This window comes from Rhinolophus sinicus, linkage group LG01 (genome assembly GCF_036562045.2).
Source record: "Rhinolophus sinicus isolate RSC01 linkage group LG01, ASM3656204v1, whole genome shotgun sequence".
NCBI lineage: Eukaryota > Metazoa > Chordata > Mammalia > Chiroptera > Rhinolophidae > Rhinolophus > Rhinolophus sinicus.
Window position 1 is genome coordinate 190389019 of NC_133751.1, and position 144179 is coordinate 190533197.

A 144179-nucleotide genomic window follows, 5' to 3' on the forward strand; every position below is an offset into this window, starting at 1 on the left:
AAAACACAATTTCAGCTCTACCACTTCCTAGCACTGTGACCTTGAGCTTCTATAGGCCTTCACATTTTACATCTGAAAAATGGGGGTACAAATAGAATGTCCTTCATTGTGTTATAATGAAAATGAGTGATAAGAGTTATTTATTAAGTGGAAAGCATAGTGCAAATGTAGTTGGTTATCTTTGAAATTCTGAGATGATGCTGATGATTTGAGCAACAACCTTTGCTATTCCCTACGGGTGGTATGTTCTCCTGGGAGCACTGTCTAGAAATAAGTCATCATTGTTTTCCTTACTCTTTAAAGAGATGCTTTTCTTTTGCAATGCATAATATTTTGTGTGGAACAACTTCATGAACTCATTATATAAAGAATACACAGAGAATAATATAAGTAGAAAATGGTTTAAGTATTCTTCTGCAATTGTACTTCCTTGAACTTCTCCATCTCTCTGCCCTTGTTAAATATAAATGTCCTGAATGCTCTCCTATTCCTAACCCTTGTCCATAACACCTTAGGAAGCATAAATTTTGGGTGAGAAGAACCAAGCATATAAATGAATTAGTGCCATGAACATTTTGTTCACTTATATTTATCTTCTGTGACACATAAATCCTGATCTCTTTCTAATTTGCATCATCCTTAAAAATGAAAACTAATAATTTTATTTAAACATAGCTTTTTTCTAGATTTTTTTCACTTTTAGTCAAGACAAGTTAGAAGTTTTTCTTGAAAGCATAACTCTTGCTTATTTTTTATATTACTTAAAGGACCTAGCCCTTGCCCAGTACTTTTCTGCTATTATATCCATGTTGAATCAATGGTACTTCCAAAAAACAAATAAATGAGATAATCTTAAGTGCTTATTGAAAACCCAGCATCAAAGAGCCCAAATAGATTTTGGTTTGGGTTTCACAAAACTTAAACCTAAAAATTATGTGTATTTGTAGTCGATATACCTTAACATTTAACAACAACAAAAAAAAGATAATAAACTATACTGATGTTTTCTGAAATTATCCTTCTGCTTGGAAATTCTTTTGTCATCCAGGTTCAATAATAAATAGACGTAGTGTGTGGTTTCTTGGGATTGATATTTAATCTTAATCCTAAACTAGAATCTTTGGAGGGAGGAAGGAGTCATATGATAGATGACAATAGTGTTTCATCTTCTAATTGAGCCCCTGGAGTCTTTTTCCTACTCTTGAAGGGTTACACATTTCATTATGCTCTTATTGTTTCAAGAGATCCAAAACATTTTTCTTTTGCTATTGATTTTTATATGGAGCTTTTCCAGATGTTAGACTGAAGATTTTAGTTTAATCTTGTACTCTGACTTTTCTCTCCAACACTTAAAATATTGGTTTCAAGTTCTGAAAATATGATGCAATATTAAAGGTTTGATTTTTATAAATAAATACTGAGAAAGTACACCTGATTAAGTGAGTTAATCCATATAAAATGAAGAGAACAGTGTGCATCACATATTAATATATAATTGTTAGCTATATATTTACGGCACATGGACATTGCTCTACATTTGTAATGATCATATACACATTGCTAGAAGTCAGTATAACATATTTTGTTGAAAGAAGTTATAGAGTAAAATTACAGCTAATTACCAAACAACCATCATTGAGAATCATGTGAAGTCTAAGGACATATGGGAGAAGCCATGTTGAGACTGGTAGGAGGGGTGGAGACATGAAATGGGCAGGTACCACACGCACGTGTGGAAGTTAAAAATTGGGAGTGATATCTCAGCTGTAAAAGTCCCCCCCCTGAGCAGCCCCACATCAGGCTTCCTAGCCCCAGGGTTCCAAAGCTGAGGAGAGAAGTCCCCACTACTTCTGGCTGTGAGAACCAGTGGAGATAGTAGCTGAGAGAGACAGAGGGCTGCTGGAGTCCCAGGCGCTCCTCTTAAAGGTCCCAAGCACAGACTTACTCACTGACGGACTCACTTGCTCTGAGCTCCAGCACTGGGAGAGCAGCTTAACTGGCGCCAGAAACATACAAAGAAGAACTGAATTGTCTGGCTTCCGGGCAAGTGGTGGAGGGGTGAGCACTCCCCCGATTCACCAGGCAGACGCAGGCGGGTGCCATATCTGAGTCTCCATCAACTTGGCTAACACCATTGGCCATGCCCTGATGATTCCCTGAGACCTCACCCCACCCAACTTGCAAGCTCACCCAAGCTGCTTCCAGTTGCTTTGCCATACAGACAGCCTGTCTTGGATCATGCTGTGGACTTTTCTAAAATCTATCAAAGGTTCACAAACTCCAAACAAGCAGTATCTGGCCTCAATATATCTCATACCTCTTACTGAGCAGCCCCCAAGACAGGTATTGGCAGCAGCCACCCTCAGTTCAAGGCTTGGTCTCTCTCAGGCAACTCCAATCCCAGCACAGGTGGCAGCCATCTGCAGATTGCTATGTGGCTAATTCCAGGTGGCCCCAGGCAGGAAGCAAGCTGCAGCTGAACTTGGCCTGGGGGTTGCTCCCAGATAGCCCTGAGGCTGACAGGATGAGTGGCCAGCTTCTGACTAGTCAGAGCACCACTCAGCTGTCTCTGAGGATGACATAACCAAAGGGTAGACTAGAAAAGCACCAAAGCCCTGCTGAAGCAAATTCTGCTTCATAGAGTAAGCCCATGCACCATAGCTCTTCCACTGTAGTCATAGCCAGTCCTCACAACCCATTAGCCCAAGAATCAATTCCTCCCACTGACATGCAAACAGCAACCAAGGCTCAACTACTACCACATAAAACCTATACAAGGGACACACCTGGAGCATGAAGCTCAGGTGACCAGGGAGACTGTGCCACTGGGTCCCACAGGACATCTACTATATAAGGCCACTCTACTAAAACTGGGAGACATAGCAGCTCTACCTAATACATAGAAACAAACACAAGGAAGTAGCCAAAATATGGAGATAAAGCAACATGTCCCAAATAAAAAAAAAAAACAGAACAAAGCTCCAGAAAAAGAACTAAATAAAATGGAGATGAGCAACTACCAGATATAGACTTCAAAGCAATGGTTATAAGGATGCTCAATGACCTCAGGGAGAACTTTAACAAAGAGATAGAAAACAAAAAAGAACCCGTCAGAAATGAACAATATAATAACTGAAATAACACATTAAAAAGAATTAATAGATTAGATGAAGCAGAGGACTGAATCAGAGATTTAGAAGATAAGGTAGCAGAAAATACTGTGGGGACAGAGCCCCAGAAAGCAGTTTCCAGGCTCTCGGCCTCACATAGAAAGGTGTTGGTTCAGGTAGTAAATGGCCATCAACTGTGATTGGATGGCCATCAGCTGTGGCTAGTTGGCCGTCAGCTGTAAACAGTGAGCCATTGGCCACTAATATAACTGCTGTGTCTACGCTGGCAGAAAAATGGGGGCTAGCAAGAAGATGGTGGCTGAGCCTGCAAGCGTTGCAGTGAGGGTTGAAAATTGTGTGGCTCCTGCTTCCTGTGTCTCCAACCTAGCCGCCAGCGAGAATATAGTGGTATGACTCCCCCATCTATGGCTCCGTGGGTGTTCCTTTTTGGCCTCACAGTATCCTGCATTCTTAGGTGGGTAGCGGGAGCAGAGACCCCGCAGGCCACCCTGCACGACAAATGGCACAGCGAGCTGGGTACGGTGCTGGCCAAAGCTCCCCAAAGGGCGGTGGAACAGTTTGTGCGTATGAACACTCAGTCTGAGGAAGACCAGGAGGAGCAGCTGCTGGAGAGCTAGACCTCGTGGAGGGGTGGGAAGACATGGACGGTTCCCCAACCAGCATAGGCCAGAGAAAGAGAAGGTTGTTGCGGCCCTGTGAGCTGGGAAGTGCTTGCTGAGGCAGCCCGGATGCAGGACTTGTAGTCCCAGTAGGAGACGCTTGCTGAGTCCTCCATGGGAGATGAGGGTGAGGTCAAAGTCGTCCCTCATCCCCAGGACAGCTCTGGCGAATAACTATGGACTATGGGGAATTGCCTTCCATCCCTAATTTAATGGACAGCTTGACTGTTTGGGAACATACCACCATGTAGTGGAACTGGCGGATGTTTGCTTTCGTGTCTTGACCGGCCGCCATCGAGAATATGTAAGCACCTTGACTGTGAGCCACTGTTGTTCCAGCACGGTACCCTGAGAGGCACAGAGAGAGTGGCAGTGCCCTGAGAGCCCTGGCTGTGTCCAGGAAGTCTGGCTGTGCCCACAGACAGTGGCAGTGCCCTGAGAGCCCTGGCTGAGTCCAGGAAGTCTGGCTGTGCCCAGGGAGAGTGGCAGTGCCCTGAGAGGCCCTGGCTGTGCCCGAGGAGACTGGTGGTATTCTAAGAAGCCCAGGAAGTCTGGCTGTGCCCAGGACTGGTGGTGCCCTGAGAAACCCTGGCTGTGTCCAGGATATTGCATTCACCTCCAGGCTCCTCTCAAGGGGTGCCTCGCGGAAAATGCTTTTTGCATAGATTGTGAGGCAAGACCCTGTAGGGGTGGAGTATGGGGACAGAACCAGGAGTGCAGTTTCCAGGCTCTCGCCCTCACGAGAAAAGGTGCTGGCTCAGGTAGTAAATGGCCAACTGTGACTGGATGGCCATCAGCTGTGGCTAGTTGGCTGTCAGCTGTAACCAGTGAGCCATTGGCCACTAATATAACTGCTGTGGCTAGGCTAGCAGTAAATGGGGCTAGCAAGATGGTGGCTGAGCTAGCAAGAGCGGATTACAGTTAGCAAGTGGGGTTGGTTGGCAGAGAGAAGTGGACGGCAGGTTGCAGATCGTGTGGCTCCTGCTTCCTGTGTCTCCAACCCAGCCGCCAGGGAGACTATAGTAGTATGACTCCCCCATCTATAGATCCATGGGTGTTCCTTTTCGGCCTCTCCATGTCCTACATTCTTATGTGGGGAGCGAGGCCAGAGATCCCACATGACTCCCTACATGACAGCATCACTATTCATCATAGCCAAAAAGTGGCAATAACCCTAATGTCCATGAACTGATGAATGAATAAACAATACATAAAAAGGAATGAAGTACTCATAGCTGTTACAACAGGAACCTTGAAAACATTATGCTAAGTGAACGAAGTTTGGCACAAAAGGCCACGTATCATATGATTCCATTTATATGAAATGTCCCATATAGGCAAACCAGGAGGACAGTCCGCCCATCAGTACACTGGGAGCTGAAGCTGATAAACTAGCTCCAGGGCCTTTACTTTTAACCAGAAGTCATTTGGCTTCTGCAGGATCAAATATATTCCCATGTTATAGGTAAAAAAAATTCCAAGACGTTAAGGCATAAACCCATGATCACCCAACTAGTGAGCAGCAAAACAAGGTAGTGGTTATCATAAAGGCACAAGGCAGTTTCCTGGAGGGAAAGATGGGACCATAAGCAAGATCGGGCATGGAGGGAAACGGGCAAAATTATTTTCCTTGACCTGGTTGGTGGTGACACAGATTAAGTTTAAAACTTAATCTCTAAACTATAGATGTTTTAAGCACTTTCCATAGGCATGATATATTACAATTTATTTTTTAAAGTAAGTTTGTGCATAGCAGACCACCCTGGATAGTTTCTACAAGAGAGAAACTCAGGAGCTACTGCTAGAGATATGTGAAGTAAAGGTTAACAGAAACCGTGAAAGCTTGTCATTAAAAAAAAAAATAGCCAAGAAAATATTTAACTCCTAACCCAGAACGAAAGTCTAGGAATCATTATGGGAGTTTTGGAGGGTTGGGGAGGGAAACAGTTGTGAAAGTGAACAGTTCTTACTTTATTAGGGGGGAAATAAAGTTATCAATTCAAATTTCAAATCCAAGTATATCAACAATTAAAATGAATGTAAATGACCTGAATACCTTTTATGACCTACCCTCAGAAGTCACACATTCTTCTGGTTATTTTATTGGTCACACCACATAAGTCAGTTTTAATGCAAGGACTAGATTAGTCAATACATTAAAGACTAGGATGACCTTAAAAAAAAAGTTGAGAAATTTTAATTTGGGGAAGAGGTGAGTTCAAGATCTGGGGAGATGGTGGGACTCATCTATTAAGGTCAAAGATGACAAAAGGTTTTGGTTGCTCTCAGGTGTAATAAAGGTGAATAGTCAGGACCACACGTGCAGGGAGGCACTGCCCCTCACCACGCCCTACCTTCCGTGGTAAGCCCATTAAGTGGAATACCGGGTCTGTTTCTGAGCAGCAAACAGTAATTACATTTTCTATGCAGCTCCAGAGGGGACATCAAGGGCTTGCTGAAATTATGGGAAACATTTCACTTAACACAGAGGAAAAAGTATGTACTAGCATTATCTGTATATGGGGTCAACAGAAGACTTATTAATCCCTTCAAAATTTCTAGTTCACAGGATATAATCTGCTGTGTGTTCAGAAGGGAGAGAGCCAAGCTTTTCGTAACTGTGATGAAAAGAAGCTCTGCATGAACAGAATCCCCTATGAGGAAACCAGTGGGGCTTGAAGAGCCTTGTGCCGTCTACTAAGCAGCTGCTCAGTCTCTGGCTTACGTGATGATTTTTAGGTGCTTCTCACAGGTGATGTTTTGGGGATGAGCTGACCTCCAGGAGGTAGGGCTACTCCTGTATCTCATACACAAATATTGCTGTGTCAGGTTTATCATGCTAAAGAGCCCGTATCTTTAAGATGAATTAAATACAATTATCAGACACCATGGATTCAAGGTTATTACTAAGATTTAATGTTTTATTTCTTTGAAACATATTTTCAAAATTTCCCACATGATTTTTCACCTACACATATGCAAACTTTAAAATGATGTGTGATGAAATCAGTGATGAAAAAACCGAAGATTCGTATGAGCGAGGATTATTCCCAGTTCATCGCAAGCCTCGATTACAACTGCGTCAGCAGCAGAGCCAGAAGGAGCAGCAATATACGCCACGCCACTCTGATGAAGAAACAGATATCGACTCTCAAAACACAGTTTTATGTTAAAATGCACAAAAATCAAAATCCCCATCTAAAATGCATAAGCTAAGAATGATTCACATTGCAGACTGATTCACTCAGTCAAAAAGGCAAAGTAAGGGGATTTGAGTTATGCATCCAATGGAGAAGTCAAAACAATTCTCTAAGTATCACTGATATATTGCATTGCCTTAGCATAGACATATAAACTCACAGAACTGAAAAATCAGAAGCAAGATTTCTAACATAGTTTCTATATAATGATCAATTCCAAGCAAGGGTGGCCACTTCCATACATACCCTTTTAGCTCTGTCTACATTATCCCTGAAAGGAAAGAAAGCATCAGAGCTGACAGAAACTTCGGTGAGTTTGTCAACCCATTCCTTCTTCTCTGTCTCAGTTAATAATTCAGGGGCTTCCTCAAACAGTGCCTTCCACTTTATGAAATCTTCACCCTATGCGAGGGGGAAGGGAGAGAAGGGTTCAGTACTAACTGATGCAAGACAGAATGCTAGAAAGCACTGGGCATTTTTCCTCAGACTTAATTATAAATAATTATTTACATTCAAGTTCGTATTTCTAGAATCTCTTTTTTTAATGCTTTTAACAGCTCATTAAGAAAGAAAAGTGATTCTATGTGTACCAAATAAAAACTAAACCACTTACCTTCTACATCAGTTTACTCCAAATATACTTTGCTCTTTATTCTGTGCCCAAGTTAAACCTACTACATCCCTGAACCAAAGCAAGAAAGGCAACAGTTGACAATGGACCTTCCAAGTATATGTATAAAGTTAGTCTCAAGACAAATCAAAACACAATTCACAATATTCACATTATAAGAAGGTGCTTCCTTTTTTGGGGTGATTCTTTTGGCTTAAACAACATACTTTCATTCTTGTACACATCTAAAGACTGTTCCAGGACAATCAGTAGGGTTTTGCTAGGTAACATCAAACAGAAAAAACACAAGATTAAAGTAAAAGGCAAAAGCTGTTTCCAGTACTTCATAGTTATAAGGCACACTCTGCTCCCTCATTCTTCAGTGACACTTATGTCATGGACTCCTGTCCCCAACGGACGACTCAGTGTAGGTGACTCGCCCTTCAGAAAACCACTGAGATTTTGGTATCCGGACCTTTCCCTTGTTTTCCATCTAGTTATTTCTTAAGCACTTACTCTGTCCAGACACTGGACTAAACCCTATTATGTTTGCAGGCACCTGATACTTCCAATTTTAATGTTCCCATATACCTTCTTCGAAACAAGATATTAAAGAACATGAAATTAACAAAAATATGTTGAGTTGTTAATGGCACTTGCAAAAAATGTGGGTGGAGAAGAAAAAAGACACTGGTTTCCTGCTCTCAGATAATTTGCGTACAATGCTGAATACACACCTAAAGGGTAACGTCATGCCTGGCAGTGATAAATACCCTAAGACGGTGAAAAAACAGTCCCTGCCATCAGAAGCTTGCAATCAATAGGGGAAGTACAAGCATGAAAAACTAAACCAATTTAAAAAGACAGAGAAGAAGGGCTTGTGGTGTCAGAAAGGGATGAAGAAAGTTAAATGAGACAGAAGAGGAGGAGGAATTCAGATTAACAATTTTAGACAATACAGAATTTCAAGAAAGTAGCACTTTCTCTCTGTGGTGACGAAGGTAAACTCTGTTACATGCAAAAGGGTGAACATACTAATACAGTCCACCCACCACTGACGAGCCTCTCACCTCGCCGATGGTTCCAGTAACATACTGATCGATAGCATTGGAGATTTCTGCTCTCTTCACTCCAGTTTTAAACTTCATTGCAAGCACTCGTGGATGATACCTAAGCCACCAACAGTTCGCCTTATCTCCGGCAAGTCGTGTGCAGTGTATCCGAGACTGTTGTCCTGCTCCAATGCCAATCACCTGAAAAACATGGACACGAAAGTAACACCTCTTCCAGCCGTACACCCGTCTCAAAGGTGCTTCTGTGCATACCCCCCAAAGCTACTATTAATTTTTGGAAGAAAATACCAGGCCAAAATAAGAGAAATATAAGTAATTTTTGAGTCATTAAAAGGTGAAGTTAACTATTTATATGTTTTCCCCTCTTAATATTATGGAAGTTTCTAGAACTCCTGGTCTCACCGGAACTGATTAGAACCTGAGCACAAGGAGATCTGTGCCCAGTTTCCTAGGTTTCTGTTATTAGAGACTAGCCATCTTTAACCAGTTGGCAATCATTAACGGAATTTGAACCATAGGGTCTTCCAGGCCACACCCTAATTAATAGCCACCCTCACCCTCCCACTTGTGGACAAATGATTTAACACATGCCAAGAGAAGAGCTCAAGACACTGAGAAGAAAGGCCTCCCACTGCTACCGAAGCTGACAGAACCAGGTCCGCTCTAGAATCAGGAGAAGTCTGAGGGAAGGGCTAGCTGGGTCCTGCATTCTACAGCTCAGCGTCATCGGAAAGAAGTCCAATATCTAGCTTAATTCACAACAGAGAGTAAGAAATGTTCAATATCTCGATTGCAGCAGTGGTCACACAACTATATAATTTGTGAGAACTCGTCCAACTCTACATTTAAAGGGGGTGAATTTTACTGTTATACAAATTATGCCTCAATAAACCTGATTTAACAAGATCGTGTTAAGCCCTATGTCTATGAATTCTTGGTAAAATAACCTAAGAAACGTATGTGAAACACCCTACGAATACCACTACGTATTCTCTCTTCACTGGAAATACTACTGATGGTGGGGATGGGGATGAATGAACCAGTTTTGTAGCAGCTCTTCAAGTCCCACTAATCCAAAATGTGCCAGCTCATTCTACACAAGAAGCAATATGACTAATTTTAATACCTAGCTCCAAATACACTTCGTAATCAGCATTAGCTTTTACCAAGTTCTCAGGAAACACTGAAAAATCCAGGAGAGAAAAAAAAAAATAGGCAAATTTTGCCTTTCTAGTGGTCTAGTACAGGGGGCAGATGGATTTTTAAATATCATTTTGTAAAACAGCCCTCCATCGCCCAAGCCCAGGTGAGCTTCCCGGCTTGGTTACCTGACCGTTCTTGGCATAGCACACAGAGTTGGACTGAGTATACTTGACAGCAATGGTGGCCACGATGAGGTCTCTGAGTGCAGATTCCGGCAACTGAAAAAACACAGAATGGTAAATGGCATTGGGCTTTTTACATTTCACTTAACTGTAAGCATCTTATATGCCATTTATTGTAAGACTTATAATGTAGTCATCTCTCAAACGACAGTGTGAAATTATTCATGTTAAACACTACTGTGCTTTACTGAAAAGATCGACATTTAACATTTTTATTGTGGAACTCAGCACAGTGCCTGATGCATCATAGACTCAAACTGATGTCATTTTGCAGCAACATTGGCTTGAGCCTGTTTGCACCTCGCACAACAGGAAATACCATATCCACTCCAAAACTGACAGATAGTATTTTCTCTACCACAATACCAACAAGTATCTGGAGATGTGATAATTTACGTTCAGAAAAAACAATGAGAATAATTTTCAACAGACATTACAATTGTGATGCCCCCACACAGCCAAGGCTGTTCAGAGAAAATCAAATTAGGATCATTTTCTACTTTGTCTGGAATATTCCAAGTAGAACCTATTAAAAAATGCATTGTGAACTACCACTCCAAATAAAACAAAACAGGTATTTCAGTCCAAAAATCACTATCTTTAATATAAAGAGCAAACAAACTGAAAAGGACAATGATCTATGTTGGTATGCTACGTGGACGAAGGATATAAGCAGCAGCTAACTGATCAATTTGCAAACTGAAAAACTGATATATCAGATTTCATCAAAATCAAAGACTTCTGCTGTGCAAAAGACCCTCTATTAAGCTATAGACTGAGAGGAAATATTTGCAAACCACATACCCAACAAAGAGCTAGTATCTAAAATATATAAAGACCTCTCAAAAATCACCGACAAAAAAAATCTAATTAGAAAATGGACAAAACACACGAAGAGACATTTCACCAAAAAAGGCAAATAAATACTTGAAAAAATGTCCATCATTAGCTATTAGGAAATGCTACTTAAAATGATAAGACATTGCCCCACACCGATCTTTTTAAAAAAGCTGGTAAGGATGCAGGGAAACTGGAGCACTCATTCACTGCAGGTGTAAAATGTAAACTGGTACAGACTCTGGAAAACAGTTTGGTAGTTTCTTAAACTAAACATGCGACTCTAATACCACCCAGCACCCAGCAGTTACACTCCAGGGCATTTGTAACAGAGCAATAAAAACTTACGTTCACACAACAGCCTGTTCATGAATATTTAATGAACAAAAATTACAGAAAGGGAGAAGACACTAGTTGTTGCCCAAGGTTAAGGAGAGAGTGGCGGCAAGAGTGAAGTGTGTGGCTATAAAAGGGCAACAAGAGGGATCCTGTGTGGGTGGAAATGTTCAGTCTTAACTGTATCCAAGTCAAAACTACAGTTGTGATAGTCTATAGTTTCGTACGACATTTACCTTCAGGAAAAATGGGGTAAAAGGTACATGGGAACTCTTAAAACTGCATGAGAATCTACAATTCTTACTTTTTAAATCTCCAATTTAAAAACAACAAAAAACCACTGTTAGAATTTCTTAAGAATTTATAATTCTAAGGTGTGATTAATAAAAGGTAATATATCCTTTCCTATCTACATCTGCTGTTTGAGTCACCAAGTACACATTTTATTCCTTTGGTTCTAAGAAAGATTAATAACCAGTGCCAGCCTCCTAGACGTCTATGTTCAAATGTACCCTGGCATTCTGAGTTAGGATGAAGGAATAAGACAGACATGTCAAGGAAAGGGCGGGAATGGGGGAATCCAGTCTTATAAACATGGCACAAACAGATAAAACAAATTAAAGTATTAGTCAAGAAAAGTGGGAGAAGAGGAAATAATTCAAGTGTGTTCATTAATGCTTCATACACACTCCTTATACTTCTCCCGCTCTCTCACGACCGAAATCATTCTAGACCTAGAAATACAATTTAATGATTCTGAGGCTGGAATATTAACAAAAATCTGCTTTAAAAGGAAGGGGAATATAAAGGAGGATAAAATCATCATTCTCAGCCTTAAGTTTCCAAATTTCTATTAAATATTTTAAAATATTCTATAAAAGTAGATATGAAACAAGTAGAGAAGAATTTAGATAAAAGAGTAAAATCATACCCTCAGTTCTTATTTTAAAAATCCAAGCTAGCACACCATAATGAAACCTATCAAGTACTGCTAAATTATTAATCAGACCAATACCTATAAACCTACGAGGATAACTTTAAAAAGCGAGTCTCAATAGTTAGGCAAAATTGTCAACATGGATACAATGGAATGGTCAGTACCCTGTCAGTATTTTTAAAGACACATTAAGCCTCAGGTGAATAAAGTAATAAAAGAGCCTCATTTAATTGTGTACTGCTTCAAGTAACACTGCTGCAAAATACTGTTTTCATGTGGAAATGCCAGTACCTCACAGCCTTGGCCAAAGAGTGAATTCCAAAGCACTGAAAGATACTTCTACAGATAATGCCTACAAGTTTCTTTACTTCGGGGCACCTTCAATTTTCAAAGTTAAAAATGGAAGAATATCTAACAAACCAACAAAGATAATTTTTTAATCACCATTGCTTACTAATAGACAGAACTATCCTAAAAAGACTTATAAAGCTCATTTTCAGCAATTCTACTTAAATAAAGCCTCAGGAGTCAAACCTGGGAACAGACTGTGCCCCTCATTTTCCACTTCTGTAACAGTGAATGACTTGTCAAGAAAATAACTCTCTTCTTCAAACAAAGAGAAAAGCTGACCAGAGAACTAATCAAATAACAAATACCGAGAGGCAAAGATCTCAGATATAAAGGGAGAAGTAAGTATGACCATCTATGCTTTCTCCTCAAGGCATTTCCCAAGATTCAGGCAATTATCTAAGAGGTGCATAAGCTGAGCATAGCTTTGGAGTCTTACATGACTAAGAGGCAAAAACAGAATTTAAGGTCCACCAGAGAAGAGTGGTGCTGGTGGCTTTCAGAATAGCAGTGAGCCACACATAAACAGACAGGTCCTCATGAAGACTGAAGCCCAAATTCAAATCAGCTCCATTCCTGCCGGGATGAAGGTGATCTGCCTCTACCTCATCCACCTGCGAGAAGTATAAGTCAACTCTCTCTGGAGAAAAAAAAAAATACAATCCAGAACCTCAAAATATCTCTATAGTTTAATCACTAACAATGACCAGTAGTCAATCAAAAATACGAGGCATATCAGCAGACAAGACTAGAAAACAATGGAGTGCCATACCTGAAGTACTGAAAAAAGAAGTGTAGCCAATGTTAGACCCAGTAAAAATACCCTTCAACACTGAAGGCCCAAATAAGAGATGCCAGAAAACATTTACCAGCTCACCCATTTCCTTACTGTGTAATCTTAGGCAAATTTCTTAACTGTTTCCTGTCACGATTTTGTGATCTTTACAATATAAATGATAGTAACCTGCCCCCCACCCACATACATGGAATGCTACATGTATTAAATGATATAATACATAACTACGAAATAAAAAACCCCCCACCATTACTATCCTAGGAATATGTCCTTCCTACAAGATGACAAAGAGCACAAGCACAAAAGCTTGTCTACACAAAAACACTGATCACAGCACTGAAAATAAGAACAACCTAAATATCATAATACATTTAATACTTGAACTGCCATGTGGCCTTTCAGAGGAAGATGTGGGTATATGTTTACTGATATAGAAATACATTTTCAGCTTAGTGCACGAAAAAGAGGCACATTACAGAACAATTATGAAAGACATGATCCCATTTATGCATAAATGAGATAAATCTTTCTCTCTCTATATATATATGTATATGCACAAAAGCTTCTAATACTATCTTCCATTCACTTTTTAAACTCTCAAATTTACTTGATGACTCAAAGATGTACTAACCATTTGCATATCAACCAGTTTTAAATATAGGCCTTAATAAATGGATAAGCTTATAAATGTTAAAAACAGGCCTACAGAATTACTAACATTCAGTTCACATATTTTCAAACTTACATCTTTATTCTTGGTGACAACATTGCTAAATAATGACCTATCGATGACACCGTTATTTCTCTTCTGGCTTAAACGAAGACCAAAGAGAGTTCGAACTTCATTCTCATCTGGAGTGTAAGACTGGTCCATCTGAAACACAAATATAAAGAGTTAAAAGTAATATATCTCCATCCCTCAAAAATTTTCATTTAATTTATATATAAAGGACTTCTTTGTAAGCAAGGTTATGTGCATTTTTTCTAATTTAAGCATATGTAAGATCATTTCAGTATGAGTATAAGAGAATGGCCAAGCACCAATATTTTGCTTCAAAAAATTTTATAGGTTTTACAACCCTATAGGGTATTATAGGTTTTACAATTTTTATATAACACATTAAAACCAATGATTCCGGTGAGTACATTTTTGGTTGCATTAACTAAAAGCACTATCTGTAAAATCCTTTCGAAAGATTAGTGGATAAAACAAATTTGCTAATAAACAGTCAGTGGCACAAAAATTAAATTCTAATTTCCCTTTCTAAAAATCTATTATAAAATAACTAACACTTGAATTATAAGTTAAAAAGACATTAAAAGGGAGAAAACAGGCCTTGTAGTCTGTTGTCTTTACTACCTGAAATGGAATATGTCATTTATTATCTTCCCCTCCCTTATTTTGATCTGAAAAGATATCAAAACGTGGGAATAACCTGCCAAGACCACCTTCTCCCTAGATATTTTTCTAAAATTGACAGTATTTCTTCACTTATGTTTTGTATGATCTTTGACTTACAAAGCACTAATATCTATGACTTACAAATAAATCCTTGTGCTAATTCTGCTTAATTCTCATTTTCCTGAATTCTAAAATGTTCCTTTTTCCTCTGTATTACCAAATTTCTAAAACTGGGTAGTGCCCCCCTACTAGCTGATGTCAAAAGGAACTTGTCATTAGCCAAGTAAAAGAATTCAATTGTTCCATAGTTGTAATTATGTGTCCATATGCAAACTTAGCCAAGTTTCCAGTAAAGTACTGAGGAAGTTCCAGCAGTCTTCACACCTTTGAATAGGATACTGTCAGGTGCTGAAGAGGTCATGATGACGAGCTCAGGGTCTGGAAAACATTCTCCAAACTGCTACACGTAACTGCTAATAGCCTGATGCACTTAATAATCGTAACCAAAAAAAACCACAATTAAGAAATTAAAGAATACAGTAGCAGCTAACTGAATGGTTGAACTTGCTGTCAAGTAGCGTTGGAAAAAAAGTATGTATATTTAAAGTGGTATTTTTTTCTTCTTTCCTTAGAGACATGGAACATATGGTGAACTATGCAACTGCTGGTATCTCACAATGAAAGTTACTTAATAACTTCCATTACACTGAGTTGGGATTCTACAGATTTTTTGACATCAATACTTTTTGAAAAACAGCATTATGAATTTTTACTTTCAATTCAAATAACTCTTTGCTTTATCATTGTAAAATCTTAGGCGATGGGCTAGTTTCCCTAATACGTAAGAGCTTGTAAAAATCAGTAAGGAAAAAAATCTCAACCACCTATTAGAAAAATAAGCACAGTACGGGTAGACACTTCACAAAAAGGAAGTAAAAATACCCTTAAATGTGAAAAGATGTTCCCCCCTTACATAATGAGAAAACTGCATTGAGAGGCCATTTTCATTTACCTGACTGCTATGAAAACGTCTAAGAACACAACGCTGGCAATGACGTTAGGAAATAAGCACCCATTCCCAACAAGACATAAAACTTGTACAACTTCTCAGAGGAGCGGTGTCTATCAAAATGACCAGTACACATAACCTGTGGCCCCATCGTAATTTCACTGTTAGGACTCTTTCCTCTGGGTTAGTCATTTCAGGGATTCTGTAGTAGCTAAAGACTGGTGACTATCTAGGTAAGATACACAGACATGGCACAAACTTCCAAGATGGTGAAGCAACGTGCAGTTGTGTCAGTGAGGGAAAAAAAAAAGAAAATCAAAAATGCAAATATTTGCTAAACATGTATAGACTATTTCAGGAAGGATACGAAATTTAAAATATTTGGTACTTCTAAAGAAAGGTAACAGAATGACAGAAGGAAAGGATGGGAGACTTTTCTTCAAATGGTTTCTACCTTTTGAATAGAAAAATCATGTAAATACAGTATTTAAAAAAATTTGAAAACTTAAGAATAAGGAAGCTACATTTATCTTAAACCCAAAAATCAATAAAAATAAAGTAAAAAACCCAAAAATCAAAAAAAATAAAGTAAAAAACAAAATGCAGGGTTAAGGATAAAGAAACTGCAGAAAAGAGGGATAAACGAGAAGAATATAAGCATAAAGGAAAGATTAAATATAGGGGAAAAGAGACACAAAATAAAGAGCAAATTATTATTTCAGACATGAGTTCTGCTAACCTGAAGGACACAGTAGTTCCCATTTTTCTTTTTAGAAAGTATTTTCAAAGCTTCTTCTTCATATCCTGGGGCAACAATACCATCAGATACCTGTAAATATATTAAATATTTTGTTTTAAAAAATTAGAGAAAACCTTTTATTTTTGGGTTTCTACCTCCAACAGGTAATGCTAATACAGCAGGTCCACAAATACCATCATTTCATTGATGAGATGCCGTAGGAACTTACTCTTGTTTATATCAACTAACTGGTTTCCTTATATGACATTTTGCTTACAGTGACAGAATCTATCAATGATAGGTGAGGGCTGACTGTAATATGCTTGGGAAACGTATATTAGAATACAACTTTCCACAGCTCACCTCATCTTAGGTGCTGTCCTTTCCAAGTTTTTGGTTGTTCGTTTCAATTTTAACTAGATTCACTCTAGTAAATATGCCTTAGGAAGAAAAATGATTTTTTACTTCTGTTCACGGGGTGGTGTTTTCACTAGGAAGAGCACGTCCTGGTGCCAGGTCTGCCAGGATCTGGCTAGATGACCTCAAGCAGGTTGCTCAACACCAAGACACAGAGGCCAGATTAAATCAGAGACTTAACATCTTATAACTAAAGACACAAAAGTCATAGAGCTGACACATAACCTACAGGGCTGTGCACATAACCTACAGCGCTGCTGTCAACTCCATGGCAGTTGGGGATAGTCATGGTCATGGAAAGAATCCCCAAAGCAACTAAGTATTGTCCAGCCGCGTGCCCCGTTAGCCTTCACTACTACCGGTACCTACTGTTTTCTCTCCAAGATACCTTCTTTTTTATTCTGTCGGTCTTTCCACCCCAGCACCACCTGATTTTTCAGGATTGTTTGGTACTCAGATGATGGAGGTTAGCTTTACAGAATAGTTTGTAATTTTTCCCATTATACAGTCTCTTTCATTACAGACCCATGAAGGTTTAAAATTCATTATTATATCACTTTCCAAGATGGCATCCTCTGTTCTTTGGAAACAGTAACTTTGGTATTAAGACAACAACTACCAGAAAATTTAAAAGAATATATAAACTAAAACTTTATCATAACAGCCAAATATCCATTTGAAACATTAATTCACTAAATCTCAAAATGACAATTCAAAGATTCATGTTCTACATAAAATAGAAACATTCTAAATGATAAACTTGAATAATTTACAGATAGTAGAAATATAAGTATCATAGGATACAGTTTCAATGAACACTATGAATAAATAAAGCTTTACTCAGTGACGCATGGATCAGGACACATAAATGTCCACTAACCTCTCTGGAGAGAATTTTGGCAGTAGGGACATCACATACATCAGATAATGCAACAAAGTCACCAAATGAAGACATCCTATCAGCCCCTGTAAATAAACATGAAAATGAGGTATTTATCACAAACTGGAAAAAGATAAGTGTTTAAAAAAAGTTCAATGTGATCATATAAAATCAATTTCTCAAATTTAATGTTATTATTTACATAAGATTTAAATAATAGATTAGTGAATCACTTAACTGAAATAATCAGTGAGGAATTATTCTTTAATTTTACCTTCTAGAGCAGCACTGGGCATCCAGCCTGATAGTAAGTACTTTTTAGGCTTTGTGGCCACATGGTCTCTGGTGTAACCCCTGGACTCTGTGGTTGTCGTTCGAAATCAGCCATTGACAACAACTGACAGAGACGTGACCCTGTTCCAATCAAACCATTAACAAAACAATAGGTGGCAGGCTGAATTCTGCCCAGTTTGCTAATCCCTGTTGTAGAAGGTAAACTGCGATACCAGGTTTTTGAATAATCTTCCGTATTTTCCATAAACGTTATAATATTCATGTTAAATTCACAAATTAGATATTTGTGAAACATATAATTCTAACCAAATTCAGTATCGTCAGACTAACCATACAATTTTAGTCATACATTAAGCAATACAAATGCATTTAATAGCCTAATCTGAAATGCCATGCACCAGATTCCAATTATGCTTCCATTTATTACATTAAAATACTAACACACTTTCATAAACAAATTTATTCCAAGGCACTCATATAATCATTGGGAAGTATTAATAAAAAACAAATTGAAGCGACGTTGAAGTCTGACAGTGAAACAAAGATATTACCATTTTATTCTATTTTAGATAAAATATTGCTTTTACTATTAAAAAACAAAAAAACCCTGTTATCTGCTGACCTCTTGCTCTCGCATATGCAGTCGATATGGGTGTTAGGGTTTTATACATGTCATAGACCATGCAGACTTTGGCCTCATCTTCACTAAGTGGAATCCCAACAGCAGCACCTGGTATAGAAAACCATACAAGAACCATAAATCTCACGTTTAGTACTTGTCAGCTAAATCAAGACGACATTTTTCTTACCACCTAGTCTATGCAGCATAATTTCTAGCATCTGTGCCAAATTAATCAAAAATCTGTTTGACCACGATAATTGAACACCAAAAATACAGCTGCAGGGGAAGGTGAGCAGGGGAAAATCTCTTCTCTCTGGACTCTGAAAACACAGCCACGTGTCGGAGGCCTGCCAGCACCAGGTGTGTGTATCAAGCCCGTTTATTTCATTAATCACTCTCTCCACCCTGCTTGATACCACACAGTTTATTTCTTCCCTGTTCTTGTCATTTTAATATCAAATAAATATCTGAGAACTAATTATGTGTTGGACTCTCAGCAGATCTGGTGATATAAGTAACTAAGAGGTAGAGCTGGCTTAAAAAGTAAAAAGGTATCTCATACAATGGCTATGAAAAAGTTACAAATAAAGTGCCCTAAGAACAGCTTCTTTGGCTCGACTCAGTTCCATCTTAAACCACGTGGAAAAGTATTTAGTCATACTGCATTAAGTCATTTCACTTTTTTTATTGTCTAAATTTCGTGTTTCCACTACAAAAAAACACACCCTATTTCCTGATCTTCCAATGATACACAATTATGTATATGTAAATAATATATATGTGCGTTATTTTATTTTCAGATTTTATCATGTGATCATATTGAAAGTGTTAACAGACTTGACAAAAGTGGTTTCAGGCTTCATAGAATGTGTGTATTCATATTAGAACTTGTCAATTCTTTTTTAAATGAAAAAGAAGTGCATTTCGAACAGTTCCAGAGCCTTCCAGAGCCAAATGCTTTACCTGCTGGGCTGACATGCTTGAAAGAGGCAGCAGCTGGAATGCCTAAAGCTTCCTTGAGTTCCTTCACCAGCTGCCAGGCATTCAAAGCATCACACAAGTTTATAAATCCAGGCGCTCCATTTAGAACTACATATAAAAATATATACCCATTACCAAGTAGAGTCAATAAGGTCAGATACATGTACATTTCTTAAAACATAAAAATATTTATCAAGACTGCACAGACATGTTTTAAGTGGCATATGATTAAGAGGCAAACAAATCTACACAAACATATAAGAATTGGATGAAAAAAGTGAAAAAGCTCTAGAGCCTAATTACTGAGCCCGTCTTACACACACACACAAAAGAACATACACACAAATCCAGCCCATCTAGAAGTAAACCAAGAGAAATTCAGGAAGGGACCACGGGAGAATGACAAGACTCGTGATGATCAGGGATCCATTCCTGTACGAAGATTAATCAGTCAAGGCCATTACAGAGACAGTAAAAAATTTAAGTTATAAACTTTGTCAATTTAAGAAATAATATTATAAACCACAGTGCAAGAACTATGGGTGGGAGGAGGCGGGGAAAAAAAAAAATGTCTTGGATTTTTCTTCTTTTACACCAGACTCAGGAGGTTCCATCTTAAACCACGTGGAAATTTGAAATGCAGTTAAAAAAACTACAACTTCAGAATTCTGCACTGCCTACTTTCTTAACAGTGGCAGGATTTCCTAGAAGCTAATCTCTTGTGAATAAACATTTATAAGTTCAGCACATACAAAAAAACAGTGGGTCATCAATTAAAAGCAAACTTAGAGAAATAACTGCATTTCCTTTGTGTTATCTTAAGATACTAGATACTTTTAAAGTAAAACTGCCAACTATTTCCTGAGTGCCTAATGTAATGTTAGGCACTGCTATGCATACTTGAGATATTATCAGTGAATAAAATAGTCCTTCCCACCTCCCCACTCCCTAAAAATCACTGTCCTTCTGGAGTTTATGGGAGAGGCATAGAAGAAACAAAATGGGCAATAAACAGTAGACAGTAAGAGACAATATTAGGTATTGATATAAATGAGTTGAAAACATCTCCACACAAAAACCTGTACTGAATGTTTTTAGTAGCTTTATTCATAACTGTCAAAAATTGTCCTTCCATTTTTTTGTCCTTCAATAGGTAAATGGAGAAACCAACTATGTAAAACCCGTATACAATGGAATATTATTCAGCGATAAGAAATGAGCTCTCAAGCCACCAAGAGGAATCTTAAATGCAAATGACTGAATAAACGAAGCCAATGTATGATTCTAACATTATGACATTCTGGAAACAGCAAAACTATGGAGACAGCAGAAAGTTCAGTGGTTGCTGTGTATTTTTAGGGGGTAAAACTATTCTGAGTGCTACTATCGAAGCGGATACATGACATTATGCATTTGTCAAAACCCACAGGATGTACAATGAGTAAAACCTAATCTAAGCTATGGACCTTAGTTAATAATAATGAATCAATATTGTTTCACCAATTATAACAAATGCACCACACCAATGCAAAACACTAACAGGGGAAATGAGACAAGGGGGATATGTCTGGGGTCTGGGAACTCTGTAATTTCTGAGAAAATTTTCTGTAAATCTAAAACTGCTCTAAAAAATAGTACTTACAAAAAGAAATAGTTCCCTCGACCAAGTACAAATGGAAAAGCTGTTGAAAAGGAAAAGATCTGGGAACTGAAAGCATATGAAGTATTTTTTTGCCTCAGAATCTAAATGGGGAACATATAAGGACGAACTATCTGAGACACAATAGTAGATAAATCTGTTTTAAGAAATTCTAGAAGTAAAAATTTGTGCAAAATATCAGGTTTCCAATTATTCATTCAATAAATATTTAGGAAACACAACAAGCAATATTCTAATCACTGAAGATACAGCAATGAACAAACAAGAAGCAATGAACAAAGACAGACAAGGTTTCTATTCCAGAGAGCTGGTATCTCAATGGGAGAAGACCATTAAAACAAATACATGCGGCAAAATCGATAAGAGTGATGTGATAAAAGTGTGATGGTGAGCTACTCTGGTCTGGGTGGTCAGGGAAGGCTTCTCTGAGGCAGTGACATTTAAGGTGAGATCTGAATGACAAAAAACGAGAACTATGAAGACTAGAAGAATTCTGGGTAAAAGGAGCAACTAGTGCAAAGGCCCTGGGGTGGAAGAACCTCAGCCTGCTCTACGAACAGAAAGAAGGTACTGAGAGAAATGGATCAGGGGAGGATAGTGGCGGGGTAGGACCAAAGCTAACGGGGTTTATAGGGCAGAAAATGGCCTTTAAGAAGGAAGGAAAGCCAAGGAATGGTTTTAAGTAGGGTGTAACATCTGATTTACATTTTAAAAGATGACTAAGTTGTGAAGAGACAGGACAAAGAGAAAGCTGAGATTCATTAAGATGATTGCAGTCTGGGAGATTATGGGGGTGACTGGGGGCTTGGGGTGTATTAGAAAAGACTCAAACCGTATCTGAGGTAGAGTAATAACAGAACTTGCTGATCCACTGACAAGTGAAGGGTAAAGAAGAGAATATTTCGGTTTCTCCTCAAACCTCCCACGCTGCTGCCTGCTGCCTGCTGCCTCCTCTCCCTCCGCTGGTGACAGGGAGCAGAGAGAAGCAGACAGAAAGAAAAGCCTGCATCATCCCAGCACCGTGTGCCAAGCTGAGTGCTCTGGGCTCACCTTCTCAGGCTCAAGAAAGTTGTCCCCGCTGTCCCCCAACACCAACCCTCCCAGCAATGCCTGGGAGTCCATGACCTTCACACCCACAACTCTCTCCTCTGCCCCCTGCACCCACCCCTCCTTCTACCAGAGCAGAACACGCTCCTAAGAGCCCACCTTACGAACAAATCAGAATATAAAACTGAAAAATCCTCCTGTAACTCTATAAACGCATGGAAGTCCTGACTCACTTTTTTGGTCAAAGAATTAATCTTTATCACTGTTATTTACTAACCTCACATTCCTATTTCGTCCCACGTCAACCGGGCTTCCAGATCCATCATTCCAAGGAAAATTCTTCTTGTAACATTCCCAAGACATATAATCACTTTTCTGTTCTCACTAGAATTCCAAGCGGTTGGAACTCTACAGGATTTCCAACCTGGTGTTCCAGTGCTGGGGCCTCCACAGGTACCCCCAGGCTTCATCTTGACCTGCTTCTATGAAATCCAGGCCATCCCACCCTGTCCTATGTCTTCAAAATTATCTATATGACAAACACCTTTCAGACTATACCTCCAACCTGACCTCTCTCCAGGACCCCAGATTGTCTCAGTATTTTTTGCTCACAAGTCCACTTAGCATCTCAAACTTAAGGTGGTGAGAAGAGGTATCATGTAATTTACTTTATCTTCTAAATGGGAACCACATCAGATACAATATAGGAACACAACACACACACACACACAGAGTCAGCAAACCGTGCCACAGAACACTCAGCTTTTACCTGTGATGGGAAGCTTGGGTTTCAGTGTGTACAACTGGGCAGGAGTTTGATGGGGGTTCATTCCATACCTCAAGGGCATCTGAGATATTCCTTTACTATACTGTTTCCTGAAGTAATCTGAAATTGCTTCATCATATTGTGCCGTATGAGTGAAAGCCTACAAAAAGTTTAAGTTTCGTGAAACACCAGCAGCATTTCCCAAAGTGGGGACATGATGGTCTTAGGCAGAAGAAAGACAACTGTACCCCCTCACCCTACAAATACACCCATGCAGGAAAGACACTAAATAATACTAAATAAGATGAAGAATTATTCCCTTTCCAATTCTCTTTCAATCTTTTTAAGAGAATAGCCCTCTAATATTTGGTCTCTTTATAACAAAAGGATAGCAGCTCCAAGCAGAGTCTTAGAGGATGAAACAATGTAATGAGAACCAAGCACTGTTTGGTTTTGCAAACACTGCACAAAAGTGCGCCCCACCTTCAAGGCTAACTGGCGTCTAGTCTCCAAGGAGGTGTCTTTGCTGTCGGAGCTCTGCATCTCTGTGGACACGGCTGCATAGTCCTCTGGTTCACACACCACCGTCACCCGCGCATGGTTTTTGGCTGCTGCTCTCAGCAGGGTTACTCCCCCTTGGAAGAACAAAAGACGGTTTGTATTTTCATATCAGTTTGACCTCTTTCAAATATAGTCACTGCACACATACACCAACTTTCATTCATGGCTTAAAAGATGAGGGAAAAAATAACCCAGACGAATCTGTAGAGAAAGAGACAGCTGATGAATTACAGTCATCCTGGAAGCTGTAACTATTTCCTACTTCCTCAACAGTGAATTTCAAAACAAAATCTCACGTTAGATTTAAATAATCCTCTCCTCGTCGTCAAAAATAGTTTTTCTACTTACCAATATCAATTTGCTCAACAGCCTCTTCAACAGTCACACCTGGAGAAGCCACTGTCTTCACAAAGGGATACAGGTTACAGACAACAACTCTAAAAGAAGAATTTAGCTGTCATCAAAAATTCAACTTCTGTGGTTTACAGGTATATAGGAAAAAATACGTCAGTGGCTAGTAACATAACCAAAACACCTAAAGATCTAAAATGTAAACTGTGCGCCTGACAGTTTGGAACTCTAAAAAATGATGCTGAAAAGTCAGAATCTCTCCTACTGCACAGCATAGGTAAACAGGAGGGATTTTAGTCAGCAGGTGCTCTCAATACACATTATTCCCTCTAAATCATATTGTCATGCTGCCTGGGTAAGCTTAGCTACCCATTATATTATCAAGCCATCAAAAACCTTTTTAAAATTTTAGCAGAAAGATAAAATACAAGGCCACAGAGAACATCATCCTTTTGGAATGTGACCACTATTATCTAGGACATTTAGATTCATACACTGCTGCAGGGAATGTAAAATGATGCAACACTTTGGAAAACTGTGTGGCATTTCCTTAAAAGGTCAAACACACAGTTACCATGTGACCAAGGAATTCCACTCCGAGGTATATACCCAAAATGAAAATACCTGTCCATAAAAAACTTGTACGTGAATGTTCATAGCTGCATTATTTCTAACATCTAGAAGGTAGAACCAATTCAAATGTCCATCAACTGATGAACTGATAAATAAAATGGGGTATACACATACAGTGGATTAGTTTACAGCAATAAGCAATTAAAGCACTGAAATATGCTATAACACTGATGAACCTTAACAACATGCTAAGAAGCTAGTCACAAAGGACCACATATTGTAGGATTCCAATGACAGAAATATTCAATATAGGTAAATCTACACCTAGAGACAGAAAACGGACTGGTGGTTGCCTAGGGCTAAAAGGAGTTAGGCGAAATGAAGAATGAATGCTAACAGGTATTTTTTTTTGGTTGGTTTTTTTGAGGGAGATGATGAATGTGTTCTCATATTAATCGTGTGATGTCTGAGCAACTCTGAATATACTAAAAACCACTGAATTGTATGTTTTAAATTGGGAAATTATACAGTCTGTGTGATATATATATCTGAGTAAAGCTGTTACATATATTAAAAAGAAACAGTGAATTATCTTTCTGCAAATAACTAAGTTGTTTGTATGTACTAAATTTGAGATCACAACTTCCTAAAAACCAAAGGTTGTTTTTAGTTTAAGCACACATTTTGGTAATATAAACTTGACAAAACCAAAATGCTAATATGTACATCATCACACATAAGGTACTCAATGAGTGTTTACAGTGAACAATCGGGAAATAAAACCTAATGCTAATCTTGATCTTTAAAAAGGGGCACCAGATTTGGCATACTCTTTACCTTTCATCCTTAATGTATTAAAAATTCAACTTTGAATTTTTACCTTATAAAACTGAAATCAAGTCTGGCCATGTCAGCATTATCTTCTGGGATATTACGAGACAAGATTCCTAATTGAACAAAATTAAAGGATTAGTTCAAAAACAAGTCAGAATAAGGTACTTCTTTCCAATACAGTGTCATCAATCAAGTTAAAGCCTGTAACACTGCCTAATTAAGAATACCAAACACATACTATGTTTCCCCAAAAATAAGACCTAACCAGACCATCAGCTCTAATGCGTCTTTTGGAGCAAAAATTAATATAAGACCTGGTACTCTATTATATCATATTATAAAGACCTGGTATTATATTATATTACATTATATTATGTCATATCATATTATAAAGATCTGGTCTTATTATAGCAAAATAAGACCGGGTCTTATATTAATTTTTGCTCCAAAAGATGCATTAGAGCTGATGGTCCGGCTAGGTCTTATTTTCGGGGAAACACTGTAGTTAAAAAATAAGATTAGCTGGTATATTTGAAAACCTTTTGTATCAGTTCCTGATTCCCCTTCTTTTCCTAAACACAAAATGTAAAAGGAATTTTCACATAACTGTTGCCAGTTCCATGAATCTACGCGCTCCCCTAAGTAAATGGCTTATCTGATTATTAGCACCATACCCTTTTATTCTGCCAAATTTAATTTTAACTGGTAAGCTGGCAATGCACATGTTTCTCACCATTTTAGTTGATATGCAATTCATTGTCTCAGATGAATGAACAAAGTAAAGCACTTTGAAAGTTACATTGTGATACTTTATTCTAAGTTTGAATCATGATAAAGTCTTTTCACACATAAAATCTAAATATTTTCATTAGCTCCAGCAGGAACTACTACTACTCTAAGTTAATTATCGGGTCAGGACTAATAGCAAGCAGAGGAAAAGAATCAATCCAGTGCATATAAAGCAAACTAGATTTTAAAGCAGTTCTAACATATTATGACTTTAAGCAGCAAATGTTACAATACCAATATATATTCTCAAAGATAGTTTTTTTTGAGCTTATGACCTGCCTTTTTCCTTGTTCATTCTACAAAGTAATCAACTAAAATATTCCTGAAAACCACTGGTTGTTTTAAACTGAAGGTACTAACCACTTACCAGCATGGACTGCAGGATGCAGGGTTTTCACACGTCCCCCTAACATTTCAGGAAATCCTGTCAGCTCAGAAACATCTCTGAAAACAGATAAATAGAATATTGCTACTCTTTCTGCTGAATTGTCATTTAACATTTCACACTATTCCAAAGTATCTTCTAACATTAAATCTACTGTTCTCATCTTGAGAGACTTTTCGGAGGCTGAAATTTCAGAATTCAGAAATTAAATAATAAGCTATACTAATGACGTATCATTAAGAAACAAATTCAACTGAGAATTTGGGAGTATATAACAAAAAGCATTTAAAATATCCTTAGCTCAGAAAGAGATTAAAGTAAAAACATCAATTTAGTTTTATGATTAACCAAGCATAGATATAGCAAATCAAATGAGTGGGGAAACTAAGATTGTTTAGTGCAGTGGTATTGGTATTGGAATAACTGCTTAACCCCACACATAAATAAATTTTCAATGTATTAAAGGTCTGAGCATTTAAAAAATCATAGAAGTACCAAAATTAAATACACGAGGAATATTGTTCAAAGCATTGAGCAAAAGATTAATAGATCTTTCTATGTAAATATTAAAAACTTTTACAGGGGAAAGAAAGCAAGCTGGAAAAATAATTGCAAAATGTGACAAAGGGTCAAATGAGAGAAAATATTTAAATATCAATCCATACCAACAAGCTGACATGAACCCTCTCTGGCAGAATTTACAAATTTAATGACATGAAAAAATGCCCACAATATGTTAAATGAACAAAAAGCAAGAAGCAAAACTATCTTCTATGAGCTATGAAATAGAGTATATGCTTATAAAAACACTGCAGGAAACACATCAACATGTTAAAAAACTGAATTATAAGCCATTTTTACTACCTTCTTTAAAGTTTTCCACATTTTTCAAATTTTCTACAATCAACACATATTGCCTGTATAGCAAAAAAAAAATACACATCTTGAAGCAGCAAGTTCTAAAATAGAATACAGAATTTCCTGGGTAGATTTTCCTATTACGGAGGAGTATTTGCAATTGACTGGTGTTTGACCAGGGATTCACAGTTCCAACATAAACTGACAAACTGGTGACATTATGGTTAATTGCTAAAAACAGAGAAGGCAGATTTATTCTTAGAATTAACCACCATTTGGGGTAATTAAAGCTTGCTACCCCTTTTTTGTTAAGAATTTGTACCTCAGCTGCCTTCTTCAGAATAATTCTCTGCATGCTCACTGCTATGTACTCACCAATTAAAATCTCATCAGTTTACCTCACACCTCAAGGTTAACTTCCTACCATGAAATCTTGGCTCCGCCTCTTACTAGCTGTGTTAATTTTGGGTTACTTCATTGTGCCTCAATTTTCTTATAAAATGGGAATACTACGGCCTACACCAAGAAGTTGCTATAAGGATTACATTAATCTATATATAAAAGTGTGCAACAGTCACATTTTAATTGGAGAGAAACACATTTACATTCCCGATTGTTTAAAAAGCAGCCATAGTGGGAGGAATCGAGGGGTGGGTCGAGGTACAGATCCAACAAGACTGAAGAGTTGTAAGTATTTAAACGGGACATGGACATGCAACACAAGGGCTCATTATACCTCTCTCCCTTTTTTTGTCTGCAATGTTTCCACAGTACAAAGTTTGGTAGGGAAAAAAGAAGCTATAGAAGAGGACCTTGCTTAATTTGAAGGGTACAACCAGAAAAGGACTCAACATGGGAAAATGGGAAGACTTCAGGCTTTGGATGCTCGCCCCTCTGCTGTTCAGAAAAGGCCACCCTGTCTTCCATGGGGCTCTTATGAAAACCTCACCAGAGAGATGCTGCAAGAAGACTCTGGAACATATAAAGCATTTATATATAAATAAACTACAGCATTCTTGCATATGAGCTGTCAAATTTGGGGAAGCTGTATATCGCCCACACAGGGCAGGGTTACAAGAGGAAAAAGGCAGTAATTTACTTCCACAGAATCTAGACCGCAAGTAGCTAACTTTTCCACATGGCAACAAAAGCAGACGGATCCTTCAATCCGTTTCTAAAATATATTTCGGGGTGGATATGAACTCCCACTGCAGTTTATTACAGCGTCCTATGGCCTTTTTCATTTTCTAACTTTCAGTAGTTATTCCCTTTCCAACAGCACAATGCCAGCAACTTGAGGTCACGATTTGCAGCCGGATTTACCTTTTGCTCATTCCTTCTTCCCATCACTTAGGCCAGGTAATGAATAAATAGCTTATGGATGAGGGAATGAGTGATAGATTTGTGCTTTCATATGGCTACTAGAGATGCTAAGAGAGGTAGGCTTGAAATCTTAATGACGTCAACAGTTTACTAAAGAGCCAGTCAAAACAGATCATGTGAATCATAAATTGAGTTTGTCCTGCAAAACAAATAGCCTGCCTAAATTCATGTGTTATAGGAGGTGCCTTAGAAGGAAGGCTCTGAAATGAGGACACCCAGGGTCCTAACCCCTACCTCTACTCCTTACTAAAGTCTGTAAACTTGAGCAGAAGTTATCAAATCTCTGAGACTCGCTTTCCTCTTCTGTAGAGTGGGGTAAGTAGTGTACCAGTCTCACAGCATTGCTGGGGGTTGTAATTAAGGTATTTACTCATAGTGCCTGGAATGCATTACTTTCTGGTTAACGTGATCACACGACATTCTGATTGGACTGAACTTTAAAACTAAGTTATGCCTTACCTGACTGCCAAACCAGCATCCCTGAGAACTTTTGCAGTCCCTCCAGAAGCGATCAGATTCAAACCGACAGAAGTTAGGTTTCTGGCAAATTCCACAAGGCCGGTTTTGTCAGAGACACTAAATAAGGCTGAAACAGAAGACCTTTTTCATCAGTCGCAATACATTACATTATGTTTTTCAAGGCCTTAGGTGGGGGATGGGAGGGATCACGCATCTCAAGGCCATCATCCCCTCTGCCCACACTCGCCAAGGCCAGCCGTGATCCCAGCCAGCCGCCTGACCGCGGACCGGGGCTCCAGGCCTGCAGCTCAGCCAGGCCTTCCATCCACCCCACCCCCCACGCTGCCCCCCCCCCGCCGAGTTACCGCCGTGAGGCCGCTGCTGCCGGGGTGAGGGCGCCAGCGGGGTGGGGGGGGCACCGGCGCCCAACCCAGTGCTCACCGAGCTGGCCGGGTGCCATGGCTGAGGGCCGCGGGGTCCAGGGACGAGCGGGCAGCAACAGCAGCGACGCCACGTGCAGAGGAAAGCGGGGCGACCGAGCCCGCGATCCGGAAGCCGCGCGGGTTCTGGCGGGCACCTGACCGGTCACGTGACCTGGCGCGCGCCACCCAGCGTCCGCCAAGCTCAATTTTAGACACAAAATTGGAGCCTGGAGGCTGACAGGGAAGGCGGGGTGGGGCTCCCGCTGGATGGCCTAGACCTGGATCTTAAACTTGCAGATCACCGCCAGGAATTTCACGCTGTGGGCCTAACTTGCCCCCCTGCCCCCTAAAATGTGGCTGCCCCTCGGCCTCAGGAGCAAATAACCTGTTGCCCAGGACAACCTGTCCCCAGGTGCTGCGCGTATAAAAGTATCAAAAGCACTGATACAGAAAACAAAAGAAACGAAAGATGCTCAGGTTGACAGCACCTTGGCAATCTCCTGGCATCCTCCCGTTTTAGTAGATTAAAAAAATAAAAGGAACACCTAAAGATTAAGTGATTGGCTCCACAGTTCACATAATAAAGGCAAAACAAAGTTGACATTCGTTTGAGTTTTTGATTCCACGCGTGGATGAAAAAAGGGGGTTTTATAGAGTAATCTCACAGGGTGTTCTGATGATAAATTCCTAACTGGACAGGTCATAGTGGGTAGTCACACCCCAGGCCTATAACTTCTTTAGTGAAAGGTTTTAAACCAGCTCTGTCCATTGTTCTTGTGCACCTAAGTTAACACACCTTTGAAATACCAGAAGTAATTAACCTCTTGAAGGGGGTATTAACCGTCAAGAGAGCACAGAATGTTGTTAACTGTCTTGTAATCCAATTCCTGTCTTGTTTTCTTTAGTCTTCCTTAAGTCGCCTCCTTAATTTCAAATGCATAAAAGAAGCTGCAAAACTGTTATTCTCCAGAGCATTTGAGCTCCCTGGTGTATGTCATCAGTTTGGCTCAAAAAAACTCATAAAAATTCTCTACAGGTTTAGAGGTTTCTTACATTGACAAAGCTTTTATAAGTAATGGAAGCAGAGAAAGGAGAAAATAATGCTGACATATAGTGATAAGAAGAAAATAAACAGTACTTAGGCACTCGGCATTTTTCCTGCATGTGAATTTCAAATATTCAATTTAATAAATATTTATTGAGTACTTTCTGCCTAAATGGCAGAAATACAGTGTCAGAAAGACGGAGATGAATGTCATCTAATCACTGTCCTTAAGGAGCTCACGATGGAATGAAAGTATAGAAACACAGGTATGGCTAGAAAATTTTAACAGGAAGAGAAAGCATGAAATTAAATTGATTTTGTAGAGGCCCTTTGGATTGCTGCCATGTGTTCTTAAAAAAAAAAGAATGAACTGTATGTCCCAGACCAAGACACGACTCAATTCACCTTACGATGTTTACTAAGATTAATTCTAACTAATCCCTTCACAGTTTTAAAGTTCAGACTTGATAATTATCTCACATGTTAATGGCAAGAAGAACAAATGAAATTTTTGCTAGCTTTGTGATCCTGGCCACATCACTCCATCTTTGGGAACCTTAGTTGCTTTGTCTGTAATATGGGAATAATATTTCTTCTGTAGGCTTCATCAGATTATAAGAAGCAAATCAATCTATTAGAAGTACAAACTGCAAAGTAACTAATAACGGTAGAAAAGAAGTATAATTTCCTTCTTGGTTTATTCCCTTGATGGAGTTCACTGAGTGTGTATCTCTCTGGGCTTCAGAGTATGTATTTCTTAAAGATGTTAGTCACAAGTAAGCTAACGTATTAGAAATGGGCGACATCCCCACAAAGATACGAACTCATCTTCCAAGGGTCTGCCACTAACATTAGTGTTTCAGACAGAAAACACATGCATGCGCTATAATGATTATATTTTAAGTTGTCTTCTTACTTCACACCCCTCTCAAAGGAAGCTTGAAGACCCTGAAATCATCTTTATATATCTAAAAATATTCAATATATTTACAAGTTATTTCGTATCCAAGAAAATGTGCTATAATCTATTTTGCCTCTGTTGTTTGTTCCTGGTATAAACTTATCACTTCCTCTGTAAGGCCTCAACCCCACTCCCAAATCTGGGATCTCCTACTAGACTCTAAGGATAGTAAAACTGCTTCATTTGGGGCCAACTTGTTCCAAGGGTTGATCTACTCCATGGGTGAAGTCTGCCATGTGAAGTGATTCCTAGGAGCTAGGAAAATTAAATGAATATATTAAGTATTATCTACAAAATCACTGTCTACTCTAATCTAGAGTAGTTAAACTATCTGATGACATATTAAGAAATTTGAATGTTTTCTTTGAAGGTTCTGGGGCTATTTGGCAATAATACAAAGAATGAATTAGAATAACTGGAAGCAGGGAAACCAGTTAGGAAGGTTTTGAATTAACTCACACAAACTTCTTACCAGATACATGAAAGCATGGAAAAAGAGAGATTTATATGAGACAGAATCAGGGGTAAAACCAACAGTACACAGAGATCAACTACATGAAGAAAATATGAAATGGAAAGAAACAGGGGAGACTCTGTCATTTCTAACTTAATCACCTGAGTAGCTGGTGAAGCAAATAATCAACTTTAAAAAAAAGTAAGAGAAAAAACCAGTTTGGGCACGTGTCTATTTTTATTTGAGGTCAATATGAGAGTTTGGTTCAGTTAATTTGAGTTTCTAAGTGTTGATTTTGAAGTATAAATAACTGAATGAAAATATCTGGTAAGATTTTGGAAATACAAATGCAAATCAAGAATGGTGGTGATAAATAAAATTTGGAAAGTTAATAACACTGAAGTAGTAGTTGAAACCTGAAAGAAGATAAGCTTGCTTAATTCAGTCCAGCAAACAGCCTGAGTTAAGTCAGAAGGCCAAAATAGGATAATTTGTTCAAGTAAACATTTAATGCCTTCAGCATGCGTGTGGATTTTAACCATTTAGTCTTCATATAATTAATAGAGTAGCTGACAGAGCAATAAAAAACTGATATTATGGCAAGTTTCATCTTATGAATATTTATGAAGTTTCATCTTATGAATATTTATTCATTCACTCAAGGATTTATTCAAAAAATATTTACCGAGGACATGCTATGCACCAGGCCTGAGCTAAATGATGATACAAACAGACACACACACCCACAGAAGAAATCCCTGCTCTCATGGAGTTTTCATTCTCAGAGGAGGAGACAATCAATAAAATAAATGCATAAAATTTACAGTGTGCTAGATAAGGAGATACTTGATCCCTATGGGAAAAATAAAGCAGGGAAGGGGCAGGGCAGAAGGGAGCTGCAATTTTAAGTAGGCTTCTCAGAGAATGTCACACTGAGAAGGTACATTTGAGTAAAGAACCAAAATGGGGAAAGAGTAGAAAGCTACGGGATATTTGGAGAATATTCCAGGCAGAAGAATAGCCAGTGCAAAGGCTATTTCTTAGTATATGTGCTGCCGAAGCAAGCACACAAAGGCTATTTCTTTGTTTAAAGAACAGCACGGAAGGCAGTATGGCTGCAACAAAGGGAGCAAGACTAAGAGGAGAAAATGATGTCAGTAGTCAAGTTGTATAGGGCTTTCTGGGCCATTGCAAAGACTGGCTTTTACATGGGTGAAAAGGAAAACTTTGGAGTTTGAAGCAGGAGTGACATCTAGTTTATGGTGTAACATGCTCATTCTAGTTGTATGAGAGTAAGGGTGAAAGCAGGGAGATCCTTAAAGAGACTGTTGCAATAATCTAGGACCTAGATATTGGTGAAAGATGAGGGTGGTGAAGCAGTTCAGAACAGGCCTCCTTGGCATGTAAATTACCTGGAGCTGAAGGCAATCAAGACCCTACAGGCTCAAGAGAAGAGTTTGCCTCTCCTTTAAAGAATTTAAGTTAGGGGCCTTGTCCATAGTAAGAGATATTGCTAGAGATAAATTTTTATGACTTATCTGTAGGGCAAGGCAAACATCTAATTACTGAACATCTGCTCTTCTTATCTTCCTACAAATGACATTCCTCTTCTCTGAAGCCCAACGTGCCTTACCTCATCCTTAGCTCAGAATGCCATAGATAACTCTTTTTAACTTTCTTATGTATGTGGGGTTTCTGACACTCTTGTGTATGTGAGGTTCTCATACATATGTATGTAATTAAATCTGGCTATTTTCTCCTGTTAGTCTATCTCATGCCTGTTTGATCATTAGACCAACCAGAAGAACCTAGAAGAGTAGAGGAAGGTTTCTTCCTCCCCTGCAGTGGCAGATCTGGGGTGACATCAGTGATATTGTGAGAATTCATCAAATTCCATATATATTTTGAAGGGAGAGCCAACAAAATTTGCTGACAACTAAATGTAAAACGTGAGAAGAAGCAGGGAAGCAAGGATGACTGCAAGATTAATTGGCCTGCACATCTAGAAAATTGAAGTTGACATTAGCTAACATTGGAATATTTAAAGAATTTAAAATTGAAGCCAAATTATCACTATTTTGCAATGTTGATAGTAAGAATTGATTCAGACAAGAATCAACAATGGGTGATAAACCTGAAAATAGAGCTCCAGCGACTGTGCAGCACCTATTTAGATAATGGGCATTCTAGGCTAAGATTTACAAATATTCCTTCAGTTTGGTTTCTAATTGGCAGTTCCTTTTTCCAGCTATCTGCCAAGTAGATCAGTCCACAGATGGGATTGGGATTCTGCCACTTCTCTGTCAGTTCCACTATCCTATTCTTCTGCCAGAGGGACACAACTGCCTGGGTTTTCAAATATCTGCTAATACTTGGGTCTTTCTGACTATCCCTGCCCAACTGTTGAATCCATCTGCCACTTATTTTAGATCACTCGTATCCCTCATTTGTCAGAACTGGGGCTGGAGATTGCTCCTTAACCCCAGCCTCCATCATATTTCACCCTTGACTGAATAGCCACCATCAATTTTTGTAGTTTTCACAGCTTTTCAGTACCTGGATTCTTGCTATCTTATATTTCTAAAAATAAAATATCACAATGGATTAATCCCAAGATAGAACAAATAACTTTTGTGTTACCTTTCCTCCTAAAGGCTTTTTGCCTGCGCCGTCCCCCAGGTAGATTGATTCTTTCCCCTCCTTCGATCCTGGAGCTTACTTTAATTATAATACCTTTAACATTGTATTGCACTAATTTCTTTAGAAAGGTATCTGCCCCATTATGCTTTATGGGCAGGGACTATTTTATTATTTTTCTGTCTTTACTTGAATGCCTAATATAATAACTAGTAAACGACAGACATTCACCATAGAAGCTTAAAAGATCTACTGACTCCGCTGGTCTCTACTTCTAGTCTTTGTCACCTCAAATTCACAGATGCTATCAGTCATTCACAGGAAGTTTGGCGCCAGGCTCAGTCTTTCTTTCTACCTCAACTTCTACGATTGTCTTGGTGACATCAATAGCCCCATCAATGACCCATTCAATGCCCTGGACTTTTAGTTCTCGAGTCTAAGTATAAAAAATATATCTCAAAAACTTTAAATCAATACCAATTTTGTGAACAAAATTCCTTAAAATTGTCCTTGAGAAACTCATACTAATGTATTATTAGAACTGGTATTCCAGTATGAATTTTACTTACTAATGACATTGAAACCAAGTAAAACTACAATACATTTAGGTGGATCATAATTTATTGTCCAAATCAGGACAGATCTGACAATTTCTGCCTTGTGAATTGAATTGTTCAGTCCATTCACATTTAATGTTATTGATATATTTGAATTTATGTCTACTATTTTGCTGTTTGTTTTCTATATCTCCTGTCTTGTTTTGGTCTTCTTTCTTTACTGTCTTCTTTTGGATTAAATGGATGTTTTCCAATATACCACTTTAACTCCTTTATTGAATTTATATTCTTTAGTTATTTTATTTTTCTTACTGGTTGCTCTAGGAATTGCAGTGTACAACTGAATTGATCAGAATCTACTTCAGGGGCAGCCAGATGGCTCAGTTGCTTAGAGCGTGAGCTCTGAACAACAGGGTTGCCAGTTCGATTCCCACATGGGCCAGTGATCTGCGCCCTCCAGACTAGATTGACGACAATGAACTGCCAGAGAGGTGGCTGGATGGCTCAGTTGGTTAGAGCGCAAGCTCTTAACAACAAGGTTGCTGGTTCAATTCCCGCATGGGATGGTGGGCTGCGCCCCCTGCAACTAAAGATTGAAAACAGCAACTGGGCTTGGAGCTGAGCTGTGCCTTCCACAAGTAGATTGAAGGACAACGACTTGGAGCTGATGGGCCCAGGAGAAACACATTGTTCCCCAATAAAATGTTTAAAAAAAAGAAAAAAAGATCTACTTCAGATTTATACTAACAATTCCAGTGAGAAATAGAAAATTTGCTCCACTATAGTTTCATCCTCTCTTGTTACAAATCCAACAATGCAATGTTATAATTTTTACTTCGCACAATCTTATGTCTTTTAAAGAAATTAATAGGAGAAAAATATATTTATAAAGTTTTAATATTAACATTTTTATTAACCATTTCCAGTATTCTTCATTTCTTCTTGTGTATTTGTGTAACTATCTGTTGTAACTTTCTTGCTCTTCAATAGCTCAATACCTTCCCCGCTTCTTTGTGCTATTGTTAAATATACGCGTATTATATCTATGCTACAAGCCTCCAAATTCAATTTTATAGGTATTATTTTACGCTGTTGTTTAAAAAAAAATCAAAAGAAGAAAGAAGACATATGTAATTACGTCTTCTATCTTTTGTACTTGCTACATAATTGCCTTTACAGGTACTCTTTGTTTTTTCATGTGCATTCAAACTAGAGTCTGATGTCACTTCCTTTCTGTCTGAAGAACTCCATTTGATATTTTATGCAAGCAAGTCTACTAGCAGCAAATTCTTTCTGTCTTTGTTGATGTTGGAATATATTTCTTTTTGTTTTTACTTTTAGAAGATGGTTTTGCTACATATAGGATTCTTGCTTGAAAGCTTTTTATTTTTCTTTCTTTAGGCACTTTGAATATGTCACCACACTGTCCTCTGGTCTCCATTGTTCTTGGTGACACATCAGCGCTTAATCTTATTGAAATCCCCTTGTCCACGATGAATCATTTTCTTTGCTGCTTTTAAGATTTTCTCTTTATCTTTAGATTTTATCATTTTGACTACGATATGCCTAGTTGTAGAAGTCTTTGATTTTACCCTACTTAGAATTTATTGAGCTTCTTAGATATGTAAATTAATGTTTTGCATCAAATTTGGGAATTTCTCAGGTATTACATTTTCCAATGTTTGTTTTTGTCCCCCGCCCCTTCTAGTATTCCCATTCTGCATATGTTGGTGTGCTTGATGGTGTCCCCTATTTTTCTGAGACTCTGTTCATTTTTTCTTTATTCTCTTTTCTTTTTGTTCTTCAGATTATAACAGTCTGTATGGATCAAACTGAAAGTTTACAGATTCTTTCTCTGCCAGCTCAAATCTACTGTTGGGCCCATCTAGTGAATATTTCATTTTCATTATTTTTTGTTTCGAATCTAGAATTTCCATTTGATTATTTTTAATAATTTCTTTCTCTTTATGAATATTCTTAATTCAATGAACTGTTGTCATTGTACTTTCCTTTAATGCTTTAAACATGATTTACTTTCATTCTTTGAACATTTAACTATTTCTTTTAGCTACAAGATTTATCTTTAAAGTTTTGTCTGCTAAGTTCAAAACTTGTGCTCCTCTGAGGCAACTTCTATTGCCTGTTATTTTCTTTCTTTCTTTTTTTTTTTTAACTAGGAGACTTCTGAGAGTGAAAGTCATTGCTATTTAATAAGTATTTTGAGACAAATGCATAAACTCTCACAGTCTTGGTAAAACTGGGATGCATGGTTACACTTGTCAGAATGCAATGTGACACCTGAAAAATGTAACAAATTGAGATTCCCACATTGCCTTCTGAATTTCTATACATAGAAATGATGCATTTCTGAGACATGTAAATCCTTTCTTTAGAAGAATGTTGAAGAACTTGACTTGATATAGATACCTTGATGCTTTATATTGGGGAAAATCCTAAAAGCTGAAAGTTAGAAAGTTTGTTTACAATTGTTATGTGTGGCAGACACTTGATCGTCTACTCAAAATTTTATTTTCCCCTTACTTCTTCCTGGCGGATCCCAAATTTTATTCCAGTTCACCTCTTTCAGAAGATCATGTACTTATGGAAGGAGATGTTTGTTGTAATTTCATTTCCTTTGGCAGTGACAAGCTTTTTAAAAATTTTAAAAATTAATTCTTTCAGAAATAGACTATCAAAGGGCAGAACTCATCCACACTTAATATAGTATGTTTTTGACTATTGAACTATTTCGTCCTTTGCTGATGACCTTAGACAAATAGACAGTCAAATATTTCTTCAGTAAAATGGGTTTCCCACTTATTTGGGAACAACACAGAATTGCAATTTAGAACATGTGGTCAAATGATGAACCACTCCCAAGTCCTTAGAAACAAAGAAGAGGAACACTTTTTTATGGACTCGGGAGGAGCTGTGTAAATGAAGGATCCATTGGAGGAAACTGAAAGTTTGAACTATAGTGACTTCCCATTGGCTGAGCTGTTACTGAACAAGGAGGAATCTTTTTTTCCCTCCTGCTGAGGTGGTAAAGTAGTATCACTTCCTGTCAGAGATGCAAGATTCATCTCTTCCTTTTGGAATCAGTAGTGCATTATGTGACATGTGTATGTGAGTTCTCTCTTCTAGTTTTCCGACTCCAGTTTAAATGATGTTTTTGTTTATTAATTTTCACACATCCAAAATGGTAGCCACTAGCTACATAAAACTATTGGGCACTTGAAATGGGCCTAGTCTGAACTGAGAGTTCTCTAAGTGTAAAATAAATACCATATTTTGAAAATTTAGAACCAAAATAACAAAAAAGTAAAATATTTCTAATAATTTTAATAGATTACATGTTGAAATGACAATATTTAGGACACATAGCACTTAATAAAATATATTATTAAAATTAATCTTTTTTTTTTTTTACTGTTTTTAATGTGAATACCACAAAATTTAAAATTATATATGTGGTTCCCATTCTGTTTCTACTGGACAGCACTGATTTGTTAGACAGAATCCAAGAATCGTTATATCATTTGTTAACTGAGGTAAGGTAGAGAATTCCTTGAAATGCTTTATACTTGACACTTTTCAAATACTAATTAATATAGCAAGATTCAAAGAAAAATTGCAAATTTTAGAAATTATCTAAAATTAGAAATGTGCTATATTTAGCTTTGCCAGAATTCTTAAAAGTTCCAGAGCCTTGGGATTGAGTATATAGAATGTAGTTTTCAGGATTTTGGCACCTGATCCTACAGCTGTACTCTTCATACCTCCCTCCTGTCTCCAACATACTAAATAACAAACAGGGACAGATCATATGTACTATCACAGTTCTCTAGGTAAGAAATATAAGTCTTTGTGACTCTAAAATCCTTGATTTTGAGTTCTTTGATAGGGTATGTTTCTAACAAGAAAAGCTAAATTAGAACTTGATTTTTAAAACATAATCATAATTAGGAAAATATAAAAATAGAACATAGCCTGGTATGTTCTCCTTATGATCTTATAGATGACTCTGAGGAATGGGGTTGAAGCCTGCGTGCCCTTTCCCTTATGCTCACTAGCAGAAAAGTGATCATCATGTGAAGGGCTGTTTTATTTCAGGGTTGCTTGCCAGTATGTCAATTTTTAAATTTAGAAATGAAACGGTTGACTATAACATAGATTTTAAAGTGTACATTTTGGCTGAATACCTGGAAAAATTAATTTCTATATTTTAGGATTTTCATAAAAATGTTATCTGCATTAATTTTTAAAGAAAATAATTTGTATGAGTTTATATTTATTTTTATAATTTCTTTTTTAAAGTATTTTTTATATTTTTCAATTACATTTGACAAACAATATTATATTACTTTCAGGTGTACAACATAGTGATTAGACATTTATATAACTTATGAGGTGATCATCCTGATAAATCTAGTACTCATCTGACACCATACATAGTTATTATATTATTGACTATATTTCTTGTGTATACCCTACATCCTCATAACTATTCTGTAACTACCAATTTGTACCTCTTAATCCCTTCCATTTTTTTACCCATCCCCCCAACTTCTTTCCCATCTTGCAACCCTCAAAATGTTCTCTGTATCTATGAGCTTCTTTCTGTTCTGTTTGTTCATTTATTTTGCTATTTAGATTCTACATATAAGTGAAATCGTATAGTGTGGGGACAGTCCCAGAGAGCAGTTTCCAGGCTCTCACCCTCACGTGGAAAGGTGCTGGCTCGGTTATTAGATGGCCATCAGCTGTAATCAGATGGCCATCCGCTGTCGCTGGGTGGCCATCAGCTGTTACCGGTTAGCCATTAGCCACTAACATAAATGCCATTGCTATGCTAGGGGGTGGGTTGGTTTGTTGGCTGGCTGGCTGGCAGGCAGGCAGGCAGGCAGAGAAGTGCGGTTTGCGGCTAGCAAGGGGGTTGGTTGGCAGAGAAGCAGACGGCAGATTGCACATTGTGTGGCGTCTGCTTCCCATATCTCCAACCCAGCCACCAGTGAGAATATAGTGGTATGACTCCCATATCTATGGCTCTGTTGGTGTTCCCTTTTGGCTTTGCCATATCCTGTGTTCTTATGTGGGGAGCAGGACAAGGGACCCCGTATGACATATGGTGTTTGTCTTTCTCTGTCTGACTTACTCCACTCAGCACAGTACCCTCTAGGTCCATCCATGTTGCCACAGATGGCAAGATTTCATTCTATCTTGTGGTTGAGTAATATTCCATTGTGTATATGTACCACCTCTTCTTTATCCATTCAGCCATTGATGGACACCCTGTTTGCTTCCATATATTGGTTATTGTAAATAATGCTGTAATAAACATATTGGTGCATACATCCCCTTGAAGTAGCATTTTGGGTTTCTTTGGATAAATACCCAGAAGTGGGATTACTGGGTCCTACTTTGTCTCTTGTTATAGCCTTTGTTTTAAAGTCTATTTTGTCTGATATAAGTATTGCTGCTCCAGCTTTTTCTGTTTGTTTGTTTCCATTTTCATGAAATATCTTTTTCCCAACCTTTCACTTTCAGTCTGTGTGTGGCTTTTGATCTGAAGAGATCCTTTGTGGGCAGCATATGTAAGGGTTTTCTTTCTTATCCATTCAGCCACCCTATGTCTTTTGATGGGAGAATTTAATCCGGTTACTTTTAAAGTAATTGTTGATACATATGTAGTTATTGTCGTTTTATTATTCATAATATTGATTTTTTTTCTTCAAGAAGTCCCTTTAACATTTCTTAAAATACTGGTTATGAAGTGATGAACTCCTTTAGCTTTTTCTTGTCTGAGAAGCTCTTTCTCTGTCCTTCGACTCTATATGATAGTTTTGTTGGGTAGAGTAGGTTCTAGGTCCTTAGTTTTTATCATTTTAAATATTTCTTCTGGGTGGCCGGTTAGCTCAGTTAGTTAGAGCACGTGTTCTTAACAACAAGGTTGCTGGTTCGATTCCCACATGGTCCAGGGAGCTGCGCCCTCCACAACTAGATTGAAGACAATGACTTGAGCTGAGCTGCTGGTGGGGTGGTTGGATGGCTCAGTTGGTTAGAGCACGTGCTCTTAACAGCAAGGTTGCCAATAAAAAGAAAAAAAAATCTTGCCAATACCTCTGTCCTGTAAAGTTTCTGTTGAGAAATCAGCTGATAGTCTTACGGGAGTTCCCTTGTAGGTAATAGCTTTCCTCTTGCTGCTTTTAAGATTCTCTCTTTGTCTTTAAACTTTGACGTTTTAATGATGATGTGTTTTGTTGTGGGCCTCTTTGTGTTTATCTGCTTTTGGAGTCTCTTAACTTCCTGGACTTGTATGTCTATTTCCTCAGACAGGTTAGGGAAGTTTTTCATCATTATTTCTTCAAAGAGGTTTTCAATTCTTGCTCCCTCTCTTCTCCTTCTCCTATCCCTATGATGTGAATGTTGATGCACTTGATGTTGTCCCAAAGGCTCCTTAAACTATCCTCCTTTTTTGGATTCTTTTTTCTTTTTGTTGTTCTGACTAGGTATTGTCATGCGGGGCGGCCTGCGGGGTCTCTGCTCCCGCTCCCCACCTAAGAATGCAGGGTATGGTGAGGCCAAAAAGGAACACCCACAGAGCCATAGATAGGGGAGTCATACCACTATATTCTCACTGGCGGCTGGGTTGGAGAAACAGGAAACAGGAGCCACACAATTCTCAACCCTCACTGCGACGCTTGCAGGCTCAGCCACCCTCTTCTTGCTAGCCCCCATTTGTCTGCTAGCGTAGCCACAGCAGTTATATTAGTGGCCAATGGCTCACTGGTTACAGCTGACGGCCAACTAGCCACAGCTGATGGCCATCCAATCACAGTTGATGGCCATTTACTACCTGAGCCAGCACCTGTCTATGTGAGGCCGAGAGCCTGGAAACTGCTTTCTGGGGCTCTGTCCCCACACCAGGGCTGTGCATTAGCCTCACAACATGTGCCCCCTCTGCAGGGCAAGGGCTCCAAATCCTCCCCAACCTGGGGGTGAGGGCCTCAGCAAGCACTTCCCAGCCCACAGGGCCGCAACGACCTTCGCTTTCTCTGACCTATAGTGGTTGGAGAACCATCCACATCTTCCCACCCTCCACGGGGGTCCAGCTCTCCAGCAGCTGTTCCTCCTGGTCTTCCTGAGACTGAGTGTTCATACACACAAACTGCTCCACCATCCTTCGGAGAGCTTTGACCAGCTCCGTACCCTGTTCGCTGCGCCATGTGTCATTCAGTGTGTCATGCGGGCTGCCCCGCTCCCCACATAAGAACGCAGGACATGGAGAGGCCAAAAAGGAACACCCACGGAGCCATAGATAGGGGAGTCATACCGCTATAGTCTCACTGGCGGTTGGGTTGGAGACACAGGAATCAGGAGCCACATGATCCGCAACCTGCTGTCCACTTCTCTCTGCCAACCCACCTCACTTGCTAGCTGCAATCCGCCGTGCTAACTGCAATCCGTTCTTGCTAGCTCAGCCACCATCTTCTTGCTAGCCCCCATTTTACTGCTAGTGTAGCCACAGCAGTTGTATTAGTGGCCAATGGATCACTGGTTACAGCTGACGGCCAACTAACCACAGCTGATAGCCATCCAATCACAGTTGATGGCCATTTACTACCTGAGCCAGCACCTTTCCTCGTGAGGCCGAGAGCCTGGAAACTGTACTCCTGGCTCTGTCCCCACAGATGCTATGAACATTTGTGTTCAAGTTTGTATGTGAACATGTTTTCAGTTCTCCTGGGTATATACCTAGAGGGAATTGCTGAGTCCTATGCTAATTCTGGGGTTAACTTTTTGAAGAACCATTAAACTGTTTTCCACAGCAGCTGCACCATTTTACATTTCCACCAGCAATGTAGGAGGAATCCAATTTCTCCACCAAGCAGCATGTTTTTGAGTCAAATACCACATAGCTTTTTAACACTTGGCTCAACATCTTACAACTAATGCTGAACTACACAGATCAGCAGTTTCGTTATGAAGTCCTGTCCAGCTGTCTCTGGCAGAGGCCATGTTTCCTTCTGGAATGAAATGGCTGTTTCCAAAGTACCGTGATGCAAAAAGAATCCTTGGCCTTTGATGTATTTTACGTAAGGGGAGCCTGCTGTGGTGGGCAGCCTGCGAGACGGGGATTCCAGCCCCAGCAAGTATGGGATGCCGACCCTCACCCCAAGTTGGGGGCCATCCACAGCCTCTGAACGATGCTAATTCCAAGTCTTTGCGGGCTCCACACAAGAGCTACCTTAAAGATTTGCCTCTTTGTTAAAACCTATACGTCTCTCAAGAGTCAGTAAAAAGGAATTCAAGGAAATGTAAAACATGCTTTAATACCTCATACCTGACTCCACTGAGGAATGTTAAAAAAAAGGAATTTCCTACTTGTGGCTTTCAGCTGAAGCGCTATTCCTCTTGCTATTTTATTACTTACAGTATTCTCTTCCTTTGTAATTTATATAGATTTTTGTTTGCAATTCAAATAGAATCTTTTATTTTAATGTGTATGTGGAGAGTGGGACAATGTAGCAATAATAACTCGAATCTCAAATATGAGTGCCACCTTCTCTGTAAAAAGAACTTGCTTAGTCTGAAAAACCTATGGTAGTGCAGGGTCGCCTTTTTGCTGCTTCTGCTTTATTAGCTTTTACGATAATCTTTAAATGTTCCCAAACTTGAGAAGTCCCAAGAGTGGTCTTTTTTTTTTTATTGGTTGAAATGTATCTCCTGAAAATGGGATTTTTTTAAATTGTAGCATGCCACTTTCCCTCCCACAGCAATGGGAATTTACTGAATAGGAAGCAATTTCGGCACTTAAATGTGCTGACGTGATGTTTCTTAATCACTTTAATGAGTTACATATAACTAGAAATGGAATGGAATTTTCATTGGAAATATAATTAAATAAAAGTCATTTCCTATACTTGTAATTTCCACCTGATCATCTCTTTATTCACCTCCACAGTACCACAGAAAGTGTGCCGTACAAGCTTATAATTATATTATTATGCAGGCTAATTTGCATAATTCACTTAGGTCATTAGAGCCGAAAACAATATAAATAACACAACAATAAATTTCATTACAAATCAAGTGCAGCAAGGCAAGGTAAAGCTTCCAAACTGTAACTTTCCTTTTTAAAGTTTGATTTATTTACTAGTTTTACCTGAGTTTTCTTTTTCTAAAATTTGTTTTGTTTGTTTTGTGGTTTTTTGGTTGTTGTTTTTTTTTAAAGCAGGTGCAGCTCACAGGCCCATGCAGGGATTGAACTGGCAACCTTGGTGTTATTAGCACCACACTCTAACCAACTGAGCTAACCAGCCACCCCAACCTGATTTTTCTTGAATTGGCAATTTCTTGCCTAAACCCTGATTTGTCTTTTAATTATACCTTTTCAGTCTGGCTTGCTTAAGACAATTCTCAGGGGAAGCAGTAATGAGTCCATAAAAAGTAAAAGATCTTCAGAAATCCTCTCTGTTCTCGTGTGTGAAGGATTTTGCTGAGAAATAGTAAAAAAGAAAGTTTTACCATTCTTGCTTTGTGGTGCCAAAACATAAAAGGTTATTTAAATTTATTGAATTTGTTCTCATTATTTAAATGTAGTTACTGACTCACTATTGAAATAGTTGAGTTTGTAAATTTAATATATTGCTTTTGAGAATCCAGCAGACAATCTGGAAAAAGTCGTACATTTGTAGCTTAAATGTGGAGTCTGGTTTTTACATTTCAGCGTGTAAGTTGTCAAAGGGGCTTGCTATCCCTTTAATACAGTCCAACTGGATTTACTTAAATTCACTTTAGGGAAAATATTTTTAGGTTTGTAGTTAGATAAGTGGTTTGAAGCACAGTCAATCTCAACCCAAAGCTGCTCTTTCCTTGTGTTTTAAAATATAAAAACCTTTAAACAAGATCAAGCTGAGGTGCATGTCTTCACATAGGAGGATGGAGGGAACAACCTGCTTTCTCTTGGGCGTGTCTTCAATGGGACTCCCCATTTCCCAGTGTGTGGACTTGTACTGAGTCACATTCTCCCTCCAGGGAGCTATGATGACCCACCTATGTGACAGGCAATAGCACCATAATCTGTTCTTTCTGTGATTTTTGTTTTTTTCTTCACATACACAGGGCAGCTATCTTGGTAAATACCGGCCTCATAATGCTGAAAGATTAGTGATGTTAAACCCAAGTCTGGGGTCTGGGTCTGTCCAGCCAAGAACAACTCCTCTGAGCTGTAGACTCTGTAAAGCCAGACTGTAAAACCTCCCCCAAATGAGATGCTAGCTGTCAAAGCATTTTATAAAAACGAAATCAAATGTGAATATTTTGTTCTTTAAACAAATAAACCCTGAGGAAATCTCGACGTAGTCAGGCTTCATATTCATTGCTAGGTGTTTATTGGAATATTTTCCACATTGCACAATAGCACATAAAAAGTAGTTTCCATGTCTTGTGTATTATGAGTTATTAATCTTTTACTAATTAATAATCAACTATTTCCAGTGCCCCTATTATTCTGAACACCAGATTCAATCCCAAAGTTTTGTTGTTTCCACAAAGTTAAACTGAAAAGGAAACGGCCTTTGCAAGCCAAGAGTAGGCAAACTTTGTTTAACGTGGGGCACCCTAAACATGTCAGCTGACACGAATTTAGTTAGACAAGGTAGATTGAGGTTATTATACCATAGGATTTCTTAAGACAAAACTCCTCTATGCTACACTACTCAAGTAGTTTTAACATCTCAGTCACCTTCTTGTTTTCCTTGAAAGGCAATCCCTGCATAAATCATAGAAGAAAAGGAGGTGGGAGGGAGGGAAGAATTATGATTAGAAAAGAGCAACTGAAAGTTGTCTCGATTTTACCTCTGAAGAACTAGCAAGCAAGTTAAGTAAATATTTGTGTCCACTTAAATCTGGTAAAGCAGAAAATATAAAACTATCTCCATTACTGAAGTGATGAAATGACAAGAATGAATCTTTTTGTAATGACTTAGAAATTCTTATACTGAAATCACCCAAGAATTAGAGAGCAGTACACTTCATAGCTTTTCAAATTTTTGCTGAATTGAAAGGAAAAGACATTCATAAGGATTATTATTTTCCCCAACGTCTTTATATAAAAAGAAGCCATGACATTCAAGTTGTGGAATGTAAATCTTTTATTAAACAGTTGTCTTTCCACAGTAGTAAAGCTTTGGCATGTACAGTATAAAAAATAATCACCAACCATAATCAAACCAAATTCCTCTTATCAAACTGCGTACTAAGTGTCTTCAATGCAATTTTTTTTCCATATAAAAAATACTGGGAAAAATTGATAAATAACAGGTAAGAGAAAGATATTTCTAGGCAATTGCTAGGATCATTTGGAAAAAGTGAGTACTGTGGATATTTTAAATATCACAGTAACAAGGACATGCCATTCCTACAATATTGCGGGCCAGAGAGTTAAGTGGAAGCAGAAGTGTTTGGGTAACTTTCCTACTTAAAGTTTTGGTATTGTCATTTCAGTACATTTTGCATCTGGGTTGGTGCATGTGCTTCCCTACTGCTCCCAAACCAAACCACAAGTTAGAATCATTTCATTTCAAATACTGAGCAGTACTGAATACTTTGGAGCAGAAAAGGCAATGTACTGCCCCTTTTTGATGAGAAAAGTCTCAAAACACTCCCAGGGTGATGCTTGGAGAAGCTGTGATTTGAGCTGAAGCTGGAGGGGTTACTCTCCAGAGCAAAGGGCTTAAGAAAGAAACACTCTAAGATGGGGTCTGCTAATGTCTCTCCAGTTTGGATGGGCCTTGGCAGAGATCCCTGCTTGTTTTTCTGGGTTGGAAATATTACTCCCGGTAATCTTCTCTGTCAGCCTGTACATCTAAAGGCATGAAGCACTCAATTGGGCAGTTGACATTCTGTTAAAGTAGAAGAAAAACAAAAATTAGTGGCAAATACTGCAAAGTATACAGAAAAAAAAAAAGAGGGGATGGGCTTCTACGACAATTACTTCTAAATGGAATATTTCTAGCGTTAAGAACTTAGCCATATACAGGAGAATAGGCGATGTCCAAGAGTTTAATATATTAGAACCTAAATGATGTTACAGGATACAGTAATCTACTCTCGGTTCTTTTGAAAGAAAAGTACCCATGGAAAGAGTCCCTACTATGTGATTAATTGCATTTAGGGGAGAACACTCATGGTGCAAATGCACTTACAGTGTGTGAGCTCTGATGGTATCTCTGAGAATATTGGTTGTAGGAGTGGCCAGTAGAGTCTTCGTTACCGGGTTCAGCCCCTGGCCTGCGGCAGTTGTCACAGCGCCAGCCCTGAGAACAAAAGCATAAAGTCAAATGGGGTTTGTGATAACAAGAGAACATCACAATTTAGTGCTCGTGTTAAAGAATTTCAGCTCTTCCTTGGCAAACTTCGTCACAAAGGATGCTTTGATGATGATTTCACGCATTTATAACTCATAGAATACATTTTGGCCGATTATCTTTATCTTATGGCTGCCTCTGTTTATTTCTGCTTTTCCTTTCTCCTGAACTGTCCTCTCTACTCCTTCTAGTGAAACTCCGACCATCTGCTAAGGCTCATTCAAGTCCCAGCTTCCTTAATAAGCTTTCCACACTAGATGGTAGAAAAGGTTTTCCTAGAATCCCTTTAAAAGGGACTTGCGATCACATGGACAAACACCCTCATTTTTCAGGTAAGGAAAAAATGAGACCCAGAGGGGTGACTCGCTCAGAGGGAGCGGGAAACTCACAGTGAACTGCTGGTGAAGTTGTGGCTGCCACCCACAGGGGGTGACTCCTGGCCATGCTTTTCCTATTGCACCATGTTGCCACTCCCTTCCTAAATTTCCATAGCCAGTGACGTGGTAGCCTTTCAGCTGCCTACAGAAGCTGGCACAGTGAGGCTCCTCCTGAGATTTTTGCTAGAAATGTGAGGAAACCTGTTCTCTTTCACAGTTGCTCCTAAGCTGGTTGGAGACCAGCCTGGAGCTGGTGGAGGTGATCTGTGTCACTAACAGCAGGGAGGCTTCTGGAGAATGAAGCCAATACAAAGGAACGAAGCATGTGATGGAGTGAGACTGGATGCCATTGATGGAGCAGCCCCAAAGCTGGTAGCGCTGGGACTTTTCAGTTACGCAAGCCTTCTTTTGCCAACATTGAATTAGGCTTTTTTCTTATAGCTAAGAAACCCTACATGACACTCTTTCTTTCTTACGTTGTCAGTTAAATATTTCAGACATATTTCTCCACTTAAAAGTATGCTCCCCATAATACCTAATACAATGATAGGTAAATGCCTACTTAGAGAATCAATGAATCTTGCTTTCATAGAAAAATGTAATAGTCCTCACTCCTGTCTTAAAGTGTTTCATTTAGCACTTTGCTTTAGAAAAGAGCATACGTCACACATGAAGGGGTTCATGTATGTAAATAATGAGGCGACGCGGAAGTAAAACCAAAGCTTCCTTCCCAACAAATCCACCTTCCATCACATGTTCTATACCAAGCACATTACCAGACATGAGTGAGTTCAATGATCACAGTCTTTATAAGTGTTAATGGAGATAGAGAAGGAGAGAGACTCCACAGTTTCTGTCAGAATGGGCAGTGCCTCCCTCACCACCTAACTACTAGGGTTGGAAGGAGATCAGTTTTCACCGGCTGCCCCAGGTCCTCAGGTGGGTGCAGAGGTGGACCCCTGAAAACCCTTCCCGCTGCCAGATTAATCTTTCTAAAGACCATTTTCCATTGCACTCCTCTTCTTGGGTCCCTGCAACTGGCTAACGCCAAAGGCAGCCACTAGTAAGTCTTACCCCGGCATAGAGGGCAGGGTCTTCATGTACCAGAATGTGAGGGCTGTGGGGAGGGTCTGTTTTTACTGAAAACAAAGGACTATTATGTCCTTTACTTTTATTTGAGTTATAGGTGTCATTTTATTTTGAAATTTCAAATATTAGAGGAAGGCCCAGCATTTTTTGTTATATGGGAGTAGGAGAGATTAGAAATGATTGAGAAGTACTGGCTTCTAAATAATGGACTCCTAAGGCCTTCCATAAGTGCCCCTCTCCCCCTCCACACACACACTTGGTCCCATCTAATTTCTTACCACAAGACGCCAGCCAGAGGATGGGCTCATGGAGCCCACTTGTGCCAACAACTTCCCATTCCAGGGGGTGTGATTACTCTGGTTTCTCTACACCCTCTCATCCCTCAATCAAATATTAATCATCCTAAACCCCAGCCAGTTTATACTTCTCTTTTTCATGACATTTTTTCTGATTCCAGCCTACGTAGGAACTGAATTACTTGTCAGACGCACTCAGAACCTTATTTAATTAGCTTGCCTTCCAATGTGTGCTAATGTAATGTCTGTAACTACTGTATCATTTAAAGAGCCAGGACCATTTCTCATTTCCTGCTGGTCCCATATTCCTTAGCACAGTGCTAGACCTATAGCAGGAATCTATTTCTAGATTGAGAGAGGGTACAAAGTAGTGGCATTTTCTTAGATCTGAGACATTCAAAATACTGAACAACAATGCCACAGGGGCAACTGTTTAGTAGATTGGAACTGGAGGCCCAGTCCTCTGGCATTTAACAGTTTAGTTGCTGAAGAAAGAGACAGCCTGAGAATAGTGGGTGTGGGAGGGGCTGGGGCTACCACAAAAGGGAGAACAGGAAAGGGTATTCAGGAACTTTATGTCGGTAGCTATGTACCCACAGGAAATGAGGTGTTTCAACATTTCATAAGGGTCACTGTGACACCTGTATGTACAGCACACACATAAGAAGCTTAGCCCTTAATCATCACTTCATCTTATCTAAATTGCAGGGAGCCTGGCACAGCTGGTCTTACCCGCTGGCCTCCAAAGCATGTGCAGGAGCAAATAGCACCGAGATACTCCTTCTGCCACTGTTCTCCAACTTGGTACGTCTTCCCATCATCGTAACATGTTGTTTCATCTACACGAGACACAAGTCAGAAGCTCATGTTAGACTGAGAACAATAAGACAGAGTTGACCCCTGTAGACAGGTGGATTCTGTTTCTCTCCTACATCTGTATCACCACAACCAAAACACCTCATGTTGACGGGAATCATAGGTAAGAGGGGTACCCCTGTATAGACCATAGTGCAGCGTTTCCAAAAACTAGATCTAACAAACTGAAAAGGTTTTGACGGGAAGATGGAGATCATATTTTAAAAGTTGAATTTAAAGGCCCATAGAGCTTTCTTGTAACATTTTGCTGCAGTTTATGGTCAAAATGCTCAGGTAGGAAAAGTGCTCAAGTGCCCTGTAATAACATTAAATCATGGCTCATTTTTGAAGTTAGTCTCCATGTTCCCAAACCAAAGGATTAACAAACCCCCTGTTCACTCTTCTAGGAGACCTAAAATCTCCAATGGTTTCTGTGAATGAGTTACAGCTCAGTAACGAGTGCGGGTGTGCTTAACAAGGCACTAAAAATGATTTGTGGCAACGTACGGGGATCACACTTGAATTCTCCTTTTCCATTTCCAAGACATGTGCAGCTCATCATCTGGCCATTTTCTCCCTGACGATCCCACTTCTCTCCAATCTTGTAGTTTACACCATTGTCATGGCACCATTCTGTGGGGTGGGAAAAATCAAGGACAAAGAGTTATTGGCATGTTCTGTTTCATAAGACAGTGAACACACTGGGATGTGTCACAGGATTTTAAAAGTGAGGTATCTGGAAGGAATGGAAAGGGAAGTTAAGGGTCATGATCCTGATGACAAATCTTTTTTGTTTTGTTGGATTTAAATTATCTTTACAATTTGACATTTTCTAGGCTATTTTAAGATCCAGTTTATTCCACCATAATCACGTCAAAAGAATAGTCAGTGATGTTTGTTTGAATTCTTACTGCTAAGTTTTAAAATTGTGGAAAACTAAAGTAGGATTTGAGGATTCTTTTAGGACTAGATCACAGATAAAAAATCATTTTCGATTTGTAGAGATCCTGCATACAAAGTAGTTCAACTAATCAAAGAAACAAAGATCAGCGTGTTTCCACATGCCACAACCTGCTTATAAACGGGAAGAGTAAACGAATAAACCTGTGTATCAAAACAAAACAAAATGAAACAAAATGGTAAGTCAGTGGATATTATTCCTGAAAATAAGACTGGTTTTGAGGACTATCTAATACTCACAATTACATATCTTTACTACTACCCATAAAAGATGACTTTTAATTTCCAAGGTTTATACTGAAACAAAACACTTCAGAAGTTGTAACACAATGCACTCCTTCTTCCATTTTCTCAGCATCACTCATTCCTTAAACTTTAAGTTAATCAACAATTATGACATCTAAGCAAAGAATATATAATTTGAGCCAAAAAATTGCTCCCACAATTGCACCTAAGTACTTATATAGGTAATAAATATACAAACTTAAAAGTAGTTCAGCTCAGAAATTAAAAACTTCCTAATTGATACCAAATGTTAAAAACATTCCAATTCCTAAACAGCATGGCACTTCTATCTTTCCATTTTCAGATGGTCAAGCACAGTAGTCTGCACTGAAAAAACATTGTTTTTATATTTCAGTCTGAATTAAATCACTTCATGTATACAAATTAGGTAAGATCCTTTGAAAATATTTTTTAAATCTATTATGTTTTATATCTCCAAATATGATTTCTGGATGTGTCTATCAGAGGCCTGTTTATAAGGCATAATGGTTAACACATAAAAATGAACCAATTGTTATTAATATATCCCCTAAAAACAAAGCATAAATGAAAAGTTTATAAATTCTAATACTAATCTCACAGCATAATAAGGAATTCCTAGGATTATTTTAGGTAAAAAATAATTAAAATATTAAAATTTCTATATGATTTGAAAATCAAATATATATTCTTAATTATCTACAAGTAGATTATCTGTACTCTCTTAATGTACTATCTGTACATTACTTAGGAAGATTAAAGCTGACCGATGTGTGATGCACCTGTGTGATATGAGTGTGTGTGTGTCTGTGTGTGAGTATAGTATAATATATTTGGTTTGTGTTGAAAGAGATAGCAGTGTTTGTGAGTATAAATGTTCATGTCCGAACTCAGTCAACACTAAAGATTAAAAGCGATTTGGGGATTCTTTGTGTCTCCCATTAGACCGGGCTCCAAAGAATTTGACTTTGTTCATTTATTTTAACAGAAAATGTTTTAAAAAATCATATTACCGTCACAAATTTATTTCAATAAATAATCATATTGACATACCACCCTCGAAATGAAGCAATATTCCACAAGTAAAATTTCCCATCATTTTTCTATGATGCAAAATGTTACTTTGAGTCAAGCAGTCGTCCCTTGTTTGCTTCATGTTTGGAAGAGCCTATGTCGGCCAAACATGAGTCCTTGGCACTTTGCGCGAATGCGTGGAACTAGAAGAGATAGACAGACAAGTGGGTGGATAAAGCAAGCTACTCACTAGATGAATCACATCTGAAATGGCCACTGCCAAAGCCTAAGCACTGGCACGAGAGTTTAAAGCCAGATTCAGATAATCGTTCCCACTCCTCTCCAATGGCATAATGGGAAACTGTGTAGGGGTCGAAGCACGAGTCATCCGTCGGTTGGGGTAGGCCTTGATCAACTACACAAAGAAAAGGAGGGAAGAAAAAAATGAGATTTTATTGGTGGTGTTGGACCATAAGAAGAAAAGTGAATTATTTTACACAAGGATTTAATTTCAAACAAAAATCCCAGTGGCATTAAGAAGCATTCATTTGTTCTGTGAATGTAATAGCTGTTCTAATAAAGAACACTTACATGTTGCCGGTGGACACTGACCACAAAAAGCATCTTAAAAGGAACCCATCTTTCATTTTTGCTATCAGTTCTAAAAAAATAATTTCTGGTAAATCTAGTCTATAGAACGTGGAAGAGATCATGACACTGTTTAAGCTCGTTAAGAACTTCGGTGCGATGTAAAGACTGGAAATGTCTCTCCATCAGTACCTGAGTGACCTTCAGCTAGCTATTATATTATAGTCATCTGTAATATGGGAATAATAATGAGAATATTTCTACCTGCCCAGGATCTTGTGAAGACTACATAAGATCATGAATTCAAAGCACTGGTCCATTGCCAACATTTAGCAGGTGCTCATCAATCAACAATAATTAGTAGAGGGCGTCTTTTGCTTTTAATGCAAAAGTATTAGCATTTTTATATTCCATTATAATGTGATCTTTACTTTTATTATTGCATTTTTTGCAGAAAGGTGCAAAAATCCTAGATTTTGGACATTATTATCATAGTTGTAGGACTGCTTTACTTTATCAATAAAATCAATTGTTCCAATAAGAGGAAGCAATGGGATATGAATGACTTAGAAATAAGTAATGGAGTCTCTTCACATTGCCTAAGACCCTGGTCTTTATGTTTTGGGAAAGGTTATTTTAAGCTTATTATAATAATTTTAAGAATTTATGAAACAGCATGGTTAAACTTATTCTCTAAAAATCAAATAAACTAACTTTTGTGACTTTGAATCTGTGTAGATTTCTTTTTACAGTGCAAAAATCCAAAGCTCAAACTCCATAGATATTTGAAGTGCCTAATATTTTAAAAGGCATCTCCCTGGAAGAAAGTAGAGCTTTGGAGAAACTAAAAAGTCTGAAATGTCTCAAAGCTAGGACCTGGCTAGAATGCAGAATATTGCTGCTGGGAATAGAGTTGGAAAGAAAAATGGAAGGAAACACTAAACTGCTACTAAGGATTTCAATAACTCTCCTAAAAACAGTCAGGAGTTAAAATTCCACCTGACGAAAGTTATGGAGGTGGAATCTGTTTTTAAAAAATGACGTGGAAAAGCACAAAGACCTTTGTGTTTTGAAATTCTTTTTACGTGGCATTCTACTAGTACCACCACCCAAGACAAAAGCTATGCATTACCATAAATGTATACCACAAGAAGCACAAAATGATCCCTCCCCTTCCATCCCACCCCCAATTCTCAACTGCTTAATTCACAGGCGTAAATAGCACAGACATTTATCAAAAGAGGAAGGATGCTGAGATTAAGCAAACTGGCCCTAGGAATAAAACCTGTCATTTGGCAAAAAAAGAATTTCGCACTCCCTGCTGATACAGAACCCTCTGGTTGGAAGATTCAAGGTTCACAGTTTTGATTACTCCCTATCTTGTATTCCTTGATGAATCTTCAATTGCTGCAGGTTGAAAATCCAAGTGATACACTACTGGTTTAAAAGGACTTTCCAGGTGGTACAACGAGTCAATGACCCTTTAACCTTAATAGAGGATTTGGATCTATATAATGAGAAAAAAAAATTGAAATAACATTGGAATAAGGGAGCTCTTTGGACAGAAATGGGCTGTGTTGGTAGCACTTTACATCAGGAACAAACACCAGCTGTCCCTAATGTCTGCAGATGGGGAATTTCCTTTACAGGTCATTAGTACTTAAAAGGCACTCAAGAGGAGAGCAATATGGGGTCTGGGAAAAGAGATCAGGAGACTTGTGCCCTGGACCAACTCAGATACTCACTAGCAGGGACTCAAGAGTGTTGGACTAAATATTTGAAATCCATTCCAGGTCTATCATCATGTCACTGTTTGAGATTGTCAAACATGTACACGTTTTACAAAGATACTAGGATATGATGAGGGGAAAAATAAATGAATTTAAAGTTGCTCATTTACTTCTGATGATGTACAACATTATTTCCCAAAGTTAAAAGACAACAGCAGTCAAGGAAGAGTTGGTGGAAAAAGCATCTCTGGTGTAGTCTAGAGGGGAGCCTGGGCCTGAGGGACAGAGGTGCTCACATACCCGAGTTGCCCACAGTGACAACCTCCTCCAGGACCTTGTGCCTCTTCTGGTTTTTCAGTGCTTCCACTATGATGTTGTAGGTGGCCCCTCTCGTAAGGCCTGTCAGGGTGGCACTAGCAGAAGTTCCAGGAACTCGGAACTATAATTATTGGCACATCCAAAGTGGAGGACAAAACATTAGAGGGAGGAATCCACATGACTTTGCCTATTCTCTTATCAGTAACCCTCATTGGTAAACAAAATAAAGGGAGACAAATAAAGAGGGAGTAAAGATTCCAACCAGCTGAGGAGAGAAATGGAACTTGGGTGAGGGGTCCTCACTTCTATCTGCCAGATTTTCCCGCCAGAAATCTACTCCCATATGTTCCATAGTTACTAGCATCCCTCAGTAATTCTAGATGTAACCTCCTTTTTTCATCCTGCTGCAGTCACAGGTCAAGCCCTCTGGAAACCCTTGTCCCCTTTACATAAAATGTAGACACTGCTATGTAGGGAGATTTATTCACCCCATGCAAGGTGGCACTCGACCCCAACATGGGGTCCTTAAAACATTTTAGTAAATCCTCAAACTCAAATTTCTAATCTCATAAACCTTCCACAGTTATAGTCAATTTTTAAAATTCTGCCACTTTCTGAAAACAAGAACACAATAAAATTGATACCGGCAAGACAAATTAAAGAATAGGAGTTTTAGTTGGAGAATGAGTCACTTCTAACAGCTGATTCGTACAGCTTCACCTAAGTTCTTTCTGTGTAGACATATGGTGGGTAATGGGATTCTTCAAGCACAAGCCATAAGGATGGCATTTTAGCCCTTCGTAAATTCAGGCAGACTATTTCTCTCTCTTTTCTAGGATCATTTCTTTGTCTATGTTACTAAGAAGTCTCAAATGTGTGAGAATAATAGAAATGATTTTATTCTCTCTTCCTAAATAAAAGCTACTAACACTCTGGTACAAACCCCCAATGTAGAACCACATTGAAACTAACAAAAGAAAAACATCAGAGCTTAAGTATGACACCTTCCTAAGAGGTCCTAGAAATGTAGCCACATTACATCAGAGCTTTGGTCACTTCAGTGATCTAGCTTACTCCTTTCTAAGCTACCGAGTCAGAGGTAAAGAGAAAAATTGATTACCTGTAAGGGTTCTTCATCAATGCCAACTGGTTGACATGAAATTATATACTCAGAGCTTTCCTGGAATGGGTTCCAAGAGATGGTTGTCTGAGAGACAGCTTCTTGTCCTGTAGAAGCATTTGGATTGAGTCCCAGCACTTGAGGGTAGAGGTGATGGTCTACGTCTCCCCTGGGGACATGACCAATTTGGATCTCCTCATTTACATTCAGCGGATATTGTCCTGGCCTGTGCCTTACAGGGGTGGCCGGTGTGGTCCGCCTAAAACCATGTTCCTCAAAGATCATTTGTTGCCCAACACTGGGCTGCTGAGCAGCAGTGCCAGGAAGTTGAATACCGTTTCCAGTGTTATACCCAGGGTTGGTGATGAAAGGGGTCTTTTGAGCTGTGGAGGGAACATCCAAGATCTCTGGTCCTTGAAGATTGGGGTGTGGAAGGGTTACCAGTTGGGGAAGCTCATCTAGCCAAGAGAGGTTAGAGCCAAAAAAGCAAAGCGTGTTAAGCTCCCAGAAGTAGCAGCAGTAGTCATTATCAATTCAGGTAACAATGACTGTGTATCAATCTGATCAAAGCCCCTGGAAAATTAGCAGTTCTTCGATCACAAAACACTTTTTCCAGAAAGGAATCTTTATGATTTTTTTCCCCTCAAAGATTTCTTTATAGTTTAGAATGAAAAAAGTGTTAGTATGAATTTATCATACACACCAAGCTTTGGCCCACTGAGCATCACAGAAGCTGCCTTTGCTCAAATTAAGCCAATGAAACTGAAATTTGCAGCCTTTTGTTCCTTTTTTTCATTTGAGAATCATGTGAACTAGAATCCACACTAATTATATCAGCATCGGTTTGGCTCAATTTTTTTTTTAATGGTTTAAAATGATGAAAATAAATAAAAATACGTACATGTTTATTTTTAAAATTCTAGCAGCAGAAATAATCACATTTTCTTCAAATTAAACTGAGATTGGGAGCTAAACATTCTCTAGCTCCAAGTGTCAGAAACCAAATAATAAAAAATAGGAGGGATGTTCCTCCCAACTGTTTTAAAAAACATTTTTAACTTCAACAAAAGGTATAGAAGAATGGCAATGATAGCAATTTCACTTTTACATTTTAATATTTTGAAATTAGTGTTTTGAATTTTTTTTTTAATTTTAAAGGTGAATAAAAGGCTTTATTTAGACTGGCCAAGAAAAAAATGAAACTGAACTCAAGAAAAAAATAAAACACAATAGATTATGTTAGGTTATTCGTGCTATCAAAGAACACAACATATATGCAATGCTGTTAGAACAAAGAGTCATGAGAAATGCATCAAAACCTGGAGCACGTTCTCAATACAAAATTGATCATTTGTAATTAGTTTTGTCTCAACCGTCTCCCTGATACCCGAAAAGTGCTCTTTCTTTACCTGTCGTTTTCCTCCCGATCAAGGGCTCACTCTTCTGGTTGTTCTTCAGGGCAATGACTTGGATTGTGTACTCGGTTCCTGGTTCCAGACCTGAGGGAAGGACAGGTCACATTATGGCTGTGAGCTTTGCTAGTCAAGTGGAGGCTCACCAGGAAACACTCCTGGGACGAGTGTCCTCTCTCCCTCTGGTCATTTGGCCTTTTAAGGTCAAATCGACTTCAGTTTTTCCCCATAAACACCCCAAATGCTCTACATACAACGGCCACTTAGCAAATTAATGATCTTACTAATAAACCTGACAGGAATAAGCACTTTTATGTTATTTTTCCTGGATACTCTTTTAACATGTGGTCTTATTTGCCATTTTGAATTTCAGAAAATCTATCAGCATTGTGTACTGCCAGTGGAATCTACAGATCATTGCAGACTGCACACTTGAATCTACTTAGGCCTAATAACCAAACAGCCCTCAGGGACAGGATCAATGAAGTTAGACTACAGGTAAGTGCTCTGCAGGAAGAGTGACCAGGGGTCCTTATAGGAAGTATCCAACTCAACTCCTCCCATATCTGATTCTATTTTCCTATTCCCACAGTTTATAAAAAACAAAACAAAACAGTGTTTTCTTTTGGTACCTGTGTGTTCTATAGGATTTTTAAGTACAGATGACATACAGCTTGAAAATTTAATCTCTTGGATAAAAATAATCCCAGAGGCCTATGTTTCCCACTGAAATGGACAACTCCTATGCCCCATTCCCGGCATTCTCTCCAATATGGGTAGGTGGGAATCACTTTGCCTCAAGACCTATTCTGTGAAAGTGGTTAACGAGGGGTAACGGCAGACCTGGCAAGTCCTGCAAGATCATCAGGTCTTTAGGGAGTTGAGTGAGAGGAGAGGATCACAATTAGCTAGTTTACTTTGAACAATGTAGTTTCTAGGACTAGACTGATAGGTATCTGGCAAACCTACAGTGAATAAAAAGATTGTAGTTATGCTACTGTGACCATATTGAAATTATTGCATTTTTATGAATTCATGCCTTTTGGGATGTATTGAGCTCTATAGCTCCTACACAGAGAATGTTTGTTGAAATGATCAGAAATGGGCTTCTTGTTCTCATGGTATCATATCAAAGACACAGTTGGAGGCTGATAAGCATTTTGCATGTCCTAAGGGAGTAAGAAGAAAAATAGCAGCATGGAAGCAGCAATACCAGTAATGGTAGCCTCTGTGACACCAGGGCGGGGCCGAGGGACCACTTCTCTGGGAGGGGACCCAGGCTTTTCATACTTGATGATGTAACCAGTAATCTTGGCACGCGGCGGCTGCCATGATACCAGCAAGGAGTTAGGTGTGGTGGCCAGGAAACGCAGGTTGGATGGTGCATCAATGGCTAAAAGAAAACAAAATTAAGTCTCTAAGAAAATCTATAGCCCAAAAAATTACTCCACACTCTTTTCCCAGCCCTTATGAACAGAGTTGAGAGAATCTGAGAGTTTTATAAACCGTAAGAAACTGAGATCTATAATACAAAAATATCAGCCTCATATTTGTTTCTTAGGTTCACATGGACTGATCACATGTTAAGTCAGTGGCATTTCTTCAGTAGACAGTAGTTACCTGTGGAAGCGTCGACAATGACAGGGGAGCTCCGGGCATTGTCATTCAGGGTGTACAAGTAGATCTTGTAGTCAGTGCCGGGTTGTAAACCTGAGATTTGTGAAGAGATTATATTGTTATCTGATCTTGATTTACTAGGAAATATTTCAAACTCATCTGCAATATTCATGGTTCCTCTACCATCCCATATTTATATAGACCACAGAAGTGGGTCACCCATGAACAATAAATTAGAGCATGGTATGGGTCTTAACTGTTAATAAGAAACATATCTCAACAGAAAAATCACTGATGCAGACAAAGGTATTGGCTAAAATAAATCTGAAACACAAAATGCCATGTTACAAGAGGCCCTTTTAGAGAATGAGGGGAGAGCACCTATTGAATGTGTTTTCACTTTATCATAATCAGATGCGCATTGGCTGGTAACTGGAATCAGAATTTTAAATCTCCAAATGACCTGAATTGACCCAGATATTGAACATTCTCTGACTACAACTTTGCTCTTCATGAAGTAGTGTTGTTCACTTTTTAAATTTTAATTATGCTTCAAAGTCAATGTTCATGTTAAGAGCAATATGCCACCATTTTAGTTTCTTTTGGTTTTAAGCATTGCATTATAATTTGTTTTTATAGAAGGAAGGGTACACTGATTAAAAATCAAAATGATGAATGGAACTTATGCCATTGCTCTGGCAAACATTAGATACAATCAGGCATTCACAGGACAAAACTATTTCTGATCATGGTTTGAAAATTAGTTTTTAAAGAATAGAGCTGGGCTATCATAAAACACTGAAAATAAATGTAATCAGTGTAAGTGGTAGAATTACAACTACTAAGCTAAATTACGTTGTGAGCAGCAGTGAACAAATGCAGTCAGTACAGTGAGTTCCCTGACCTGTGATTGTGTAGCTTCTGATATCTGGACTGATGGTTCTCTGAATCGGAGTCTGGCCATTTGCTGGCATGGCATCAACTTGGAAGCCAGTAATCGTCTCGGTCTTGGTTCTCCAGCTAATGGTGATGGTGGTCTCAGTGGCATCTGTCACACGGGCTCTTCTTGGAGGGCTGACATCTGCACAGGATCATAGCTAGAGATTAGTGCCTGGCTGGCTCATATAGGTAAGGTTTTGATATTTGAAAGTGTTTCTTTATTATACACCAAATACATCCATTTCTACATATGACAAATAACGTGTAGATTTTTCTTCTGTGGCATCCAGAAAGAAAGGTTGACAATAATTAGAAATACGAAAATACTCACCTTACATACCTTTTTATCTAAAGAACTGAAAAGTTTTAGATACTACCAGTGGGTCCCAAGGCTGTGTGTATAGTATCTATGAATACCTCAATAAGTTCTAAAATTATTAATTTATTAAAATGTAAAATATGTGTAGTAGGAGTTACAATAATATGGCCAGCCAGCAATTATATATATACATGTATTGTTAGTATTTTGTCACTTTTTAGGGCTTTGTATTTTTTCTCTCAACAGGTGCAATGCCATCCCTATTTTAGAGATGATGAAACTTTTTTTTTTCTGATGAAATTTTTTTTTTTTAATTTTTATTGGGAAATATTGGGGAACAGTGTGTTTTTCCAGGACCCATCAGCTCCAAGTCAAGTCGTTGTTTTCACTCTAGTTGTGGAGGGCGCAGCTCACTGGCCCATGTGGGAATTGAACCGGTGACGAGCACTGCACTCTAAGCAACTGAGCCAACCGGCCGCCCCGAGATGATGAAACTTTTGACACTCTCTACGATATCTGAAAGAACGTACCATGAGTTAATGATATGGCAAAAACTAAAATCTGGGTCCACATTTATCCAATATTTATTGCACTGTTAAGATACAGAAGAAGGCAGTGAGGCCTCTCCAAACTTAAGTCTATGAAAACAAATTCTAACAAATAGAGCATAAACTAGGTGTCAATCTTAGTTCATAAACACTGGTGTTTTAACATCATGAAGTGATTCTATATACATGCCAGGAGACCACTTTCTGGAGGGGCATAAAAGGTGCCAGTAGTAAGTAAAAAAGTTGGGGGAGCAAATCACTTCCCAAATTGGAAATCATTCCATTGTGAATTTAGCAATCTAAAAAATCATTTACCATTCTTTAATTTTCATTTACACAGAAAGTTTGTATATACTAACAAGGCAGATTACTCACTCTCCAGAGTTGTGACAACTCCCTGAGCTGGTCTGCTTGTCAAAGTGTCCTTCAGAGCATAAACACTCACTTCATATTTGGTAGCCACCTAGAAAGAAGAGCACAGTAAGCTTTAGCAATGTGATCTTCTGAACCCCAGGGGTTTTCACTACAGCATTAGAAAAACGCCATGGTTATAAGAGGAAAACAAACAACTAACAAAACTCACAGCACTATAAACTATAAATTCCTAGATTAATTCCATTCTTATACTGCAAAAGATCAACAACCTATTTAAATTACATGAATTTAAAAATGTGCTTAGGGGTTAAGTCGAAGTAAACCACAACTTACATACTTAAATTAAATGGATAAAAAATGAGGAAAATGGGTATTTTTCTTCTTTATGAACTGACAGGTGTAAACCATGAATTTTTGTGATCATTGAGAGGCAAAGAGAATTCTCTATTCTATCTCTGAACCCTCTTTCTGTAGTTGCTCCTGGAATTAAGCCTATGTTAAAAAGTACATAAATTTCCTAGGTTTCTGGCTAGTTTTCTGCATGCACATCTAGAAAGACTGAAAATGTTTTAATGGAAGTAGGGTCAGGCTGCTCTGGTACAAACTGGACACTATTCCTTGCCACAGTAACAGAGCGCAGAAAATGTATGACTAAAATGGACTTATGCATTCAGTCTATAGATATACAAAATGTGCCCCCCAACACACAACCTTTTAAAATAAACAAAATACATCTAAAGAGCTGTGCAACATCCAAAGCGATTTATAAAATTGTCCCCGATAGTCCTCTGGAAAACCTTAGGTCAACATAAAGGAATTCTACTTGACACAAAATTACAATAAAATTATTTGATGGTAAGGGCAAAGAACATAAGGAGATTTATTATCATATTATATATTTCCAGTACTTTAAACTGTGTAAGAAATGACCTACTCCTTAATTCCAATTTAAAAAAGGCACTTCTTACCATGAGTCCTGGTACAACTACAGAGGAGCTATCAGGAGCAAGGTTGATTTCTTTCATTGGTCCTGTCTTCTCCTTGGGGGTGACCCTCACTCGATATCCAGTGAGCTGAACATTGGGTGGTGTCCACTGGGCAGTCAGGCTCGTTGGTGTAACCTGAATGAACTTCAGGTTGGTTGGTGCAGGAATGGCTGTTAGGATGGTCATTGGTTAGAGGTTATCTTATAGGAAGTCGGGAAAATGGAAAATAAAGTGAATTCCAAGAAGTAGAAAAGACTGTGCTTGTTTGGTTAGCTGGGTTCCCTGGTCAAGAAAAGATTCAGTACAAGAAAGTACAAGAAGGAATGCAAAATGAAGAAAATGTTTGCTGAAAAAATGTTCTATATCCACCAATGCTCAGAATCACTGGAAACATGGGTAAATGTCAGAATTCTAACAGACTTTAGGTTTTAGAAGATGTTTTTTGCTTTCCCTTAAAAAAACAAAAGTCAAATGAACTTACTGGCCATTAAAATTGACTTTCCATTTGTATGGGAAGATGAGCAATAACCCTTTTCCTATATAAATTCTTTTTGTATGGAAAACCATTTCACAGAGTATTCCATCCTCCAAAACTATGTTAGAACTATGTTTTTTATTCTCTTTACTTGGACCCTGTGGCAGATATCACTGCTAAATTGGAAATAGTCTCTGTGGTGCAGCATAAGAAAATTGGCTCACAACAGAAGCAGAAAAGAGAAGCAAAGAGCAGTAACACAGATTGTCACCTCCAGGGTTTATGCTGTCACAAGGACACATCTTTAGCATTCTACTCTGCTTCGGAAACAATGCACGAGAGGATAAAGTATTGTGGACAGCATTTGCCCTATCAGCTGTTTCCTGTGTGTCTGGTTCTCAATCATTTAAGCAAATTATACCCGATATCTAACCCGAGAAAGAAGGTCTTACCCTCGTGTTCTAAGAATCATGCTGCTACGAGATGGCCCAGTTTGGGTTCCTTTTTTTAGATTAAGCTCTAGGATGCCAAACTTCTTTCCTTTACACAGTGAACGTAACCACAGGGAGTCAGTCATAGCTTAGGAAATCATCCACAATTTTAGTATTATCTTCAAATGTCTCACTTGATGGCCTTGTTGATAAGCCAAGCAACTCCAAACTTCCCTTTTATTATAGACTTTATCTAACTATCACCTAAACTTCATTGTTTAGTACTAGTCCTCTTGAAGAGGGTCTTTCCTAAGAGAGAGGTTGCTTTTCTGTCACCCCCTAACACGGGAATCGATAGCCCGATGACGTGTAATTCGTTCAGCAGGGCATAAAGCCGCTGCTCGGTGGAGCACCCAAATGGTGCAGTGAACCATATACCTGTGGACTGGGTTCCAATCAGGGGCTGGCTCTCCATAGCATCGTGCAAGGCAACCACACTGACTGTGTACTCAGAACCAGGCCTGAGGCCTTTCAGCTCTGCAGTGTCCTCTTCACCGTCAGGTGCAGGGGCTAGCTCATGGATTCCATCCTCAGGGCTTGAGTAGGTCACCCTGTACCTGGAAACGTGCCCCTGCGGGCTTTCCCAAGCAATTTTGATGGAATCAACATCCACATCAGTGAATGCCAGTCCTTTAGGGCGATCAATGTCTGTTAGGCAAATTAATGGTGAGAGGTCATGTGAAAAGCAAGTTGTGAAATAAGCATCTTCATAACATGCAAAGCAGTTTTGCAGATACCATTTTCTTTGATGAATTAAATTCCAATGAACCCACAATTACATGGAAAATCACTTGACATGTGCTTAAGTGTTTTTGGTTTTAAGAATATTTAATGCCGCGTCACTCATGAAAACATAGGTGTACGCAAGATGCGTAGACACCCTGCAAAATATCCTCCCAGTGGTCATTTGTGTTTGTCTGCAAAGGGAGTGAAAAGCAAATGCAATATCTATGTCATCCACTATAAGATCATCGAGTGACTTTCAGAGTTCGGCAGTCAATGTGTGGTGGTCTGGATTTTCATTTTCAGAATTATCATGAAAATATGGAGGAGTCAGATATGGATTTCCTCTTGGACAACGATTAACATTCATTTATGTTAATTTTAAGATATTTAACCAAAATTTGTTTTTGCGATGTGATGTTAGTCTCACAGACCTGGATTTTCTATACCTCGGAAGTGGTAAAGTTGATTTTCAATGTTAGATTTAAATTGTTAAAATCCTTCTTTATCCGTTAAAATCCTTTTTCACCCCTCTATTAAGTATTTACATTAAACACTGGTCCAGCCACAGTCCTCCAATGCTCCAAATATAATGGCTTCATGAGGCATACTTTAATCAACTTTACCATCCAGTCATAGAAAAGAAGGTCCTAGCAAAATATTTCATAGATGTGCTATAGGCAAGTAAGATTTTGCTGAGGCCATTTGAGCAAAAGAAATTTAAAGCACAGCAACTAACTATTGGTAGTTTTATAATGTCTTTCCCTATATGTTCACTGCTTGGCACTGAGAAGAAAAAAAATGTTTGTAAAGGACTCAGCTCAATATTCAAAAAACCCAACAAGTTGGCTTTCCCTATGTATAATCGCAAAAGACACTCAGAGGGCATTCAGATGCCTGAGAACAAAATCTGACATTGAAAATGGAAAACAAGCACCGGTTACGTACTGGTTACTGCAGTCTGAACCAGAGGCTGACTCTCTCCATTTTGGTTCTGAGCATAGACACTAACTACATACTCCACTGTGGGCTGCAAGCCTTCGATGGTCATTTCTGTTTGCTCTGCAAAGGGAGAGAAAAGCAAATGCAGCATCCATGTCATCCACTGGAAGGTCATCCAAGTGACTTTCAGAGTTCAGCAGTAAATATGTGGTGGCCTGGATTTTCATTTGCAGAATTATTGTGAAAATATGGAAGAGTCAGACATGGATTTCCTCTTGGACAAACATGTTCATTGCTAATACAAATTACTATATTAAAGTCGTACTAAAGGATAAGCTCCAACATTTAACATGATGCCCCCAACAGTGAATGATGCTGATCTTGAAAAAAAAAAGGAAATTAACTTGACTTCAAGGTATTGCCTTAGGATCCTAATTTTACAAGTCCTTTATACCAAAACAAGAGCTAAAACAATCTTAAAAAGTCAGCTAGGTCATCTCTCTCTTCTTGGTGTGCACGATAAAACTACAAAGATAGATCTAATAATTTAAGATGTGCACACCATCAAACAAGACTATGCATGTAAAAACAGAAATGCACTTATCCTAAAATTCTACTGTGAAGGGAGCAGGTAACAATCTTGAGCCCTGAATTCACAAATTGGGAAGATCTGACATAATGATAAATGAGTCAGGTGGCTATTTCTTGTATAAAAGCATACCGTGTGGGCCCCTCTCTTTATCCTGATACATGTGAGACGCTGGTGATTCTTACCTGGACCGGCAGTTTTAGTTTTCGATGGTCCCAGGCCATTTTTGGGAGTAGTGGTCACTCTGTAACCTGTAACAGGGGAACTGGAAGGCAGCCACCTGACACTAATGCTGTTGTCCTGAACATCAGTCACTTGCATCTGGGATGGTTTGTCAATTTCTACAAAGAAAAACAAGGAGAAACCAGTGAAGCTGCAGTCCATGGGAACAAGACTGGACAAGGCCCTGCCTCCAGTTCTGGTATATATAGGATGACCTCTTACTAAAATTATTGACTGCCAGGTGTTTCTTTTGCAGGAACAGAGATGGCTTTTGGGCGTTGGGGCAAGCATCTAGATACCATTACCTATTTTCAAGGTGTCAAAGAAACAGCATTTCAAGTAGGTGCTTATCTTCTTATTTTATCAGCTCATTCATTCATTCACAAATATTTATTAGAGGCACTCTATGACTGTCTCTATGGTAAGCACACAGAATACAGTGATTATCAAAACAGACAAAAATCCCTGTCCTTGGGGGTGCTTCTTTGTATATCTGGCTCAAAAGTCTGTTAGTTGTAGGTGTTGCTTCATCTTATTAAAAAAGAAAATCAATTTACAATGAGGAAAATGCTTTGGGAGAATATTGTAAAAACTATCTGAGTAAATATGCCTGTGTCTTGCCAGAAGAGTCAGTACCTGTTCGGTATTGAATGGAAATCGGCTTGCTGCTTGCCGGGCTGTCTCCACGGCCAGTGACAGCATAAATGGTGATGGTGTAGTCTGCTCCAGGTTTAAGGCCAGTGATGGTAGCTGTAGACTTGCTACCAGGCACAGTAAACTCCTGAACAGGGCTATTTCCTCCTGTTTGAAAAGAAGTTAGTTCAAAGTATGAGGGGCTGAGAGGTACTTGGGGATTACAGAGTAAATGAATTAACATATTGAGAACAGCGTGTAAGTCACACCTTTGCTTATTCCCTTTATAAGGGTGCTATTAATAGGGCTTGAAGAGAAAGGTATAATTATTTATATATGTAGTAAACCTTGGTAAGTATGTAAAAATTGGGAGAAAATTGCAGTTAATGCTAGTTTAATATCCTAGCTTTAAAAAGTCACTGAGCTGTAGATTAACATGAGAAGGGGAAAGAAGGTAAATCTTCTACCCAGGATTGCATACATTATGTACCTTTTTCAAAATTTTAATGGAATATATTCATGTTAAATAAAAATTTGAAAATACAGGAAAGTAAAAAGAAGAAACATACAAATCACTTATCATTTCACCGTTGATAACATATTTGTGAATTTATAAACCTGTTTTCCTCAGCTCTACTGTTCCCCCTCTAAGATTACACAGTCAGCTTTTTATCTTGATTCTGCCACCAATTATATCATACATATTTTCCACATATTCTTAGAAAAGACAAGACTCCATTGAATGGACCTGCCAAACTTTCTTTAACTATGTGTTCACTGTGGGGCTGTCAGATCACCCACCTGATCTGAGTATGAAATAGCATTTTACTAACACACCTGTTTCTCCATAGGTGATCCTGTAATATCTCACTGTGACAGCAGGAGCATCCCAGCCGATTATCACGCTGGTGGGGGTCGAGGCAATAACTTCCAGGTCCCTTGGAACGTCAGAAACTAGAAAAAGCAAGGGAACATTTTCACATCCTTAACTTTCAACTGATGCCCAGGTTCGCTCTGTTCATTTTCCAGATAATTGCCTTTACAATGCTTTCATGTAATAATGTAAATACTATGCAAAATTAGCAGAATTAAAAATTACAAACAACTCAAGGAAAGAGGTTAAAGAACCAACTCAAATTGTGATAAAATGATTACTTCAAATTTATTGATGGGAATTTTTTCCCCTCAACTTTTTATATTGAAAAATTTTAAAACAACAGAAAAGTTACAAAAATAATATAATGAACACATATCCCTTTCCTTTAGGTATTTGCTAATTGGTAATGTTTGACATCTATCTATCTATCTATCTATCTATCTATCTATCTATCTATCTATCATCTATCAGCTAGCTAGCTAGCCATCTATGTCTGTCTTTTTGCTAATCCGTTTGAGACTAGGGTATAGATATCATGATGATACTTCTCCCCTGAGTACTTCAGCATCTGTCTCCTAAGAACAATGACACTATCATGTTAAAATAACTATGTTTTCAAGGAACTCTGAAAGAGTGTTTTCTATATTTTGAATACAATTGTAGCTATTAGAAACATACAAATACCTAAATCAGGTGAGAAATTCTTGGAATAAAAAAAGTATCTTCTCTTCTCTAATATATTCTAAGAAGGAGACTTTCTCTACATGTTCTCACGTCCCTCTCCATGTCTCATAACCATGATCTATTTTTTAAGAGATGATGACTCAGACAACGCAAAGCTATTTCACGGAAGCTATCACTGGCATAGGAAAGTCCTCTGAGTTTCTTTGAAGACCAGAAAACAAGTTACCTGTTGATTGCTGACCAACCAAAGGAGGACTTTCCTCTCTGCCATTAAGTGCAACAATGCTGACCACATATTCTGTGCCCGGGTTGAGGTTGGTGAGGGTGATGGAATTCCGAGACGGGGGCACTCGGTCTTCTCGAGGTCTCCCACCAGCATGTTCAGGGTGATGGCGAATCCTGTAGCCAGTGATGGTGGCTCGAGGAGCAATCCAATGGACCGTGAACGAGTTGGCAGTGATATCAGAAAAGTCAATGCCAGTTGGGGAATCCAGACCTGTTTTTCCCACCCAGGGGAAGAAGAGAGAGAGAGACAGAGAAAAGACACCACCAGGTTAGGAAGTGAGAAAAAGTATAAGGGAAAATAACATACATCCAATGTTTCTGTTCTTTCTCATTAACACAATGAATTGCCATAAACATCAGGTTACAATGTACTGGTTCTAAGCCACATACAAATTTTCAAATCGTAAACTGACTCAGTTCAAAACGGCCAACTCATACATTCTTTTCTTTTGCTAAGTAATCCAAGTGTCATTTTATTAAGTTATATGTATCATTGCAGTAAGTTTCCACATCATATTTGAAGAATAGGTATTTAAGAAATTCTGGAATTGATATTTTCAAATGCTTCAGTGTTCAAGCATTCTATGTTTGTATCCTATAAGTGCATCTTTCAAAGTAAGACAAGATCTGCCCACTCTCAAGTTAAGTGTTTGGCTCTTAAAGAAAGCTTTCTACACTTAAGAAGAAATTGATATTTGAAAGAGTGATAACCAATATCACAGGGTGATAATGATGCCAAACATAAAACTTTCTAAAACTAAAATGAGACATTATTTTGGACAAATTACAATTCAAATACTTCCTCATGAATTGAGAATTTAGTACAGTATAGAAAAATTAGCAAGAATTCGGAATTTATCTCAAATTCAAATCACTAATCTCTCTGAGACGAATTTCCATGTCAGTTACTTATTCTATTCAATAATATACTAAAATCAAAGTGAGATGTCACAACTACTTCTTGTAAACAAGTGGACTAAAATAAATAAGTGGGTATACTAAACTGCACGTTTTTAAAGGGAAAAATTAAAAGGAGCACTCATTTAAGTGAGGACATCACATTATGGGACTCAATTCAAATTCATTTTTATAGTAAACTAATATTTCATCAAGTAGAAAAACAGATAAACTTGTTGGCTTAGTAAAAGAGGGAAAATACTTATATGACAATGACAGTTTGGGTATGCCATTAGACACAGCTGCCTAAGAAGAAGGAATGCTTGCCAGCTCTAAATAATAGATATTATGAGGTATTATTCTTAGGAGATATTTTTAAAGGACAGACAACATTTCTGGAGTAATTTCAGTCCTCTCTGGAAGCAGAGAGCAGAATCTTGGTGACAAAGTCAGGGTCACAGTTGAATAAGGTGTCTTTTAATATTAAAGACCAGTGATCAAAAGTAATGATAAGACTATAAGCACCACCACCACAAAATACGTAGGTGTATTTTTAGAAGTAACATTCCATTTTGTTATTTAAAATTGGTAGGTGAAAGCTGCTTGATAAGCATATTGCCAACATGACTCACCTGTTTTCTGTCTTCCTCTAAGAGGCGTGCTCTCATGCTGTTCATACACACTGGAGACGCTGACTAAATATTCCGTACCAGGCAGGAGATCTGAAGAGGCAAGTGGGACTTATTTTAGAATTGTTCTTGAAAACATGAAAAACCAAAGTACCCCTGGGACTACTTCAACTTGTAAAATATCCAAGAGTCCAGTTCTATTGCCTACTTATTCCTAAGTGAACATCACTACCTGGAGAGGAGCTGTGATTTGGTGATAAGGGTCACGTTGCCCTGTGGCATTTTTAAGCCCTGCTCTCAGTTCCACCTCTGTAACTCACTTCTATGGGTGTGACTCAGCCTGATCTGCAATAAGATGGAGTTGCTGTAGCATAGTAATATTTCTGTCATCCACTTAATAGTACATCTGTTGAAGGCATGTGATAATAATGACCTTGCACTGTGGATTATCATTTACTCCTCAGAACAACCCAATGAGGTAGTTTGCTGCTTTTTTAAAAACAGCTTTATTGACATACAATAAACTGCATATATTTAAAGTGTACAGTGGGGCAGATTTTGACATATGTATACACTGGTGAAACCATCGCCACATTCAAGATAATTAACATATCCGTTACTTCCAAAAGTTTGGTTTACAATTATTCCCATTTTACAAAGGAGAAAACTGAGGCTTAAAGAAGTCATCTTCTTTCATATACTTGACTGAGACCATATAGGAGTTGACCCAAGCCACGACCATGGCCTTAACCATTAACCTTTACTGGAAGAGTCATACTTCGAAGGGAAAGTGATCAGTTTTGCCATATTAAGGTGAGAGCAGAACTCTTAAAAAATTTTAAATATACATTTTTGGATATCCTCTATTCTCATTTTGAGGTACCAAAAAACATACAGAGCAAGGTTATTAACCATTGAACTCTTACTCACTAAACCCCATCTTCCTCTACATCTCCCCTCAGGCTTTCTAAAGAAGCTCCTGCTGGGTGCTTGGACTACACTTTCCTCCTTTCCGCTTGGCCAGGGGCAATTTATTTAATCACTAGGACCTCAGATGCTTCATCTGTAAAATAGGATAATAATGGCTTCTCTGGAGGTGGGGTGGGGCGAATGGCTACCTTGAGATCTAGAGTAGGCTCTAGAATAAGATCTTAGAAAACATGATGGACAGGTGACAGACAGGTCTGTGGCTAAGGTGGGACAGACACTGGTCCTGGAAATTGAGTATTGGGTGATGCTGTAACTACTGATGATTGTAGCAGTCTAGAACAGAAACAACAGCCCAGCTGATAGGCTGATCTAAGGCTGCTCTCTCTTTCCTCAGCCACAAAATGAGAAACCAAAGTTATGGTCATGCTTTAGCTGTCTTCTGCTCTTTCAAATATGTCTGAAAGATAGAAGAGGTTTTCAGACCATCATTTGGTAATGGACTTAAATGGGAGCCATTTTTCCCGTATGTAGAAACTTTGACTGTTCTTATGTATGCATATATATTTTAACAATTATAGTGAAAATACTGAGAAGCAACATGTACTTGAGACACCATGTGCAGCCCATTTTTATTTTCCTTAGTAAAAGATATCTATTTCAAAAGAGTAGGAACTAGAAAGAGACAATTTCCATAAATTATTGTTTATTTTAATATCAGTTGTTTTCTAAGTTGTCGGCCTTCAGAGAAATTCTGCTAACAGATTATTTTTGAAGTACAAATTAAACTGGCTTTTTCTTCAAAAGAGCAGCTTAATCTCTCCTGAGTAATCAGTCATTGTTTTTATGTTTTCAAATGCTAAATAGATTCCCTGCTGATACTTTTTAAAAAATGGTAATAAAACTATACGTTGACACTATTTTCAATCCTCATTTTCTCTCTTTCTAAACATTCAGATTTAGCCCTTTACTTTCTCTTGATACACATTTATTTTTATGTGCTTATGTGGAAGCAGAACTTGTTCACTGCTGGTGGTGTTTTAAAAAGTTGTGGCTTTCTAAGATATAGTAATAATAAACATGGCATCTTTCAAAATTTACAGAGCTGCGTGTCACATTTGGAGTTCAGTTTGTGGTTCTGTTGTAGCTGTTTTGATCTTAGTTGCTCCTACCTGAGGACTCAGACTTCTATCCTTGTTATGCTCTAGGTTAGTATTTATTGACCAGATACATTAGACTGCTTACTTGTTAAGACCACTGCGTTGTCTGAAGGAGAAATGGACAATTCTGCAACATCTTCCTCATTTTTCACAGGTGAGTAGCGCACCAGCAGGTTGGTCAATTCAATGGATGGCGGTGGGGCCCAGGTGACACGAATCGTGTCTGGACCAACATTGGTGAATCGCAGGTCAGTAGGAGGAGGGACAGCTGGTTTCAAATAAGACGGAAGACTAAGTTAATGTAATTTTACAATGAAAGCCAACAAAAATAGCTGGAAAGGCAAAACCAATATTTCATGCATAAAGAAAACAAGTCATAATCATGCAAATAGTCTAATCTAAATCTAATCTAAATTATAGTGAACTATAGTTGACCCTTGAACAACACAGGTTTGAACTGCATGGGTCCACTTACATATGGACTTTTTTCAGTAAATATTATAAATGTATTTTCTCTTCTTTATGACTTTTCTGGACTTTTCTTTTCTCTGGCGTACTTTATTGTAAGAATACAGTATATAATTTGCATAACATAACAAAATATGTGGTAATCAACTATTTGTGCTATTGGTATGGCTTCCGGTCAACAGTAGGTTATTAGTAGTTAAATTTTGGGAGTCAAAAGTTATACATGGATTTTTTTTTTGCAAAGGGGTCGCCATCCCTGTTCCCCATGTTGTCCAAGAGTCAATTGTACTGCTAAAAATAAAATGTTACACATAGTACTGTTAGGCCCCTTTAACCTTTCTGCCATCAATAGATCTTAAACAATAATTTTAATATACCTTTAAATACATTGATTTTAAGTACATTATTAATACCACTGAAGATTATTTTATCCCAGGCTGAAGAGGCTTAAGTTGCCACACAGCAAAGAGAAACATAGCAGTACTTTCCAAAACAACACATGCACACAGACAAAAAGACAGCAGGGTCCTTAATTTCCCCCTGACATGAGATGACTACAGCTACAATTCCATTCAGTGAATTCTACTTGCAAGTGAAGAGGGTTCATGCAAATTGGTTCTCAGCATGTTTCTTACCATGCAGGGCAGAGAACCTTTATAATGTTGCATGCTGGTCCCCAGACTGAGGTTAAAGAGGAGTTTCTTTACCTCACCATGGCAATGACACCTAGAATGCCCCAAAGTTTCTTTTTCTCCTACCTTGAAACAACCCCCTTCCACTCTACCCTAAATTTCAATGGGCTTTTAGCCAGCTACAAAGAAGGAACGTGGTAGAGTTTATCAAAGATTAGAAGGAAGAGCACAATGGTACATTTTAGAAGTACATTTCTTATTATTAACTTGTGTTCATGATACAATTCGGTATTAATGTTAGATATCTAAACAAACTACAGGTCTGCAAATTCAACTAACCTTTGCCATTTTGTATTTAACAGATCAGATATCCACATTTCTTTAGCTTTTTATATATTTGTGGTCAAATGAAAGTATACTTAAGACTATTGGCTATGTCTTCATCCAATCAGTTTAGCATCTGCATTGGATTCCTTACCCCCCAATCTACCCTCTCTGAATCTTTGGCAAATTGCTGGCTTTTCCCTTGAAACATCCATATTTAACCAGAGTGACTGGCGGCAGCATGCAACACCATCCATGTCTCAAACACAGAAGTTTTCAAAATTCACCCGTTTGTTGTGTCAGCGTAGTAGGGGCACTCTCTCCGCCATTAATGAGAGTGATAACGCTGATGTCATAGTCAATGCCCGGCTCCAGCCCTGTAACTGTGTAGTATCCTACTGAGGAGTCCACAAAATCTTCAAAAATAGGGATACCTTCTCCTGCCGCAACTACTGTGATGCGGTACCCAATAATGGTGGAAGAGTTTAGCGGGGTCCACCTCAGGCCGATGCTTGAATCGGTTATGTCAACAAAGCTTAGATCAGTGAGTTGGGGCACCTCTATTGAGTTACAAAGCAAAAAGGGAGCAAAAGAAAAATAGAGGCAAAAAAGAGGAAAAGATAAAGCAGTGTACATCAGGTCACTAGTAGTAAAATTGATGGAATGTTAAAGCAATGATGGTAATATGCGATCTGTTCCAAATTATCTGAAAAGACTTTCTGAACATCATGAATAGTTTGCTTTCCTGGGAGAATCAAACAGTTTAATATTCTTTTAGGGATTTTCTTGCATTTTGAAAAGGCCTCTAAACAGTACAGTTTGAACCTCTCAGGTTCCTAAAAATTATAGGCTGTATAAAGATGTCTAAACTATTCCTAGTACCTAGACACAATATCTGTAGGGAGTATTAGCTGTTTAAACAAAAAAAAAATCCAAAACAATTTTTAGTAGGAAAATAAAGCTTGCGTAAAGACTCAAAAAAAAAAAAAAAAAAAATGGTTGATGAGTTTCTTTTTTTCCCCATACAAAAACTCATGACAATATTATGGCCATAATGCTAATGCATTATGAATATATGGTGTAAAACATGTCATCTAAAATCATATTCAGGTAGAAGACAGGCCTGAGTCCAAGGCCATTCCTAATATTTTATTTAATTTATAATCAAAGTTATTTGATTAACATTACTAAATGCATTCTACCAAAAAAGTGCAAAGTGGAACACAATCTGTCCACTTTCATCCTGTCACATCCAATTTTGGACAAATAACAAACCTATCCCTAGATAGGTCTTTTCAGTGCTGTCTTTCAATCCACACGAAAGAACACCCTAAAGGTGTGATTTTTTTGTGTGTGTGTTCAATTTTAAAAAAGAAGGATTTGAAACAGCAAGGTGAAGAATTGGACGTGTCAATCAAGTGCTATTTCAGTGTCCACATATGGAGGCAGAATACTGTTTTATCGACGACAGCTGTTGAAAATTGATAAGGACTGTGAAACCAGGCACAAATGTACCAATGGGATGCATTTACCATATTACTTTTAGCCTGTCAGTACCGAGTACAGACATGTGACATCGTTTTAGTAATATTTCCACGTGAGCGGACAATACAGAGTTAATGCCATGGTTGCCACTCCATTACACACTCATCGCAACAGACAGCATCCCCGTGAAGCACAGACAGTAAAGCAGTGTTAACAGCAAGCATTTGTCCAAATAGTTGCTTTGACTTCATGGTTTTGGAGAATGTGGTTGGGAGGTCAGAATCAAATCCCAACTATATTTGACACACTCAGCCATCTGGGGATTAAGATGTTAATCCCCACACTTACTGAAACTGCCATTCTGAGGATAACAGCTTATTTTTTCATTACCTGGGGTGATGGTATCAGAGATAGGGACACTTTCCTTGTCATCTTTGACAGTGTAAACACTGACATTGTACTCCAGGCCAGGACTCAGGTTTTCAAAAGTGCAGGAACTCTGATCTTCATGGACCACTTCTTCAAAAGAATGTCCAGGCTGGCCATTTGTTGGGGTGATGGTAATTCTATAACCACTAATGTCTGGAGAAGACAGAAAGGAGGAAGTTACTGCATGGAGGATTTGTGACCCAGAGCACATGAAACTAGACTCCAATGATGGACCCACAAAGGGGAGTGGGGAAAGGACTGGCATTTATTGAGGACTCTACTGTCACTCAGTGCTTACAACAACCCTTTGAGGCAGGTGTTAAGATTCTCAGTTTAAAGAAAATCTTGGAAAGGGGACGTGATTACCAAAGGCTTTCCTGTCTCGAAATTCCATGTTCCTTTTACCCGTCTACCCTGATTTTCCTTAATGGATCATCTGCACGACAGCTGAGGAATTCCATTTTTCCTGCTTACTGTGGGTGGCTCTTAACCCTAGGCGCATTTCCCAAAGTGGGTCCTCCTAATTTACAAGGTCTGAACCTATGGGATTTACAGGAAGGGAATAAGGCAAGGAGAAAAATTGAAAAACGAAAGTAGCTCTTACGGATTCTAGTTAAATAATATGAATTGCCGAAGACTTCAGGAATCATAGAAATAGGCAGTAAAAGGATTGAGGGTGAAGAGAGATTCTAATTAAAACAGGAATAACTACAGATCTGCAGGAACAGACTTAAAGGAAAAGGAGAAAGTATATATAAGTTAAACTTACCAAACGGCAAGGAAATGATGCTAAATTTTGGTCATTAGGAACAGGGTGAAAATTAAAGTGATATATACAACTGGATGGGAGATAAATGTTGAGGTCATCACATTTGCTAGTGACCATCCGATGGGCCGGCTAGGCCATCCATTAAAACCAACTATTAATGATCTAGCTTCCAACAAGCATGACACTTGCCAACTTAAAGTTTCAAATTCAGAGTAATTTGGCTGGAAATAGTATAGCTTTGGCTTAATGTTTCCACAATGAAAACTTCACCAAAATCACTCTACTTCAGAGGGGGCTTAAAAAGGATATTTTGAGCTAGTTTTATTCTGTGTGATTGCATACATTGATCAGAAAATGAGAGATAATCGTCTTAGTTGTGTGCTCAAGCAAAGGTAAGACATTTAAAAAATTACAGTAAAACTAGACTTAGTGAAATAATAAACTAAATACAGCCCTTAAATTATGAAGGAAAGCAGTTATGGATGCAATCAACATGAGTTGGAACTTCTGTTTCTGTTTAATTTAGAATTTTCTCAATTATGAGTATCCTGATATCTCAATAGTGATTTTTCCAATATATCCAATATTAAATAACACAATTACACTTTAGTTAACATTTCTCATTTAAAGAGACTTTCACTTGGGCTTGGCAAAGCTGAGAAATATGTAAAATTTCTCCTGTCATCGCCATGGTACATCATGCTACTTGACTACTGTATAGCTATCTTTACATATTTTTGGATTTTATAATTTTCAATATGTGTGAACAAAAAGCTTAGACCAAAGCTACACCTAAAGCTTTAAAAATAGTCATGGAACGCCATTTAATCAAATTTCTCAGTATTGAGCATAAGCAAAAACCAAATAAACAATTAAGTTCCAAATACATGATGTTGGCTGTGAGAAAGTCTGAAAACCGTTACTTACAATCTCAGTTTTATAACATTTAAAATTTGCGACCATGAGAAGGTCAATTTTTTTCTGAGTTTCAGTTTTATCATTCTATAAAATGAAGGTCATTTCTACCTTTCATTACCCTTACACTTTTGTGGTACAACTCTGGACAAAATATTTGTGAAACTTCATTGAATAATATACACTTAGAATCTATAATAACTCATAACAGGAAAATTACGTAGTATGATCTCAACCATTTATTTGGCAATTTAGAATGCCACTGAGCAAAAGCCACCTTCCAGAATGTTTTCCTCAGCCTTCACGATTTCCTGCAGCTCAGTAAGTGTTTGCTTTGCTCTCTTCCTTGTGATTTAAGTAAACATGTAGCAAAACACCTACATATTGCTCTAAGATGTATACTCGTGTATTTTTTATGGAGGGATGGGTACTTATACTTTTAACCCTATATTTCTTTGAAAGGAACAGTTTCTGAAACCTTCGTCTTGGAGTAGTATTGCATATACTTGCCCTCTGATACACCCCAAGCTTACCTGGGGTGCTGCTCCTTTCCCAGGAGACTATAAGCACTCCAGTGTCAGGGTTTGCCTCCAGGTGCAAGTTTGTTGGTGGAGTCAATGCTATGTAGAAAGACAATTGTAAATTAAAAGTTAAAGCTAATACAAAGCACTTGACCTGTGGAATATTTCCTTCCCTTTCTACTCCCTTCCCTCCACCTCCCCTTTTTCTCTCTTTTTAAAAGAATCGGTAAAAATCTAGTAGTTGTACTATGCATCCATGGAGGACTGCAATTCTCTGTCAGATAATTTTTTTTTTTTTTTTTTACGATTAATGATTTCGCAATACTATTGAAATTCTTTCCATCTTGCTGGTTCATAAATATTCTTGACACAGAATGAACACTTCTGATGCCATGGACTATACAACATGAGTTGAATTTGCTACTACTCAGAATTTAGAAATAGTTAATAATATAAGTAGGGGTGGATTTTTCCCCTGTGCTATTATCACAAGTAAAAAGTAACATTGATACCAGCTATTTTTTTGAAAGTGGAACAGTTTTAAACACTAAAAAAGGAAAAGGAAAGGAGGCAAAGAACTCCTCTTACGTGTCACCACTTTGTTTACGATTGGTGTGTCTTTCTCTTGCCCATCTCTGAGGACTGAGATGGTGTAAACATATTCCACGCCTGGAGTCAGGCCAGACACAACAATGCTTCCTGACTCTGAAGTCACTTCTCGTGGTGCTTCCCCTCCCTGGCTTGGTCGTACACCCAACTAGAAGAAGAAAAGCAAAATAAACACCAAGGACAAATATTTCCAGAGATGGGTTGATGCTGAAAGGTTGTGGTTATGTTTCATAGAATGCAAACTCCTCAGGAACTGCACAATGTGCTTTTATTAGGGAATGCGTTGGGGACTGACGTTAGCTCAATTAGATACTTTAGCTGGAAATTCTTGGTAGCAAGGGGCTGGGTAGGGGAGCTATCTTCCAAAACTGCATCAGGGTGGCTAGAATGAAAGGTTCCAGAGAAATATCATCACATACTGTTTTGCTTAAAAAATCATCTCCTGGTACAAACCAGAAGTACACAGGGGCTTTGGGCTACACAGCAGTTCTTTACTATTTTCTTTTTGCTGGAGGAAATCCTCTAGAGCCCTCTCTCTCTTTAATGAGTTATTAACATTCAGTTCATTTTTCAGTTGCTATTTAGAGGTACTAGCCTCTGTAACACTTTGTACTTCGAAAACACTCCTTTTGAAGAATTATGTTCATAGCTTCAATAGCAGGTCATGTTACAAAAGAAGAATTAAAATGAATAGGCCCATAATTTCAAATCTTTTTAAGATTTTATTTAAAAAACCTAAGTAATATTGTGTCATCAGTGTTCAACTGTAGAGACATCCTTCGAATGTAATAAGGCTTCTGGAAGTCAGAATGACACGATTAAGGGAAATTTAAAAGGTGTTCTAGCAATCTTCAAAAAGGGCTTCTCTAAATTTAAGTACCATAATCATCCATATGGCCATCTGCATACCTCAGAAAGGAAATGACCTTTGATACATTCTTTTTAAATAAACAATCATGGGGGTTGAGTCTTGATTTCCAATCATAATAAATATTTACATATACTCTAAATGCAAAAAAAAAGGAATTCTTTTAAACATATTCGTTTATATTCATCACTTCCCTAATAGCATCACTTTAAAGAACAGGGATCCATATGTCTGCAGTGAAGACCTTAATCTTAACTTCTGTTAAGAGATTCACCCACGGCTTTGAACAAGTTCAGATCAAACTGGATGAAAATGTGATTTTTAAGTGACTCTGAGTTTAATTGGTCTCCCTAAATTGGCGTTTGTGAACTTGTTAACACCCATTTGGAACAACTCCATCAAACGGAGTGTCCTTTATAATTTTAAATGTAGTTCCCTGGGGAAAAGACTAGAGAATGTAAGATAACAACTACAACAGTTCCATACAAATGTTCAATCCTTTGCAAAGCACGTTTACTGCTTCTGTCCATCCTTCCAGCCATTCCGTGAGGCAGAAGTATTATTATGCCCGGAGAATGTGGTCAGAGAGGTATGAACAGAAGCAGGTAAGAAAACCCAGGTCCCCTGCCTCCTGAACACTGTTTCTACCACAGCCAGAAAAAGGAGGACACCTTAGTGCTGTATCACTCTGAGATTAGGAACATGCGCCATTTACCTTAAAACCAATCCTTGGAACAGGCGTCCATGTAATCACAATGGTGGTCTCAGTCACCTCAGTGTTGTAAGGTGGAATGGAGCCCGTCGGCTGCCCTGTGAAATGGAATCAATGCATGTGTCAAAACCTTGGAATCACAGATGATTGCATAGTACTCATCAAGGACCTCTGTTTAATCAGCTAGTGGATCCAGAATGTAACATATGTCCCTTCACTGAGTGAAAATTTGGAGTAGGTCAGGGCTTCTCAATCATTCAGGTGCCACCCAAATCATCTGAGACTTGGTTAAAATGCAGGTTTGTGTCTTTTCACCACATCTGGGATTTGTGTGTTTGATGACAATAAATTTCCCTAGTGTCAGTGTGTAAAACTGGTCAGCAGAAACTGATTCTTCTTCTTCTTCTTAATCATTAATTTGAGAACAATGGTTGAATTATAGACGGCAATCTAAAAATAGCTTTATGCTGCATATAATGACGGTCAATTATCTTGGGTTGCAGTAAGAGATGACATCAGAAAGTTAAACAAAATCGGCCATTATGGATGCACTTATAAATTCTAAAGATTCTTTCCTTAAATATATGAGTATGCATTCAGAATAACAATACTGCAGAAATTTAATATTCTGCCGCTAGAATCAGGAATTATAGCATAAGTTTAATCGCATGTCTTAGCATTATGAGAGCACTGTTATTTCTCTTAGTGAAAATATTACTTTAAAAAAATAAGAAAAGAGTATGTGTACAGAAAGACAGTTCTCAGAAGCCATTTGAGTAGAGTAAGTCAAATTCAAGGATTTCTAGTGTGTTGATGGCCCTGGCCACATGTTTGGAGCCTTTACAATTGCTTCCTCTTTACATCAACCAAATCCTGTCCCCACTGGGAAAAAAGCTTATTAAGTGCATTTATACTAAATTATGAATGGCTGGTGAGACAAAGTTACCCTCCAGAGTTATACAAATGGGGATTAAAGTTTTAAGACTCCAGTCTCTACTCAGCTCCTGTCAATTGTTTTTACTTTGTCATGTGGAAATTCAGAACCAGTATTCTTTCCATTTTTTTTTTTAGTCTGGATTTTAAAGTGCCATTTAAAAAAAATGTTTTCAAAATACTGTGTGGAAAAAAATATGTGTGTGAGCCATTTTGTAATGACAATCCTGATGGCTGAACTGAAGTACTGCTGGTTTAGTGAGCTGTTTCCTAAGTATGTTATTATTTTGATGGCATTTGGGGGTCAACCAGGATGGGTGACCTGTGATGCCTTACCACTGTCTCTGAAATCATATACCACTTGGCTGCTGCTAACTTAGCCAAAATACCATGGCCAGTCCTGTGGGACTATGTCGATAGCCAAAGAAACAATTCAGTAAGCAGTCAGCTTCTTTCACTGAACATCAGGGAAAAGCACAACTTCTTCACATATTATATTCTCCTCAATTGTCTTGGGCTTTAAGATTAGGTATTTTCTATTGCTTGAGCCAGCCAGCTAGAATATTCTCAAGTTGAAGATGATGCTTTCTGTCTGGGAAGACCATTACAGGAAAATCTCCACACTGCAAACGCACAAACTGATGTCAAATGAGGGATGTGACTGTAAGTGCTCTTTTCCCCCGAAAATAAGACCTACCCAGACCAACAGCTCTAATGCATCTTTCAGAGCAAAAAGTAATGTAAGACCCGTCTTGTTTTACTATAAGACCTGGTATGATATGATATGATATGATATGATATGATATGATATGATATGATATGATATGATACCGGGTCTTATATTAATTTTTGCTCCAAAACACGCATTAGAGCTGATGGTCCAGCTAGGTCTTATTTTCGGGGAAACACGGTATGAGCTATGAATTCTGGCAGGTCTCATTTGCGAAGAACAGCCTGGCTGTTAAAGAAATAAAATTTGCCCTATTTAAAAAGGAATAAGCTGAATTTCCCCCAGAAACAGTTCCCACCCACCTCACAGTTGCTCGTAAGAATTTATAATAGCAGTAGTTGCAAAACCCAGCAAAGTTATTCCCAGAATTCAGTTTAGTAAGACAGTAAAAAACTACAGAAACTTCAAGCAATTTCAAAAATATGCAAGCCCTGCTGATGTTTACAGCCTCGGAGAGTACCTGAAGTTCAAATAAAGTTGTAGAATTCCCTGCTTACATAGGTTTATTTAAATCTAAGCTTGGTTGAGCTGTTTTCATTATCTTCCTTCCTTAGTCAATCACCTATTAAACAAACAGGTTTTGAAAATATACTAGGTATAAGGCACTATGTTAATCTTTATCTAATAAATTAGTTTTTATTATCAGCACTTTAATCAAATATAATTATCTCTCATATAAATGTATTTTTCAGAGCATAAAATAATATGTCCCATCAAAGTCTGCAAAAGTACTTGGAATAGATTATATTGACCCATCCCACTTAATTATTGTTAGTATTACTAAAAATTATTTTTCTTTTACAGGCACTCTGTCCAACAACAACAAAAAACTACATAAAATATACCTATGTTTAGGAGTAAAAAATATAACTATGTAATTCTACATTTATATACTTATTTATATGTTTTTATAAATGTAGAAATATATGTAGTCAGTAAAAGACTACATCTACTGAAATCTTTATTCTAATGCCATGAAGGATACCTATAAAATAGATATTACAAGAAATAGATATTTATAAGAAATACAAAGACATTGATTTCATGTTAATAGATTTCATATTATCTCAGTAACGTGCAATATAAAATAGCAAAATGTTAAGACAAATTTACAAATAAAATGCCAATTTTACTTGCTGATGAACAGTAATTATTTAGGAATAAGCCTTCACTTGCCAAACTTCATACACCAAAATTTTTCATAAATTATGAATTCCTATAGGGAAAAGTACATAGACAATTTCTTTGGAAAATAATTCCATAGCTGTTCCTTAGTTCCATAGAACTAAGCTTATATTTACTTTTTTAATGCTGTTTAATATCTATATTTTAAAATTAGTCAAAGGGTAAGATTTGTTGAAAGCATTTAGAAAACTACAAACTAGTTCGTAGTTGCATACACACACATACATATGTAAAATGTTATCTTAGGTACTTCTGTAATTCAAAATGTCAAGTTAAAAATAACAAATAATGCTCAGCTAGAAATAAAGGGGTCTTATAATTCTCTGTAACATAAATGAGAATGTATTTAGTAGTAATCAGTTTATGAATACCGGCTTTTATAGTGTTGTACACATGTAAGAGATTTAAGGCTACTTCCTGCAAAATGCTGAGCAAAAGGACAGAGATGACCAAAAATTATTGTCAGTATTTTTTTCCCTCTGTGGAATTTCAAGAGTAATTTAAGAAAGATTAATTTAAAAAAAAAATATTCTGTTCTACAAAAGTACTTTAATCAGCTGCAGGCAACACTTGTAAAGAAATCATTTACTTAGCTTCTTGTTCTGTTGGTGTCAATGCAATTGGTAGATGTTTTTATTCTACACTTACTACTATCATTTGATACCCAAAGTATTAGAATTTAGATGTGGTGATTTTTTCTTGCCTTAACTAGTATTTGGTAAATTTATTTAATACAGTAGAGTTCAATTTTCAAATAATGGGCGCTTTAAACCGTGTGATCAAAATGTTGGTTCCAGAGCAAATAAGGACCGTGGCAACATATATAATTTAATGCACTGCTTCCTTCATCAAGAAAATCTTGCTTCAGAAAATTATCAACTAGATTAAATAGTGTGCTTCATGATTTACTTTCTAGCACAAGCTCCTTATTGTCCAGTAACACACAGTTCACAGAGGAGCAGCTGGTCCCCAGACCACACTTTGAGTAGCATTTCTTTAAATCTTAAAAAAAAAATTTTTTTTTAATTTACTTTTTATTAAAAAAATAATTTTTAAAATTATTTTTATTTAAATCTTGTACTAAGATTTTTAAGTTATCTTAAAAAAATGGATGAAGCACAGAAAATACAAATTTAGATAAAAACCTATAACCTCACTAAGAAAAGACATTGAAATTTTGGCTTACGAGTAGTGAAAACTCCAGTGGCTCTGGGGCTCTGCTGGTTGCCTTTCACAGCCACAAGGGTGACAGTGTACTCGGACCCAGGCTGCAGATTCCTGAGTGGGTACTGGGAGGCTGAGGGCCCCACGTTGTACTGCTTGGGCTGGCCTCCCCGGGTTGGACCCACGGTCAGTCGGTACCCAGCTATCCGGGCCCGAGGTGGAGTCCAGATCACTAGGACAGTTGAATCCGTTTCATTCACAAACTGGAGGTTAGTGGGAGCATCCAATTCTAGGAAAAAAAAGATAAAGCATGTCAAGAAATATCTGAACCTCAGTAATTATCATACTGAAATTCTAACGTTTCACTACATTTTCTAAAGTTTTGTCTTCTTACGGTTGAAACTGCTTATAAGTCAAAACCTTGGAAATATTGAGCCATAAGAGATTTGCGTGTTACACAGAACTTTGCAGAACTCTATGCCAGTCATGAGAAACTGCTGACCTTTTTCGCTTGGCTATGATTCTGTGGAAAGTCTAATTTTCCAGCATGATTTTCTCATTACCCTCTGGAATGATACAAACATTATAGAGATGGCATAAAAATAAAAAAACAAAAAAATAATAATTAGAAAAAAGCGTGTAAATGTCCCAATTTACTGTGCTGAGCCATACAAGTTAAGAAAAGAGAAATAAGCCCCCTAAAATGAGGGCAAGAAGAAAACTACAGGGAACAAAAGCAATATTTTCTGTAGCTACTGAATGGATAGTCCTGTGCTGGAGAAATAAAAGTGATTTTCACATGATTCCGATTCAACAATAATTATAACATATACTCAGAATTTCAGAATCATGAAAGGACACAGGTGAGCTTACACTATTAGAAAGAATCACATACATTGTGAGTTTTCTTCTTGAGTATGATAACTAACAGTTTTCCCTGCAGTAATTTAAAATACTTTTGAGAGGAAATATTTACAAGATAGTAGTTAAGTAAATATAATAATTGGAAGCATGGGCTTTGGAATAAAAAAGACACAGGTCAACGTGGATTCGGCTCCATCACTTTCTAGACTTGTGACCTTACAAGTTGCAGCAGTTTTTACAAGCCTGTTTCTTCATGCACCCAATAGGACAACAATAAGACTTTCCTCATTAGGTCAACATGAGGATTAAATATGAGGATAATACTTATAACGAACTGAGCAGAGGACTTGGTGCCTAATAAGCACTAAATGTTTTAGCAATTACTATTTGTACACAATTATACTGCAAAAGTGTTAAGAGCTTACATTTGAAGTCTGATCTCATTACATTTATTTATACAAAAATGCACTCAAATTTGCAATCCATGTCTCCATTAGCCAAGAAAATTAGGTTCCCTTAAGTTCTCCTCTCTTGGTGCCATTCCACTGGTACGTGTATTTGGGAAATGGGTTGCCATTTAGCATCCACGTCTGAGTTTTATTTTCAAATTTAATGGGCTTTATGTCCACTATACTGTCCCTTATAGGCCCAGTATGTTCCACTTTCTGACTGTAGACCCAGGAGTAAGTGGTGTGCTACACATTCATCAGAGGTTGGCAGTGAGGGTGGAGAATTTGGGGTGAAGGTACAGTCAGGAGTAGGACATACTCGTGGTCTGTGTTGCTGTCAGAGGCTTGCTCTCCCTCCCATGGTTCACGGCAAAGACTTTGAAGTGATAGGTGACCCCAGGGGACAGCCCCATGACTTCAGCAAAGGTGTTCCTGTTGATGGGCAGCCTCTGCCCATGCTCTCCAGGCAGGTTGACAGGGATCACATCCACGCGGTACCCGGTCACTGCACTCTCAGGAGGTGTCCACATGATGGTGATCTTCACATCCGTCACTTCCACAAACTGCAGGTCCCGGGGCGGGGGGACGTTATCTAATAGACAAGAGCCAACCAGAATTACCAGCTGAAGGTAATTCTGAAAAAGCCAGTTTCTGATGTGTATAAGACAATTCATAGAGCCTCTCATTCCAGAGCAATGCTAAGTTTCCTCTCTTAACCAGAGAATATGCTTGTTTGCTTATGTTTTTCCATGGTTCAATCATACTGCTTACATAGGACATTTGAAGATTTTATTTAATATATGTGGGTAAGCAGATGAGATTCCACCCTATGAAGTATCCTATTGAAGGGTTTTAAAATGAGGGAAGGAAGGAAGGAAATAAGGAAGGAAGGAAAAAAAGAAATAAAGAAAGAAGAAAGAGAGAGAGAGAGAGAGAGAGAGAGAGAGAGAGAGAGAGAGAGAAAGAAAGAAAGAGAAAGAAAAAAAGGAAGAAAGAAAGAAAGAGAAACCTCATTGTGACCACAGAAAAAAATGTGGTGGTTTTCATTTTACTGAATCATTTTATTATACTTAAGAGCAACAAAAGAACTTACCCTTAAGTTTCTAGGGGAAAATATGAAGACTTTATGGTGTTAGTTTTTAGTCAGGAAGGCTAATGACCAGCTTTGATTAGTTACTTTACAGGGAGGATATTTCAGTCGAATTTCATAAATTTAGGGTTAAACTAATCTGTAAGATTACTAGCATATAGGAACTGTTGAAAAAGATAAAAAAAACAAACAACTCTCCCACAGAGACAATTATTCTCGCCTCTTGCACTTCTGGTCCTCCCCAGCAGGCTAAGGGAAGGGCTACAATTCAAGGATAGTTTTGTTACCTTGTAAAGCCCTAAGAGATAAGATACCACAGGAACTGTCTTGAAGTTACCTGGACGTGGGACACCAGTGGTTTCTTGTTGAATGAAAACAGGAGTACTCTCTTGATTTTCTTCCACAGCATAGATAGTGATGTTATATTGAACACCAGGTTGCAAGTCACTGAGGGTGACGGAGTTGGCAGTTTCAGGAAGGTTGAGTTCTGTGCTACTACCTTCTACTGATGGCGAATACACGATTCTGTATCCTACAGATTCATGAGAAAAAAGTAAGACGCACTGTTTGACGGAACAGAGGTGTAGAAAGTCATAAATAAATCCTCCTTTTCCAATAGCCTTTAGTATCTTGCTTGATTAGTTAAGAACTCATGATTCTTTTTGACCCTTTCAATGTTGCCACTTCTTTTAAGAAGTATTCAACACAAAGATAAAATAAGAACAAACACACACAACTTTTAAAAAATAAATATCATCCTTAAAGACCCAAAATCTTTAATAAATGTCTATCAGAGAAGCCACGAGGTGAAAATCAACCTTCATGTTAAACAGAGCTCTTCTCTTTGTGCTCTGGACGACGGAAGCAGTTCATGACCCAGCCTAAGCACAGAGTTGTTGGTAGCACTCTGGGCGTCTTTTGGGAACATCGGAGACAGTTGAGTCACCTACTGAGCTAAGTAAGAAAGCAACTCAGCTATCTCTTTAAGAATAAGTCTTAGAGTGAGGTTTTCCGAACAATTATCCCTCTTCAATCACAGAAAGACTGGTTTAACAAATCAATGAGCTGGCTGTAGAGGGTGTGTGTGTGTGTGTGCAGGGGTTGATAAAATGGATTCAAGGGAAAATGATCCATAAGACTTGAAAATAATCACATATTTAATTAATATTACACACACACACACACACACACACACACACACACACACCTCTACCCAATCTAGCCTTTATATAGGAGATTTCAGTAATATGCCAGCCCTTAGATCAGAATTTATTTCCTCACCTATTATGCCATCAAAATTAACATGGCAGCCAAGAAGAGGAAGCTAAGCTGACCTGTGATGGGTGCTTGCGGTCTGCTCCAGCGAACAACAATTGAGGTGTCATCAACTTGGTCCACGGTAGGATCCGGAGGGGCATCAGGTGCTAACAAAGAGAAAAAGGAAAAAAAGAGGAAACCAGTCAGGAAATACTGCTATAGGTCCGTGTTACAGAAAAAGATTCTTTTCACACCATGTGGTACACATGTACCTGTTGTCTGTGAAGTAGACAGGATCAAACTCTGCTCTCCTTCTTCAGATATCTGATAGACATTGACAATGTATTTTCGGCCAGGAAGCAGGTCAGGGATGTTCACAGAAGTGGCTGTGCTTGGGAGATCTTTGAAATAAAAAAGGAAAAGGTGACTAATCAGGGCGCACCAACCCCACAAATGACTCCACAGCCTATGAGGATTATTTTAAAAACTACATATTCATGAGGCACAGGGGAAGAGTAGGAGGAAACGTACTAATGGATACTCAATAATTATCAATGCACAATGGGATAGTTTTTCTTTCTGTTTATTTCATTGTCCAAATTTGTTCTCTAAAGATGCATAACTTTTGTAATCCACCCCCAGACTTGTAAACCTAATCCTCTTTTAAGCATTGTCCTTACGTAGTCCATTGTAAACATAGTAATTGGAAGTCAGGGTCCTGTTTCTGGGCAGGAGATGATGGGGAGTAGGGTGGGAGGGATGTTCTTTTTCGTGATCTGGGGGCTGGTCATGTGGGTGTATTCACTTTATAAAAATCCATGGAGCTCTGTATTTACGATCTGTGTACTTCTCAGTCTGTAGATTATTCTACAATAGTTTTTTAAAAAGGCTTCTAAACATCAGACTTTGAAAAGCATGAATGAGGTACTGTGTACCCCCAAAGCTAATGTTTTCCACTCCAATCCATATACTGGCAATTATTTCCATAAAGAAAACACTTTTGTTTTATGGACCTGTGCCTGGGCAAACACATATGCAGCTTATAGCAGGGACCAGGAAAATGTGAGCATGGCTGGGGAAAAACTCAGCTCAGCTGTAGAAAATATCAGTCACTTTCCTTCCTCATACTGGCGGGTAGTTTGTTCAGTCTGAGCTGACAACTAGTTCCAAAGCTCACAGACCACCTGCCTGGATGCCATCTCCTATGCAGGTTCAACAACAACCACTAAAACCTGTCACGACAACCCATTTAGCGTACCGAGGTACTGTGGTTCATCTCCCTCTTCACTCAGCTCATATTCCACACGGAATCCTGACACAGTGTCTGAAGCCGAGACCCATGAGACCACAAAGCTGCTGGCTGTGATTTCAGTCACGGATTCGGAAGTGGCCACAACAGGAGAAAGGGGTGTTGTCTCTCCAGTCACAGTGTTGCCTAGGGAGTCACAGAAAGCAGAAAGAGAGCCTTGAGTCATCAAGAACATTTGCCATCGTCTATAGAATATAATTCAAAAGAAAAATGTGGGAGTCATCCATGGAAAAATATGGATCGTGAAGAGAAGTGCTTCCTAAGGGGAGCCCAACTCGGAGAAACTCAGGCACAGACATGCAAATGGCTGGGGTACGTACTGGTCACCGCTGTGTTCGAGCTGGTGGTGGTGAAGTCAAAGCGGGTCACCTCTCTTTGACCGTATTGCTGGACACTGATGAGCTGCCCCTCATATACCACATTTGGCCTCAGGCCTTTAATGGTGTATGAGTTTAAGTGGCCTGGAATGGTGGCTTCCTTCCAGTGGCCTGGAGAATTTTTCTAAAAATTAAAAAAAGAAAAAAAAAAGTCATACAAGTATTCACAAGGAAGAACATTCAGAGATGATGTGTAATCGTCAAAGAAGAATTAGGGACTTTTGCAGTTTCATTATGGAGGAAAACTGGAATCAGAAAATGGACACGTAGCAGAGCATGTTAATTGTAATAATTAGTTTTATAGCTAACAGTTACTGATAGCTTATTATGTACCAAGTTCCGTGCTCTTTTACTTGCATTCTTCCATTTAATCTTTATCTCCCCTCTCCTCCAAGTTAATGATATTATTGTCCTCATTTTATCGATGGAGAAACAGAGTTTTGCAGGTGCTAGGCACCTTCCTTTTTTGCCAGACTATTTAATGTCATCAACATAATATGATAAACCCAAGTTTTGCCTCTCCCGATATTTTCATTTCTACAATGAACAGAGATATATTCCTCTTTGAAGTAAGGAAAGCCATATATTTATTTCTCGCTTGGTGGGATACAATTCAAGGTTCTTGCCGTGCAGAAACTGTCAAAGGCATCCTACTGCTTCATGAGTCAGTTCCTGGGACCATCACATACAAGGTTCAACTCGTCTGGATTTATGACTCATTCTTGGATATAAACTACCCCCCATCAAATTGGTTAGCCAACTTTGGGCAAGACTGCAGAAGAATGAGATTTCAGTTTACTTAATCTTTGCTTCTTGGCTTCCAGTTTACATTTTCACATCCTGTCCAACTTCATTAACATGTCATGGATCACAAAACTCATAGTTATAAAATGTGTGGAAAAGAAATATCCTTACTTCAGACAAGGTAAGATTCTTTTAAGTTGTAATTATTCTAAACTAATGTAAGTCAAAATACATTTTTAATGCTCAATGATTTTTTTAAATTATCCTATCAACCAGTCCCTCAATATTCAAATATTTAGTTGTCCATTTCAATTTTTGGAATAAATGAAAGTGATCCTAGGGCTCTTTAAATTTAAATTTTAACTCAAATACACTATGAAAAAAATTGAAATTTGTCATTACAATTAGCTCAGATTTCGTGATAAGTCTTTTATTTGATGTGAACTTTTATGATTAGCTAGCAGAAGTAAATAGTAGAAAATAAACACTCAGGTCACATACATTAAGGAAAATCCTGAAAAAAACCTTTTTGTGAGTTGATGAGAATTGAATACTTGTAAATGTTATAAATTGTAGGCGTAAGTTATAAATAACACAATGTCTCTAGGGACGGGAGAAGAGATTCAGGTCAGATGTCTCAACAAACCTGAAATTTTTTAATTGTTAAAAATCTCAAAGAAATTCATTATTGCCACTCTTTGAAGACTTTCCAATTTAATGTACATTTTATACTTATCTATAAATGTCTTTTATTACAGTAGTCTTCCATAACACTTCAGAGCTAAGTTTAAAGTAAATAGAATTGGTGATGAGATAAAAAAATGAGAGGTAAAAAGGTGTTAGATGGGGAAAAAAAAATATATTGATTTCATTGACTAACATCACTAGATAACAAAGTTCGGCAAATGGCGATTCAATATACTATAGACATTAACATGAGGGTGAAAGTGATTTCAACAGCTTGAATTTTTTCTGAAGAGTTTAAATACAACTGCACGAGTTGCTCAAATGTTTTGTTTTGTTTTACATTGTTTTTAATTTCCAGAATTCAATAGCTGCAATTTAAAATGGACATTTTTCTCCTGTGTTTAAAATAGTGTTTCTCAAATTATGAATCATGAATTTTGGAGCTATAGCAGGGTAGATTTGAGATGATAATAGAAACTAAAGCCTAGTAGAAAAATATCCTCTTTAGTATGATTTCTTCAATTTCTAGACCTTTCTTATTAGAAAATTACAAGGTTTATTCTTTAAATAAACAAACTGTCATTCCTCATCTATAATTCTCTGTCATCATCTCTTTCCCTTCTATCTAAATAACTTCGGAGGATCAAAAGTAAGATTTTTAAGAAACGATCACTTAACAAGTGAGCCAAAAGAGAGTATTAATATAGCTGTTTTTTTCCCCAAAATATGGAAATGATGCCAATTTTTTTTTTCCTTTGATGGGGTTATAAAACATACAAAAACTTTAGATTTTTCTTCCCATATTGAGGAAGAATGATTTTAAGCATTATAATTTCTAAATTCTTAGCTAAGAAGATCTAACATAAAGAACTAAAGTCTTCTAAATATCAAAAAAGCTAAATTTATACAATTGATTGAGCATATATTGTTTCATTACTAAACAAATATAAATGTTATATGAATAGTTTATCAGATCTGTTTGCTCTGAAAAAAGCTTTCAGAATTTGTTAATTTCAAGAGACTCAGTGTCCAAGTTTCTGGTGGCATACTCACAGGTTTCCATCTGAGAATGTACTTGGAAATGTGAGATGGTTCTGGTGCATTCCACTGGATGGGGTGAGAGTTGGGCTGACTGGGGGTCTCAGTGATGATTACTTGGACAGGACCAGTTGTACCTGAAAATGAAAATGTGAGATTTTGTATCTACCTGAAAAATCTGAAAACACATATCCATAAAGATATATGTACCACTATGTTCATTGCAGTATTATTCACAGTGGGTAAGACATGGAAACAACCCAAGTGTCCTTTAATAGATGATTAGATAAAGAAGATGTGGTACATACTGTGTTTCCCTGAAAATAAGACCTAGCCAGACCATCAGCTCTAATGCAACTTTTTGGAGCAAAAATTAATGTAAGACCCAGTTTTATTTTACTATAAGACCAAGTCCTTAATATAATATAACATAACATAATATCAGATCTTATATTAATTAAAAAACCCGGTCTTATTTTACTATAAGATCAGGTAATATAACATTACATAACATAACATAACGTAACACCAGGTCTTATATTAATTTTTGCTCCACAAGATGCATTAGAGCTGATTGTCTGGCTAGGTCTTATTTTCAGGGAAACACGGTATATACAATGGAGTATTATTCAGCCATAAGAAAAGATGAAATACTGCCATTTGCGACAACATAGATGGATCTTGAGACTATCATGCTTAGAGAAATGAGTAAGATGGAAAAAGTCAAGAACCATATGATTTCACTCACATGTGGTATATAAAACTGAAAACAAATGAACAAACAAGACAGACAAACAAATAAAAATTCATAGACACAGACAACAGTATAGTGGTTACCAGAGGGAAAGTGGGGTGGGGGGAATGAAAAGGGTAAAGGGGATCAAATATATGGTGATGGAAGGAGAACTGACTCTGGGTGGTGAATACACAATGCAATATACAGGTGATATATCATAGAATTGTACACTTGAAACCTATAATGTTATTAACCAATGTCACCCCAATAAATTTAATAATTTTTTTTAAAATGTGAGATTTGATTATGGGGAGGGTATTCACTCACTTTGACTTAAAATTTAGTGTGTATGGATGGCCATTGTTAAAGACAGTTCTGCTTATGAGTAAATGTGAATATAATAAAATTTATCTGGATCAATCTTTTACATAATGACATTGGAAATCAATGCAACAACTCCCTTTTTAGCTGATAGATTATTCTTCACATGAAAAGTACAAATAGAACTCGTTTGTAGCAAATAAAATACATTTAAAAATATGCCTCTTAGCTTGCTTTCTTCTCCATTTTCAAAGTAAGAATTATAACAAAATTGTGAAACTACCATAACACAAATCATGTAATACAGACTACAAATTTCATTTACTTATTACGTTAAGCTTCTTTGAAACAAATTCTGGTTTGTGGAGGCTTTCATCAAGAGTGAATCTACCGGGCCGGCCCGGTGGCTCAGGTGGTTAGAGCTCCGTGCTCCTAACTCCGAAGGCTGCCGGTTAGATTCCCACATGGGCCAGTGAGGCTCTCAACCACAAGGTTGCCAGTTCAACTCCTTGAGTCCCAGAAGGGATGGGGGGCTTTGCCCCCTGCAACTAAGATTGAACATGGCATCTTGAGCTGAGAGCTGCCTCCCGGATTGCTCAGTTGATTGGAGCACGGGCTCTCAACCACAAGGTTGCCAGTTTGATTCCTTGAGTCCCGCAAGGGATGGTGGGCAGCGCCCCCTGAAACTAAAGATTGAACATGCCACCTTGAGCTGAGCTGCCACTGAGCTCCCAGATGGCTCAGTTGGTTGGAGCACATCCTCTCAACCACAAGGTTGCCAGTTCAACTCCTGGGCTGCGCCCCTGCAACTAGCAATGGCAACTGGACCTGGAGCTCAGCTGTGCCCTCCACAACTAAGACTGAAAGGACAACAACTTGACTTGGAAAAAAGCCCTGGAAGTACACACTATTCCCCAATAAAGTCCTGTTCCCCTTCCCCAATAAAATCTTAAAAAAAAAAAAAGAGTGAATCTACCACCTAAGAAGGAAACAACATTCCAAAGGCCAGATGATATGATGTAAAACAAACACATTTCTAAATAGGGTAGACTCTTAGACAAATACACAAAAGTACTAATTAAAGGCTCAGTTTTACTTCTCACCAGTTTAAGCATCCTATCAATTGGGGAAAAATGTATTTTTATTCAGTAAATACACTCCAAAATCATACCATTGTGTGGTCAAAGTATTAAGAGATAAAACTTTATTTTTTTAAAGCAGTCATCAATTGAAATGACATTTTACAGGATATACTAAATTCAGTATTTCCACATCTTGATTTAAAGTACGATTGTAGTTCTTTTTTTAAAAAAAAAGCAAAATAAGGGAAGTGGAATTAATTTCTTAATAGTGTAGATTCAATTCAAGATAATAATGAAAATAGGTGAATAATTTATGCTTGCAGAACAGAACACTATCTTTTCCCCAAACAGTGTCTTTTTATAATGTCAATCAACGTTCAACTCACTAGAATTAAAAATAAAGTTCCTTAAAATAATCTTTTCAGGAGTTTCTAACTGCAAATCTGTAAAGCGGAGAAAAATTTTGCACGTTTAATAAAACAGTTCATCAAATTAACAGATTTACGTTTTCTGAAAGCCCTTAAAAAATATATTGAATTTCAAATTTATTCACTTTGCTGTTAAATTCTCTTTGAAAGTAAAGTTTTCTCTAGAAGAACAAATAAACGACTTAGAAATCTATGTAGACACAAAAATTCTACAATAATATACTTGCTTTCACACTGGTAATAATTCAGTCAGTTAAAGAGTAACAAATATTCTTTCAATCTTAAATTCATTTAATACAAGTATTTCCAAGCCAAATTAATTCCAAAATTCATGTATAAAATTCTCAATTTTCCATTCTAAATTAATATATATTTCACAGAACATGGCAGGATGTGTGTTCAATTGGCAGAAGTCAAGTCCACGTCCCTCTCTGAATCCCTCCTTTTGTACATGAAGATTCTCACAAACATAAATAACTTTTTAAAGAAAACACTGAAGCAAAATTTTAAAGATGTGAATATTGAAAGTTCTTCCAGGTAAATCAGTAAATATAGGAACAGTATGTCCTTAAAATATTTACAATAATTGGTGTAAGGTTGTTTAAATATTGATCCTTTAAAGAAATCTTGTTATAATTTCCTCCAATAAATAGAGACCTGGCACAAGAATGTGCTTTGTTTAATTTGGCAATCATGATTCTGAGGGAAAAATGTTTACGATGCCATAGCATATACAACACCAAGAACGAACCCTAATGTAAACCATGGATTTTGGACGACAATGATGTCAGTTCAGACTGTAATAAATGTACCACTCTGGTGGGGCATAACATATTGACAAGAGGGGAGGCTGTGCATGTGTGGAGGCAGAGGCACATGTGGAATTCATGTGTGGGAAATCTCTGTATCGTCCTTTCAATTTTGCTGTGACCCTAAAATTGCTCTAAAAAAAAATTGTCTTTAATTTTTAAAAGTTTATGATGGTTAAACGCCTATGAAGATTAATTTTGGACAACACAAATGACCTTTACTGTCTACTTTTAAGTCTAATCAAGCTCCTAGGTCCACAAGGAGGATAATTAAGGGAGGGAAAAGCAAAAAGCGACTGACTCAGTGATTTTTGACTCCAGGGAAGGAGCAAAACTACAGAATTTCTTTTCTTTCTAAAACTTCAAGTGTTGGTTTGAAACTATGTTTTCAATATCAGGTTTGTGTCACAGCTCACCTTTAAGGGAACTGCACTGAAAAGCAACGGGGATGTCACGCATTTAGCACATTTCTGTCCAGAAAGTAAAGAGACTGTGTTCATTATTTGTAAGGTCAATTAGATTCCCATTATCACTATTCTCTAACTTATTCTGCATATGATTTCACAATGGAAAATTGGAATATTCTGACATCATTTATATTATTTAGACTGGAAATTTTGATAATCCTTCAGATACCAGTTAGTTGATAAAACTTTTAAAATTAACCTAACTGAGCAATTATTCACCATTGTGAAACTTTACTCCCTCTCTTCTTCAATATGATCAGGCTAACAATAAACTAGTTAAGTAAAGATATGATACAAGGTCTATAATGTTAAAACCAGTTTAAAATAAGATCAAAATGAATAAGTTCCAATAACGGTGACCCTGGAGAAGTTAAACATTTATGGGCTTGTGACTCAGTCTTTTTTTCTCTGTTTTGTTTGCTGAGATCTGTGCTTTCCTTGTTGTTTATTGACATACCAAACACCTCTTATCTTCTGTTAGTTTGGACAACTCTACCAAGTCCTCTGTAGGATGAACAAACAGGGCACAGCTCAGAGACAATCTATCGGTCACCTGTTGTTCCTCTATTCTTCCCACACTCGTAGAGTCCCACATGCTAGACATGAATCATTGAGCAAACCAGCACACAGATAAGCTGTGCACTGAGGGGAAATGCCAATACCCTGTCCTCCATGCTCAAGGGGTTGCACTGTTACCATTTTTAAAGAGTAGAAACAAGGTCAACATGTAAAACTCCAACACAGAAGAATTCCTTCCCATCTAGGCTTCATCTCTGACATGTCCACCAAAATGCTTCCAGCAGCAGCTACATGAACAGGCTTATTTTAAAAGACAGAAATAAAACGTTCTCTCTAAATCATTGAGGTGGAAATCACTTTCAACAGATTGCCTCACCACACCAATAACAACCAGAAACATAGAAATGAGAAAGCATTTTTTTAGAAGTTTCTACCCTTTGATTACATAATTAAAGAAAAAAGACTCAGTTACATGCGTTCTGAACAGTAATTCTGCAATCAGACTCCTAAAAATTACTAAATAAAAAAATTTTTTAAGTGATTCTTATACCCAAATTCACCATGAAATACAATTTAAGAGCCTGAGGCTTGGGGAGAGAAGATCTCTTTAAAGTTCATAGGAAGAATATATCTGGGTGGTGGATATTAGGATCCCAGATTGTTAGACTGTTAGTTCTGGAAGGACTTCAATCTCTCCGTTTTACAGATGAGGAAATAATGAGTGAAGCTTGACATGTATCTCTTTAGAAGCATAGACAAAGCTGGGACCCATGTCTTGGGAAACATTGCTTTGGCCAAATTGTTTCATATCTTGTTTTTTAGTGAATTTCTTATCACGTTATGGAGGGACTTAATTAACTTAATCTTAATATCTGTCGCAGGCAGATCCTGTCATCCTGAAAATGTCTCTTTGTTTCTGAATGTAGGCTATGTTTTAAGTCTAAAGTTAACAGAAGTCTAGGAGGCTTTGCACTTCAATAGTTGCTCAAATAACTGATGCCTAAAAATTAGACTTAAATCATTCAACACATTTTGTTATAATTAATCACTCAGTGGAAATTAAATTCAAAATCTTTTTTTCTGAAATGAATTAACAACACCTACAGTGAGGTATTATGTCCTGTGACCTGAAAAAACCCAACAATAAACATTTGAAAGTATTTGAACTGCCTGGGCAGAGAATCGACCATGTTACTCAACTTGACCCAGGATACTTTGTGCACACTCCAATTGACCAAACAAATGAAATTTTTGACAAAAAGAGGGACTAGGTAGAATGTTGAATGAACAACCCTATATTGTTATTTCATGTAATTTCTCTATCCAACTTCTTTGTTAAGAACCGTAACATAGAACCCCAACCCTTTCCTCTCAGCATAGCTCACCTCATGGTTTCTATTTCCATGTATGGATGTGAGACGAAATTAGCCAGACTTGCTTTAACCTCATGGAGTGTTTTACAGTGTTAAGAAACAGATTACATACAGGCACAATTTCACAGCCTTCCAGACCTTTTACTTGATTGGGGAGAGGAAAATCATTTTAGTCAGAAATTTGATTGATTGTTAGACAGTGATGTAAGGAAAGGATGGGAAAGTAAGGGGAGTCCCACGTAGGCATCAGAATATTAATAAACACTGATGTCCTGTTTTTATATCCCAGTCTACAGTTCTCAATTTGTAGTAATAGAGTTTCTCACCTGGATAGCTCTGTAAAGGCTGGCAATGCCACTCTCCAATGCCACGGCCATAGCAATAGCACTGGTACCTGACATTATGCACATACTTCTCCCACGAGTCTCCAATTTGATAAAATGTTCGGGTTTCTGAATCCTGGCATTGGTCTAAAATACATACAAGTAAAAGATAAGACTTAAAACTACAAATTTAATTTCAGTGTGATAGAACATTTCATTATTAATAGAAAACTGTAAATACATGGTTAAAAAAATAATTTGCTCATATCTTTCACCACACAGGACAATTAGTGGTTAAAAAACAAAAAAAGGACCCATTGGGAAGAATATTTAGTTTCTAAAAGAATAATATTCCTAAGTAAAAATTCTAAGATTTAGATTTCAGTGTATATTGATATTCTGAATATTAATTTTAGAAAAATAAATGAGATACTGTATTTTACCCATATTAATGCAACCGATTTACGATTTACCATTTGAAGAGCAAGGACAAAATATCACTTTAAACACTTCTTCAAAAATTGGAGGACTTTATTTTACACGTAAATAAATGAACTAGGTTTTAACTGTGAATACTTGCTGAGCAGTTTCTAAGAAAACCTCTCAGGATTTTCCTGCTCAGCGTTGGCAATCTCAGGTCAAACAAACTCATCTGATCAGTTTGTTTTCTTAGCGAGCAACCTGTTTCTTTCAGTAAAGGAATATTAATGGATTACCTTAAAACTGGTAACACAGTTCGTCTAAGGCTCAACCTTCACTATTTGCTTAGATCTATTATAAAGGGCAGCCAAGAAAAATAAAGTATTTGGAGGGAGGTATTTACTGGCAAAATCGTTTGCCCATGTAATTGCACAGTCAGCAAAGGAAAGTTCTCTCTCATGACATGGACTATCTTTATGATTCAGAACCAAAGAATGTATTTTATTTCATTAAAATAAATCTGCATTTGTTACCAGATTCGGCAAAAATACATGACTACCAATATCAAGATTATATATTGGTCCAGGATTAAAAGAAAGACTTTGCAAAGCTCTTTGAAAGCCACTGATCAAAGTCTGGATCCAACTTCAGTCATGTAACATCAAATAGCTCTCCTTATTTGAAACTCTCTAACTACTCTCAGTGGCCAAATCCATCTAGAGACAAAGCGACTTACCAATGGGATCGCACTTCCATCTGCCCCGGCCCTGACCGAAGCAGGTACAATTCAGCATGTGTCCCTCTTCATGACGTTTGTGAAATGTATCGTTCACATTATAAGTGATATCGTCGACAATGCATTGATCTATTTAAGAAACAGTGGAGTGGGTGGAAAACTTTTTTGTTTTACTGATGAAATTTTAAAAAGCTATGCTTTCCAAATTACAGAGTTCCTTCCACTAAATTATCAACACCTCCCATGAAAACAACTTTTCTACTGGCATAGAATAAATATTTTTTCACAGCTTAGTCAGTAATACAACTATTGCACACACAACAATTCTATCTCAGAAACTTGTAAATAAATGACAAAGGTCAAAATATCTACCCCTAAAGAATGTGGTAAAATACCCCTTCTTGTGGAAAACCAATTTTTGAATGAATATACATGTCTTACTTTTGGAAAAGTTTTTGCTTAGTTTATAATGCTCTTTAGATATCTACTTGTTATAATAAATTAGAGGAAGATTAAACATATTTATATAGCACCCAGCATGGTGTGATGGTCAGATCTCTGAAATGGTGGAGGTGGAGAGATATTTGGATTTGGGAAATAAAATGAAATCTGTGGCATTTGTAAAGTTAAAAAAAAATTATGCCAACTCTGTTCTTAACTCTCTGACAGAGAGATCCTGAGAATACTGCTTTCTCTCTTTGGGTCAGCTCCTTCATCTGCAAAATGAGGAGTCGGTCCGTGTGCCTACCTAGGATCCCTTTCATCTCTGCAACATCACATATAATTATTATTACTGCTGTCTACTCGTTGAACACACAAAAATGTTCTCTACAAAAGAACAAGTTCAGGCCAAGGTCAACACGCTAGCTACATGAACTATATATTAGTTCAGAGTTCTACCTAAATCTTACTTTTCACATCAAAGAAATAGAAAAACTCAAATAGTTCCAATAAATCAATATCCCTATATTATATACCTGGATCCCAAGGGGAAAAACCGATCTCAACAAAAGAAATTGGTCTCTCTAGGTGTTTTGTCTCCTTAAATTCAGGTCTGCAAGGATGTGATTTTAGAATAGCAAAGTCTCTTTTCTTTACAGAAATTATCCAGTCGTTTCTAGACATGAATCCACTGGCATAACTAAACACTAAAAGGATCAAATGATGGTGTTCTAGCCTTTGAAGTCAACTTTTTGGCTCAGCCTAAGTACTTACATCCTGGAAATGTTTCAGAATCTTAGAATTGTTGTGCCAGCTTTTCTTAACTGGCTGTCTAAAATGTGAAACTTACCCAGCACAGTGAAAATGATGGAGTGGCATTGCATATTTCTTCTTCTTTTGGTAAAGTACAAGTTTTCACATAAAAGTCTGCCTCCCTTACCCTTTGGCCTCTCATGTTTTCATGAATAAGCAAGCATACCTCGGAGCTGGGAGTAGGCGACACAGGTCCATTCCCCGCGACCATTCCCCACACACGTGCACCTCATCATGTGGCCCATGTCATGCTGTTTATCCCATTGATCTCCAATGCGATACATGACCCCTTCATTGGTTGTACAGATTTCTTCATGGGCTGTTTGGAGACAGTTGAGAAATGTACTTGATAAAGGATCATCAGGTCTAAAAAGGTATATAACATAATCAGTCCACTTTGATTATCCTAAGAGCTCTCTCACTTAGAAAGAAGTCTTAGGTGCCTCAAAGAAATGTCAGTGCTGTTCTAGATGTGTTGAGTTTTGAGTACCAGAGAGAAAATCGTAGTCCAAAGGTGAGATATGTTGTAGGGAATAATTACAGGAAGGGTTAGGGGAGGTTAAACCATGAGGATACCTACACATTCACACAAAGGGTTTGCATTGTTCTAGAACCCTGGACGTGACTACTGTCCCATAACTTTTTGTAGTTCTAGTTTATTCTAGCTCAAAGGGAAACTATGTTTACGGGTAGAACTGTAAACTAAAGTGCATTTCCCTTTTAAGCCCAAAATTCTCTTTTGTTGAAATGAGAGAAATAAAAGGAAGTGTAAGTAGTTTTCTTCTTATGTTTCATTGCTTCACAGTCCTACTTGACAATGCACAATACACAGGTTCTTGTTTCTACAACTGGAAAAATGAAAGGCAATCTATGACATTCTTGAAATTTGAAAATAAATAAAAGATATCGGTACCTTTTTCTCCATTCATATAAACTAGAGCCTCCCACCCCACCCGCCGTTAAAAAAAAGATCCTTTACTTGTCAAAAAACAGAATATTGGTCTTTTTGGTATTTAATAAGTGATAGCGCTTATGCCAGCTAAACCAAAATCATGTGTAAATATTGTAGGTCTGTGACTATTGCAGTCAGTTACCTTTGAAATATTTTAAGCTATTCAGTTGTGCGCCCTTTACAAAAGACAAGCCTGTGCAAAATGTAAATGTCCAGACATTTTTAAAAGTATTCTTTATTATACTTATATATTTTTGGACATTAAATCATATCGATGGGATTTTAAAGTTATATAAATAATTCTATAATTAATATATATGTATATATATATATATATATATATATATATATATATATCTCACATAAAGCTTTTGCTATCTCAACATTAAGTCTTAATGGGTAAAGCAAGAGTAAAGTGGACACTCTTCTGTCTTACTTCATAAATGATTGTCTACAAGGGCTTCCCCTTACCAGCCATGGGGCAGAATCCAAACTTCTGGTCAGCATCATAGTTCTGTGTGGTGCCACACCATTTCATGTTGTCTCTCCTGCCCTCCGAGGTACAGTCAGTGTAGTTGTGGTTGTTGTACAGGAAGGGGAAGTGGCACAAGGCACCATTGGAATTTCCACCTCGAGTTTGTACCAAAACTGCCCACAACAATACACAGATAGGAAGAAAAAAATTACAACTGAGCTTTCCAATGTACAATGGGGAATTACTACAGAAATGTTCTGAAAGCCAGGTTTCTGCAGCTAATTTACAGAATCTATGTCAGAATAAAAGATGTCTGATAATATAGTTCTAAGCTTCTTTAGCGTATTCACCTTCAGCTTGAAAATAGATGTAAATCCAATTTTCACTCTCATTTTCCCAGCCACTCACCTCACCCAAATTAAACGGTCACATTGAATAAAACACAGTTTTTTAACCAGAAGAGAAGCAAAAACACTCAGGCATCCATCCTATGTATTCTTCAGCCCCATGAGATTACATACTAGTTTTAATATACAAGTATATTTAGTTACATCATAATCCCCATGTGTCAGAAATAAATGAATTGGAGGGCTTTCCCCTTGGTGTCACTTCCCAAGGGTACTGTGGACCATGGAAGGATCTTTAACTTGAGTTGGCTCCATGTCTCTGGAGTCTAGACTGAAGAAAAGCGGTATTCTTTGCGTAGCCTCAAGATTAATGGCTAGCTTGCTTGGATAACAAAAATAAGGCGTGAGAAATGGTTCTTTCTCACTGCTGTGTGTTTCCTCCTGGGGATACTCACCAGTATGCTCTGTACAGAAAGAATATTTCTGGTCTTGCTCATAATTGGAAGTCGTGCTGCACCAGAGGTGTCCATCCTGTCGCCCTTCTGTGGTGCAGGAGTAGAAAGTCCTGCCATTGTAGGTGAATGGTAAGACACATGGCTCCCCATTTGAATTGCCACCAAAAGTTTGTGTTACAGCTGCAAGCATAACCAAAAGGGTCTCAGTAAATAGAGCTGCATTTATCTGCCACCGGTAGCTGCATATTTATATCGTAAATGAGAGACTGAGTTTATGCTGCAAATACAGATGATTATCTGGTTAATTTCAGTCAAAATGCATTACTCAGGAAGCCAGGTCTTCTGTGGCTAGAGCCACACCTGTTTCCTCTACTGACATCCTTTGTTACCACCTCTGCTACCATGCCTCAGTTTCTCCATTTCTAAAGCTATATTCATGCAGGTTAATTAAGGATGCTGCTCAAAGGGTAATGGAGACATATGCATGACTCTGTTGGTGGCATAAGAATTAATACAGGAGGTTATTCTAGGGGAAAAGTCAAGTGCACCAATTATTATTGCTATAGTTACTGACTACTACTTTTATAGCCAAGAAGGATGCATTAGGTTGTTGAAGGAAGTTTACATCACAAGGCTCTAGAAATTTGCGATTTGGAGTATAAAATATGGATGATTATAGTTACTCAGAATGCAGTGCTCTTGTCACAAAATTTTAGACAAATAAAGATAATACAGAACAGTTTAATCCTCACTACAGAAAAGAAAGTAGACAGATTAAAACGATTGAAAGAAAATATATCAAAGGTTAATTCGGGCTGTTATCACAAGTGGTAAGAGTATAAGATTTTCCTCTTTGTTCAATCATTTTACATTTTTTGGGGTAAATGAATATACTGACTTTCAAAACCTAATTTTAAAAAAGTTATCAGTACTATTTTTTGAAAAGATAATGCAGACCTGTCTCTTGGCAGGTGACTCCATTGCCCAAGCAAGTGCAAAGCATCTGCTTATTTCCTTGTGTCTTCAGCCACTGCATCCCCACTGAATAAATGACACCACTGTCTGTGACACAGTGACCGTATGGGGCAGGCTGGGGGTGAGGCTGGGGCTGGTAAATGGCCATTCGGACATCTGTGATGGTGCCAGATCCTAAGGGCATGAGAAAGGAAAGTCACAAAGTTGGGCAAGAGAAAATAATTATTTCCTGAAGTCAGGATCTTTAGGGTGCCCTACAGATCATTCTAAAATCCATATGGTTACTCACCTGGAACTGGAAAGAAACGCCCCTCCCATTCTGCATTCGTTTTGGCATTCAGCCTACGAAATAATCCACAAAGTCTACCAAATAGTCTCCATCTTCCAGCTCATCTGGAGCTTCCGGGATTATGTTTTAAAATCACAGACATTATTCCTCCACTCAACAGAGCAGATACCTTCAACAACTCCTTACTCAATCCAGGAAGCTCATGGTCCGTGCCTTCACAATCCTTCACATTTACCTTCAGTCCAGCTCACTTCTAACCGCTTCCTTTCTTGCTCTATGCCTTGCTCTCACTCAGCTGCTCATCATTCCTGTATGTACCCTGTACTAACCTCATGCTTTTCTCTTCACCTGGAATGAACCACCTCCTCTTTCCTCTCTTAGTAGCTTCCAGAAGCCCAATATATCTGGGCATTTCTCTTCCTGACCTTGTTTTGAGAAGTCCCTGCCATTCTGTAGCAGACCTCTTGCCATCTGTGTAACTCTGGGATCATCAGAGGGTGCCCTGGGCAGCCATCCTGGATTCTCAAAAAGTTGCCCCTCCTTCTACATTTTGTTTGTCCTCAGGATTATTTGTGAATCTGTTGTATTTTTTTCTAAAACCAGGCAATCTTCTTAAAACCCCTTTCCTTTCAAGGTAAGACTACAGATGGTGACACTGTTTTCTTCAAACTTTGGAAATCTGTTCTCCTGAAAGCCAGGCCCACAGCAGGGTAGAGTCAGAACTGACGCTAGAACGACTGGCAAACTGAATTCAGCATCTCCCTAAATGATGCTGGACACTAGAACCCCAAGATACTTCACAGACAATGGTTCCCAAGATCACACATATTGGGGAAATAAGGCGTCTGCATTCATACAGCCCACCTGGGAGAAGTCAGAATGCAAATGAACATAAAGATCCTGTAAATGTAGATTCTACTTTGTTTAATCCAGGGTTTCTCAGACTTTTTTGAATAAGGAAACTTTTCAGTGTAATATTAGTAATAGTAATAAAAATAGGTAACATTTATTTAATTCTTACCCCATTTAATGCAGACCACCTCTTTAAACTATTTCAGTAGCTTGACATTCATAATTGCTTCTTTTTTGGGTTAGCAGTAATTTTACTGATAATAATAATCAAATAACTCAAAAATATTATGAAATCTAATCTTGCTTACATTTGTAAGTGCTCAGAGCAAGATAAAAACTCATCAAGAAGAGAAAAATCCAAGCAAGTAATTAATATTTTTAGCTAAACGACTGATTGCTAAGAGGCTAAGCAGCAATGCTGGCACATCACGTAGTGAAAACTTAATCAAAACATATTAAGAATAATAACAGAAGTACACACCCTTCCTTGACTGCCATATTTCTTTCTTCTGATTCTGACCAAAGAGGCTACAATGCAAAGACCTTTCTCTTATATCAGAAAAAATTAAAACTTCCCTTTAAAAGAATGGATACTGTGCCATTCATTCCCACCTCTAGGCCCCCAGTGAATTTCTCAAATTGCGAATGCCAATACATGAAGAAAATGATTGTGCATTATTTTATGGAATGCAACAAAGTTTGCTAGAGCATGAAAACCATACAAAAAGGATTGTTTTCTACAAAAAGAGCTGAATGTCAGTACAAAGAAAAATATTCCATTCTGAAAAAAGAACAAATGTACTTTTTTCCTCTTTTCTAGAAGAATCAAGTAGTCATATAACTCATCCCAACTCTCGTTTCCATTAAAATGCACTTTAGACATATAAAATGTATATACACATGTATGTATGTGTGTAGCTATATAGGTACATATATAGATAGACCTATATCTATCTATACATAAATTATGTACATTTTATGATATATATATATATATAAGTTATGTAGGTTTTATGATATTAGCATTTTTTTAAACATCAATTTGACCTCTTGGGGCTAAAACTGCTTTTTTTCCCTAAGATCCATTTTTGTTTCATTTTTATATAAATTTAAAACTTAACATTAAATAAAGTTTTAACAACTAACAATCTGTAAAAGAACTCAGTGTGGGGGCGGAGCCCCAGAGAGTAGTTTCCAGGCTCTCGGCCTCACATAGACAGGTGCTGGCTCAGGTAGTAAATGGCCAACTGTGATTGCATGGCCATCAGCTGTGGCTAGTTGGCCGTCAGCTGTAACCAGTGAGCCATTGGCCACAATATAACTGCTGTGGCTACGAGGAGGAGAGAGGAGAGAGAGGAAGAATGGGGGCTAGCAAGAAGATGGCGGCTGGGCTGGCAAGTGTGGATGGCGGTTTGCGGACAGTGTGGATCCAGCCTCCAGTGAGAGTATAGTGCCGCCAGAGAGAATATAGTGGTATGACTCCCCTACCTATGGCTCCGTGGGTGTTCCTTTTCGGCCTCACCATATCCTGCGTTCTTGTGTGGGGAGCGGGAGCAGAGACCCAGCAGGCTGCCCCGCACGACAAATGGCGCAGCGAGCAGGGTCTCCCGCATGACACTCAGCTTACTAGCCGAAACATTACAAATCATCCTTAAATGGCATGTCAGGGGAAAGATGGATTTGCAGAAATATTTTTGGGAACATTGTCCCGTTTCTAGAACTCCCCTTCTGCGCCTCACCTGTGGATGTGGTCTGCAGAGATGCGTGCCTTTCACACTTCCACTCCCCTCTGCCATTGCCTGTGCAGAGGCACTGGAGCAGGTTCCCGCGATTATCCTTCTTGCTCCAGGTATCTCCAATTCTGTAGGATGTCCTAGTGTCTTGATCATTGCATCTATCTGTGTTTGAAAGGAGTAATTTAAATATGTAAACCAGGTCAAGTTTGTCAAACACTCAATTCAAACCTAAAGCAAGAATCTAGTCAAGCTTGGCAAGCTATTTTTTGGTAATATGTTTATATTCAGCTGTGGTGCCACACACGTTAAACTTCCAAAAAATGGGATTACATTTGCTACAGCGGAAAGAAAGCTGCATGATTTAGTCTAGTTCCACTTCTCTGTTTGCCAAAATACTTTTCTGTCATCTTTCATTCATTTTATCTTTGTATAGTTTTCACATTGCTCCTTTGACCAAATTTATTCTCTGGCTTTCTATCTCCCTTCTCTTTCCTTCTCAGGCTCTCCCAGTAATTACTGTATATGACCTGCCTTTCAATAGAGGACTTTCTGTAGAAAAATAGAAACAAAAAAGAGGCAAGTAGGTTTCAAAAGGTCAACCACAATTGCCCCAAAGAAGCTGTGAAAAGGTAGCTGCATCTCTTTCTTCATTAGTTATGTGAAAAATACAGGAGACAACCAACTTCTTTGACTAAAATGGTCTCTGCTTCCTCCTACACGCACCTGTTTGAAATCACTACCAAAAACGACCTCTTTTGAATTACTCAGTGTTAACTCTCCAATGGAAAAGTGGGATTATTAAAGTGAAATTATAATTTATAACTAGATCACGAATAGTCTATGTTTTCAATTATCTGGCAAATATATTGTTTCAATTATAATTACGGCTTTGAACATAAGCCACAATGTGAGTGTGGCAGATTTGATTTGTGAATCAGAAAATCACTGCTTTGGGTAAGAAAAAAATAGACAGCTGATGTAAATGCACCTAAATACACACCCACACTCACCTTACATCAGAATGGAGGTTTGAATAAATATCCCATGATGGGTTACTGCTTTTTTCCAAATCCCCAGCTAAAAGTATTATCTTCCCCTGAACCTTCATAGCACTATTTTCAGTATTTGTTTCACAGTCCTTAATATTGAGCTTTGTAGAAGATGAATATAAAAACCTTTTTCTTCTCCCTGACCTACTTACTAAGTGCTCTTTGAAGACAGGGCTGACGTCCAATTCACTTTTGCATCCCTATACCATCTTGTACAAAGTAGGGACTTACAAAATTTTATAAAATAAATGACTTTCCTTTGAGAAACTTTTCCCAACTTGCTGTTGGAAGAGTTTTAAATAATAGATAAGAGTCTGAGTCAGACACCTAATTTGTCTTAAATTAAAACACTGCTAACAAGGTCTTGCAAGTCTGATGATCATCATAACACGTTAAAAGCAAAAGATCTAATGAGCCAGCTTGTTTCTGGGAAAGATTTGGTCAGAATTGTTATCACTTTCCATGAGAGACTTTCGTTTTTTTGTTAGCAAAGAGTTCACATTTGGATGATAAACATTTTAAGATGGTTAAATATCTTAGGCAAGAAAATATTTAGATTTGACTTTAAATTTATTTATAACAGTAACAGCTAATGGCTATTTTGCTTCAACAAACTGTATGGTTGCTATTAGTTTGAAGTTTCAAAGAAAGAAGTCTTGAACCTCTAAGGCGACAAAGAAGGAAGGCCTCAGGGAAATCTCAGGGCCTTAGGACCAGCTTCTTTACAGGACTAATAAGCCTATTTCGGAGCTTTGGGTAAGAGATGCTCTCCTTAACCCTAGTATAGACGCATAATTTTAACCAATGGGATAATTACTTTTTATTTTCATCAGTGTTGCTTATGTGTATATCTTATTTAAATTTGAAATGTGAAAGGAAACCTAAAACTTTAGAGCTTTGCTCCAATTTATGCCAATAGTACCCACATGGCCAAAGATTCATTTGCATGTTATTTTAATGATCTTTGTTCTTAATACTTGGGAAAATGTTTCAGCAATGATTTAGATAAGCATTTGCAACTAATCTTCATGTCCATAGTCTGGTTGGCATTTAAATGGATGTTAAGGTTTTTTCTTAGTAGCTGATGGTCTAAGTCCTTATTGAACTAAGTTTTTGTTTTGTTTTGTTTTAATTTAGTCTTCTTTGAAGAAGCATCACCAGTTGGTTATGGACTTCTTGTTGAAATCCAAAAGTTACCAAAGCACGTTGGTGTATTGGGGGTGTTCTAAGTGACATCACATTACACTGAGGAATTCAGAAAACAATACCTGGACTCATTTTAACAGAAAGACCTAAAACATACTTCTAGAGGTACAGGTGATGCGTCCACTGCCTTCTCCCAGACAAGTACAGTCCACCATCATCCACCCTTGATAGGGCTTTTCCCAGGTTTCCCCAACAACGTAGGAAGTCCCAGCAGCATGATCAAAACATTTCTCAGCTGTAGGAAAAGGTGGAGGAAAAAAAGGGGTTACTTTAAATTGTGCAGCCTCCCTATAATTTAAAGCGTATTGTGTAACCAAAAATCCAGCCACATGTTTTTAAGTGGTACTCTGTTCAAAAAGAAAGGCATGCCCTGTAACTAAGCACACTGTAAGTAACCAAAGAGAAAGAAAGCTCAAGTCGAGTTGGCAGGCAGAAATTCTGTTCCCCTAATAAGTACATGGACTGTGTAGTTTCAGCTAGCACCATTCTTCTTCACACCAGTATTTTAAGTGAAGATCTATGTATGTATCCAGTCTGTGGGAGACTATGCAAAACTCCAATCTAATTATGAATAACCAATTATAAATGCCTAAAAAAAATGACAGGAAAGCATTTAAAAATTGGATTTCTGTAAAAACAAATACAATACAAAGCAAAATAAAAGCTTCTCAATTGGAGAACAAGAAATAGAGTAAAATTGATAACCAGAAACTTTTAGATTTCTATCTGTAGAGTTCAATTGAGGATTGAGACCAAACAAAACTCAACAATTTTTATTTAAAAAAGAAAAAAAAACTTATTAAGGTTTGACAGAGCACTCACAATTTTGTGTTTCAGTCCAGTGTGTACCAATAAAAAAAGTCAAAAGTATCATATTTTTTTTTCTTTTAAATAACGTCTGTCTTGACCAAGGAAAAATCTGAGATCAGATTTTAGACAAAAGAAATGAGTTCTCCTAAATCTTTCGACTCTATCTTGTGCTTCTGAAACAAAATTAAGACTTTATACAAGGTGAGTACTTTCTGAACTGATTCCTTAAGACTATGGATTATAAAACATATCATTATTTAAAATAAAATTCCCATTTCATTATTTTTTGAATTGGAATTCAGATCTCTTGTCCATGCAGATTTTGGTTCAATCCCACCTTTGACTGCATTCCCACCCCTTATGCATCCCTAAGAGTCACCCACCTATGGGCTTGCAGGTCCATTCTCCTTTCCCATTACCAAGACACACACACTCTAACATGTAACCACCAGTCTCATGTGGTCTCCTCCAAGTGTCGCCAATCTTGTAGGACTGACCCCCTTCGTGGCAGCGGTCTGTTCAAGATAAAAAGTGAATGTTAAAGTGGGACAGGAAATATTTTTTATTTATTTATTTATTTATTTATTTTTAAGTAAAGAATAAGGTACTTAGGTTAGCCAAAGTAAAGTCACAGAAAACAGTTCTGGTCACTTGGGGTCACTTGACTAAATGTTTTGTTTAAGCACAATGGGAAACCACAGAGAAAATTGAATGGCAAAGAAAAAGGTCATAAATCCTGGTTCCCCAGAGGGATTACAGGAAATTGGGTCCTAAAGCAGAAAAGTAAGGTTGGTAGGCATGGCCTCCACTTGTACATAGTAGGTTAAGCCTGAGACTAATTCAGTGAAAAAGCCATATCACATATAGTATTTCCGCTTTCAGGAGTGTGGAGAGTCTATATTTTATCCTAGGTTAGAAATGTCATTTCGGCAGAAAGCAATAGATGTACACATATCAAGTGTGGAAATCTGGGTACTTTTCTAGGCTGTTAAACACAATGACACATCCAAAGGCTAAACTGTCCACTAGATTGTAAATACTATGGACCACTGACTTAAGATTTGCCAATAAACTTGGATAAACCCCGGCATCAAGTATGGGGAAGGCTGATTGCGCCTATTCACAAGCGACTGACGTGTTCTTTTGAATAGAAGCCTTTAAAGTGACTTATCCTTAAAGGATGGATTTAAAAAATAACAATAAATGCTATATTAATAGAATCTATTGGTAACACAGTGAATCATACTGGAAAGAGTGCCTGAGCTACACTAGGATTCATGAATCAACCCAGTCCCCAAAGTACTCTGGAAACATTATTAGACTAATCATTTCATATTCTCCCTGGGAATAGAGAGATCCGCTTCGTGGGTATAAACTATTGGTCACAAAGAAACCAGACTATTTCTGTGGGATGCAAGAGTTGTCCGCATTGCAAACAAGCAGAGCAGTCTGTGCAATGGCTAATTCGCTCTTCTTGACCATCTTCCCAGTTACTGCAGATAATCACATGATCTGTCTGGCTCGAAGATGCCTCTAAGCACATATGTCTTACTGGAATGGAACCTAGGAGATCCACTTTGATTACCCTATGTCTACACAGACAGACACACTCTTAAACCCACACAGACTAAACACTGATTCTACCTGTGCTCAGCACCATCTTCCAGAAGCACAGGAACCAGTTGGGTGACCACATGAGAGTAGCTAGTCACCTGGGGTAAATCCCCAAGTTAGGAATATCCGATCATGGATAACAGAAAGTGACGGCGACAGCAATGGAGAAATTCACATGTATGATATTTTACCATCATTTTACAGAATGTCTTTCTTACTTGCAATGGTGCAGCTTATTCTCCTTCGCCCAGCCCCAATGCAGGTACAGTCCCAGATCATGGAGTCTTTAGGGCGCTCGTACGTGTCGCCCACCCGGTAAGTGTTCCCAGTGTACTTGTCAAAGCAAGTCTCTTCGGCTGAGAGGAGAAGGAAAGTCCACGTGAGCCTCACATATGGTAAAAGCTTTTCTATCCCATTAACTCATTCGAAGGAAAACTCACTTTTCCATTCTATGAGTAGCACAGGACAACAGGAAGTTTTAAAAATTGAAGTGGGAGACCTAGATTTTATCGTAGATGCCAATAAAACCTCAGCTTTTTTGAACTCTGACAAGTTCTCTAATTTTCTGTAAATTAATTTCTATTGTAAAGGATTCTCAGGCCCTTAAGACAAAGCCACATGAAGCACTCCATTAGGATCAGCCAGATGTGTGAAGGAAGGCTTCAGATTCATATCTCTGACTCAGAGAGACAAACCAAGGTCCACATAAAAAGCAAACAATTTGACGAGCCCCACCCCCACCAGCACAGTCACTTGTTAATCCTACTGTTTCCATTTTAGCCTCATCTGTGCTTCTCTGTAGAAGTTGCTATAATATATAAGACACATATCGATGGTTACAAAGGAATGAGAACTTTGAAGTGGTTTTGTGTAAAACAAAAAATTCATTTTACAATACAGGGCCTGAAGTGTTTTCTGGCCCATAATCTTACAGTTTAAGATTTGCAATTACTTTCTAATTAATTAAAATTTATATGCAAGTGTTTTTGGAAAATCTTTCATTTTCTCATCAAAACCTTTGGGAGAGTAAAACAAGAAAGAACGACTTGGGGATACATTTGTCCTTTTGTTTTAAAGAAGAAAGCAGTTATTAGCGTTTTAAAGAGGAAATGACGGCTCATTCTATTGGAAAATGGTGTATGTATTTTTACTACTAATGCTAAGTTTAATTAACAAGCACCACTTTTCCATCTATTACAAGATGCTAACTACCAGGCTCCCCACCACTTACCTTCAGGTTTACTCTCACAGTTAAAGCCGCGGCTCCCTCCATAACAGGTACAAACCAAGGTGTTGCCCAGGTAGGTGCGTTCCCATTGTTGGTTTATCTGATAGTGATTCCCATTGTCAAAACAACCAGCTGTAAACAATTGAACGGAAACATTACATTTGCATTGCCCCTTTTCCCAAATTATAGAATTTTTGTGCACAACTAAATTGATGAGCCTAAGCAACAAATACAGAAAAATAAGTTAATCGTCAGAGCACTAGGAAAATTGAAAGCAACAGTCCACTAAAATGTAGCTATAGAAACTAGCTAGAGAGTTAACCACAATTTATACATGTATATATTTAGGTATTCTTTTTTCCCCTTTCTTTTAACTTAGCTAAATGTTATCCAATGATGTCATTTCCATCTGGCCAGGGGTCTACATCAAAGCAGTGGAAACATTTTGAAGAACAGATAACTGGAATTACATTTTAAAATAAGCAAGGAACTTCAATCAATGCTCTGCTGGGGAAATAAGTCAAGAGGGCAACTTTAAGCTGCTTCCTTTAGCCAAGGCAAAGGGAGGGTGTGTCTTTGGAAAACTGCAAGACAAATTCCGATCTGGGTTCTTGGAGAAATGTCCTGAAAGGCCTGAAGGGCCCCAAGGCCATCTGAACTAAATCACCTCTTTCGAGTTAGTAAAGAGCAACATAGCTATGGAGCCACCTTCTTCCTACCCCCATTTTGAAAATATTTAACCAGTTACTTAGTACCACAAAAAATAGGAAGGACCACACTAAGCCCAACTGAAAATTTAAAAGTGCACGTTCTTTTTCTCTATAAAGACAAGTTTCAATGAACCCACAGGAGGACGACCTGAATGAAGAGTTGTTAAGAGCACAGCAGGACATCGCAGAGCCCCTATCCTCCAGTGTATTATCTTGTCCTAGGCGCTCAGAACCAGCCTTCTCAAACCAAGACCCTTTTGTGTCCACAGCCGGTTTCTCCCATTCAGGCGTGCACACGTTCCACACACACGCGCGCGCCCGCGCGCAAAACTTCAGCCACAACTTTGGTTGGCTTTATGGTCGCATCCCTGCAACAGCTTGTTTCAGCCCGGCGGTCAATACTCACGCTTGCTTTGGCTGACAGCCAACGGGGACTGGGGCTGAATGATTTGCTGAGACTGCCTCTTGCTCCTCCAGGCTGCAGGCTCCGCTATCCCCAGGGACAGGACGCCCAGCAGCAGCAACCCGGGGCCCGGACCCCCGAGCATCTTGAGACCGTGCGGGGAGAGATGCCCTCACCAGGAGGCAAGTTGCCACCAAGTTTGGTTCCCTTCGCAACCTGCGGGAGGAGTCCCTTCCAGTGCCTCCTGGGTTGAAGCCTCAACGAAGGTAGGGGTCAGAGGGTGGGGAAAGGGAAGGGTAGAGGGACAGAGGGGAAGGAAAGGACGAAAGAGAAGTAGTGGCTGCAAGTCCCGGCTCGCGCCTGGGGTCCCCTCTCCTCCCACGGTACAGCGCAGCCGGCGCGGGCGGCCGAGCCCGGACAGCTCGGGTTTATATGGGACGGTCCCCTCCCGCCCCCCGCGAGGCCCAGGGCGTCGGGGAGGAGGGATCGGCCCGACTCCCCCCACCCTCCTCTCGCCGCCGCCGCCGCCGACTGCGACCCGATTGGCTGGGGCTCCGGGTGACGTAAGGGGGACTGTGGGTTCGCCGCGAACAAAAGAGATGCTGATCGCCCGCCAGGATTGGGGCTAGAGAACTTTTTTCGGTTTCCTTTGCGGTCGTCCAACTTTTTTAGGGCTGAGGGGGAGGGATGGGAAGCGGCTGGAAAAGGGTAGAGAGGGAGGAAAGGGAGGGGCTGGAGTTTTGTGGAGCGAAGGGGTTGCAAGGCCTCCTCCTTTCCCCCTCCTGCCGCTTCCCCTTTCTTTCTTATTGTGGGGCGGGGGTGGGGGGGGGTGGGGGGGGAGGACATTTCATCATCTCTGAAAAAAAAAATCTCTGCTCTCTGGAGTGTATTTTTGGGGAAGGAAAAAAGCCATAAAGTAGCCACCACCTTGCAACTGTAGGAATGTAGACTTTGCAGTCCCAGGGCGGGGCTAGCCTTCTCCTGTTCCCTTTCGTTAGTCTCCTGTGCGCCGACTTGGGACTCAGTTTCTTTGCCTTCATAGCTTCCTGTCCTAGACGGCTCCTCTTGCAAACGCTATACCTGCCGGGTGCTGAGGAAGTGCTAGCTGTGGAGCAGAGGGGGAAAGCAATCCTTTAATGAGCTTCTATTAAGTGCCAGGAGTTCCGCCGGGCGCCTGGCGGAACTAGGGGAAATTCAGAGAACGAGGTTTCTTCGGAAAGGAAAAAGCAGTTTTGCTTTTTTTTTTTTTTTTTTTTTAATGTGCAGCAAAGCCTTCCTTTCCGGGGTATGGGGTGCCCGTTTCCACTGAAAGTGCAATCAGTCGTGATGGACCTGAAAACTGGAAAGTTGGACCGTCTCTGGAGATCTTCGTGCCGCTGCTCATGTTCACCGTACCCGTTAACACAAAGCAGAGATCTTGTTGGAGTCGCTGAAACCTAAGACCAGACCATTTCCAGTTTTGCCTTCTCCAGCCCCTTCCTTGCTATTATTTGGCATTTTCTTTCTTGTGGCCGTCAGTTACATCACAGAATTCCCTTCCCTCAGCCCCGCCGCCAATTTTTTTTTTTTTCAATTATTATTGACTCCAAGAATATGGAAAGTTCCCATTTAAGATTTCTCTGCCTTTTTCTCTAAATTCGGAGGGTGGAAACGGAATCTGAGAAGTGCTTTAACATTTAGCAACTCATCATATCAGTCCTTTTTCAGGTAGACAAGTAACACTTGCTTTTCAATTTCTTCAAAACGAGTCCTCAGCCTTCTTCAGTAATTCCTGAGAGATCCAAACTCAGATGTTTGCCTTCTAGTTCTGCCAGCAGTGCAGGCTTCTCGTTTAGTTTGTGAGCCTGTGAAAGCTACTAGCAAAATGGGTTTATTTCTGCAAGTACTTGTTATCTCCAAAAGTTCCACCTTAGGTAACTGCTATGGGTTAATTCAAACTCTGTGGTCTACAAAATGCCCAACACATCCAAGACACAAAACTAACACTTGTTTTTTTATTAATGTAGGGAAATTTTTTAAAAACAGCAAATATCAGTTTCCTACAAGTAGTGTAAAATAACTTCTTGAGTTTTTGTGACCAACATTTCAAGTTGAAAGAGTGCCATGGATTTCCCCAAATTTAAAGTACCGTCTAGGTTAGAGTTTTTTTGAATTTCTCATCATCACTTGACAGAACAGTTTTCTCTTTCAAATATAAAAGGGCCTCTTGTAAATTCTTAGTAAATTTCTGGGAAGCTGGGTGTTCCTCCCAGAGGTAAGGATACCTGGAAATCAGGATGCAAGCAAGATAGACCTTAGGCTAAAGCTTTTTTTAAAACACATAGATTCTGGAGGAAGGAAATAAGTGGTTAGAAAAGTATTTTGTCAGCCCAAAACATGATAGTTTAAAATATTTACTGTACTCAAAATACATTAGAATAATATACATATGAGAACTTGGAAGAAAAAAACCCATCTTACATTTCAGAAGAAACTTTTATATTTCAACTTATTGAAATGTAATTTGCTTAAGGAAATGGTATATCTCTAATGTCTCATAAACAAAAATTTAATGATATTTAAGTGAATTTTATAGGAATGCTTGGAAGTTTATCCTTTTACTTGAAAGTTTTTTGTGTGTGTGTGTGTTTTTTAACTTGGGAGATAGGGACATTTTCTTAGTTAAGATAACAAGGCTTTGTTCTTTCATTATCAAAATACCTTATAACTATGTAAGTCTGTTATCTCTAACTAGAGAGATAATTAAATCTTGAAGACCACCTGACTTCGTTCTATCTCAACTGCTGTGTGTAGTGTCCAAGGTTCCCTTCAAAATCCTAAAGACTATTTTTGACGGGGGGTGGGGGGTGGAGGGGTTTCTGTAAACAGTATCCTTTTACTTGTATGAAATATCCTTGGATTTCTTTTTCTTATCTCGATTTGGAGAGAGAAATGTAAGCAAAGATACAAAAAGTAGATTCATAGGTGTCTGGGGCTAGGACCGGGAACAGGAATTAATGGGCACAAGTTATCTTATTGGGGTGATGGAAATAAATATTCTAAAGCTCGATTGTGATGGTGGCTGCACAACCTGGTAAAGTTACTAAAAATCATTGAATTGTACACTTAAATGGATGACGTTTATGGTATGTAAATTATACTCCAATAAAGTTGTTTTTAAATACTTGACTAAAAAGTAGTATTTCTTTACTTGTTTTCACTTACACCATCTCCTGAATTTGTGTCAAGGACATGCTTTCCGGTGGCCGCAGCACACACAAGGTGTCCTAATTTCTTCATTTTTCCAAGAGGAAGTTTGCCTTTAATACAATAGTGGATTCTTTCTTCTACATTAGTAATTCCTTACAAAACCTACTATTTGTGTGATGGCATGTTATGTGGTAGACACAGAACAAATCTTCATTTAGGACTGTGAGTTGTTTTTTTCTTAAAATTGCCATGGGGATAAGATTTTTCCAGAACTCAAGTCAACTTAAATTTTCAGTAACGAAAAGGAGCACATAAGTTTGTAGGAGGGGTTGGGAAGTGTTATTTGGATGTTTCATTATTTGAGAAGATTAGTGAGGAGCATGAAGAATTATGGAAATCTGAATCCAGTTGACTTCATTTGAGTTTGAAGATGCTGGTTAAGCACAAAAAGAATTTATTGGATCTAATTATTTTTAAAGGATTGGAATCAAAACAATTTAAGGGATAAGTTTTAAAAGGCAATTATTTCCATGTTAAAAAAAATCGGGTTTCCTTTCAGAGTAACAAACACATTGCAGACAATACTCCTCCTAGCCAAATCCCCTACTTGTTGAAAAGAATAAAAACAGTCTTATCTCTGATAAAAAATAACTTCTTGATGCCATTGAGTTGCACTTAGACGCAGGTAGCCTGTTTTTCCTGAAAACCTTTGGTTTTTATCTTGTTCTTAATCTCTTGCAGTCCTCAGAGAGGCGGCCAATGGCTGAGTGACCTTTGGAACTTTCTTCCCGTAAGATCCAGGAGTATCTTTTTTCTGTTTCATGGCCTCCTATAGGTAGGTTGGACGAAGATAAATTACAGTAGTTTTGTTTCTTGATTTTTTTTTGGGGGGGGTGGGGGGGGCCTGAAATCCTTTCCATCTTCTTCCCTTGAAAACAGCCAAGCTTGCAAAACTGCTACTCATTAAGCACAGGTGCGAGAATAGAAAATAAATTGCCCCATGAGCAGCCCTCTTGGGCAGCATGTCTGTACGGTTTGCTTCGAACTGACAGGGCACCTGCCACCAGGGAGAAAATACTTGATAAGGGCTTTAAATTATGGCTTGAAAGCTAGCCAGTTTTCACTTAATAAGCATTTTGTTTATATTTTAAGTTACTCTATTATTTAATCAGCACTTTTAAAAGCCTTAATCTATGCCCTTTTGTTTCTTAGCAGGAGGACTCTTTTTCTCATTAGAGGGATTGTAACTCCCAAAAGGCTTCGCAAAGGAGTCTAAAAGGCTTTGCAAAGGAATACTGTGTAGCGGGAACACTAAACCAAAACTGTGTTATAGAACATTTCACCTTTCCAAGATAGATAGCGGTTTCTTGGAAAATTTTAATTTTTTTAGTGTTGTTGCTTCTTTTTCCAATTTTGTTATATTTTATATTCATGGCTTTAAAAGTTTATTTTGAAAGGCTGAAAAAGATTTTTTTAAACTTAAAAGGTTTCCAGAAGTTAAATTATTTTATATCCTTTTTACGTTTATATACTTTCAGTATCTCATATGCAGCTAATCATGAAGGTTGTATCAGATGCTTACAAACCACCATAAACATTATCGTGTAAGTAAATTTGTATGCCCTATCTCTTAAACTTTTATGCCGACAAAAGACTATTGTGATATACATGGTCAATACTTTTTCTATTGATTCTTTCTATTGATTAATTCATTACAATAAATCAAAGACAAATTCGACTAAATTATAAAAATAAAAGTTTAAATACAATTATTACATTTCTGCTAAACCATTTTCTAGGTAAATTTGTTATGAAATTTTACTTAAATGGAATGGACGTTTAAAATCATTTCATTTTAAACATGAAAAACTAAAGCAAACCGAAGTGTGTTCATAAGGTCTTAAAGATTTCAGTATCTGAAGAAAAAATGTGCTTAAATAACTAGATTTTATTAAGCACTTACTCTGAACCAGACCCAGTACCAAGTGCTTTATATGCATTTTTTTTTTTATTCAATCATCAACAACCCTCTGAGGTAAGTACTGTTATCTTCTCACTCTTACAGATGAGGGTACAAAGCTTAGAACACTAATGAGAATGAAGCTTTCTGAATCACCAGCTTTACAGAAATTGTGGTATCACTTTTTCTATACCACACTGGGCAAAGCAATTGGCTAAAGGATTTTGTGGGTGACTTCTCCTACATGAGCCTGATTTAATCAGAAGTCACACAGAATCTTACTAACTGATATGCTACCAGTTTTCACCTGTTATATCCAGGGCAATTCTTTTGTGGACCCATTTCCCTCATGTGGACTGTGTTTTGGCATTTGGAATCAGGACGATTGTGAACATGGACGATTGTTACTCTGTCTCCACTACACTACCAGCCTGATGGGCACCGTCTTAGGTCTTATTTACTCCGCATGCCCAGCACTGGCACAACACACCATTGAGTGAGCACTTGGCTCTTAGGAATGAAAGGATAGAAAGACAGAAGATAAATGCTCTCACATTCACATTTAGCCATTATTTATCCAACCAGGCATATTACTAAGTGCTCTGCATATGTTAGTTTATTTTCAAAGCAACTGCCAAAAAATAGATATTAATAGCCCCATTTGCTCTCTGAGGGTCAGAGAGTTTAAAGATGATTTTTAAGCTTATGCAGTACGAGAGAGACAAAGCTGGAATTTAAATCAAGGTCTTCGTGACACAAAATTCATGTTCTTCACCAAGACCTGCAAGGCTTCCCCTAAAGAGATTTTATCCCATATAAGTTATAAGAAATTTGGGGGAAAAGCACTGGTGTTTGCTTTGTTTTCATGCTCTGCCCTTCACTGCCTTGCTCTACCCTGGAGCTGACCCTTTGAACAGGCTCCTCTGCTGCTGGAGAGTAGGAGGACAAAGGGTGCTTCTTCTGAAGCCTGCTTCTGCTACAGGACCACACGCTGGTGGCAGCCACCTCCCTCCAGAGCATGCAAACATATTCTCAAAAGGGGCAATGCTGAGCCCAAAGGGTAGTGCTTCCCAGAGAGGTGGTGGTAAAACAAACAAAAAGCTCAACTCTACCTGATAAAATCTTATTCCTTAGTTGGTCATGTAACTCATTGGGTAGAATTTAAATTAGATTTAATTTTCCTTGGGGGTGGGGATGATAACTAAAAAGAAATGGGGAGGAACCCTGCGCTGGTACAACAGTTCCTGCCAGGCTGTTCTCCCAGGCTCCAGCTCACACTGGTGACAGCAGCCCAGAAGAGAGCAAACTTCCTTTCCTGCTGGTCCCTAGAGCTCTACATCCCTTTTTACCCCTTGGCTGTGCCCACACCTCTTTAACAGTACCTTTACCAGTCTTTCCATGAAAATCATTTGAATTCTGTTTCCTGCTGAAACCCTGACAATTCAGATTCCAACAGTCTAACCATCACGTGAACAGCTGGCATAAGCTATGGTTTAAGTCATAAATTGTAGCAAAATTCATTTAGTACATATGAATTATTTTCCAAACTTAGCAACTGATGTTATTACTTGGTGATCTCCTTGTATTGCACATGTCTTGAATTCTCTCTCTCTCTCTCTCTCTCTCTCTCTCTCTCTCTCTCTCTCTCCTTAATGTTTGCCCCTCAAATACTGTCTCTTTCCCAGATTAAAATGCTGTGATGATAGGAACAGATGACCTAGTGATCATAAAATGATAGAGAAAAGAAACAAGAATTTTACTTTTAAGTATATAGTATTTGCCTTAACTTCTTAACTACCTTGGAAATAATTTGATTTGTTTACCAATTAATTTGGTTCCTGAAAAGCTGCAATCAAGAGCTCTACCACATCAGAAACAGAAATTTATCTTTAAAAGTCCCTCATTAATCTACAAGTGTCATATATGTAAAAGCTAAAAATTTTTTACATATTTTTCACATGTGTAAAAATGCAAGTTTTGCTTTTAAATTCATTTCTGATGCTGAATAATTTAGCTGAGAGCTTGTAAGGTCAAAAAGCTTAGCTTACTCAGATTTACTTGCTGTAAATTCCCAGATTTTGCTGATATTTAGTGCAGATAAATTCTTTATGTGGAAATGAAAACTTCTTGGACAGACCTGATGCATCAGTAAATATTTATACCTCAAAGACTTTCCGTCAAAAACAAGCAAAAATCTGACATATCTTTAATTTTAAACTAACTTCTCACAGTGTTCTGTTGATTTTTCAACTTACTATATTCATCATTTGAAAACTATAGAATCCATTTATTTTTGGGTTAATTTAGAAATTAAAAGTAATTATTAGCTGGGTGTAATCAGCAATTTCTTTACATCTTATCTTAAACATGCTTGATACTTTATCTTCTATTTTTAAAGCAAAGTGGTTAACTTTTTGTCAATATATATAAAAATCTTGAGAGATTCCTGATACTTTACCAATTTGCACATAGAATTAATCCTGACAGTTCCTTTGCTCAATTAAATTTTGAAGCAAAACAACGCAAATATTTATAGACCCAAATTATGAACCCATTTCAGTTTAGAAAACCAACAACAAATAAATATAGTATGGAACTACAATTAGGACATCAAACTCGTTCTGATATTTTTTAACCTCCCCGAAGAACTAAGATTTTCAATTTAGGCACACAATATATGAAATTAGAAGGTATTTTCCTTCACTCATGAAATCTGTGTCTTTTAATTGTTCTTTTTCAAATTTGGATTTTAATTATAGACTAATTAACATTGCTTCCATAAAGTTACTACTTAGACAACTGACTCCAATATCTCAGCAAATTGTAATTCTGTTTGTTCCCAAATCATAATAAATGGTTTAGAGAGACTTACAATTAGAGAATTTTTTAAAAATTAAAAACATGGACATATTATTTTCTCTAAAATGTTTATGTAAATGTTTCTCTAAATGATAGCTTTCTTGAGGTATAATTGCCATATAATAAGCTGCACATATTTAAAGTGTAGAATTAGATAAATGTTGACATATGTATACACCCAAGAAATGATCATCACAGTTAAGACAGTGAACACATCCATCACTCCCAAAAGCTTCCTGTGCCTCTTGGCAATCCCACCCTCCTGTTTTGCTTATCCCAAACAACCACTAATGTATTTTCTGTCACTATGGATTAGTATGTGTTTTTCTGGAGTTTTATATAAATGGAGCCATATAATATACACAACTTTATTTGGAGATAGGGTCTTTACAGAAGTAATCAAGTTAAAATGAAGTTATTAGGGTGGCTCCTAATCCAATGTGACTGGTATCCTGATAAAAAGGGGAAACTGAAGAAAGACATGCACACGGGGAGAAAGCCATGTGAACATGAAGGCAGAGATCAGGGCAATGCATCTACAAGCCAAAGATAGCCATCAACCCACCAGAAGCTAGCAGAGAGGCCTGGAACAGATCCTGCCCTCACAGTCCTCAGAAGGAACCAATCCTGCTGACATTTTTATCTCAGACGTCTGTCCTCCAGAACAATGACACAATAAATATTTACTGTTTAACTCACCCAGTTTGTTGTGCTATGTGACTTCAATCTAGCATTCGAATACAAGCACTTATGGTATTAATGCTAAGAAGCATGTTAGCGATGAATTTAGATTAATATATAGAGCTTTCAAGGCACGACATAGCACGCCTATAGGCAAAATCCTAGTCAGCCAAAACGTTCAGATGGTTGACGTTTTGGCCCATGCTCTTTCCTGCAGATGTTTTTGTGCCAAGCATTATGTGTAGGAAACAAAGACAGGTAAGACATAGGTCTTACTCTTAAGAAGTATATAATTTAGTAGCAAATTGGCAGGGATGAAAAAGTTTGATTTATACACTACTGGCAAGTGTGTCAGTTGAAAATAGTACATATATGTACATAGATTTTAGAAGTATAAATTGGTGCATTCAAAGGGCATTTTGGCAACATTGAAAATGCACATTATTAAAATGTAGTAGACCAAGCACATGCATTTTATCTACACCCTCCTGAAATCACTAATATGAACTAGTGAACTACTGTGATAGTTCAGAGATAAGAACAGCAAAAACCACAAGAATAAAGAGAAATAAGAAAGAATTAAAACAGCCGATAAGAGATATCAACAAAATTTTGGAAGAAAAGCAGACAGAGAAGTGCTAACTGAGCTCACAGAACAAGCCAATAGGAAGCAAGTTGATTTGCATTCAAGGAACCTTGAAATGCTCTACAATCAGAGGCATAAGGTACCTCTGAAGATGGGGAAGAAAAATGGGACTGAGACGTGTTTGAAAATCTCTATACAAGGAGCAACTAGACACCTTCTTTAATCCCTCCCCTGTTCTACCAAGCCAAAGACTGACCACACCTCCCTCTGCTCGTCTAGCCAGGAACTAGGAATTTTACTCTAAACACAGTGGCAGGAAGGTGGTAGAGGTGAAACACAGTGCTGAAAACAGAGGATTGAATGAAGGTCTACATGGTTCCTCTTCATGTGGCAGATTGAAGAATTTGTCTCTGCACTTGGCCTTTTTGGAAATAATGACCTATAGATAAAATAAAATAGTTGGATCCCAACCCAGTCTCTTACAGTGACGCCAGTGAATCAGTAAGCTCCACCATGGGCACAGTTTCCATCAGATCTTAGTGCCTTGATTCTAAATATGAATAGATAGCCAAAGGTCACCAAACATTTAAGGAAAGCCTCTAACATGACAAAAGATCAAAATGGACTTATAGAAGGCAAAACAAGAAGATTGGAATAAGAGACAATGCAAGAAATAGAAGGAGATGGAAAAACAAAAATAAATTAAGACCCCAAAATCAGTGACTGTAGAAAGAGAAGATATCGTATGGATAATTTTAAAAAAAAGAGTAGTAATCTATATCTGTATGGGCATTATTTCAGAGAACAAGAAATAACACTCAGAAATTAAAAAAATAGGGTAGCAGGAATGCTGCATATTGATTTTTATTAAAATTATGCTGGAATTGGGAAGATGAGAGGAAAGTGTGTTTAAGGAGTGGGTTAGGTGATGGTGGAAAGAAAGATGGGAGGAATGGGGTAAGAACAGTTGTTTTTCATTACAAACCTTGTAGCACTATTTCCCTTTTGATAAAAACAAAATGATGAAAAACCAAATTAATAAGAAAAAAGAACTATCAAGATACTTGATTTAAACTAAATATGCTCAATTATTCTAGTACTCGAGACAGACATTGTAGTTTCCTCTGTTTCAGTAACTTTCCAAGTTGGAAGGATAATGAGAGGCCAAGACAAATGAGAGAATTCTTCTGTCCAAACCCTAGAAACTGTCTTTGGCAAACAAGAATTATTTCAGATCCTGGGAAAGGAAAGAAAAATAGTTGTTCCTAGACCCCAGATATCTCACTATGTTCTGACGGAGGGGACTTGTGAACAATGAGGGGATTGTAGATACTAGGTCAGAAATCAGCAGGGAGGAGTGGTGATTATTTCCAGAATGTGCTGATGACCTAGTGTATATCTATTAAAAATATTAAAAGTGATACCATAGCTATATTGCATTAAATAAAATTAAATGAACACTAACAACAAAATGCACATGGCTTCTAATGCAGCAATTCCCAATTCCTCTAGGTTTAGGACACCTAACTTAACCCAGAGATCGGCAAACCTAGGGGCCAAATCTAGCCCACCTTTTGTTTTTGTGCAAGCTATGAGCTAAGAATGGTTTTTAGACATTTAAATGGTTGGGAAAAAATCAAAAGAATAATACTTTGTAACATGAGAATATTATGTGAAATTCAAATTTCAGGGTTCATAAATGAAATTTTATTGAAATATCACCATGCCCATTTTCTTACATATTGTCTGTGGCAGCTTCCATGTTCCAATGGCAGTTATGTAGTGACAGAGACCAAAGAGACCAGAAAATTGAAATTATTTACTATTTATCCCTTTAGAAAACAAGTTTGCTGAACCCTGGTATAGACCATCTGAGTAAAACATCTTTCCAGATTATTATATTTCCCCTAATCTTTTCAGTTGTCTTGCTCACACCTTAATTCAAAAGTAATATTTTATTTTATTTTTTGGCATATATTATCTTGTTTAAATTTTTTGACATTCAATATTATTTTATATTAATTTCAGGAGTATAAAACGTGCTTGGACATTCATATAATTTAACAAGTGATCCCTCGGAATCGTCTAGTACCCACCAGGCACTCTACATAGTTATCACAATATTATTGACTATATTCCCTATGCAAAAGCAATATTTTAAATGTCTCAACTTTATCACATCTTTCCAAAGTAATTCAAATTAGTTTGAATAGAAAATGCTCTCTTTTCACATTTCTGTTTAAAAATTTAAAAATATGTAACTAAATTTCATGATTGTAAAAACAAATATAACTGGAATAAACCAGTTGCTACTCAAAAAATGACCTCTGGTAAACATTTACTTCAACTGATAGGAGTAGAAGAGCACGGGCTTGTTGGGAGGGACCGTGGGCTTTGGAGCATACATTGGACATCACTAATATATTTTCTGGAAAGAAAGTAGAGCACAGGTTAATGTGGCAAGTGGGTTGAGGGGAAGATATTTAAGAGATCGTACATTGAAATTGCAGTCTGGTTGTTTCAGTGATTTGATTTTCTCTCCCCAACTAAAGTAAACCTTCTAAGGCCAGGGCTCATCTTTATATTTCTTTTGCATCCTTCTTCCAAGCGTGGAACACTGAATTGAGCACATGACAAATGGTCAATCAATACCTGTTGGGAGGTGACAATGTTTCTATAAGCCGGGGGGTGACAATTCCTGGCGTAAGTCAGTTCTCATAGCTACATAGAAAGGTTTGCACAAGCAATGATTTTAGACCCTCAATTTATTTGTGATGCTGTGTTCTTTTTTGCCATTCTCCCAAATGACATATCAGCTTTCGTGATTTATGTTTATGCTTTCTCATCTATTGTTTCAATACTGGACTTTTGCTTAAGCAGCAAAATTCAAAGAAAACTCCGCTGTCAGAATTGCTTATGTGAAAGAAGACCAAGGTTCAAATGACCTCACAGTAAATAAAACAACATGAGTGAAAATGGGCACATTGTGTATCGTTCATGACACAGATGTGGATGCTGTGACCACCTTGCTCAGTGTTGGTGACATGGGACGGCATGCTGCACACTGCCTAAACTTAAGTTACAAGATGTCATTAATACTGACAACAAAAAAGAACTATCTTAGAAGGCCCATCGTTATATATAATTTATATTTCTTGCTTTAGCTATTTTTATTTTTAGCTACCCAGAAATCTGATTAAGAATCTATAGTAGTACAGCCTAAGCTAAGGTCTCTTGTTAATCTAAGAGGAAAATAGTTTTATGTTGAAAATTAACCCCACATTTCATAACATCTCAGTATATAATTACTATCAAGTGCTAAATATGTGTGATCTGAGGTAGGAAGCACTGATAGAAATTGGGTTATTAATTTTATTCTTCATTTGCCTTATGATTATAGGGAAAGTACTTATTTTTATAACTTAATCACCCTTTTCTATAAAAACTGGATAAAATTGTATCTACATTATTAATACATCGTAAAGATGCATATGAGTGGTCTGCAGAATGACATTTATGGCTTTTGGTTTTATGATATTCATCAATTAGTATTTTCTATATAGTTGGCACTCAGGTCCCTGCTTTGCCAGTACATGTCTGTCTGACCTTGACTATGGTTAAAAAAAATAATCTCTGTGCCTCAGTTTCCTTATTTGTAAAACAAGTGTGTTGAATTAGATTATTTCGTACTCCTAGGGCTAAAAAAATTACATGATAATAAAAGAGCTCTTGTCAATTACAATTTCTTTAACTTTATTTTAAAAAATATCTGAATATAAAATAATGACAGATTTACACTTACGTATTTTACATATACCCAGAATATTGAAATCTGTATCTTACCAAGGAATACAGGTTTGTATCCTAAACTTGCTTTTGTTGCTAAATAAGAGAAAAGGTAAAGCCCTAAAGCTTTACTTCTAGCAAGAATAAAAACTTTGTTTCTCCCCTCTTTTAAGTTATCAAAAGATTCTGTTACTCCACTTCATGCTCTCCCACTTTTGGAGTCCCTCAATGTGGGAAGTGCAGGGGATAAAAGAGCCTTCACTTCCCTGCATGAGTTCTAACTAGATGACTGATGGAGGCTAAGATGAAGGAAATGATTCAGCACAGAGCCAGGTAAGTTTGCTGACTGTGCTCAGAATTAGGGAGTCTCACCTGCCAGGTGCAGGCCACACCGGACTGGAGAGACCCACACAGGGCATATAACTGCCCCAGGAAGGCCAACTGCTTGGAGAAGCAGGGAAGCAATAAAGATTTCAACGAACAGGCTTCACACCTAGGGGAGAAAAAGGAGTGCAGAGTCAAGCAAGCTTGTTTGGTTATGTTTCCTAAATTGAAAAATTCAGTAAATCACTTCACTTCTCCAGAGAAGAGACAAAAATGTGAAAACAGTCAAAGAGAGTTATCAGGACTGTGCTTATGGAAGGTCATCAGGAACAGGATAAAGACGTTCCCTTTCTAAATCTACAATCACAGTCATCACTAGCTACGTTCTCTAGAAATAAACTTTTGTGAATTTTTTGAAATCTTAGAAAATGCCAAAATATGCTATATAAAGTAATTTAATATAACTTTTCAAGTAGATTTGTCCGTAACGAAACCACTCTTGGTTCTACATTTGCAGATGCTCTTTGCAAAGAAATGCATGCATGTGTTTAACATTTATCTTCAACATTAACAGTGTTAGTATTACTGTTGCTTACTTTGACATTTTAGTTTTAACATTTCTATTTGGGGGAATTAAAAATCACTTGACTTCAAAGGAACTGTAACTCATTTTCACAATCTGAGTTCATGTATTTTAAAAGAAACTTCAGAAATGGTTTTGAATGGATTTAAAGAATGAGATGGTTTCTGAGATAATATTTAAGACTATGCCATTTAGAAATTAAAATCCTACTTGTGGAGATTGCTTCTACAGAAATATATATATATATCAATGCACAATGTAGAATGTAGTTTGCTAGCATGAATATGTTAGCAGAATTTTCATAGTGACTAGATAAAGACCTATAATTAAATAATAACAAGCAAGATAAGAACAAAATAGCTACAATCTTAAGTACAATTTGACTTCCAGGACAATGGATAGAAATTATAGGGATGTATATTTTATTTCAATATACACATGAACTTCCTGATAGTAAGAGCTAACCAAGACTCTTATGAGCTGCCATAGTCAGACAAAGGCTGTACAGTCACTTGGTGATGGATGGTACTTGTAGGGCACTCATTTATACTTGTATCGGGTGACTTCCAAGTTCTCTTTCAATTCTAATATTCCATAAGACCTACTGAAACATGCAGTTATGTCAAAGTTTTTTTTCCTTTTATATTTGTTAATAGACTATACTAAAGCTACCCAGCATGTTTCTGCTCACATTAATAGAAAAGAATGAGGAACATTTAAAATGGTTTAGGAAAGAAGGAGACCATTTGAAATTAATTTTTACAAATTAAGGTTTTGGGAACCACATCTATTTTCTAAAGAGATTTAAAGAAGATTCTTGTAAGTATGAGGTGTCTTATTCTATTACTATTTATTTGCTAGTTTTGAAAATAGTTTCTGTGTATTACTCCTTAAACAATATTATAAATGATCAAAATTTTGTTGGTAAAAATACTTGGCATCTTCTAAAATCTGTAAGAAGAAACTCATGAACAAAGGCTGCCCACATAATGGACAGTAATATTAATAATTTAGAAACATGGTCCTGAGGATTTGCTACGTAGATTGGTTCTAGTGAACTGACCATAATTTATAAAATAACCACAGCTTCTTGTTGTCTGGATGGATGGAGCAACATGGATTTACAGTCCTTAAAGCAACAATGGTCCAGACACGTGACTAATTTCTTTATTCCGTCTTAGACCTTCACCAGGAACACACATTTCCTGATTTGATAATAAATGCCACACCCTCAGTGACAACTAGGAGGAGCTGTTTGGTCTTTACTCTGCCTCAAAACCCTCTTCCTGGAGTGAAAGCATTGCAGCAACTTGTACTGAGTTCACCTTTTGTATCTTTTGGTTCACACACGTAAAGGTTAAAAAAAAATACATGGTTTTTAAGTTGTTTGAAGAAAACAGGGTTGCTGCCTTCTTTATGCCAATGAAGATTCCTCTGCCCTTTTTTGTTTCCAAAAGTTTTCATGAGCGTTTTGAAGGGATGGCTTGTTGAATTCCCAGCTTAATCATCAGCTCGAAGAGTCCTCTTTCTGTACATGGTAACTTACTTTCCTCAACTGCTCTGTAAATTTGCAGATAAGAAGTTTAAAATTCTCAATCTATAATCTAAACTATAAAACATCTTTTCTCGCCAATGGCCATGCCCAAATCACCCATATCACTCTGCATAACTGAATCATTAATGTTTACATTTCAAAGGGCCATGACTGTAAACTTGAACATTGCAATGTCCATTTATTAAGAGAGTATTACATTTAGAGTATTACAGTTAGAAACATGATTAAAGGTAGGAGACATTTTATCTGGAGTGGGACTGATGAGAAAGTCAACATATATTAGGCATATGAATTTTGGGGAATAAAGTACAAGGGAGTGAGTTAAGTCTGTGACTATTTATTTTTGCTGTATTCCTAAGATGTCAAGTCTATGAGAACCCATCAACCAAGTAGTATTAAACATATCCAAATAACATTAGGTTGAACCAACTGAAATCATTATTTCTGTAGATCAAAAAAGTGAATATTGACAATTTCATGTGGGTCAACCAATACAAAAAAATCGTATTAGTTTTTTATAGCTGTATAACAAATCACCTCAAATTGAAGCAGCTTAAAGTGACATATTCATTATCTCACAGTTGGGTAGATCACAGTCTGGGTGGGCTCCACTGGATTCTCCGATTAGGACCTCCCCAGCCTGACATCCGGGTGGGGCAGGGATCTTATCTGGAGGCTCTGCAGAAAAATCTGCTTCTCAAGCCTAGTCAGATTGTCAACAGAATTCAGTTCCTTGTGGTTGCTGTCAGGGGTTGGTCTCAGAAATGAGAAACGGCTCTCCAGTCCTTGTATGTGGCCCCCTCCATTTTCAAGCCAGCAATGGTGTATTGAATCCTTGTGCTTCACATTTTTCTGACGTAGGCCACCAGCCTGGGAGTGCTCTCACTTTTAAGCCTCGTGACTGATGAGGCCCACCCAGATTATTTTCGCTTGGATTAACACAAAGTCAATTGATTACTAACCTTAATTTCATCTGTAGTATTCCTTCTGCCAAATATTGTAACTAATCAGGGGTTGATATCTCATCATAGTAGACTGGGAAACCATAAGAGCCATTTCAGACTTCTGTCTACCACATATATTAAACATGACCCCAAATGTCTTGGTTGTAAAATCTTCAGTTGCCATAATTGTGTTATCTGTGAGCTGGGAACTTTCTCCAGGTACAAGATGTCCAGAAAAGGATAGGGTGCATTTTCAAAACAGACAAACTTTGAGGAATTTTTCTAATGTATTAAATGTAGTCAGTGTTCTCCAAATACATTTCAATTTTCATCTTAGTTCTATTCTAAATTATAAAAGACCACATTATTTCATGTCAGTATTAAAAATAGCTAGAAATATTATGATAAAAATAAAATTAATCTTATTTTGCAATATATATGTATCAAATCATTACATTGTGCACCTTAAATTTACACATTACACATCAATTGTATATAAATAAAGGGGGATATAAAATTAAATTAAATTAAATTAAATTAAAATAAATCTTATGAGAACCTGAGAATGTGCTCCAGAGGGCCCATTCTATATTTTTTTACCTGGCACCACTTAAAAAATAGCCGAGTTAAAGTCATTGGTATATTTATGAAACTTAAGAAATTACAAAAGACCTCTGTATCTCAAATTTGAAAAAAAGGTGTTTATTACTCATGCTAATAGAGATAGTGATACTCAGAATGCTTCTACCTCTGGTTTAATTGATAGATTAAATTCAATAACATATTAAGTACTATGTCTGCCTCACAAGTTGTGGAGGCTGTGCTGTGGGGAGAAGAAAATACAGGACATTTTTATAAGAACCTAATATGCAATATTAGGTTATATTATGTAATAATGATAACAATGACAACTATTTATTAAGTGTTTACTATGTGCCAGGTACTGTGCTATAGATAACTGATACAGATGCAAAGTGCTGTGGAAGGTTGAGTAGTAAAGTGTGGGCTTGAGAATCAAACTCTCTGGTTTCAAAGCCATGCTTGACCACTAATATATGACATTGGACAAAGTTTTTTAGCCTCTCTGTGCTTAAAGAAAATGATATTGGTAGAGTGATTAAGGAAGAATTCATAAAGGAAATGAGGTCTGACTTGGATTGGATTAAAATGAATTTTTGTAATTGGTGAAGGGGGAAATGTATTCATTCTAAATTCTTTCAACTTTACCAATAAAGAGTTTTTGTTTTGTAGAAATGAAAAACTGATTATATGTGTTTCTTTGGATAGTGAATGGGACTAGGGGCAATCCACACATTCTACGTGTTGGCAAATATCATATCTGCATAATTCCATTTTCTTCAAAGATAAGTAAACAAGTGTGTAGTCCATTCAGGCTGCTATAACCCAATACCATAGACTGGATGACTTACAAACAAAATAACTTGTTTCTCACAGTTCTGGAGGATGAAAGTCTAAGATCAGGATTCTAGCATGGACCCTGGTGGCGGCACTCTTCCGGGTTGCAGATGGCCAACTGCTTGTGCGCTCACATGGCAGAAGGAGCTAGGGAGCTCTCTCAGTTCTCTTTTATAAGGGCACTAATCTTATTTGTGAGAGCTCCACCTTCAGGATTTGATGACCTCCCAAAGGCCACACTGCCTAATACCATCACGTTGGGGATTAGGATTTCAACATATGAATTTGGCGGGACACAAACATTCAGACTATAACAACAAGCCAAATACCAACAAGGCATATTGGATCAGTAGGCTAACATGCTATATTGAATAAGTAGGCTTGTTCCTGATATGTGAGGCTTCCCCAAGGAATTTGGTCAGCTGATTTTGCATATTCAGCTAAACTAGGGAGGAACCATGTGTATGTGCTCTCATCGTCATTTGATTGGCCCGAACACCTTAGTCATTTTCTCCCAACATAATCCAAGCTAAAACAAACAAAAATTAATGACTGATTCTCCAACTTCGGTCAGAAGAATGAAAAAGCAACACAGCCATTTAGATCACAGAAAGCCTGGTTCTATAGCTATGCAGTCAGTCCATTCTGTTAACGTTTTGTTTATATATTTCCTATCCAAGAACTGACTAACTCAAGACTGGTGCTAGATGGCAAATCCACAGATCAATTTACCAATTAATGATCACCTCTTTTTCTAATATATGACCCTGTGCTGAGATAAAGCAACTGAATTGTCCTTTAAAGAACCATTCCTTCTGCATTTTCAGTCCATGATTTTCAGGCATGACTCAACTCAGGGTGGGATTTTGACTTGGGTTTGGGTACTCAGAGTATGGAAATGCCCTAGCCTTTGCTATGGGTGCATGGACCCATAATCCAAACTAGGCCAGTGGAAATCTTTCCCAAGAAGTTTTTTTAGAACCAGTGAACAATTTTGTTTCTGTTTGAGGGTGCTAAAATGGTAGAGTATAGGTGTGAAGCTACTGGTGGGTAACTTCCTCTACAGGAATGAATGCCTGGGAATGAAGACAACACAAAGAAAATGAACTCAGAAATGGACAGATTAAATCCTGGAGATGTCATTTGATACCTATATCCAGCCATACAGTAAATAGCATCCCTCTGGACTCCTAAGTTAATGAGCCAATAAATTATTTATATTTTGTTTAAGCACATTTGAATTTCCATTTCTCTTACTATCAACCAAAAGAGTTGTAATACAGATTTAATATCACCACATTAACCATACAGACTGATTAATTAATTTTAGTCCCAGTTATAGAATCCTGTTAGAGGGATTCTCTACCTTCTGGTCCAATCAACTGTGTTTATCATTAGACAGGCTCACAGAGCACAAACATGCCTTTTGTTGTGGCTTGCTCTAGTGAGTGGGTAAGGAGAGGAAATTCTAACCAGAGGGACAGAGATACATGCCAAAAATCACTCGTTCAACCTCTAAGAACATTTTGGAAAAGAGTAATTATAAAAGGAAGTTGTTCTAATTATTATAATACCACAACAATTAAAGTGTGTGTGAGTTTTATAATCAGAGAATAAGAACATTTATGTTAAAAAATCTTGCTCTTTTGTTACATTCAGTGGCTGCTAGGAGCTTTTTATTCCTGAAATAATTTTAGTTAACATTTAATAACGGAAATCCATGCAGCAAAAAATGTTTCCTCTAAGTCATTTGAAATAAGAGGAATCGTGCTCAAATGGTACATGGAGAGCCAAAACCAGTTTAGTCACTCTTTCTTTCCATGCTTCATAGTCTTACACTCTAGCCAAATTCCTACAACCAGTTCCTATGCTCTATTCTCAGTGTCTACCTCTTTCCCTAAGACACACTCCCTCCATGAAATCATCTAATATATTGCTAAGTAGACCTCAGAGATTATTTAGGACGGCTTTCTTTTGGGATGATATGTTTCAACAAAGTCAATAATAGTGAAATACTAAAAAAGGAGAAAATCTAATTTTATCAATATTCCCCCAAACAATTTGATGTTGCAGTTACTTGTCAGGCCTACCTCAGATTGTGGCTAGTTGAGTCCTCTGTTTATAGACTATTCCTAAGTAGACCCATTGTTCTCAGCAGTGAGTGGTCAACCTAGATCAATAATTATAGGGTGGAAGAGATCTTGGAAGTTATCTAGTTCAGCTCCATCATTTTGCAGAAGAGAGAACGCAGGTCAGAAGAATGGAGTCCAACAAATAAAGCTAAGAGGGAAGAACATTCCAAGAAGGAAAAATAACCTGAATAAAGACATTGATTTGAGAAAAGATATGCTCAGGGACAACATTTTGACAATGATTTGGATGTGGCTTTGGATGCTTGAGAAGTTGACTATAAAACTTGAAAAGTAAATTACTAGGTCCAAATTATAGAAGTTTGAATGTCAATGAGAAGAGGTTTTCTGGCTTATAAAACATACAGAAGGAGAGAAAAATCTGATAATGAAAACCTTGTAGTTATCCCCCATCTTCCACAATGATCAACTCATGGCCAATCTTATTCCATCTATGCCTCCATTGCCTCCCTCCCTTTCATGCCCCCAGATTATTTTAAAGCAAATGTTGGTCATAATATTAATTTATCTATAAATATTTCAGTATATATCTCCAAAAAAGGGTGGTGGTTAACTCTTCTGTAGATAATAGGAAGCCTTTGAATATTTTTAACCTAGGGAGCAACTTGTGCAGAACTGTGTTTTATAAGGAAGGCTATTCTGGCAATTACGTGTGGGATAAGCTAGAAAAGTACAGGGCAACATAAGCACTTAATACTCCCCATTGTCACTGTCACATATGCTACATTAAAATTATTTCCTAATTTCCAAATTTGAAATATGCTCTGTGGTTTCCTACGCTGGTATTTAGGGTAGAAATAATTTATACATTCTTAGCCAATAGAGGTATTTCCTTTTTGGAGGTTTTGTCATCTTGATATTTCATTTTCACACTTTGTAATTCTTTTATTCATTGAGATATATGGCAATAATGTAAGTGTGAATTTTTCTATTTCTACTCATGTATTAAATATTCATCTTTTATTTTATTATATTGCTTCTAAGGACATTCTGAGTACTAGCTTGATGTTTATGGGGGAAAACAGCTTTCCCAGATCTAAAAAATTGCCTTTTGAGTTTCTCTTCTTTATAAGTAGCAAAATATAGCACATAAATTATTCAGGCAATATGAAAATAAAATAAATATATTTCAAGTGGCCATTTAAGAAATCATTACTCTATGCACTGAGTCCTTCCTCTTTCATATAGACACTGAAAAACCATGAAAGATTGAAATATTTTCTGAATGAAAAAGCTTTCAACATGATGCACCATATAGGGCATTGAGAACAGAAATGGAAATGAGCCCTGTCTGGACTATTTGGAGTGGGAAATACTCATTTCAGGGTACATTTTTCTTTAATTCTGTCATCCCAAAGTAGAACAACAACACGAGAGAGGAGATAAGAGTGTCCGTCTGGCCAGTTGAATATGCTGTCCTTCATGTTGCTGAAAGATTTATAGAGGTTTTTACATTCTGAATCCATAAAGCACACCTTCTGCTTTTAATTTATGTTTTGAAGATTTACACAAAATGGAAAGGCCAAAATAACTCACTTTCTAGTTAAAATGCTCACATTTCCATCTGGCATATTGTTATGAATAACATGTCTGCAATACATAATAGTAAATTTTTCAAACTGATGCTCATCTGTGATCAATTTATAATCAGAAATGTCACATGAGGTATTGAAAAGAAATCAGAAGTTCTCATGGTTGCTATATTTGTCTCCTTATGTTTCTTACTAGAAGCCTTTTTTTTCTTCTGCTGGTTACCTCTGTAAATTGTCCTGACAATTGTTACAGAAAAATCCAAGTAGAGAGCCAGCAATTTCACAAAATTGTAAAACAAAATTATTTGTCTAATCATCGCAATAGTATAAATAAATATATATATGCATACATATATATTTTTTAACTCTTCCTTATCTTTTTGGATGCAATTTTCTTTCCTGTCCTGTCCTTTTCTTTTCTTCTCTTTCTTCAGGAGAACTTTGCTTATCTTATTTATTTATTTATTTATTTATTTATTTATTTATTTATTTACATTTCAGCTTTATTGAGGTATAATTGACAAAATTGTAAGATATTTAAAGTGTATATCATGGTGATTTAATTAGCACATTTTCTGACATATTTTCAAATCAAAACACAAAGTTGATGGATGACAGATAATCAGGAATTTTCGTAACAAATTTCCCCTAGTACTTGAAAATTTCAACAGACCAGCAAGAAGTGAAATGAGCATGTGGCGACTGCTATCATGGGTTAGGCCAATACATCATGCCACCGAAAAGTCTGACTTTGACAGTGGCAGTCACTTACGTTAAAAAAAAAAAAAATTCTAGTTGGCCTAGAGCAGGGGTGTCAAAACTGCAGTCCGCAATCCATTGTTAATTGGCCCACAGCAAATTCCAAAAATATATTTAGTTTACTTAAATAAACCAGGTGAGGCAATACGTACTTCACCTCGAGTGAGTGGCCCGGCTATTTGTGTATTTTACCGCATATGGCCCTTGGTAAAAAACGTTGAAAAAAGTTTTGACACCCCTGCCCTAGAGGATATCAGCCTTAAAAAAATCAGAGATATACCCAAAGCTTTCCCAAACTTCTTCTAATTAACACAGAGGAAAGGCAGGAAACCTGAGTTCTCAGTACTGATCTCCCACTGGTAGGTTGGGCTGCCTTAGGCATGTTGTTAATTTTTGCTTTTGTTTTTAGTGCTTCACTTTCTTTACTTTCAAATAAGAAGACTTTTAATTATAAAAACAATTTTAAAAGAGTACACATATTTAAGATAGTAATTGTTATTATTTCAATTTACCTAAATCTGGGAAATAAAGATTGGTAACAACCATTTAGATACAAAAATTTATCGAATGCCCATTCAAGAAATTTTTCTTGCTGCTGAGAATTTAGTAGTGAACCAGACTGAGATCTTGCTTCACTGGGTATAGAGTGGGAGAGTTAGACATTGATGAATGTACTTTTAAGTACCACAAATATTTCAAAAGGCAGAGTAGAGGACTCTGTGGGACTGAATGATAGGGTGTGCTAACCAAATGTGGGCAGTCAGGGAAGTCCTTTTAGGGGAATCGATGCAAAAGTTGACTCTCAATGGATGAGCTGAGTGAAGAGTTGGGGAACATCATGGATAAAAGCCTTACAGGATGCATTTGTGGAATTGAGAGGAAATTAGCCTGACCAGAATAAGAAGTGCTTCCTGGTATTTTTCACACCATTGTACACAAGAGTCAGTGGACCGGCCTGTGCCTCTAGCAGTCCTAAAGGGCCTAAAATCTTGGTATACCTGCAATCAATTTGCAGAAAGGCAAACCAGGTGGAAAGCTCAAACCAGGTGGAAAGGTTGGCTTTCAAGACAGGACTAGCCATGAAAGGATGCTGACAAAGTAGACATGGGCCAGGCTGGAGGAGTTGAGTAGTGAGTGGGAGGTGGGAAGTTAGTACAGGCAACACATTCAAGATTGTCTAAGGTCACAAAGACCTTGTTGAGGATACTTGATTATACTAAGGACAATTGAGAGCAATGGAAGGGCTTTAAGCCAGAAAGAAGTTTGTCTAGAAGGAAGGAAGCAATCCTGAGATGACTTTAAGAAATCCACTTGGAGGTGTTATAGGTTTGGAGCTCAGAGAAGAATCTGACACCAAACCCAGTTCTCCACTTTCATGATGATTCTAGGAAACCCTGATATTCTTCCAATACATTCCTTTTTGTCTATAATAGCCAGAGTTGATTTCTGTTGCTTGCAATAAAATAATTCTAAGAAATGTGATATTTCAGAAGTAACAATAGGGGGGATTTCCAGTCAAGATGGTGGAGTAGGTAAACGCTGTGCCCACCCCCTCTCAGGACCACACAAATTAAAACTAAACTACAGAATCACCTGAAGTCTAGCTGGACCTAAGCCCTACAACTATGCACATACAGAATATGCCACCTGGAGACTGGTAGGAGAGCCAGAGACGTGGAATGGGCTGGTCCCACACCATGTGTGACCATTAATAATTGGGAGGGATATCTTGGCTGCAGAGGTAACCTCTGAAGAGCAAGGGGTCCCAGCCCTTCTCCAGCCCAGGGTTTCAGTGCTGGGGAGGGAAGTCCCTATAACTTCTGGCTGTGAAAGCTAGCAGAGATTGTTACTAAGTGAGACGGAGGGCAGCTGCACTCCTAGGTGCTCCTCTTAAATGACCCACTCACAGACTTACTCATTGATGAACTCACTCGTTTTGAGCTCCAGCGCTGGGACAGTAGCTTGAAAGTTGCCAGGGACATACATGGAGGAACCGAGTTGTCTGGCTTCAGAATGAAGGCTGAAGAGGCAGCTTTCTCCCAGACAGAGAAGCTGGTGGAAGCCATTGTTTCTTTGTTGAGCCCTCCCCCTCCAAGTGTGCAGACACAGGCAACCTCTACATCCAAGTATCCATCAAACTGGCTATCACCTTTCGTCTACCGCCCTAGTGATTCCCTGAGACCAGACCCCAGCCAACATTCAGGCACATGCAAGCCGCTTCCAGTGGCTTTTCCATATAAACAACTTGCCTTGGCTCATGCTGCAGACTTTCCTAAAATCTCTGAAAGGTTCACAAAAACAAAATAAGCATCACCTATCTTCAGTATGTTCTGTACCCCTGGCTGAGCTGCCCCAAGCTTGGCTCTAACGACAACCAGCCTTCATCGTGGCTTGGCCTCTTTTCATGCAGGAACTCTGCTCCCACTCCCCACACAAGAATGCAGGATATGGTGAGGCCAAAAGGGAACAGCAATGGAGCCATAGATAGGGGAGTCATACCACTGTAATCTTGCTGGTGGCCAGGTTGGAGACACAGGAAGCAGGATCCGCACGATCTGCAATCTGCCATCCACACTTGCTAAACCCACTTGCTAGCCACAATCCGCCATCCACTTCTCTCCCAACAAATCAACCTCCTAGCGTAGCCCCAGCAGTTATATTAGTGGCTAATGGCTAACTGATTACAGCTGATGGCCATCTAATAACTGAGCCAGGACCTTTCCATGTGAGGCCAAGAGCCTGGAAACAGCTCTCTGGGACTCTGTCCCCACACCTCTCAAGGCACTTCCAAACACAGTGTGGGTGGTGGCCATCTCTGGATTGCTTTGTGGCTCATGCAAGCTGACTCCAGATAGATCACATACTGCAGCTAAATTTGGCCCCCTCCCAGAAGGTCCCAGTGGCCAGCTTTGGACTGCGCCAGAGATCACCTGGCCACCTCCAAGGATGCCACCTCCAAGGATGACACACCCAAAGGGCAGTCTGGGCTACAGTGTACCCTGTTCTGTAGGGTCAGCCCCTGCACATAGCTTCTCCATTGTAGTCACTGTCAGTCCTCACAACCAATCAGCCTAAGGGTCAAGTCCTCCCATTGACATGCAGACAGCAATCAAGTCTCAACTACAACAGGAGGGCACATACACCACACACGAGGGACACACCTAGAGTACACAGCTCTGGTGACCAGGGAGACTGCACCACTGGGTCCCACAGGACACCTACTACATAAGGCCACTCTACTAAGACTGGGAAGCATAGGAGTGACCGGTTAGCTCAGTTGGTTTAAGCATGGTGCCAATAACACCAAGGTTGCCAGTTTGATCCCCACATGGGCTACTGTGAGTTGTGCACTCCAAAAAATTTTTTAAAATAAAATACTTAAAAATAAATAAGACTGGCAGGTATAGGAGCCCTTCACAGAAATAAAAAAGGGACACAGCCAAAATGGGGAGACAAAAAAAAACACACACAAAAAAACATGTTCCAAATAAAAGAACAGAACAAAGCTCCAGAAGAACTAAACAAAATGGAGACAAGCAATCTACCAGACACAGAGTTCCAAACACTAGTTATAAGGGTGTTCAGTAATCTCAGGAAGAACTTCAACAATGAGAAAGGAAACATAAAAAAGGATATAGAAAACATAAAGAAGAACCAGTCAGACATAAAAACTGCAGTAACTGAAATGAAGAATACATTAGAGAGAATCAACAGTAGATTAGATGAAGCAGAGGATCGAATCAGTGAGTTAAAAGATAAGGTAACAGAAAACAGCCAATCAGAACAACAAAAAGGAAAAAAGAATCCAAAAAAATGAGGATGGTTTAAGGGGCCTTTGGGACAACATCAAGCATACCAATACCTGCATCATGTGTGTACCAGAAAAAGAAGACAGAGAGCAAGGAATTGAAAATGTATTTGAAGAAATAATGACTGTAAAACTTCCTTAACCTGGCAAAGAAAATAGATATACAAGCCCAGAAAACGCGGAAAGTCCCAAACAAGATGAACAAAGTCCCAAACAAAGAGGTCCACACCAAGACACATCATAATGAAATACCAAAGGTTAAAGACAGAATCTTAAAAGCAGCAAGAGAAAAGCAGTTAGGTAAGACTGCCAGCTGATTTCTCGAAAAATTTAGCAATCCCCAAGAGATTGGCAAAATATTCAAAGTGATGAAAAGCAACAACCTACAACAAAGATTAGTCTACCCAGCAAAGCTATCATTTAGAATCGAAAGACAGATAAAGAGCTTCCCAGACAAGAAAAAGCTAAAGGAGTTTATCACCACCAAACCAGCATTACAAAGAATGTTAGAGAGACTTCTTTAAGATGGTGACGGGGGAGGGGGGGGGAAGGGGAGGAGATCAAAATTATGAATAATAAAATGGCAATAGCTACATATCTATTAACAATTACTTTCAACATAAATGGATGTAATGATCCAATCAAAAGATAGGGTGGCTGAATGTATAAGAAAAGAAGACCCTTACATATGCTGCCTACAAGGGATCTCTTCAGATCAAAAGACACACACAGACTAAAAGTGAAGGGATGGGAAAAAGATATTTCATGAAAATGGAAACAAACAAACAAACAAACAAAAAGTATGGTAGCAATACGTATATCAGACAAAACAGACTTTAAAACAAAGTAAGAAGGACCCAGTAATCCCACTCAGGGTACTTATCTGAAGAAACCCAAACACTACTTTGAGGGGATGTCTGCAACTATATGTTCATTGAAGCTTTGTTTACAATGGCCAAGATGTTGAGGCAGCTTGGGTGTCCATTGATGGATGAATAGATAAAGAATAGGTGGTACATGTATACAATGGAATATTGCTTGGCCATGGAAGGGAATGGGTTCTCCCCATCTGTGGTGGCATGGATGAATCTGGAGTGTATTGTGCTGAATGAAGTATGTCAGACAGCAAAAGACAGATGCAATGTGATTTTGCTTATATGTGTCATCTAAAGAATAAAATAAACAAACAAATAAAACAAACTCATAGATACAGAGAACATTTTGATGGTTACCAAACAGAAAGGGGGTTGGGAATGGTGAAAAAGAGGAAGGGATTAAGGAATACAAATTGGTTGCTACAAAGCAGTCATAGTATAAGGAGTATAATCAATAATATTGTAATAACTATGTATGGTGTCAGATGGGTGCTAGATATATTGGGGTGATAGATGGCAGGAGGGTTGGGGGGCAGGGTGAAAAAAATGAAGGCATTAAGAAGCACAAATTTGAAGTTACAAAATAGTCACAGGGCGTGAGCAGCCGAAAGTTGGCGTGAGCGGGCGTGGGCTGCTGTGTGCTGCCATGGGCTACCGTGTGCTGCCATAAGTGGCCAGCGGCCAGTGTGAGTGGCCACGGCCAGCAAGAGCTGCCGTGAGCTGCTGTGAATGGCCGACCGACAACCGGTGACCGACTGCCTCAGCCAGGCGGAGCACCAGGCTCATAATACCAGCATGGGCCAGGGAGCTGTGTCCTATACCACTAGACTGAGAAACAACGGCTTGAACCGGAGTGGGAAGGGGAGGAGGTGGAAGAAAGGGGAAAAAAAAATAGTCACAGGGATGTTAAGTAAACCATAGGGAATATAGTAAACGATATGGTAATAACTATGTATAGTGCAGGTAGATACTAGACTGGTCAGGGGGATCACTTCTTAATATAAATGTCTAACCACTATGCTACACACCTGAAATTAGTATAAAATAATATTGAATGTCAACTGTAATTGAAAATTTTAAAAGGTTGGGGAAAAGGTAAAGGGGAGTAAGAAGTCCAAATTTCCAGGTATAAAACGAATAAGTGATGGGGAGATGATGTACAGTATGGGGAATACAGTCAATAATATATTGTGATAGTGTGGTCCGGTGTCAGAGGGTTGCTGGACTTACCATGGTGATCACTTCTTTAGGTGTATAAATGTTGAATAACTGTAGTGTACACCTGAAACTAACAGAATATTGTATGTCAGCTATATTTTAATAAAAATCTTTAAATAAAGAAGTAACAACAAAGATGGCACTGATTCATACAAGATAGACATTCAGTTTAATTTACTGAATAAAGAAACAGGACAAAATGGTCAGAGTTTACCAATGTGGCCTGCAAGCCCTCTGTGACCAGTAGAAAGATTACACATGCATTTTCTTTATTGGGAAGAGAAATGCAAAACATTCTCTTTAAAATGGTTCATATTCATTGTAATTAAAAGTAAAAGTTGTAAAACTTAACAGGTTGTATAGAAAAATGTTCCATTGTTAACACTATCCATGAAGTTTATTAAAGAAATGTCTATCATGACATATCAAATCACATATATTAGACATAAAGTTAAAAAAAGCTTAAAAGCTATTAAACTTTTTGTCTCATTTTCATGGTCATTCAAAGGTTTTTTTTCCTGAGTTTGCTGGGAAGCTAGTTTTTAAAGTTAATATGTAAAGTTTTACATCAGTTAACATTTGATAGGTATGGATACTTTCTCCCAAGGGTAAATGATGCCATTTTATTTGGCTTCTTTTCTGTTTTATTTGAGTTTTTTTCTAGTTCCTTTGATAAGAAATAAATTTTTTTTTTCAACTTGTGTTACTTCAGTAGATTAATTTTCTGTTTTGTTCACTTCAAGATTGAGATGGTAGCATCCTTATGAAAAATCTCTTACTACACATCTTTGTGAAAAAGTTTACTAAAATTAATGAGGTGAAACCATTCAATTTTGACCGTGACTTTTAGAGGTAATTTCAACAATGTGTAAACAGCCCAAAGAATCCACTGGATTTAAAAGAAAGAAAGGAAACCTACAAAAGCACATAACAATTATGAACTTTAAGAGTTATCTAATATACACACAGTTTCTTTTCATAAATTCAGGCGTAAGTATAACCTATTTCTCACCCCCATTTTTTTTGGTAAATTTTTCCTGTTCTTATGCATGATTATGTGTGGATTCAGTCTAGACATACCAACAATTAAGCAACCAATTTCACAGTTAAGTGAGTTGTCTGTGTTTAGATTTCCTGTTGGTCTCTTAAACCCTATTGTCGTCTTCCCTTGTGATTGCTAATTATATACCACAGTGGGTATCTCATTTCAGAGGTAAGACCCAGTGGCTCAAATCCTGGTGGTGAACATTTCTACAAGAATTCCCACCCTCTGCTCTTCCACATGATTTTCTTTCACCCTACAGCAATTGTCTCAGTTTTACAATGGTCTTGATAAGGGAGTCTTTAGGAAATTTTTCTACGATGACAGGCATATTTGTACCCCTAAAATGTTCATGAGACAAACATGAACTCTTAATTCTGTTACTTTCTGATTAATGTGACTCTTCCTCTGACACCTTTGATAAGGAAGGATATTTAAGTTTTCTGTCACATTTCTTTTGGTTCCCATTAACATCCCCTGAATAATAGTGCTACTCTTTCCTAAAATTTCAGATATGAACTACTAAAGTTATTGTCACAAAAGGTTTTTAAATCAACTATCTATTCAAGTGTGAAGAAAATTAGCTAGCTATAAAAGCTCAAAAACAAACAAACACAGCACACACACACACAAAAACCCAACCAAACACCCAAAGTAAAACATAATGTATTTACCCATCAAGCAGTTCTTTTATTTGGGCAAGTAATATTCTCCTCAGTCACACCCATCCACTGTCCCCTCCAGAACCTCTCTGAAGGGAGTAGGGCTGGAGTAGCTACTAACTGCCTGCAGGCCTGGTCTTAAGTTTATGCTAATGGTTTGCAACTTTTAAAGTTACATTTTATCCAATTCAGAAACCAATTGAAAAGAAGATGTTATCATGACTGACATTAAAGAAAAACAGCTCATCCCTAAACAATATTGGTCAGATCTCTTTCAATGCAGGGGTTCAAAGTCTAACTCTAACTGGCCTGAGTCAAAGAGGGAATGTGTTGGCTTCTATAACTGAAAAGCTCACAGGCATCAGACAGGGCTAGATATAGATGCTTAATATCTGTCATCAGGACATGGTCTCTTTCCAATACTCCTAGCTCTACCCTTTTTGCATTGACTTCTTTTCAGGAAGAACTTCCCCCACCACCCAAAACAGTGACCGGATGTCTATCAGCAGCTCCAGGTCTCTATTCCACTAATTTAATAACTCTAGTTGGGCATCTTTCCCCATGGATGGGATCTTTGAGGGGTTCAGTAAATAGCATCGTTCTTTCAACAGGTTCTCAACCAACTGGGAAATAAGATAAATAATAAGGGACCCAAATATCACCCTTATTACTGATAAAGGCTTTCAGTTGGCTTTCGATGTCCCTTGATATTAGAGGCAGATGGATTTCCTAATGTGAACCAGAGAATTGAGCAGACTTTTCTACACAGTCCTGGGTCCTGACAATGCTGCGGTGGGCTGGACTTCCCAAAAGGGTATCTGTGAGCAGGCTGGCCCAGTGAATGTATATTTATTCTTTTCAAATTTACCAATGAGGTGAGTCACCCTGCCTCTGAGGGCTGTGGGAAAGCGGTATAAAAAGCCAGGACTATTACAACTAGTGGAGCAACTTCCATGTGGAAGGAAATGTCGTGGATGTGGGGAAAGTTCCTACCTAGTATTTCCTGGCTCTT

General features: G+C 38.0%; 2 protein-coding genes across 16 annotated transcripts; both read right to left on the reverse strand.

Annotated features, from left to right (window-relative positions):
- Positions 1-6683: 6683 nt before the first annotated feature.
- Positions 6684-29917, reverse strand: ATIC (5-aminoimidazole-4-carboxamide ribonucleotide formyltransferase/IMP cyclohydrolase). Its single transcript, XM_074312830.1, has 16 exons — positions 29764-29917; positions 29323-29449; positions 26605-26681; positions 25495-25561; positions 24039-24127; positions 23613-23764; positions 23133-23289; positions 19639-19764; positions 18676-18783; positions 17760-17845; positions 16463-16552; positions 14058-14186; positions 10002-10094; positions 8671-8853; positions 7237-7392; positions 6684-6916 (listed from the first exon to the last, which is right to left on the reverse strand). Exons 1-16 carry the CDS (start codon positions 29780-29782, stop codon positions 6797-6799), a joined length of 1779 nt encoding a protein of 592 aa, XP_074168931.1. The 5' UTR covers positions 29783-29917; the 3' UTR covers positions 6684-6796.
- Positions 29918-46536: 16619 nt separating this feature from the next.
- FN1 (fibronectin 1) lies at positions 46537-113643 on the reverse strand. Of its 15 annotated transcripts, none has more exons than XM_074312871.1 (46): positions 113242-113643; positions 112129-112257; positions 111116-111253; positions 109667-109798; positions 108571-108708; positions 106222-106380; positions 103324-103515; positions 102367-102546; positions 101561-101737; positions 100304-100456; positions 98884-99012; positions 97731-97874; positions 91685-91806; positions 89144-89324; positions 88773-88949; positions 87787-87915; positions 87592-87681; positions 86595-86789; positions 85487-85759; positions 83877-84143; positions 79846-79940; positions 78242-78410; positions 77666-77752; positions 75410-75601; positions 73822-74094; positions 72196-72378; positions 70027-70116; positions 68439-68708; positions 67489-67605; positions 66655-66819; positions 65982-66137; positions 65214-65327; positions 63921-64190; positions 62559-62746; positions 61591-61678; positions 60314-60490; positions 59413-59502; positions 59006-59185; positions 57790-57879; positions 56381-56487; positions 55243-55381; positions 52875-53039; positions 50894-51019; positions 50264-50370; positions 47608-47718; positions 46537-47304 (listed from the first exon to the last, which is right to left on the reverse strand). In XM_074312871.1, exons 1-46 carry the CDS (start codon positions 113381-113383, stop codon positions 47233-47235), a joined length of 7068 nt encoding a protein of 2355 aa, XP_074168972.1. In that variant the 5' UTR covers positions 113384-113643; the 3' UTR covers positions 46537-47232. The 15 variants fall into 15 exon arrangements, with proteins under 15 accessions (XP_074168972.1, XP_074168945.1, XP_074168941.1 ...); XM_074312844.1 differs by having other exon boundaries at positions 56381-56763; XM_074312840.1 differs by having other exon boundaries at positions 56381-56793.
- Positions 113644-144179: the final 30536 nt, after the last annotated feature.

Coding starts and splice junctions, on each gene's coding strand:
- ATIC (XM_074312830.1), bottom strand. Junction 25,562..26,604: donor GCATCCTGCAGTCCATGCTG/GTAAGTGGTTAG, acceptor TTGTTCAATTAG/GAATCTTGTCTCGTAATATC. Junction 17,846..18,675: donor TGCATATGCGAGAGCAAGAG/GTCAGCAGATAA, acceptor GTTTATTTACAG/GGGCTGATAGGATGTCTTCA.
- FN1 (XM_019727040.2), bottom strand. CDS start 113,383: ATGCTCGGGGGTCCGGGCCCCGGGTTGCTGCTGCTGGGCGTCCTGTCC. Junction 74,095..75,409: donor CTCTGATACCATCACCCCAG/GTAATGAAAAAA, acceptor GTAACTCAATAG/AGGTGCCCCAACTCACTGAT. Junction 60,491..61,590: donor AGTTGTCACAACTCTGGAGA/GTGAGTAATCTG, acceptor GATCCTGTGCAG/ATGTCAGCCCTCCAAGAAGA.